Here is a 142931-nt window from a genome sequence, read left to right as displayed (position 1 = left end):
TCATCTCCATTTACACATCAAATAGAAACATGAATCACTTGTAATGATTAGAAACTTGATAGAATTTCAAATCTAGTTTGGGGAGTCATTCAGTGAATAACAGTGAAATGATTTTCCATGTGAAAAGGTGGACAGCAGAAACAGAAAGAAACAGTGAGACTAAAAGAGAAACAAAGAGCTTTGGAACAACGAGGCAGCAGGAGGACAGCTGCAGTTTAACAGCTTCAACTCACTGACAGGAAACAACATTAGAAACATCATCATCCTCAACTCATCTGCTCCACTGACACTGACACCTTCAACGGACACACCTTCAGTTTATCATCAGTGCTGATGTATGGAAACATCCTGTGAGTGAAAGTGTGTGTGAAGGTGTGTATGTGTGTGTTAGTATCAGGATCAGAGAACGACAGCTTTCCTCTGTTCCAGTTCAGATTCACTCTGATCCTCTGGAACGTCTTCTGTACTGACAGAGTCGTGGATCCAGCTGATGATGACCATGCAAAGTATTTACCTTTATACAACCATATTATCCATAATGCAGACAGTTTGTCTCCCTTCCTCTGCACAGACTCTGCTAACACACCCAGATCCCACCCTGTACTCTCTCCAACTTCAACATCCCAGCTGTGAGTCCCTGAGTTAAAGCCCTCAGACCCCAGGACAGAGCAGAACAAATCAAACCTCTCTGGATTATCAGGAAGCTGCTGCTTCTCTCCTCCTCGTCTCACACTGGTCAGATCTTCAGACAGGATGAGTTGTGGATGAGCAGTGTTTGGGTCCAGAATGAGAGGAGTGTAGGAGACCATGCCCTTCATGTTGTTCCAGATGTTGAAGGTCAGGTTGCCCAGGTGTTTGGCCTGGTCTATCAGAGCTCCTGAGGGCAGCTGTGGATCATCCAGCAGGGGGCAGCGCTGGACTCTTTCCACTGCAGCCTTGTAGTTGTGCAGGAATGAGACGTCTTCAGCTCTCAGCTCCTCCTCTGTGGCTCTGACTGTGTCTGAAAGAGCTGCTATCTCTCTGCTCAGAGCCTCCATCTTCTCCTTCATCATCCCACTCTTCTGCTCCTCCTCCTCCCTCAGTGCAGCCAGTCTGGCCTCCTCTTCCTCTGCTAGAAACTGGTGAAGCTTCTTAAACTGCTCCTTAATCTGCCTCTCTGTGTGTCGGGCCTGGACCTTAATGTGTTCTGCTGTTTGATCAAACTTCACTTGAACTTCTTCACAAACCTTTAACTTCTTCTTTAAGGGCTCCAGAGTTTCCTGAAGTTCCTTCTTGTGTTGTTGTGCAGCTTCATCGATGGGTCTGAATCTGTGATTGGTGTGTTTTTCTGATCCACAGCAGACGACACACACTGGCTGCTGATGGTCCAGACAGAAGAGTTTGAGTTTCTCAGAGTGCAGACTGCAGAGAGCCTCTGAAGCTCTCTGATCTCTATCCTGTAAGAATGACTCACACAGGTTCTTTAAAGCTCGGTTTAAAGGTGGTTCTTCCCTTGAAGATCTTCTTTTACAAATTGGACACTCGTGTGTTATTTGCTCTCTCCACCATCTCTTCAGACAGTCTTCACAGAAGCTGTGGCTACATGACAGAATAACAGGATCTCTGAAGACCTCCTGACAGACCTGACAGCAGAGATCCTCCTCTGATCTGGAAGCCATTGAGTCTGTGAGTGAAGCTGAAAACAGCAGACAGGAAGTACAGTCAGTCCTGGCTCCCCTCCCTCCTCTACCACCTTCACTGAAACTTCCTTTGAGTCGTGTTTTGCTCAAACTCACATTCAGTGTGTGGAGCGTCAGCAGCTTGAAGCAGCAGTGTTGGAGTTTTCCACTTTTCTCTCCTGTAGCTGGACTCACTCAGAGGAAGCTGCTAGTTTGGTCTGAGCTCAGTCTGATCGTCTGTGCGTCTCTCTTTACTGAGGTTGAATAACATCCTATTTACTGGTTTTTCCCAGGTGTGTCAGGTGATGGGTGGATCTTCATGGCACCTTTCTGTTAAATGTTTCTTTTCACCTGAATCTCAGGTATGTTAATTCCAGTGTTTAACTGTCATCCTTCTTTTACATCAAAGGTATAAAACAGGTTTTGCTCCATTTCAGTTTCACATGTCACAGCATAAAGCCTTTTCTGAAGCTCAGAAAATTGTGACTCAGTCGTGCAGCTGTTTGGCAGATTTTCTTCCAGACTTTTATCTGGTTATTTGTCAGGTTCCAGCAATGGTTGTGTAATGTGTGGTGTTCATAATCGTCTCTGGTACATTTGTTGTATGGGCAGTATGTGTTCATTGTTTGATTGTGTAATTACGTGTTACACACTGGCAATGCATGCCGGGAGATGGTAATACAGTGAGTAAAGAGTTGGTCTTACTGCACACAGTGGTCCCGCGTACTTATTCAGTTTCAGTGTAAGAATCACACATGGTGTCAGAAGTGCTGTGTGACTTGTAAGACTCCATACATCAGCCGAGTGTGAGGAGAAGGGGAAGGTGGAAACGAAATGCCGAATGATGACGTAGACGATCGTCCGAGAGCAGGAGTTAGCACCGCGGCTAGCACCCCCAGCGCTACGTTGAGCATCCAACTACCGAAGCACTTTGATTTTTCCAAACCACACGAATAGACAAGATGGGTCCGTCGCTTCGAGAGATTCCATCAGGAAAGTAATCTGTCTGCGAGCTCGGAGCAAAATCAAGTGAACACTCTCATATATTGTATGGGAGACGAAGCGGATGACGTCCTGTGCGGTTATGTAGTTATGTAGTGATGTAGACCAGCGGGACTATGCTAAAGTGAGAGATAGCTTCCACAACTTTTTCATTGTCAGGAAAAATGTTGTTTATGAGCGCGTACGTTTTAATATGCGCAAACAAGAGCCAAATGAGACTGCATTCGTGACTGCCTTGCATACATTAGCAGAGCACTGTAACTACGGACCGCTCCACGATGAGCTGATAAGAGACAGAATAGTAGTGGGCTTGGTCGACACGAGGCTGTCTGAGCGCATGCAGATGGAAAAAGACTTGGACTTGGATAAAGCTATAAATATGGCCAGGCAGTCAGAAGAAATCAAAAAGCAACAGTCAGCTTTGAGAAGTGAAACAAATGTAATGCAAATAAATGCGAAAACAGTTGACAGAGTGATACAAAAGCACGACAAAACGAAGTTCAACATGTTCAAAAATAAAACTGTCAAAACACAACAGCAGTATAGCAGGAGACAAAGTAATAAATGCTACAAGTGCGGAGGCTCTCCACAGCCGAAACCTGAGTGCCCAGCGAATGATGCAAAATGTCATTTATGTGGAAAAAAAGGTCACTACCAGCGCGTCTGCAGACAAAGCAAGACAGTGCAAAGTATTGAGGAGGAAGAGGAGCAAGGTTTCTTCCTAGGCTCAGTTTCCAGTGACGGCCAGGCGTGGACAGCCATCATACAAGTGAAAGATGCAAAAATCACTTTCAAATTGGATACTGGAGCAGATGTGACTGTAATAGCTCACTCGGACTTATCAAAGATTTTTGCTAACGAACACAGACCAGTTCTCCAGCAGCCAGAAAAACCTTTGTCAGGCCCTGGAAAAACACCACTGGATGTTGCTGGTTTTACAAAGCTACAGCTCAACTACGGAGCAAAACAGACAACAGAGAAGGTCTATGTTGTAAGAAACCTGAGCACTCCACTGCTAGGCCTGCCCGCCATTACAGTTCTTGGCCTGCTGGTGCGAGTTGACGCGGATTCAATGGACACTCTGAAGACTACTTACTTGCAATGGTCTAGGGAAAGTGCAGCGGGCCTATCACATTAAACTCAAACCGAACGCTGTGCCATACTCGCTCAAAACCCCGCGAAGGCTTCCTCTGCCTCTAATGGGAAGGGTAAAGGAGGAACTCCAACGAATGGAAGAGCTTGGTGTCATTACCCGAGTTGAGGAACCAACAGATTGGTGTGCCGGTGTCACAAACTGAAAGCAGGGACTCAAGCGCAGAGCAGGTTGATGTCTCAGAACACGATTTATTTACACACCAGTGAAATACTATATACAGTGATGGGGAAAGTCCAGGGTTCCAGGGGATAGGGGAAGTCTCTCTCTCTCTCTCTCACGCTCGCTCACGTCCTCACATCCGACTCACACACGTCACAGGTCCGGGAAGATAAACTGGAACAGGGAAGGGAGAAATCACTCACAAATCACGAAGGTAGGGCGTAAAGGTATAAGACCAAAAGAAAGACTAACGTCAGTAGCTCAATCATCCAGCGATGAGAGGATCTGTGACCCAGCCTCAAATAGTAGATCGGTAATCAGCTGATCGCCAACCAGCTGATCGCCAACAGCTGTGTGAGCCAAGGGTGGGAGCCAGCTGTGAGCTCCGCCCAGGCAGAGAGGTAGGGGAGAGAGAGAAAAAGCAAAAACACAAGTGTAGCCTTGTGAGGCCGGCTGGGCAGGCACAGGGACCATGACAGCCGGCATGGTTGTTGTTCCAAAGAAAAACAGCCCTAGGCTGAGACTTTGCATAGACTTTACCGGACTAAATGAGTATGTGTGCAGGGAAAAATATGTGCTGCCATCGGTTGAACAAAGTCTCGGAATGCTCGCAGGAGCCAAAGTGTTTAGCAAACTGGATGCCAAAATGGGCTTCTGGCAGATTCCCCTGTCCGATGAGTCTGCCAAACTCACCACCTTCATCACACCCTTTGGGCGGTTCCACTTTAACCGCCTACCGTTTGGGATCAACTCATCGCCCGAACACTTTGAGCGCATGATGGTCATCGAGGGTCTCGAAGGAGTGGTGTGTCACATTGATGATGTGTTGGTGTGGGGACGTAACCATCAGGAGCATGATTCCCATCTCCGTGCTACACTGCAAAGATTGGAAAAAGCTGGCACAACTCTGAATGCTGAAAAATGCGACCTCTCCCACAGCAAGGTTGCTTTCTTGGGTCACATCACAGCGGATACAGGAATCAGTCCTGACCCAAAGAAAACAGAGGCGATTATAGAAATGACAGAGCCAACTAATGTGTCAGAGTTGCGCAGTTTTCTGGGTATGGTGAATCAAGTGGCCAAGTTCATCCCCATTTAGCCGAAAAAGACAAAGCCCTGCGAGATCTTCTTTCCAAAAAGAACGCATGGTATTGGGGAACTGACCAAGCGAGAGCTTTCAAAACATTGCGAGATGCCCTGACCTCACGCCAAGTGCTCCCAATGTATGACCCCAACAGAGACATTAAAGTATCAGCAGATGCTTCATCCTATGGTCTCGGAGGTGTTCTTTTGCAGCTGTGGAAAGAAGGATGGTGACCAGTGGCGTATGCATCGAGGTTCCTTTCTCCTACAGAACAACGATACGCACAAGTGGAAAAAGAGGCACTGGCGTCTAGATGGGCGTGTGAGCGTTTTCGTGATTTCCTGATTGGTAAACATTTTTGTCTTGAAACGGACCACAAACCTCTCATTTCCTTACTGGGAAGTCAAGCTCTGGATCTCTTGCCACCCAGGATCCAGCGATTCAGAATGAGACTCATGCGTTACTCCTACACTGTGCAGTACGCCCCAGGAAAATCGCTCTGGACAGCAGATACTTTGTCCCGCTCACCTCTGAAAAAACCAATGAACCTGTCAGACAAAGAGCTAATGGAAAGCACAGACATATATGTGGACAGTATTGTAGCAAACATGCCTGTCAGTTCATCATATATGCGAACACTGAAGGAACAACTGAAAAGCGACAGTGTGTGTGCTCGCGTCATGGACATGTGCACCGAAGGCTGGCCAGAACATGCAAAACAAGAGCCTTTACTGCGAAATTACTGGCCCTACCGAGCCACGCTCACTGTTGAAGACGGCCTTTTGCTAAAAGACACACGGCTTGTTATTCCTTCAGCAATGAGAAACGAGGTACTGGAAAAACTACACGAAGGTGTTGTAAAATGTAAAGCTCGTGCACGCCAAACAGTGTGGTGGCCCGGGCTGAGTCAACAAATTTCTGAGATGGTGCTCAAGTGCAAAACGTGTATTCAAGAAAGACACAACACAATAACAGTGAGCCACTTATGCCAACAGAATATCCTGCCCACCCATGGCAGAGAGTGGGCACAGATCTTTTCGAGCTGGGGGAAAACCTACCTTCTCGCTGTTGACTATCACTCTAGCTTTGTTGAGATTGCTTTGTTAAACAGGACAAAATCAAACGATGTCATTACTCACCTGAAATCTTTCTTTGCCCGTCATGGCATCCCAGAGGTCCTCGTGTCTGATAATGGGCCGCAGTATTCAGGTCAAATCTTTACAGACTTCGCAGCAGCGTACGGCTTTAAACACATCACAAGCAGCCCCAAGTTTCCACAAAGTAATGGAGAAGCAGAACTTGCTGTGCAGACTGTAAAAAATCTTCTGAAAAAAGCAGCTGATCCTTATCTAGCTCTTCTTGCCTATAGAGCTACACCACTGCAGTCCGGATACAGCCCCGCAGAGTTTTTAATGGGCAGACGTCTGCGAACCAAACTGCCGATACTTCCATCGCAGCTGGAGCCTACACTGCCGGACGACGCACTGCTCGCTCAAAAGGAAAGGGAGAAGAGGATGATGGACATGGCAAACTTCAACAGGCACCACCGCGCAAAACCTTTATGCAGCCTGTCCCCAGGAGAGCAAGTTTGGGTGACTGATGTCAAAACTACAGGCACTGTTATCCAAAATCACTCTACACCCCGATCATACACAGTGGAGTTACCACAAGGGACTGTGAGGCGTAATTGTGTGCATTTGATTCCTTTAAGTTCACCAGTGCATGAACCTGCTAATGTGCCTGTGTTGCAGAAGCCTCAAACACCCAGTGTGATCCTTGCTACAACTGTTAACACTGATGTGGTCAGAACCAAGTCAGGGAGAGCAATAGTTAAACCTAAAAAGTTAGATCTGTGAGAGAAAAAAAAGTTGTTATATAACTGTGTTACAATAGTTTTGTAGAGCACAGTAAAATAAATCTAAAAAGAGTTGTCAAAAAAAAAAGAAGAAGAGAGAGACGGGGAAAAAAAGGAAAAGCACGGAGACCGCTTTGAGAGCCTGGTGGAGCAGTACAAGAAGAAACTGATGGGCAACAGTGGCGCCAGCATCAAAAGAAGTAAATGGTTCGATAGTTAACTGTGCGTTTTTGTGTACATGTGAGAATGTGTGTGTGTCTGTGTGTGTGTGTATGTCAGGTTAAGTTCCGAAAAACAGGAACTCTATATTTGGCATTCTGTGTGAGGTTTGAGAGTACAACAGATTTTCCTAGAAGTTGGTTTTGTGTCAAACTGAAAGTAAACTGTACAGCTTGATGCCCACATGCCGAACCTCATTCATTCTGTCTGTTTGTTTACTCTTTTAACCAGCGAAGTAAACCTATGTAAGGATACATTTTTGTACATGTACCTGGATTTTAAGGAGAAAATAAAGCGTTGTATTTTGTTGCGACTCAAAAAAAAAGGAAAAAAAGGAAACAAAAACAAAAGGTCAAAAATGTAATGCAGATTGTTTGCCAGATGTTCTTGTATGGCTTTGAAAAAGAGAGAAAAAAGAAAGAAAAAAAAGAATCAAAAGGTCGAAAGTTCTGTCCTGAGCAAAGTAACATTCTGTTTTTGTTTAAAAGGGGGAGATGTGGTGTTCATAATCGTCTCTGATATATTTGTTGTATGGGCAGTATGTGTTCATTGTTTGATTGTGTAATTACGTGTTACTGGCAATGCATGTGGGTGACTGTAGCTCAGGTGGCAGAGCAGGTCAGCCACTAATCAGAAGGTCGGTGGTTCGATCCCAGGCTGCCTCCTGGCTGCATGCCAAATATCCTTGGGCAAGATACTAACCCCATGTTTGCCTACTGGTGGTGGTCAGAGGGCCCGGTGGCGCCAGTGTCCGGCAGCCTCGCCTCTGTCAGTGCGCCCCAGGGCAGCTGTGGCTACAATGTAGCTTGCCATCGCCAGTGTGTGAATGTGTGTGTGAATGGGTGAATGACTGAATGTAGTGTGAAGCGCTTTGGGGTCCTTAGGGACTAGAAAAGCGCTATACAAATGCAGGCCATTTACCAATGCATGCCGGGAGATGGTAATACAGTGAGTAAAGAGTTGGTCTCACCGCACACAGTGGTCCGCGTACTTATTCAGATTCAGAGTAAGAATCACACATAATGTAGCCGCTCAAACACAGATGGCGTTAAGATGGATTCAGTTTGTGGCTACAGATCCAGATGGAATTAGCCCCAGACCTTTGAGGAACTGTGCAGATCAACTCTGTGAGGTTATCACATACATCTTTAACCTTAGTCTCAGTCTGCAGAGGGTCCCCATTCTGTGGAAAACCTCCTGCATTGTGCCGATCCCAAAGACAACACACCCCAACGAGCCGAACCACCTCAGACCTGTTGCCCTGACTTGACACCTGATGAAGGCCATGGAGAGGATCATACTGCACCACCTTCGTTCACTAGTCGGGAGCGATCTAGACCCACTGCAGTTTACCTACCAGCCGAACATCGAGGTGGATGACGCTGTCATCTACCTGCTGCACTGGGCCTTCTCTCAGCTGGAGAGTGCCAGGTGCACTGTGAAAGTCATGTTTTGTTTTGTTGTTTCAATTTTTCCAGTGCCTTCAACACAATGCAGCCCTCAGTGCTAAGTGAGAAGTTGGAGTGGACCATCAGTTGTCCACTGACTATCTTACCAGGAGACCCCAGTATGTGAGGCTGTGAGACTGTGTGTCTGAGGAGGTTTTCTGTAGCACAGGGGCCCAACAAGGAACAGTACTCAATCCTTTCCTCTTCACCCTGTACACTGCGGACTTCAGTTACAACAATGACACTTGCCATCTCCAGAAGTTCTCAGATGACACCGCCACTGTGGGTCGACTTCAGTTACAACAATGACACACTCGGAGGGAAACGGACTGGACTGGAATACGGGGGGGGGGAGTCATCAACAGTGTTGGGCAAGTTACTTTGAAAAAGTAATTACTTATAGTTACTAGTTACTTCTTCAAAAAAGTAACTTAGTTAGTTACTGAGTTACAATATTCTAAAAGTAATTAATCACTTGAAAAGTAACTATTGCGTTACTTTAAAAAAAAATTTTTTTAACCCTCTGGGGTCCAGGGTATAATTGATCATTTTAACTACTTTTGATTTTCCCACATTTTACCTTTAAAAACTATTTACTTTGCCTTGTTTGGTCTCATTCTTTTCAGCACAACCTCACATGTCTGAATTTACAGTTATGTTTTAATTTTGACATACTGTATTAACACTATTGATCTAAAATCAGACAAAAAACATAATATCCGACTAGAAAAAATGATATTTTTACTGTAACAACCACAAACATGTTTAATGAATCATATTTAATAACCTTAAATGCAAATATAAATTGTCGATTTTAAAATCCTATGCACAAATTTTGCAAACAACAAAGTTATTTGCATCCATTTACCTTTTTTTTACTTATTTTTTTAAATAACCATTTGAAACTATTTACAGAACAATCAGCTGTTCTGCATTCAGTAAGATGCCACACAAATTATTTGAGTTTCTCCAAAAAAATAATTTCTGTCCACTATGAAGGAGAACATCACAGCCTGATACCTGCAGGTCTGACAGCAGCAGGTGTATCACTCCTGTTTCTACCTGGAGACAGCAGTCGCCTCATTGTTCTGACACACAACACAAAACTACCCACAACACTAAACACTAACTACACAAGACAACACATTAACTACACACTCCAAACACGCTAAACGTCACAAATCTCTCACATCTCAAAACTCGCTCTCTCTCTTTCTGCTGTCTCTCTCTCTCTCGCTCGCTCGCAATCATTCCTAAAACTTCCTCCTCTTCCTAAACAACCAAATCTCCTGTCGCCATATCATTTTTTGATTCATCGACATGGTGCATTTTTTCACCAACAAGAACATGCTGGATGTGGGGGTCCTTGGCTGGTGTGGTTACATGTGGTCTGCGGTTGTGAGGCCGGTTGGATGTACTGTCAAATTGTCTGAAACGCCTTTGAAGATGGCGTATAGAGAAATGAACATTCATTTCACAGGCAACAGCTCTGGTATACATTCCTGCAGTCAATAACACGCTCCCTCAAAAGCTGTGACATCTGTAGCATTGTGCTGTTTGATCAAACTGCATATTTCAGAGAGATCTTTTATTTTGGGCAGTCTAAGGCACACCTGTGCAATATTCATACTTTCTAATCAGCACATGCCACACCTGTGAGGTTGGATGGATTATCTCAAAAACGAGAAGTTTCCACTAACACAGATTTAGACAGATTTGTGAAGAATATTTAATAGTAAGAAGTCCTTTGTGTATGTAGAAAATGTTTCAGATCTTTAAGTTCAGCTCATGAAAAATGGGAGCAAAAACAAAAGTGTTGAGTTTATATTTTTGTTGAGTGTATAATGTAAACAGAATTAGTCCTGCTGGGCAGTTAATTATATAATTACTTCTTCAAAAAAGTTACTGAGTTTGGCAAACAACAAAGTTTTTTGCAGCTATTTTTTATGAATGCAGCGAAGCCGTTTTAAAATAAACATTTCAAACTATTTACAGAACAATCAACTGTTCTGCATCAAATTTGATGCCACACAAATTATTTGTGCCACTCCGCCGTCACTCCTAAAACTTCCCCCCGTTTCTTAACAACTAGATGCCACGTTGCCATATCATTTTTTGATTGGTCGACATGGTACTTTTTCCACCAATAGGAAAGGCTGGGGTTTTTTGGGTTTTTTGGCGTTGTTTTTGCTCACAGGCTTTCGAGCGTTTTCCTTATAAAACGCCGTTTTTACCGTTTCTCCCGCAGTAAATATAAACAACGACAGTATTCAGGAAGAAAAACAAACATTGCAGATATTTTTATCACAACTCTGGTTTTACGTGGCCGATCAACACAATTTAAAAACTGGTATAAAGTCCACACTTTTCCGTCAATTGTTCTGTCTGTCCTGCTCACATCTCCAATGGTTGTACACGTTGTCATTAACGTGGCTTCACTCCACATCAGCCGCTTTGCTAAAACACCGGTGTCGGCACATAAGGACGCTGTCATAGCCTGTCAACGACGTTGATTAGCTGCGTATATACGAATATGAATCACATCACTGGCTGGACTATGGGATAAGGTGGCATCGTTCTAATCCCATACGGGAGCAGCCAGTCACTCACTGACTAACACTGCAAAACAGAATTGTTAACGTATTCATTTTAATTTCAATTCAGGTTAATGGTTTTTTTTGTGCGCAATGCAGATTTTCTGTGCGCAGAGACCGTGGCAGCAGTGCGCAATTGCGCACGCGCGCAGCTTAGAGGGAACATTGATTATGAGTATTTCTTTCTCTAATGGTTACATTTTATTTGTAAAGAAGTTTATGAAGTCATTACTAGTTAACGTTAAAGGGATGGTTGGGTCAACAGAGCTCTGACTTTTTGTCAGCCTGGCTACAGTGCTGAAGAGAAACCTGGGATTGTTCTTATTTTCTTCAATCAGTGACGAATAATAAGATGTTCTGGGCCTTTTTTTTTTTATAAAGCAGCAAACGGTGTTTCCAGGCTTAGTGATGATCTTCCAAATTTGTAATACACCATTTCTTCTCCAGCTTATGAGTTATCTGCTTTAAGCTTTTGTTTGAGAGTTATACCAGCGAGACAAGGCTCTCTTGATCTAAGGCTCTCTTTTTCAGAGGAGCTACAGTATACAGTGTAGAGTGTGATTAAAGTGGTGGGTGGGTTCTTTTAGATTTTGAGATTGAGTTTAATAACGGATAATAACTGTTATTGACGGTTAATAACTGTTATTAATAACAAATTAAATGGTGTGGTTTTTTTAGTATCTACATGGCTGTTAAAATCACGCACAACAATTGTTTTATCTGACCCCCTGTAGATGTGTCAGCGAGTGGGACAATTTGGTGTGTGAAAGTTAACATAGCCTACGCTACCTGCGGTTCACTGGCTATAGGCACCTGGCTAAGTACCCATTTTTCAAAGGTGCAAATCCCCAGTTCAATTATCCTGGCCCCCCGCAAATAGCCTGAGAGATGATGAGATGAGATAGCCTTTATTTGTCAGTTGCAGGTCTTTTGCCCACAACCGAGATGACAGACCTTGCCGACCGTACATACAACACACAAACATCACATTGGGGAGACAAGTCAGGCTAGGTAGCAAGGAAAAAACATCGAAATGTGTAACACAGAAGGATAATACAGGAATGCACAGATATCAACACACCATAGCACAATAAACACAGACAAGCAACATGGGAAAGAGTTCCAGTGTGTACATCTGATCTGGGATCGCTGCAATCTTCGACTGCGCCTCCAGCTGACCCGATGTCCACATCATGGGGGAGGTAAGCGTTGGAGGTGGCGTTGGATCCGGGGTAGGGAGGGTGATGCATCAGTGAGTGCTTATCAGTATCAGTATATGTATGTGTGTGCGTGTCCATAGTTCAGCTGAGACAGTGTCCTTCGCCCTGCCAGGCTAAGTAAACAGTCTTCCAGCCAACCCTGGTGGCCTTGCATGGAATGGGAAGGAACAGACTCAACACAGTCGTTATCAGGGAGTTTTGTTCAGCTCCGGCCTTGAGCCCACAGTTGGCGCCAAAGGGGGTATCCGCATAAGTGATGTTATTTTTTTACTTTAGTGTGAACAGCTCATATGAATTTCAAAGCAGTTCTACCGTCCAACACTGGTCTCTCAATCTCCCGTTGGAGATCCGCGAGCTTCGCCATACTTTCGTTCTTTGATGTTGTCATTTCTTGTGCTCAAGGAGCCAAATTCTGAGAACTCATGGCAGTGTGCCTCCCCGAGATGTCATCCAATTTTGCACCCAGAGATGTTATTCCGGGCTAGCCCTTCCAAGATGTATCCAGTCTGCAGTCAGAGATCTTATTCTGAGTATTCACAGCAGCCGTAGCCTCTCCAAGATCTTATCCGTGCTGACTCAATGAGCCCATTTTGACAAACTCACGCCTCTTCCCATCATTTCAATCCCAGCGGGCAGCCTTGTGGGGGTTTGAACAGCCGGTTCCGCTTTCTTAATTCTTCGATAAGCCAGGGCCAAGCCAGCTCCAATCAGCCAGAACCCTGTTACCATGGTTCCGAATAGGTAGATATCTTCAGCACTCAGGCTCACCCAAGCCCAAACTTCTCGTTGAGAAAGGGGTGTCAATTGCATTTAGGGACCAGTTGATCCAATCCATAATTCCTCTTTTAGGTTTTAGAGAACAGACTGTGAGAGAGTGTTCCAGGGGGAATACAAAAAAAAAAAACATGAGACAAGACAAGGACATAAGCAGGGAAGATAAGGGAGAGGAGAAAAAGTGCCTCCTCCGAGAGCCAAAGAAGATAAAAACAAATAAACATTTATTACTACATTTATTACACTAAAGGAGGCCAAGGAGTAACTAAACATCTGAAATAAAAGAGCAGGAAAGTGCAGAGAAAGAGACAGGTGAAAAGCATGCTGTTAGCAAGTCGGCTATAAGCTATGCTAAACTAGAAAATCCCAAAAGACACAGTGAGTGAATGCTGTGACTATAATTAGTGAGTGAATCAACAGAGAGTGTGCTTTGGATAAAACAAGCCAAAATGACACTATGAAATAAGATGTTATCTAAACGCCTAGTATTCCAGATTACCAGTTCTGCCCTGATTGTTTGTATTATTATGTACCTGCTTGTTTTTCAATTGTCTTAATTGTAGCAAAATAACCAAATTTTACCAAATATAAAGGTCCTGCAGTGTCAAAGAGAAGAGTCACACAGAACACTCTAAATAAATGTCTTGATGCTCTGCTCAATCATCCAAATAAGGAAATCCCCAAAATTTGATTCTGTTCATCTGGACGTAGTGTTTTCAGTGGGAGAAACTTTTTAATCACTCATCCAAGTGACGAGGTTTCCCCAACCTTATAAAGAGTACATTTGCATAATGACTGAAACTAGTATCACTGGTAAATAATAGGCTGTAAGGTCAGTTTCTTGATCATTGATATGCGAATTGTCGGATGTGCTCATGGCACAACACAGAAGAGCTAACTCGTCAGGCCAGAACTCTGTGGTCTCTTTAGACCTACAGGCCAGTGGACACTCTTTCAATGATGATAATGTACACATCCTGGAAAGGGAGGAACGCTGGTTTAAGCGTGGATGTGTGAGGTCCAAATCATTCACACTTTGTTTTATGTTATACAGAAAATGTATAACAAAAAGTTAATCTAATCTCCTACTGAACTGAAAAGTAGTAGATTGAAATATCTCAGATGTCTGCAGACTCAGATGGTATCAGCCATCAGCCACTTAACTGTTAGTTTGCTTTTGGGTTCTCTCAGCTTCAAGCTGCAGCTTTTCTATTGTATAACAGAGGTGTCCTTCGCTGCTAATTTGGGGAGCATACCAGAGGCAATAAATATTGCAATAAGTTAGAAAAGCAAGTTTAAAGAGTGAAGCAATGCTGAAGGTGACCTAGTAGCAGGTGGAAGAGACCAGCTGCAGGTAATGTGGGTAGAGATGACTCAGTTAACTGAAAATACTGGAAACAGGAAAAAATCTAGTTCACTAGAAACTCACAGCATTACAAGGAATTCATGGAATAAAATATAATGTTCCTCATATAACTCTACAGGAGTGCACAGACCTCAGACCTCACTCTAGACCAGGGGTGGGCAATCTCAGTCCACGAGGGCCGGTGTCCCTGCAGGTTTTAGATATGTCCTCGAACCAACACAGCTGATTGAAATGGCTAAATTAGCTCCTCAACAGGTCCTGAAGTTCTCCAGAGGCCTGGTAACGAACTAATCATGTGATTCAGGTGTGTTGACCCAAGGTGAGATCTAAAACCTGCAGGGACACCGGCCCTTGTGGACTGAGATTGCCCACCCCTGCTCTAGACGAATCCTCTTTTATATACTGCCATGAGGTTTTACTTGGACACAAAGATGTTTATAAATGTGTCTTTTTAAACTTTCTGTAGCAGCTTCTCTGTATATGTATTGTTTGATTACGTTTTGAATGTGTTTTAATATGTAAGTGTGAAACAAATACAGTGGGGCAAAAAAGTATTTAGTCAGCCACCGATTGTGCAAGTTCCCCCACTTAAAATGATGACAGAGGTCAGTAATTTGCACCAGAGGTACACTTCAACTGTGAGAGACAGAATGTGAAAAAAAAATCCATGAATCCACATGGTAGGATTTGTAAAGAATTTATTCGTAAATCAGGGTGGAAAATAAGTATTTGGTCACCTCAAACAAGGAAAATCTCTGGCTCTCACAGACATGTAACGTCTTCTGTAAGACGCTTTTCTGTCCCCCACTCGTTACCTGTATGAATGGCACCTGTTTGAACTCATCATCTGTATAAAAGACACCTGTCCACAGCCTCAAACAGTCAGACTCCAAACTCCGCCATGGCCAAGACCAAAGAGCTTTCGAAGGACACCAGGAAAAGTATTGTAGACCTGCACCAGACTGGGAAGAGTGAATCTACAATAGGCAAGCAGCTTGGTGTGAAAAAATCAACTGTGGGAGCAATCATCAGAAAATGGAAGACATACAAGACCACTGATAATCTCCCACGATCTGGGGCTCCACGCAAGATCTCATCCCGTGGGGTCAAAATGATCATGAGAACGGTGAGCAAAGATCCCAGAACCACACGGGGGGACCTGGTGAATGACCTGCAGAGAGCTGGGACCAAAGTAACAAAGGTCACCATCAGTAACACACTACAACGACAGGGAATCAAATCCCGCAGTGCCAGACGTGTTCCGCTGCTGAAGCCAGTGCATGTCCAGGCCCGTCTGAAGTTTGCCAGAGAGCACATGGATGATACAGCAGAGGATTGGGAGAATGTCATGTGGTCAGATGAAACCAAAGTAGAACTTTTTGGTATAAACTCAACTCGTCGTGTTTGGAGGAAGAAGAATACTGAGTTACATCCCAAGAACACCATACCTACTGTGAAAGTTGAAAGTCCGTATTGCTCAGCGACAGCCCCAAACCATCACTGCTCTCGAGAAGATCTGCATGGAGGAATGGGCCAAAATGCCAGCTACTGTGTGTGCAAACCTGGTAAAGACCTATAGTAAACGTTTGACCTCTGTTATTGCCAACAAAGGTTATGTTACAAAGTATTGAGTTGTATTTTTGTTATTGACCAAATACTTATTTTCCACCCTGATTTACGAATAAATTCTTTACAAATCCCACCATGTGGATTCATGGATTTTTTTTTTTTTCACATTCTGTCTCTCACAGTTGAAGTGTACCTCTGGTGCAAATTACTGACCTCTGTCATCATTTTAGGTGGGGGAACTTGCACAATCGGTGGCTGACTAAATACTTTTTTGCCACACTGTATTTAAAACAGCTCTTTTGCCAATAACAACACTGGTCGATAGCATGTTCAAACTAAGTACTACGGTCAGACTAATTGAACTGTGAGAATTAAAAGCTTTTGTTTTCATTGTCCAAAAGTTGATTCTGTTCATCTGGACGTAGCGTTTTGTGGTTTACAGTTTATAAAACTGTTTATAAGATTTGGGGAAACCTGCAGTCAGCTGAGACTGAAGAAGTCACTTGGATGAGTGACGAAACTTTTCTCCCACAAAACGCTACGTTATGCTATGTCCAGATGAACCGAATCAACTTTTGGAGATTTACTTACCTGGATGATTGAGAATGCATCAAGATGTTTGTTTTCATTGCTTTTCAGTGTCTGTTGGTTATTTATTTGAAGCTGGTCCACATGCATGAAAATCCTTCAGTGAATGATTTTAGAATTTTGGCTTCCACCACGTTCACCTAAAATCACCTCTGGTGATGTTCATAGCATGTGTGATTAAATCATGGTTTATTTACACAGAAATGCATATAATGTTTGTTATTGTATAGCAGCCTTCAGTATTATCATGAGTTATTATTATTTACTTCAGGTACACTGGGATAAGTAATCCAAGGAGAGGATTTTATTTTCTTCATAGAAATCCTAAACAAGGAGGACAAAATGAGTGATCGTATCACTATTTTTCAGGAAAATATGAGAAAATAAAAAGTAATTAATTTTATAGGCTATTGATTGAGTGGGGCAAATGACTGCTTCTGAAGCTTCAATCCCAGGGTGATGTTCTACAGTCAACAATAATTTATTCACAAAGAATCAAAATTCTGGCAAGAGAAGCAAACTAACAGCTCAACAGCAGATTAACAGCAGAACTGAGGAAGGAGCGAGTGTCAGGTCTGACATGTTCACACGTGTTCCTCTCTGTAAACTGTGAGGCAATTCAAATCAGTGAAAGGAGCCTGAAGGAGGAAATTCGTATGATGTAAGGTACAACACATACACTGATAGAATTTACTATCAGTTTACTGCGCACGGGGTTCTGAGGATTAAAACTCAGGTGGCGTGCCAGATTTATCTAGAGGAGAGCTGCATGTTCCACCCTAGATACTTGAATGACACTAACATGGGTTGATCAATAGCTGCGTTTTTACAGTGGTATTCATGTTGGTCATTACAGATTCAATATCCAATCCAACTTTATTTATAAAGCACCTAATAAAGCACAATGGAAAGAAATGTGATGATGAGATAATTTTCACATCTGTTCTTATTTAAATGACACACATGAAACAATAGGGTGAGAAAAAGTGGTGAAGTAAGATGCAGATCTTCTCAACATTTTAGTTTTAACATGTCAAACATCTGGCATCACACTTTGAAGAGACTAGTGCAATGGTGTGTTGAGCCTTAGTGCACCACATTTCTCTTTTCATTGTTCGTTATCACTTCTCCTGCCCACCTTTCCTTGGCACCAGGGCCCCATACAAGACAAACTGATTATTTTAAACTGTACATCATGCAAAGATAGAGGATTTCTAAAATAAGATGGCAGAGCTGGAAATAATATGGAAAAAACAGTAAGTGAAACTTCCATGGATGCATGACATTTAAGGTAATGTGAGAGTTGAAAAGTCAAGTTTCTGTACTTTGATGTATACTTAATCACTGTTATTGAATAACTATGGCACTGGTTAGTTTTTTTTTCTTAATTTCAGTTCAGCTTCCTTTCAGTTTATGTTTAAAGTTGTTTCACTTACTTTCACTTTTTTTCTTACCATGGTATGTGAAAAGGTGGACAGCAGAAACAGAAAGAAACAGTGAAACTAAAAGAGAAACAAAGAGCTTTGGAACAACGAGGCAGCAGGAGGACAGCTGCAGTTTAACAGCTTCAACTCACTGACAGGAAACAACATTAGAAACATCATCATCCTCAACTCATCTGCTGCACTGACACTGACACCTTCAACGGCAACACCTTCACTTTACCACCAGTTTCAATAAATGGAAACATCCTGTGAGTGAAAGTGTGTGTGAAGGTGTGTATGTGTGTGTTAGTATCAGGATCAGAGAACGACAGCTTTCCTCTGTTCCAGTCCAGATTCACTCTGATCCTCTGGAGCTTCTTCTCTACTGAGAGATCAGTAAACGATGATGGTGACCATGCTGAATATTTACCTGAACCAAGCCCCATTTCCCATAATCCAGCCCATATGTGCTGCTTCCTTTGCACAGACTCTGCTGACACACCCAGTCCCCATCCTTTACAGTCTCCAACTTCAACATCCCAGCTGTGAGTCCCTGAGTTAAAGCCCTCAGAGCCCAGGACAGAGCAATAACTCTCAAACCTCTCTGGATTATCAGGAAGCTGCTGCTTCTCTCCTCCTCGTCTCACACTGGTCAGATCTTCAGACAGGATGAGTTTTGGATTTGCAGTGTTTGGGTCCAGAATGAGAGGAGTGTAGGAGACCATGTCCTTCATGTTGTTCCAGATGTTGAAGGTCAGGTTGCCCAGGTGTTTGGCCTGGTCTATCAGAGCTCCTGAGGGCAGCTGTGGATCATCCAGCAGGGGGCAGCGCTGGACTCTTTCCACTGCAGCCTTGTAGTTGTGCAGGAATGAGACGTCTTCAGCTCTCAGCTCCTCCTCTGTGGCTCTGACTGTGTCTGAAAGAGCTGCTATCTCTCTGCTCAGAGCCTCCATCTTCTCCTTCATCATCCCACTCTTCTGCTCCTCTTCCTCCCTCAGTGCAGCCAGCCTGGCCTCCTCTTCCTCTGCTAGAAACTGCTGAAGCTTCTTAAACTGCTCCTTAATCTGCCTCTCTGTGTGTCGGGCCTGGACCTTAATGTGTTCTGCTGTTTGATCAAACTTCACTTGAACTTCTTCACAAACCTTTAACTTCTCCTTTAAGGGCTCCAGAGTTTCCTGAAGTTCCTTCTTGTGTTGTTGTGCAGCTTCATCGATGGGTCTGAATCTGTGATTGGTGTGTTTTTCTGAGTCTCTGCAGACGACACACACTGGCTGCTGATGGTCCAGACAGAAGAGTTTGAGTTTCTCAGAGTGCAGACTGCAGAGATCCTCTGAAGCTCTCTGATCTCTCTCCTGTAAGAACGACTCACACAGGTTCTTCAAAGCTCGGTTTAAAGGTGGATCATAAACTGATAATTCCTTACAAACTGGACACTCGTGTGTTGGTCTCTCTCTCCACCATCTCTTCAGACAGTCTTTACAGAAGCTGTGGCTACATGACAGAAGAACAGGATCTCTGAAGACCTGCTGACAGACCGGACAGCAGAGATCCTCCTCTGATCTGGAAGCCATTGAGTCTGTGAGTGAAGCTGAAAACAGCAGACAGGAAGTACAGTCAGTCCTGGCTCCCCTCCCTCCTCTACCACCTTCACTGAAACTTCCTTTGAGTCGTGTTTTTGCTCAAACTCACATTCAGTGTGTGGAGCGTCAGCAGCTTGAAGCAGCAGTGTTGGAGTTTTCCACGTTTCTCTCCTGTAGCTGGACTCACTCAGAGGAAGCTGCTAGTTTGGTCTGAGCTCAGTCTGATCGTCTGTGCGTCTCTCTTTACTGAGGACGAAGAACTTCCTGTTTCCTGGTTTGTCGCATTTGAATCATGTAAGAGGTGGAGCTTCTTTCCTTTGACTAATGTTGCTTCATTCATATTTCAGGCTACTGTAAAATTCACCATTTTTTTACATTAAACTTTCACAAAGCTCTTTTTTTAACTTTTAAAAACAGCTGTTTCAGTCAACTCAACTTTCACTTTGTAGCAACAACTGTGTTGAACTATATACTATACAGATTTTTTGACACACGTATTTTTCCACCATTTCTACCATTCATATTTGCAGAACCTCATCAGGTTGGATCAGACTGTCAGTCCACAGCTCCTTCCAGAGATGCCCATTTGGGTTAAAGCCTGGTTGGCTCTGGTTGGGCCACTGAAGAACATTCACAGAGTGGTCCTAAAGTCATTCCTTTATTATCTTGATTGTATATGTGAGTTTGTCGTCCTGTTGGAAAATGAATTATGACATTATGACTCCAGGTGTGCCGTCATGTTCTCCTTACTGAGAAGTGCATTCCGTCTGGCCAATCTAGCGAGCCACACACATCAAAATAAAGAATTCTGTGCATAAATAATGACTTGTACAATAAATAATGCATTTGTAAATTCATGTATGTAATATTTTTTAAATCATTTTAATGTATTCAAACATTACTAAAGTAACTTATATTTTAATAATTTAATTTTAAATGAAAACATTTTTAAATCTATTTTTTTAGATGAATTTTTAATACAGTCTCATGCAGGAGGTGGGAGCTGTTGTCCATGATGCATGTTAGCTTAGACAACATCCTCTCCTCCCCAACCTGCTTGGTGGACTGCAGCAGACAGTCCAGGATAGAGCTGGCCCTCCTGACCAGTTTATCAAGTATCCCCATCCCTCTCTGCCATTCCTTTTTTTCCTTTTTGCCTGTCCCGTTTGGATCTTGAGCCATCAGAATTGTTGTCTGACGGCCAAGAAAGATGCCAAGTGGATTTACTTTACCAAGTGGATCATCATGGTCCATATTGGTCCATTTGACAGACTGGCGACCTGTCCAGGGTGTACCTCGCCTTTCGCCCTATGACAGCTGGGATAGGCTCCAGCGCCCCCCGCGACCCTGAAAAGGATAAGCGGAAGCGAATGGATGGATGGATGACCTTTATTATAATTATGTATTTATTTTATTTTCGTTTTTTTAAAGACGAGACAGACATGACTGGGGGATAGGACAGGGAGAAAGGATGAAAGACAGAGAGGGAGAGAAGGAAAGATAGAGGGGAGAAGAGATGGTGAGAAACGGGGGAAGAAAAAAAAGAAAGACAAACAAAACACCTGGATCACCTGTATGGAGATAAAAAACCAGAAGAGAAAACAAACAACAAAGATCAGCATAATAAAAACAACACCATCACAATAAACTAGCTAACAATAGATAACAGGCAGAAGAAAAGGAGAGCAATAGAGTAAACAACATCACAATGATACAGTGGGGCAAAAAAGTATTTAGTCAGCCACCGATTGTGCAGGTTCCCCCACTTAAAATGATGACAGAGGTCAGTAATTTGCACCAGAGGTACACTTCAACTGTGAGAGACAGAATGTGGAAAAAAAATCCATGAATCTACATGGTAGGATTTGTAAAGAATTTATTCGTAAATCAGGGTGGAAAATAAGTATTTGGTCACCTCAAACAAGGAAAATCTCTGGCTCTCACAGACCTGTAACGTCTTCTGTAAGAAGCTTTTCTGTCCCCCACTCGTTACCTGTATGAATGGCACCTGTTTGAACTCATCATCTGTATAAAAGACACCTGTCCACAGCCTCAAACAGTCAGAATCCAAACTCCGCCATGGCCAAGACCAAAGAGCTTTCGAAGGACACCAGGAAAAGTATTGTAGACCTGCACCAGACTGGGAAGAGTGAATCTACAATAGGCAAGCAGCTTGGTGTGAAAAAATCAACTGTGGGAGCAATCATCAGAAAATGGAAGACATACAAGACCACTGATAATCTCCCTCGATCTGGGGCTCCACGCAAGATCTCATCCCGTGGGGTCAAAATGATCATGAGAACGGTGAGCAAAGATCCCAGAACCACACGGGGGGAGCTGGTGAATGACCTGCAGAGAGCTGGGACCAAAGTAACAAAGGTCACCATCAGTAACACACTACAACGGCAGGGAATCAAATCCCGCAGTGCCAGACGTGTTCCGCTGCTGAAGCCAGTGCATGTCCAGGCCCGTCTGAAGTTTGCCAGAGAGCACATGGATGATACAGCAGAGGATTGGGAGAATGTCATGTGGTCAGATGAAACCAAAGTAGAACTTTTTGGTATAAACTCAACTCGTCGTGTTTGGAGGACGAAGAATACTGAGTTGGCCACAGCCCTGTCATCCAGGGCATGAAGCAGGAATGGAGGAGATCAAGGCTCCAGGCATCCAGAGGCCCCCAGAACACAAGAGACCAAGGAAGACCAACAGAGGGGCAGCCGCGCCACTGTCCCAGAAAGAGCTGAGGAGAGTCCCAGATGAGGGGTCACTCAGCAGCCGCGGAGCAGAAGCCAGGGGGAGTTGCAGTGACGCGCCCGGGAGCTCCGCCGGCAAACAGCTCTGCCAGAATGACCGAGCCCCAGGCTCCAGGCCACGATAAGCAGCCACCAAGGAGTGAGCCGGTGTGTACCTGGACACCCACCCCCAGACACAAAGAACCACCAACGCACCGACACCTGAGGGAGTCCGCCACTGGCAGGGAAGTGGTGGTGGGGGGAGATAGGCCTCCAAACCTTGGAGGGCCTGAGGTGTCCCCAGAGAGGTGGCGTCTGATACCCAACCTGACATATAGACACAGACATACAGGCACACACAGATACAAACATCCATTCCCACCCTCATGCTCTCATATGCAATTACTCCACACTCAACCAACGTGGAGACAGACATAGAGACGCTGTACGCACAATCACACTCCCCAAGCGTACTCTACGAACCGGGTCTAGGTACCGTTGCCCCTGGAGGGGGGAACTGCACCCAGACCCAGGTGGTGTTACCCTTTTCCCTGCGGTGGGGGGAGGCAGACCGCCCCGACTCCACAGCAGCAGGGAGGCCCCACATTCGAGACCCCAGTCGGATGGCCAACTCCTCCTCCCGCCCCCCCCCCCCCCCCCCCCGGCTCCAAAAGGCCGCAGAGAATGGGGGTGTGAGAAGACTCCAAACCTCCCTCCACCCGCTCATTGTAGTGTTGATGCATGTGTGTTCTAAGGTGCATTTAAAACCCAGGAGGGCATGGCGCTACCTGCCAGAGAGCAGCAGGTAAGCGCATAGTCCCTCCTGCTAGCCCTCAATGTCTACGTGTATTTAAAATTGAGAGGTGGGCAACGACACCAGGGGTGAGGTGTACACCCTGATGGTCTTCTGGATGCCGTGTAGCGTGCCCACCCCCAAGATCCTATATGTATGTGTAATGAGAGTGTGAGTAATGTGAATGTCTAAGTTGTGGGATAAAATTGAGGCAGAGGCAGCCAGAAGGGGACAGAGGGGGGGATGCCTCCCCTGCACCCCGGTGACACACCTTTACCCCAAGGCCTTGCATGTGTGGGTGATTGTGGTGGAACGGGAAGAGGGAGGCAGCGGGAGATTGGGAGGGAAGGAAGGGAGGGGCAAGTGACCCCTCCCTGGGGCCAGCTCCCCCGCTGACCCCAGTAGGCACCCCCATACTCTGCAACCCGCCAGGGAAAGGGGGCCCAGGCCCATCCGGACCGGGGCCCAGTGCAGCAGCGTCGCCCGGCCCCACAGAGCCCGGGACAGCCCACCTGACCCCACCACAGAGAAAACTGCACCCACCCCGCCATCCACTCATCTTCCAGACTACATAAGACAATAGACGCCCAGGCTGAGATCTTCCTTCACCTCTCCTGTATCTCCCCCTCCTGCAGAGAGTTCCTGAAGAGTGGAAAGCTCCTGCAAGATGTAACAGCCTCCCTGTAACCCCGGCAGCACACCAACCAGTACCCAAGCCCCCAAGACCCAGCCAGGGCCCCAACCCAGAGACGGAGTGCCCAAGAACCTCATGCCCATCCCGAACCCACCCAGGGGCAGCCAGGCTACCAGGTCAGTAACCCACGTCCATCAGCACAGACTCTCCCCTAGCCCCGCTGCACGCAGCCGCGAGGAGACCGTCACCTAAGAGCCAACAGAGCCCCTTATTGGACATGACCGCTACCCTGGGTTGAGCCTTCCAAGGAAGATGCTCCTGGGGAATCCCCCGATGCCCTAAGCCTGTCCCTCTCTGCCATTCTACCACTCCAGCAGACCATAGCATAGAAAATAGCAGACACCACCACAGTGTCGTAAAATGTCCTTCGGAGAGTCCTGTTCACCCCGAAAGATCTCAGCCGTCGTAGCAGGTGGAGACAGCTTAGACCCTTTTTTCAGAATGCATTTGTGTTTGTGGACCAGTCCAGTTTGTTATAGAGGTGAACATCCAGGTATTTGTTGTACTCCACTGTTTCAATGTCCAAACCCTGGATGTTCACTGGTGTGATAGTACTAGTAAACCTGAGATAGTAATTTCTGTAGGATGAGTCATTTTACTCTCTGTGACAGTGCGTAGCCCACCGCAACAAGCGGCTGTGCCTCCACTAAAGGAAAATCAACCCCTTTTAAAAGCATGATTAAAATATAACAAACAATTAAGAGTAAAAAAAAAAAAAAAGACCATAAAACAAGAAACAATGCCAGTCCATAAATGATTGAAAAGCAACAACAAGGCTACAACAAGATAGTGCAGTGTGTAGGCCTGTAACACAAGAGGGAAAATAGTCATCCAGCGTCCACCCTACTATACACCAAATTGTAGATAATACATGAGGATCCTACTTACCACCCCCTAACAGATATACATAGTAAGCGATTGCCAGGGGAAATGAATTCAGTCTGCAATACTTAACAGCCTGTGATCTTTGCCACCTTGAACAGGGATGAGTGAAAGAGTGGACCACAGCTGTTCCTTATTTTATCATCATGTCAATAAAGCACAAGGTTCAGTTAGCTTTGCACAAAAATAGAAACGTCCTCTAAAGAGCTACTTTTTGAGTACATTTCAGAGCTGTACTTTTGTACTTTTACTTGAGTAAAGAAGTTGAACCAGTACTACAACTTTTACTAGAGTATTTTTTAACAGTGTTTTTTTTTTTTTTTTTTACCTTAATTCAAGTACAGAACATCTATTCTTTTGCCAACTGCGGTTTAACTAATAGATTAAATAGATCATTCATTTGCTCTAAATTCGAGATGCAGTTTATTTTGTGTTTTGTACATTTTATTTCTGAATAATGTGAAAATTCTTAATTTTGTGTCACACCACTGGCAGGAGGTCCTCTTGTAGCTGCAGAGAACCAGTGTTTTTGCAGTAACTACAGAGGGTGACTTTTTTCATGTTTTGGATGTTTTCCTTATTAAGAAGCTGAAAGCCCAAAGTGGGCATGACTGGGAACCCTGGTGATGGGACCTTCTGTGTGCGGTGGTTATCCACGTACGCCTGGTTTGACTGCACCTTAGTGAAAGTGTGTAGAGGTGAGACGCTCTGAACCACGTGTGTCTGAAGTATAACGGACCTGGGTGCCTCCTTGGTAATCATTGTAGTTTTGAACTAGATATGGGTGAAATTCCCAGGATGGCAATGTCGGGTTTTCCTTGTAAAGCTTTTGAGCTTGCAGTCACCACACCACCATCCTAGTATGTGTGCATCGTGCTTTTTTCCCCCTCACCATCGCCACTCATGCACAGTAGCATGTTAAAAATAATTATGGGAATCATAAGAGGACAGGTGATTACTTTTTGATCTAGACTTATTTAAGTGAGAGGAGTCTGAGCCCAAAGCCTGACTCACTGCCATTATTTCACCGTGGACTTTTGGAGATAAGCATCAACTCTCCCCTGAACATTTTTACACTTGGAAAACAAAAACTGTCACATCTGTAGACCAATCGCTTTAAATATTCATGAATTTAAAAGTAGGCGGTTTAAATTTTAAATTTTTCCGTTTCCAGCCTGTCACAGAAGCCTGTTCGTGTTCGTAGAGCTGTGTACACACATTTGACTTTGTAAACCACTTTGATCTACACAAGATTACACTGTGACTGTATTGTTTAATCAATAATACTGAGTTTGTTTACTGGACCGTTTATGCCTCAGTTATACCAAAATAATTAAGCATTCAACTTATCACAACTGTATAATAAATAAACTACATACTAGAATATCACAACCAGTGACTGTAGAAAACATTGATCACAGCAGATTAGCACCACTTCGTTTTAGCTCTCAATTAACGCCTCACCTCTCCATTTCATACAGGGTGCTCTGAGCACATAATCTATATGTTGTGCTTATGCAACTGCACTAGTGGAGTGTGCGCTGTTGGTCACCGTGTGTGGACATCATCCATGTATTGCACCTTGTCCAGTGACCTAGGACATAACACAAGAGCACACAGGCACTTCAAAGGGTTTGAAACGTAACATCGCAACAGAGAGAAACTTCACAAATTCTCACTTATTAAGTTTGTGTGTTTACATCTTCACTTTTAAGCCACTGAAGCTACATCAGCCTGTCTGCTGTGGAAACATCCAAATAAGATTTCAAAGGGTGCAGCTCCTCTCACAGCAGCACACGAGCCTTCATCAGTCCTTCAGTACTGGTCTTTATTGGAAAAGTGGCACGCATCATCATCATCATCATCACTAATGACTGACAGTAACACTGGTCCTGCTGACACACACCCACGCACACACACACCCACACACACAGCTCTACAGTTTGTCCTATGTAGGAAAAAAGATAATGGTATGAGGAAGAGGAACGGCATCATGGGAAACGTAGGAATAAAAAAGTGTTTTATTTAAAAAAAAAAAAAAAAAAACAATCTTGGGGCTTCTGGTGCTTAAAAGAAGTCGAGGTCGTCCGGAGCGTCGAGGTCTCTGTACTCGATGATGGAGCGAGGGTCGCCTCGCATGCCCCTGCAAACAAACACACACACAGTGAGATAACTGATGTGATTCATACACTCCACTGTGTTGTCGTCACGGCGCATGTTCTTTACCTGCTGTTTCGCTGTTTCCCAGAAAACCCCCCGCCGCCTCCTAAATGACCTCTGAAGTTGTCATAGTTACCCCGCCCAGCTCCAAACTGGTTTGGTGGATGGTGGAGTGCACCGCCTAAAACACCCACACACACATACACCTTAAACGACTGCATCACTGCACTGAAAAAGCAAAGCTGAGGTTTTTTCATTTTAAATACTTAATTAAAATCTATTATGTTTGTGTTTATATACACCTGGGAAACCGGGCATGGGTGGTCTGACTCCAGGCGGATATCCCAGAAGGCTCTGCTGCTGCGGCGACTGTCCGGGAAATCCTGGTAAACCCGGAGGAGCGGCTAAAGGCGGAGAGAAGGAAACACATCAGAAAAGAAAAAAAAGTAACGTGAATAGAAGGCAAAACAGAGTCCCAGGGGCACAACCTGGTGAAGGCGGTGGGAGGGGCTTGTTCTCAGGCAGGGCAGGTCTTTTAGCGTCCAACAAGAAGTTGTTGAAGAACTCAACCTCCTGCCGGACACCGGTGACCTTCTCGCCGTGCTTGTTGAGAATGTGTTTGCGCACAAACTCGGGAGCCTTGAACTTCTTCCCGCTCAGAGGACACAGCCACTTGTCTTTGCTGAGCTCCTGAGTGTTGGAGGACAGGAACTTCTCCACCTGCACAGGTGAGACACACAGAGGAGGGAGGAGAGCTCGTCATTGGGACAACTGTTTACACTCACATGTACACACTGTGTTTATGGTGGTTTCTATGAAAAGGTCGTACGCTGTTAAAAGGTCATTCCTTCTATAGCTGCAAATCTCTATTGTTTCTTTTAATTTCTGAAATGCCAAATGAATTATGAATACAATCCTGAATTAACGACACTTAAAGTGGAGATATACACGCCGACAATACAATGTTTAATTTTATTTTGACAGCAAAAAAATAAATAATAATAATAATAAAAAGGTAACATTGCATGTGTTTTTCTTGTTTTAATGAGTAATTATGAGAATTTACTTCCTTCTTCCAAAACATTTTCTTGTAGTTGATGAGGAATAATTAAGAAAACAAAATTAGAACTTGTAAAATCAAAGACAAGACTTGATCTGAATCGTTTTGTGATAAGCTGCAGCTCAGGAGGTCGTCTAATAATCTCAAAGTCAGTAGTTGGATAATATGAAGGGCTTTTATTGTGAAAGGAACAGGAAGTAGCACTTTTTTCTTTTTCTTTTGCACATGTGGGACACATCTGTTGGCGGGCGGTGTGTCGTACCTCTTGTTCCGGGTCTTTCTTCCCCAGCCTGGTCGCTTCTTCCTCACTCAGAGTCTCAGAGGGCGAGAGCAGCGGAGCCAGGCGCTCCTCGCACATCCGCTGGTGTTCACTCACTGTCCAATCAGAGCACAGCAACACTAACGTCAACTTTGCAGACGTGTATTTGGAGCTGTAGTTCGAAGTGTTTTGAGATTAAATAAACTAAAAACACGTTGTGATGTGTTCGAGTTACAGATCATCATACCGCGAAATTTTCCATAAAGGTTCCAAGGCTGCTGTGACAAACCAGGTAAGTGTGTCTTATTCACAGGTGAGAAGGACTTTATGCGTCTCTGGTTTCTAGGAAACCACGTCCTGTTTTCCTAGAAATATACCATGAACGGCTGATCTGCAGTGTATGCGCGTGCGTACCCTCAGTTGCGGTGATCTTGCCCACAGGCAGGGGTCCTCGAACGTGGATCAGCCCGCAGCGGTGTGGCATCTCATCCTCGGCGGGATACTCACAGAAATTATAATAATCAACAGAGTGAACCAGACGCAGGTAGAGCAGCAGGCGGTCCAGCACCTGTACACACACACACGCACGTGTAAATACACGCTTACATGAAGCAGACAGCGCCTGATCTACATGAAGCTCCTCCCACCTTCAGTAGCTTATCATCTGTCTCCAAGGTGACGTCAGAGGAGGCAGGGTCCTTGGCGTCACCAGCGTCATCGGTGTTGCACCCAGAGGCGCCGATGAGCTCCTCCTCCTCTGCGCTGACTTCCTCTATCAGGTAATCTGTGATGTTCTTCAGGATGGGGTTGGTCTCCATCTACACACACACAGAGGAATGATGTCAGTCCTGAGGGGGTTATGGGTAATGCAGTGCCCAGATAGTGTTTGACTGACTGGTGCTTCTGACTCTGAACCCTTGAGCCTGAACATATTTAAAGTCCGCACCTGTCCGGTCCACAGCTCCCCTCTCTGGTCCAGGCTGTGGACGAGTCGGGCCGACAGTCGGATGTCGTTCCTCACCACCGGCTTGTGGTGCGTCAGACCGTTGACGCTGCGAACCCGCCGGCACAGATCTCTGTTCACCACCGGAGCGAGTTCACAGTCTCTGAGCTGCAGACAGCATAGAGGAGGTTATAATCACCCATGACACACCAGTGTGTGTGTGTGTGTGTGTGTGTGTGTGTGTGTGTGTGTGTGTGTGTGTGTGTGTGTACCCGGATGTTCTGCAGGTTCCAGCACGTCTCCTTGATGTTCACGCTGCGGTCAAAGGTCACCCAGCAGCGCCTGAAGAACCTGAAGCACAAATATTTACTGAAGCTCAGTTTAAAGAGCAACGCTTCCAAATCCATGCTTTTAAAACCGCTCGATAAAAAAAAGAAGCGTGGTGCGGGGCAGTTCTTAGATAAAGCGCCTTAAACACGTGAATACGTCTCGATCCATAGGCAACGCAGTGTTGAGTGGTGAAACTGTATTGTTGTTCATATTCATGCTAGAAAATGCTAATTTTACTGGAGAAATAATTAAAATTGGTGCTTTCAGGACAAAACTTCATGTGATTCCTGAACTATAGTAACAGCGTCGTCCTGCTTAGAGAAGAATATCGTTTTTCTTTGGAGGACGCCGCTAAAGACCTGACTTCCTGTATAAATGCAAACGGCAAGTGAAATGACGCTTTCTAGGAACGTTTTACTGAAGGACAACAGATTATAAACTTGCATGTTTCATGCATTGATAAGAATACACGGTGTTTGATGTCCTATCTTATATACATATATATATATATGTCTGGTTTATTTATAAACAACTAAACAATCTGCTACACTTTACATATCAGTCCTTTAATGGCAGATGAAGCTGGGAGGAGCTGATGCAGGTGTCGCGACTGCACTTTTTTGTTCTCACCTCCTCTCGGGCTGAGGGTCCGACAGCGCCACCCGCAGGAAGCCTGAGTATCTGTGACACAGCTGCAAACACATGAAGGAGGTTAGCAGAGAGCCAGGTGATGTGCACAGGTGTGTTCTAACTTGAACCTCCTAAGACCCGAACTCTTCCATGACATGCATTTTTAATTCCTCTTTGATATCTGGGCACATTGGGACCTGATGAATGTAAAAACAAAGAATTACCAGATTTTCTTTTTACCTGATTTTTGTTTCTAAGAACAATAAGAGCCACGTATGAGGATATACGTTTAAAATTTCAATAGAACAGTGGCAGTATAAAGTCCTCGTAAGTGGATATCAGGCCCTTGTAGAGCAAAATTGAGTATTTTAGTCTAAATAACCCAAAATGTGATGTTCACATATGTGTAAGTCAAAATCACAGCTTTCAGCTTCAACACCACAAACAAAGAAAGTTTCTGAGCTAAAAAAAATGTTCTGGGTAAAAATGATATTTTACTTCGAACTATTTATAAGTTAAATAATAAATAAACCAGTTCATGGTGCAGTATTTCATAGTTCTGCACAGTTTTGTTTTAAATGGTCAGATTTCTCCCAGGGAGCATGAACACATTGCAGAGCTGGTTCATTAAAAACAGCCTAATTTTTCTTGCTGAATTCCGACTATAATTAAAAACCTTCCTCCTTTGTTGGTTTGTCATTATTTACTTGTCCAAACTTATTTTAATAACGTCCTACTCTCTGGAGGGAGGAGCCTAAACAGTGCCAACCTATAGGTTTGAAAAATGAGCTGCAGTTCCTCAAATGTTAGTCTGAGTTTAGCAACAACTGCTTCACCCTGTAAAGGCATGTTTTCTTACAGCTGTGATCTCATCCTTGGACACCTCTGGCGGGATGCTCCTGATGAATAGGGAGGTGGTGAGGTGGAGGGGGCGGGGCTTGGGTGGAGCCTCCTTCTCCCTCTCTTTCCCTCGCTCTTTACGACGCTCTGAAACAAACCAGCAAAACACTTCAGACTGAAGTCTGAGAAGTGTTTCAACATTTCAGAGTTCAAAAAAAGAGTTTAAAATAAATACCATCCTCTCCGTCATCCTCCTCTTCCTCCTTCTCCTCGTCCTCATCCTTCTCTCCATCAGAGTGGGAGGAGTCAGAGTCGGAGGCACTGCCCTCGCCGCTGTCAGCAGAGAGGCTGCGTTTCCTCTTCCTGCCCTGAGAGAAAGAGGAGGGATTAACAATGCGATGTAACATTAAGGACCATCAGCATCAGCGACAAAAGACAAACGACTCACTTTCTTGGTCTTCTTGTCTTCTTCCTCATCTTCTTCTTCTTTCTTCTCCTCTTCCTCCTCCTCCTCCTCCTCGTCGTCGTCCTTCTCCTTCTTCCCGTTACGCTTGGCGTCGGCTGAGTCCTGAAAGAGGAAAGAAAATAGGATGGTTAAGGTCAGTCTGAACGCCGTTGTGTGTCAGGATGTGATTATTTAACGTAACACTGAACAGACTGTCACTCAACCCGTGACCTGTTTCTTCTCTACAGTAGTTAATAATTCAATAAGTCATGTGACCCAGACAGGAAGAGACTGGGTCCAGTTCAGTAAACTGAGGATCAATGTTCCCTCTAATTTTTCACGTGTCTGAGCGAACACACAAACTCCCTGAGCGTCCCTTGGACCACTGTGAGCAACAGCAGACGTGTGCACTGTGGTCACGCCAGCATCGAATCCATCCAAGTTACTTGGTTTATTAAAATAATCTAATTACAACATTTACATTAGACTACTTTTAATTAACTGCTTTAGCCCACTTACAATGAAAATTTAAAAAGATCTTGTTCATGACCTGTAGCATGTTAACACTATTGGAAGTAAAAATAACTTGAACTCCAATTTTGAAAACACAACTTTTACAGCTCTGACTTGTATCATGAGTCTGAGTCTGGGAGAGAGTCTGTAACTCTGTCTGCAAAATACAGTAAATAAAGACCAATGTTGAGCAATTAATTATATAGTTACTTCTTCAAAAAAGTAGCTGAGTTTTGCAAATAACAACAATAACAATAAGTTTTTTGCAGCTGTTTAACTAAAAAAGCAGCCAAGGCGTTTTTTAAATAAACATTTCAAACTATTTACAGAATAATCAGCTGTTCTGCATCAAATCTGATGCCACACAAATTGTTTGTGCCGCTCCAAAAAATAATTTCTGTCCACTATGAGATGAAGGAGAACAACAGCCTGATACCTGCAGGCCTGACAACAGGAGCTGTATCACTGCTGTAACACCTGTAACATTCAGCAGTCGCCTCATTGTTCTGACACACACAACAAAACTATTGACTACACTACACACTAACTACACAAGATTTGCGCTAAACGTCTCAAATCTCTCACATCTCAAAGCACCGCCGTCACTCCTAAAACTTCCCCCGTTTCTTAACAACTAGATGCCACGTTGCCATATCAATTTTTGATTGGTCGACATGGTACATTTTTCCACCAATAGGAAAGGGTGGGTTTTGTTTTTGTTTTTGCTCACACGCTTTCCAGCGTTTTCCTTATAAAACGCTGTTTTTACCGTTTCTCCCGCAGTAAATATAAACAACGACAGTATTCAGGAAGAAAAACAAACATTGCAGATATTTTATCATAACTCTGGTTTTACGTGGCCGATCAACACAATTTAAAAACTGGTATAAAGTCCAAACTGTTTCCGTCTATTGTTCCGTCTGTCCTGCTCACATCTCCAATGGTTGTTCACGTTGTCATTAACGTGGCTTCACTCCACATCAGCCGCTTTGCTAAAACACCAGTGTCGGCACATAAGGACGCTGTCATAACCTGTCGACCACGTTGATTAGCTGCGTATATACGAATGTGAATCGCATTATTGGCTGGACTATGGGATAAGGTGGCATCGTTCTAATCCCATACAGGAGCAGCCAGTCACTCACTGACTAACACTGCAAAACAGAATTGTTAACGTTTTAATTTTAATTTCAATTCAGGTTAGATTTTTTTTGTGCGCAGAGACCGTGCCAGCAGTGCGCACGCGCGCAGCTTAGAGGGAACAATGCTGAGGATATTCGAAGACGTCACCTTCTCTGTGTCTTTGTTATCGCCCGCGTCACCGCTCGCCGTCTCCTTCGTCTGAGTTACAGTCGCCTCTGAGCTGGTCTGACCACCCACGCTTCCTCCGCTGGGATCTGCCTGACTCTTCTCGCCTACACCTCCTCCTCCGCTCGCATCTCCACCGGCTCCTGCTGCATTCACCTGAACCTCGAGGACCTGCAGGTCAAAATCGGTTCCTCCCTCCATCTTTATCACAGCTGCACAGAGACACACAGGTTAAAGACTTTATTACACACAAACCCCGTCTCACTTCACTTCCTGTCCAGTTTACCTGCATCGAGGAGTTTAATGATGGCAGGGGCGTGGTCCATGTCGAGCGATACGTTGTCCAGCCAGTTGTTGTCCATGAGGAAGAGGAAGACGCCGAGTCGGGTTTTGAGGGCGGCCAGAGACTCTGCCTTCCTCGTGGCGATGTCATCGGGGTGGTACTTGGAGCGGAACCACTCCTGCTCTTTGTGCTGGAGGAAGAAGTCCTGCAGCTGCTGCCGCCTGAAGTCCAGCTTGTACTGGTTGTAGCGCTTCACGGACTCCGTCTCGTCCACGCTGTCCTCCATGTTCAACAGGAACTCCTGCAAACGCATCACAGACGTGATGTCATAACCTCGCCAAACAGACGCTTTGATGCCTCCTTATTTTTTTAAATCAGAGACCCACCTTAAAGCTCCTCATGGTAGGAGGACCGGGAGGAGGGAGGTCTGGATCCACCATCCCCAACCTGAGACACAAAACTCAGGTAATAAATAATCCAGGTGAAAACTGTTGGAGCCACTAGGGGGCAGAAATGATTCTGACTGAGCTCACCTGCCCTGCAGAGGGTGGCCTCCATGATGTGGGTGAAGGTGAGGAAAATCTGGGTGCCAGCCCTGAGGCCCCGCCCCTGGAAATGGAGCCCCGCCGCCTCCGTATGGCAGGTCGTAGCGGTACGGCTCCCCCCTGTGGTCGTCCCTGAGGGTGAAACGAGAATTATTAACCACAGCAGGAACACGGAGCAGAACCTGAAGTCTGCAGCTGCTTCTCTCACACAGGCCTCACCATTCTCTCCTCATGCGTTTGTGCTGAGGGCTGATGTGTCTGGGCGGAGAAAACCTCTCTCTGCGGCCGCGGTCATAGTCCCGCCTCCGCTCGCGGCCACGGTCCCAGTCCCTGAAACAAACAGAGAGCTGACATCACACAGTGGACAAACCTGTCGGGATGAAGTCGGCGACTTTCTTCAGCCATAATAAATCCTGACGACTCAGTTTCCAATAACATGTCTCATTCATACGCTGATGTTAGGACAGATGTTTACAGCTGGATAACAAACTGTATGAACTCTGAAACAAATGTGTCAGATGTGATTAGGGATAAGTACGGCGTGCATAAAGAATACAGCTGTGTGGGAAACTTTTCAATGTTAAACAAAGGACCACATCACTGCACTACTACATCTATGCCACTAGATGGCAGCAGCTGCCTCTCTGTGACAGCAGCTCTGCAGCAGTTTGATGCAGTAAATGAGCCTCTGTAGGTTTAGGCTGAACTCTGACTGTCAGATGCGTCGGCTCGTCAGATCTTTCTCTCCGGATTAAAAACGAATAACTTAACGATCGGAATGGTCACCAGCTCCCACCTGTCGGGCCAGTCGTCTCTCCTCCTCTCCTCGCGCTCTCGTGACCTTTCCATGTCGCTGCGTTCCCGCCTGAACTTGTCCCGCCTCCTCCGATCCAAATCGTCATCGCTGTCTCCCATCGGTCTAAAGGAGCAAACAGATATTGACATCAGGGATTCTTTCTGCATCATTCAGCAACTTTAAATCACCAAGTATGAAGGTGTTTAAATAAATAATTGTTCAAACTGTCAAAATAAACCTTAAATAAATTCAGAGAATTATGAGAGTTTAGTTAATTAATGCACATTAAGAGGCTCTGTGAGGCTGAAGGTGGCGACTGAAAAACCTGTAAATTCAATAAATTTACACCAACGCAGGACCAAGAGAAGCACAAATCTCCCACACTAGATTGACTCCCATCACCTCCTGCCTGCAGGTTTAACGCTCTAAGCGCCTAAACCCACACTGACTCCTTAAGGTGTGTGAAATCCTCTCAGGGGTGTAGCCTAATACCTTCTGCTGAAGGTAATAAACGCACTTAATGTCCTAAACCATCGCCACTCAGAGGAACTGTGTTTTATTTTTCACATCAGAAATGAAGATTTTTGATCTACTTTAATGTCATCTGCTGTGACGGTTCCTGACTGTGTTTATCAGCGAGGAAAGTCTGTCCAGAAGCCGGAAATTAGGGGAAAAATAACTATAGGTGATGGGAAGTGGGCGGGACCCATGGTAAACTTTCAGGTGAGTGAGTGAAAAGTGAGCTCTACCAATAACGGTAAAGAATCCAGCTGATTGTCATGTAACATAGTAGTGAGTGTAATTATAACCACGTTATATGTCAATCAACAGTTCTTCACTCGGATTGGTGGTCACCTCAGTCTCTCACAGCTATTCCTTTAAAGTCGAATGAGGTTGTTGAATGTCACTTTGTGTTTCCAATATTTGCATTAATTTTCTTTCACACCAGATGTGAACGCTGCATTGAAGCAGAAAATATTTTGATTCTATTTTGCTTAATTGTATTTAATGATCCAGTTTAGTCTCTTGACTTTGGCCACCACTCATCGACTCTGTATTAGACCCTCAACCATATTCTGAATCTCCAGCAAAGCACTGGACAGACTCCATCATATCCACAACTCCGCTGTCATAAGAAGACAAGACGCTTCACCCGTTGCCTGCTGGTGGTGGTCAGAGGGCCCGGTGGCGCCAGTGTTTGGCAGCCTCGCCTCTGTCAATGTGCCCCAGGGCGGCTGTAGCTACAATGTAGCTTACCATGAATGGGTGTACACTAGATGTGTAAAGCGCTTTGGGGTCCTTAGGGACTAAATAAAGCGCTATACAAATACAGGCCATTTTCCATTTATAAATATTAATTCAAACTCCGCTTCTGCGCTGATATGTTTACTTCACTCACTGACGTGCTTTTCATGCAATTCACGTTGTGTAGAATTCTAAGAGGTTCAATGTTTAATGTTCTTACTTTAGCTTCAGGTTTTACAAATTTTCCTGAGACGTGCAGGAGATCTTGAATGAGAAACCACAGAGCCTGACCGGTCTGTTGCTCTCACAGAAAGACTGAGATAGGAAAATCAACATTACTGAGGAAATAAACATCCTTAGCTGAAACGCCCCTCTGCTTAACAATCATTCTTATGCCCTCTTCCACTTCTGCTAATATAAAAGCACATAAGCAGCAGTGTGTATCAGCTTAAACATCGCTGCTCTTTCACAGTTTATCTTGAAATATTTATTATAAACTCTGTTTGTTTATGTGACTCCTCACTGATACATTGGCTGCTAATTAGCCTGCTAGCTCCTGTCCTTGAGTTCTTTAAAAGCTTTTAATTTAAGGACAGGCTCGTCGCAAACTCCCGGCAGCCCCAGATCGTTAGGAGACGCAAATATTAAGGGTTTAAAAGTTTTCACTAAGACAAATCAAACGCTACCATTAGCAGCATATAGCATTTCATAGCTAACGAAGCTAACAGCTGCTAATTAGCTCGTTAGCACGGAGCCAGATGAACCTGTTCACAGAGATGTATCCCTCCGCTTCGGCCCCGCTACTTTATCTGTGCGTATTTTTGAGTTTAAGGTGTTTTTCTTACCTGAGATTTGTTGTTTTAAACTCAGAAACAAGCCCGTCACAGCTACCAGCAGCCGCACAGTTATCCCGCCGCCAGCTCCAAGAGCACAATGATCCAACGACAATTCCGCTTCCTGTCACTACCGCTCGTCTGTCCAATGACAATGCGCCGCCTCGAGGTCAGACTGGGTAAATACACACACTCGTTGAAATAAAGGGGTCGTGGCGTTTTATCTTCACTTCTAGGAAGCTGAGAACTCTTCTTTGTTTTCCGCGAGAATTGTATTTGGCCAGCTGTGCCATTGAACTTCAGTTAAAATTTTAACAGCACAAAATTTAAAGTTTTTTAAATACTCCAACATTATGACATTTTCTGCTTTCCTGCAACATGTCACCCCTTTCTATCCAAATCTCCAAGAACCTCACTGAGATCAACTGAGTTTAAGAGATAATAAATATGTGAAAACATTTTCACCTCTTCTAATTCGTGAATGACGATCAGGTTAGGGTTGATTGTTTTACTTAGCAGAGTTTGTCAATTCCTCTCTATTGTCCCATCACAGCATGTTTTTTTTTAAAATTTCAAAATTAAAACAACAATCCTAATAATAATTAGAGACATCAGTATAAAAATCTAAGCTGCCAAACTACCAGATGTGTGTAAAACAAACCATCAGGCCTGATGGATGACATCCCAACCCAAGTTTGAGTCACGTGAACATTGACTGTGATGATAAAATGAAAAAACAGCTCGTCATTGTTTCCATCAGCGAGTAAAAGACACTCTGATGCCGGTCACGCTGCCATGATGTGAACTTATTTACAGCACACAGACAGATAGATCTGGTAAATAGATACACAAACATATGTGTACTAGAAACACATGTATACAATAGCACAGGAGACAATAAAGTGAAATAAAAGTCAACATTTTACTGCCACGTTGATCAAGCAGACAGAGCTCTGAAGTCTTTTTAAATGAGAAATCAAATATAATGCATTCTAGTGAATGTGTAATGCAACTCATATACCTTTTCTCTGTCTTTAAAGTGATGATAAAAACATATTTAATGCAAAAAAAATATCATGAGCATCCAAACATCTTAGATCATAAATCCAGACATCACTTTTATAGTGTAGCTTTGAGCGGAGGATTTCTCAGTGTGATCAAAATCTGTTGTCTCTCCTTCCTGTTTCTTCCTCAGCTATTTAGCTCTCATCTCTAATGAGAGGGAGGAAGAGGAGTCGGGGATGTGCAAACTGAGAAATGAGGACTTATAAACAGGTCATAACAGCATTTCACTGTTCAGTCGACTCCTGTAGATGATGCCTCACATACTCTGCACTGTTGAACAAAAGCAACAATGGCTTCTGATCAGATCTATAAAGTTTTATTTTAGTCGTTCACATTGGGCAAATGTAGCCTTATGTCACTCTTTTGTGTTTTATTTAGCTTTTTACTCAGTTTTCAAAGTAATATTATTTAGAGTTCTACTTATTTATCTTCAGGTTCTTTTAAAGTGATTTCTATCATATTCTAATACTGATTCTCCACTAGTTTGTTTAAAGTTTCTCTGGAGTGTTTCTTCTCCAAAGTGACACAAATCCTTTTGGTTTGCCAAATCAAACATGTTTAGTTTCATGTGCTAAACACGTGTAGCTGTGGCGACCCCTTCTGACAGTAAAAGAGCTTCTTCTACTCTGGTTTTCTTTTTAAATAGTCTTTACTGTTGTTGCTTTGGGGAGTGATGAAGTATATCTTAGTGTATATGTGTTACACATAACAGAGCTCACTGATGGAGGTGCTGACATCTGAATGAGGAGACATCTGGGACAGTTTGTGTCCTTGCTCGGCAGGAGGCTTACTCCGTTCTCCTTTACAGTTTCTGTAGATTAAAAAACCACCAGGAGCAGCAGTGACAACAACAAGCAGCACAAGAAAAAGTGATAGTGCAGCAGATTTAGTATGGCCTCCTCTGTGCTCGCTCTGTCCTCCTGGTGAACCTGCAGGTGACAAACAGGTCTAATTGACATCGTGATGAAAAAATAGAAATGTTTCTCTTTCACATTGTTAAGGTTCAAAATTGAGGAAGGAGAGTACAAACCACCCATGGTCCAGAAGCTCTTGGTCAAACAATGATTTTAATGACTACACACGTGTGGGAAGAACAGCTCCGTTTCCAGACAAGAACTGGTCTTCAACTTCCTCAAAGCATACACAGATTTTTATAGCATCAGGGTTTGATTTACTGACGCCCCCTTCATGCGTCACAGACAGGATATATACACATACGTCAATATCAAAACCACAACGACTTTTGACACAATTTGAAAGAACAATTGTCTTCTATCTTCATAACAGGTGCTTCCTGTCACTGCCGGATGCTCGCTTGTCATCTTGACACCTCAGCAGCAGTTCTGCGACAAACTGCTCTTTTTGCAACCCCAAGCAAAACATAATTAAACTTTTACCTATAAATGATTCTCTCTAACTGAGTGTGTGTGTGTCTGTGTGCTAACCACAATTGCACCCTGTTTCACCTCGCCGACTAGCTCCTGACCCCTAACCAGACAGAGGCAGAAGCCACACTCAGATATGTAACAACTGAAACTATATATGTGTCATCTACTAAATAAATGTTTTAATCAAGAACCCCTACTAAAAGCTTAATACAAGAATATGAACATATAAAAGATATTAAAATAAACTGATATAAGTGTTTTGTAAGCATGTATTGCAATTCCTTCTATGTTCTAGTTTTCCCTCAGCATGGATCATCTAGACACTCTCACTAGTGAAGCTTTAGACCATTAATGAACCTGAACATCAACTCAAATAAGCACAGATATGCAATATGTATAAAATAGTTATAACTGCACCTGGAATACAAAATTAATATAATAACTTGTATGCATAAACATCTTAAGGCCATCTTAAAGCTATCTGTTACATTGTTAAAGCAATGATCAATTTGAATAACCTAGTAATTCAAATGGCCTCGTCTGGCCTGCTGCTCAAAATAACCTAAGACTGGTTTCACTTCTGCAAACTCTCTGCAAGCCTGTTTCCTGTCAGCCTGTGACTTAGTCTTTCTGAAAGACACACACTGTTCAACCTCTGAATGCAATATAAACTACAGATTATATTATTAATGCAATGGTGATGATGATTATTCTTTAACAATAGCAGTAAAATAATTTCCCTGCTCCACAACATTAACCACCAGGAAGAAGTTGAGCCTTCAAGGTGATGTTGTTTAGAAGCTGAGCTTCTTGTTTGTCTTTGCATCTGCAGCAGATGGCCCCGCCCCTCCCTGAGCTGCTGGAGGTTTCTTCCTGTTAAAAGGGAGTTTTTCCTTCCCACTGTCGCCAAAGTGCTTGCTCGTAGGGGGTCATATGATTGTTGGGTTTTTCTCTGTATGTATTATTGTAGTGTCTACCTTACAATATAAAGCACCTTGAAGTGACTGTTGTTGTGATTTGGTGCTTTAGAAATAAATTGAATTGGCAGTTTAGTGACCAAATAAAATGTCGATCAAATATTGCTGGCTAAAAACAAAGTGAACAACAACAAAAACAGGTCCTCTTAAAAATAACATACAAAAAAACCAAAAACCAAAAAATAAGTGAAACGTCCAAGTTAAACATTAGCCACCTACATATTCACAAGATTATGTGAATATGTAACACAGGGGTAAGAGAGGCGATGGCTGCAATAGATCAGATTGGTTAAGTTTACGGCACAACAAATGAAACAGAATTTAGATATACACAAATCTAAAAGAACCAGGAAGTCAACGTTTTTTTGTGCAAGTATAAAGAAAGAGCCGAGATGCATCAATAACAGTATACACTACATCTTGTCAAAGCTGATAATTGGCGTCTGTCTTGTGTCAGTGACGTAAAAGACGGATTTAATGCGACATGACCATCAAACAGCAGTCGCTTTCTAAAACATCAGATATGTATCGGATTCAGTACCACATACGAAAGTGACCCAGATGGATTTGAAAATATCGGATTTGTGCCGTTCACACTGTCACACCATGATCGGATATGGGTCGCATAGGGTAAAAAAAATTGGATTTGATGCGCTTTCGCCTGCAGTGTGAACGTAGCCTTAGACTCAACCAACAGAGGATCATGTACGTGTAGCAGTTTCTGACAGCCAATGAAATTACAACATAATACGACATGACAAAGAAGATACATTTTAGGGTTCAACGTAATCAAAAATCACAAGTTCTAATTTAGTCTGATTGAACTGTTGCCTTTTCTTCGACAGTTTAAAGTGCATTCTTAGTTTTCGTCAGCTGAGGTTAAAGCTCCACAACGTCTGAACTTCTTTTATATATAGAGAACCTGGAGCTGAGGGTTAAAATGAGGAAGTGTAGCTGGCACTGTGCAAATGATGCATTTGGCTTAAGCTTCTTAGAAGTATTCTTGGTTTATTCCAAGTGTTTCTCTTTTCCCTCATGCTTTATTGGTCTTCTCTTTGCTCACCTTTTTGGACTTTGTTGTTAATGACTTTCCCCAGCCTGAAATAAATAGCTCGCTTTTTTTTTAAACTGAATTCTGCCTTACATTTAGTTCCTCTCATTCCATACAATATCCTGCTAGCACTTATTTACTCATTACTTTTCAGTCACGCTTCCCTGGCAATATACTAACAAAAATATCACAGCAGCAGAAATACTTTTATTATGTGAGGGTGTGTTTTTAGTCTTACTCACACCATGAATGTTAAATAGATAGATCCTCTTCCTTCTGACATCAGCACCAACAGCTGCAGCAACAGTTCCACCGCTGGCTGAGTGTGTAAACTATACAAATGAAGCACAATTTACACACAGCTGGACCGTGTATTACGACTCATGCCCTTCAAGGAAGAGGTATAAAGGACAAAAACCTGAAGTATCAGCACCAGAATGTACCTGGAAGTAAATGCCATTTTTTTCTTCAGTTACAGTGGGGCAAAAAAGTATTTATTCAGCCACCGATTGTGCAAGTTCCCCCACCTAAAATGATGACAGAGGTCAGTAATTTGCACCAGAGGTACACTTCAACTGTGAAAGACAGAATGTGAAAAAAAAATCCATGAATTCACATGGTAGGATTTGTAAAGAATTTATTCGTAAATTAGGGTGGAAAATAAGGTCAATAGAGATAATTAGAGATACGAGGACATCCAGCATGCATTACAGCCGGTATCCTGATCAAATTTGAAATCAGGTAAAGTTTGAGGCTCTCATGGTCCCATTTATGGCTGATATTTTTATAGTTATCAAACAGTGAAAGCAGAAGCAGAAAGATAGTGTCAAAGTGGTCAAAAAGAGACACTGCAAAACAAAACAAGAGACTAGAGCCTATCAGGAAAACTAGTGAGTGGACCTCTGATTCAAGAATTTCTACCAAACTACAACTGCAGCTGAACAAATGAGCTGTTGGTGGAACTTTACACTCTGAAATATTGAAAGATTTAAAGGATGAGACAGCTCAGCACAGCATGTTATTAACTTCACACATGAAGTGGTTCAGTCCAGTCAGTCTTCAGTTTTGCAGTCATCGTCCACATCCTGCTTCTTCGACTGGTCGTCACGGTAACTCTGGACTTTCCTCCAACGAATCGTGAAGTCTGTCAGTCCTTCTGACAGCATGAGGCCTGACAGCTGGACAAAATGTGCAGATGATGAAAAACATGAAGCATAGTTTGAACTTGTGTCAAGTTTGTGTTGGTGACTGAACTGCTGACCTGCTGTGAAACCTGCTGCTGGATCTCTGTGCTGTGCATGTCTGCCTCTGACTGAAGCTTCATTTTCACCACTGTTTGCTTTGTCACTGCTAAAAATGAACCACATATAACAACACAAACATTAGTGTTTTACATGATGACAGGATCTTACAGTGTTTGCACTCTGGACCTCACCTGTGAAACAGAAAAAAGAGAGTCTGACATCACAGTAGCAATCATACCATTCCCCTGTCAGTAAATTCAAATCTCCACAGTACTCAATTGAATTTCCATTTTTAGGCTCAGAAGACCCCCAGTTAGTGAATGGGGAGGTTGTGTTGTCAGACCAGGGGGCCCAGGGATCCCTGTAGAGGCCAATCCACACATACTGAACCCCTGATCCATTCAAAGTGAGCGTGATGTTGGATTTCTCCTCTTTGCTTCTTATACTGGTCAGGTCTGTGTGGTATGTCCTGCAGTACGACTGAGCCGCTGACCAGGAGCGGCTCTCCATCACTAAGATGTAACTTGTATTTTTGGCTGTGAAAGATTCAAAAAATGATGAATTTTGAAAAACACATCATAAATCTCACACAATTGTAGTGATAACTAGGCCAACAAATCTTTTTTCCTACCATTGTAACACAGGAAAGGGTAAGAAGCTCCACAGGGTCTATCATCCATCTGTGTTTGTCCCTGAAGAGCCACACAGTATTCCTTTGCATTTACACAGTCTGGTTGGCCGTTAGCCCAGATCAGAAATTCATGTGTACTGCCAACATATAAAAGTTTTCCCTCCATGGACCACTTCCAGCTGTAACGGTCATTATACAGCCCTATCCAAGCCCCAGTACTGAGCCTTGGTGAAATTGAGAACAGCAGTTGGTTGATGTTGCTGTTGTAGATGGTGACCAAGTCAGTGAAGTGTTCTCTGCAGTAGCTCTGAGCTTCAGTCCAGGTCTTCAGCTGGTTCACAAAGTGGTATTCTCTGGAGTGGGGAGGAAGAGTGGAAAGTCCTCCTGAGAGAAATGAAACAAAGGTTTTCAATTGTGTAAACTGGGTTCTTGGGAGAATCACTGAAAAGGACAAATTTAAAAAAATAAAAATTACAACCATTTAAATAGTCAAACTATATGGAGAATAACTAGAGGTGGAGGAGGAACCCCAGGTATTGAGCTGTGCTACCTAGCCAGAAACGTTTCTTTCAACCTTACCCCCTCACCCACCGTGTGGGTTCATGTGCGTGTGTGTATGTGTGCACCTGTCCCGATAACAGCTCGTTCATGTGAGTTGTAGGTTCACTTGAGTTCATATGGTTTACCCGTGGTTTTAATTTAATCAAACAATTATGTTTTAATTAAACTACTTTTTATGGGTTCTACATGTCTCTTACCAACCTGTTATACTGACATATGCCACTGCAGCTTCTCTAACATCTGATTGGTTGCCGTGAAAAGTAAGTTGATCCTAGATAATTGATTGCTTGTGTGGACTTGGGGCAGCCAGGTATCCCAGAATGCATTTCAAATCACAGGTAGCAATGGCGGCGGCATAAAGTTTTAATAGTGTTTTAGCCGCGAATGTAGTGGCTTAATCTTCACATGTCTGGTCAGGTTGTCAACATAGAACATGTTTGAAAAATTGCTCAGATGTTTTCAGAGATGTCACTATCTCCGCTAACAGTCAGCTGACAGAGTGCACCAAGCTCACAGCCCCGGTGTTCAATCCTAACAGTTTTTGTTTGTTTGTTTGTTTGTTTGTTTTTTTATACGTTTGTTTGTTTTTTTATACGTTAACCAGTTTGTTTACATATTCCACTCTCCGTGGACCCTTTACCCTCATGATTAATATGGCAGCACGGTGGTTAGCACTGTTGCCGCACAGCAAGAAGGTCCTGAGTTCAATTCCACCATCAGGCCGGGGTCTTTCTGTGTGGAGTTTGCATGTTCTCCCCATGTTTGCGTGGGTTCTCTCCGGGTACTCCGGCTTCCTTCCACCGTCCAAAGACATGCAACTTGTGGGGATAGGTTAATTGGATAATCCAAATTGCCACTAGGTGTGAATGTGAGTGTGAATCGCTGTCTGTCCCTGTGTGTTGGCCCTGCGACAGACTGGCGACCTGTCCAGGGTGTACCCCGCCTCTCGCCCTATGACAGCTGGGATAGGCTCCAGCGCCCCCCGTGACCCTGAAAAGGACAAGCGGAAGCGAATGGATGGATGGATAAAAATATTAGCCGAACATCATGAAGTCCGTATGTGTTTCATAGTGTCGAACAACCTTTGCACAGTTAAAGCAAACAGTTACTAACTCGCGGAAACACCTTTTAATAAAGTTTAAACACAGGTCACGCTGATTATTAAACAAAAATACCTTCCAAAAGAAAAGGCCATCAGGCCAAGGCAATGGTTTCATTGGTTTAGATCAGCGGTAACCCCACCTCCTGAGTTCGATGGGAGAGGCTGACAGATAAAATAAATTTATGATGAGAGCTCAGGTCTGCCAGAATTAATTAAATTAATACACAATTAAATAATAATTAAATATGTCAATAATTAATTAATTAATTAAATGCGTAATAAATATTTATTTAATTAATTATCTATCATTTTAATTAGTCATTGCCACATTTAATTAATTATTTAATGGTGTATTAATTAATTCATTATGTCAGTCCTGGCGTTCCATAGTGCTACATAGTGCGTTCCTTCAGAATACATACTGGATCTCTTGGATGAGTCGTTGCTGTGCTCTTGGGATAATTCTGGCCGACCGGCCAATCCTGGGAAGATTCATCACTGTTCTGTGTTTTCACCATTTGTGTGTAATGGCTCTCACTTTGGTTTGCTGGAGGCCTACAGCTTTAGTCTTTTGTCCTTTTCCAGACTGAAAGACAGGGCTCTAAAGTGCGACTTAATTTTTCAGTGGTGCCTCAAAAAAAAAAAATACTAGGTGGTACCGGTGCGACCAGCAGCTGTTTGAGTAAAAAGAAAACAAAAAAAGTCTCCGCAATTCTGCAAGTCTCCGTGTGGTCAACAACAGACACATTATGCCCATATCATGGTCTAAACCAGTGGTTCCCGAACTTAAACTTTTTTCTTTGTTTTACAAGAAAAGTATTCGTATTCATATTCAGGGATGCTTCATATCCTGCTTTGCATTTGTGTGGGTGCCCGTCAAAAATCTGTCAATTATGCTAGCAGTGTCCAAGTGTTTTTTTTTCTTTCCTTTTTATACTGTGCCCCCCCCCCCCCCCCTTGCAATGGCTCTGCGCCCCCCTAGGGGGCGGGACCACACTTTGGGAAGCTCTGGACTAAACCAATCAGAGATGGTCAGGGGCGGGACCGCGCTTTGTGTTTACATCCTTTTTGCGCTAGATTCTGATGCTGCAGGTTTTGTCTCTCTCCAACCAAAATTCACTGAACAAGAGGCAAAAGAAGATCCAAACTACGCTTCACATTTGATAAACATCGTCATTAATTCCCTTTTGCTGTTTTGCTTCCACCATGAGAAAATCACACTTCATACACAGCTCTCCCTCTCTGTGTACTTTAAGAACAGTTTCCCATCTCAAATCTCTGTTTTTTGAATTATTCACTTGCTTATTACCCAGCAGTCTACCGTTGTTTACAGCGCTGTCGGCCACTGTCTTTCTTCTTTTTTTATACATGGTTTTCTTCAGTTTTTGATCTACTGCAGTATATTTTTAAGGTTATCTGCTATGAAAAGCCAGGCCAGGAAAATCTCCTTCATGTTTTTCTGTTTTATCCTCAGTTACTTTGACACAAAGGAAACTGCTGTGATGCTCACACCTCTGATCAAGTCTCACAAGTGTCAGTACTGATAAATGATCAGAATTATAATATTTTTGGCTGTCTGAGGCAAAATTGAATCAGATTCGAATGGATTATAGAAATGAGTGATGATACCCAGCCCTAGTGAGTAGCCTAACCCCAACTGAAGTGGATGTAGCTGTGGGTAATAAGAAAAGATGAAAAGAACTTTTCATAACTTTTTCTGTTAAGGCCTGATCTGTCTGAAATTCATAGCCAGTGCTCTGACATGGAGCCATCAGCCTCTGAACTTTGAAAAAGCACAGTAAAGCCAGAAAACATTATATGCAGCAATAAATGCACTGCCCAAATGTCCTCTCTCCACACTGCTTTTCCGCGGCAGGCAGCAGCAAACCGGTCGTCAGAGGAGGCTGATGTGATGATTAAGTTTAAGTTTAACATTGTCTACAATATTGCCAAAAAGTGCCAAAGCACTCTGGTGTTGGCCAGAGGAGCCGATGGCGCGATATGGCAGCCTCGCTTCTGTCAGTCTGCCCCAGGGCAGCTGTGGCTACAACTGTAGCTGCCTCCACCAGTGTGTGAATGTGAGAGTGACTGAATAGTAGAACTGTTTGTTGTGTACTGCTTTTGAGGTTCTCGAAAAGTGCTATACAAATGCAGTCCATTATTACTATTATTATTATTATTAAAGCACAAGCACTTTTTAAGTAACTTCTCTTTCTTGTAGAACTGTGCTCCAAATAAAGATCTTTGTGTTGACAAGATTGTTAGTTAATCATTTACAAATTAATATTGTCTGTATGGACAACAATTTTCCCCTGCAAAAAAGTGAACACATAAAACTGCGGTGTAAAGCAATGCGGTTGAAAAATTTGGGTGCACTTAACTTTTGTGCTGGTTCACCTAAGAAAAGAAGTTAGATGCACCACTGTGGCAAAAAGTTAGAGCCCTGAGAGATCTTAATTACTTTGTTGTTCATGTTCCATTATTTTTTCACACAGGATTTTTTCCCCCTTAATAATAAAGATCTTCCTTTTAGAAACTGCATTTTGTGTTTACTTGTGCTATCTTTGTCTAAAATTTAAATTAGTTTGATGACGTGAAACACTTAAGTGTGATAAACATAAAAATAGAAAATCGGAGGGAACGCAAACAATATTTTATACCACTGTAAGAACCAGTCTATTTGGGCATCTTGATACAACATCGTGATAAAACTCTCCTCTTTAATCTGGGCTTAGGACCAGCACCAGCAATACATCAGGATGTGGTTAATATCAGTAATTTTTAGAACGAGGAGAAAAACAACTAGAAGCAGATACATATTGATCCCCAATGAAGCAGCCAAAACATGAAGTTCGTTAGATTTATTATTACAAAAATAAACTTCCAAATTTTCAATAAATCAAAAACCTAAATGTGAAAAAATAAAGAACTTACATTTAAAATGAATGCAGGTATTGTGGTAACAGAAAATGCAGATTTTCTCTGTCCTTGTGTTAAATGTGTTAATAAATATCTCATTAAAAAAATTATCATGTAATCTGATTACCCGAATGACATCAGTTTATCTCATTATGATCATGGACTATATTTCAAATGTTTAAAATATTAAAATCACAGACCTGAGAGCAGCAGGATGAGCAGTAAACAGGTTTCTTCCATTCTTGGCATCTGTATAACAGATTTAGTCACCATGATTATTATTGTACCATAATTATTATCACCAATTTTAACATTCATTATCTCCAGTAAAACAAGTTGTCCTTATAATAGGTTTCTTAGTACATAGTTTGGTGCACATGTCTAAATTAATTATATGCAATACTGTTTGAATATTTAAAATCTATAATTTAGAGATCTTTAGTCTTGACACAATTGGACACCCAAAACGTGTCTATTTCAAAATGTTTAAATCAGAGTAATAAATTAATAATGACTTACCTGACAACATATCTTTTCATCTGCTGATTAAAGCTGATGTTCAAAGAGTTTTTCCCTTTGTTCTTCACACATATTTTACTGTCAAATAAGGCCACCTGAAGGGAGTGAGCTTTCTGCAGAATTTGGGTGTCCCTATTTGAAACACAAATACAAGTTTACTTTCTGACAACAGGATGAGACACCTTTCTGGGCCCGAGGACAGTGGATTTTATTTTATCTTTTTAATGTTGCTTCTGTTCTTTCTACAGGAATGTACAATGTAATAGATACATTCACCAACAATCAACTGACCAACAATGATCATGTAACCCTACCAATGTTTCCCTGAAATGAAAATGATAGGCCTCAGGGCTTAAAGAAACGTGAAGGTGACCAAAAGGTGACTCTGTCTCATCATAATGCAAATCATTAGGAAAATAAAGTTATTTCCATTTGTTTCCTATTAAACTAAGCTTGTACAAGTTCTAGGAACAGACAACATAGGTCAGGGGTGTCCAACTCCAGGCCTCGAGGGCTGGTGTCCTGCAGGTTTTAGACGTGTCCTTGATCCAACACTGATATAAATGGTTAAATGACATCCTCAACATGCCTTGAAGTTCTCCATATGATTAAAGTTCAGCCTGATTAATATAAATGTCACTGACAGTGACTAATATATTGGAAAACCAAAATACTTACAACAGCAGAAGTGCTGGTCCCGAGCCTCAAAGACAGTAAGAAGCAAGCAGAGGAGAAAACACAGAACGTTTTTTAGAAGCTGATTTGATCCTTAATGGCTGTGCAATCACTATAACTTACAACACAGAAGGTCAATGTAGACCCCATAAAACCAAATTAGACTAACACATACAGTATTAAAAACACCATCTACTACTGTGTCTGAATGTGTGGTATCGGCACGGTCAGTTTAGGCCTGAAGAGATATGTGTTTGAAAAAAGACCACCTAATTCAAATATAATCATTACATGCTTGTTAAAAGTTAACTTCCAATATATAAAGTTTCTAATAAGCAAAATGATCAGATCTAACATATGGCAGGGATTATATGTAACACCATGTTTCTTATGATTCAACTGTGGAATTTAACTTAATTCTTTTGAAGGACAAGCTATATTACTAATTACAAATCTGGATTATAGCTTTCACAACAAAACTTGTTTTTAAACACATTTTTTAACAAAATAAATACTATTGTTATTATTATTATTTAAAATGTAATAAAACAGAAAAGTTGGTTAAATATAAAAGCAGTTTGCTTATGTTGTTAAAGAAAGGCTAGATTTGACATTGATAGATGCCACAGATGTTCAAAACCTGACACAAAGCATGAAAAAAATAGACTTCTCCGAAAACGTTGGAGCATTTTTGCAAATATCTTATGTCTTATAAGTATATATCAAATGTCTTGATAAATCGAACAAATGTTTGAACTTTACACAGCTACATTTTCGCCTGAAAATATCTTAAAAGTTTATTTTGTGACCCAGAAAAAGTAATATTTAAAGGGTTTTTAGCTGCGCTCCTCCGCCATTGCCGCGCTTACAAGTACGCAGAGGCTCTGACAACCGCGGCCGACAAATGCGATCCTCCTTTTCCCCAGACTACCCTTTCTGGGTCACAAAATAACCTTTGAAGATATTTTCAGATGAGAATGTAGCTGTGCAATGCTCAAATATCTACTTAATTCATCAAAATATCACATATTTGCAAAAGTGCTTCCACGTTTTCGGAGAGTTATCCACCAGCGGGACAGCTGAGCGGGAGGTCAAGGCTTGATAGAGTCCGCGAGCACAACTAACTCGTGGCGTATTGTTTTCAAACCCCCTGCAGTCTTTTGCTACTCAGGTTAAACACGATATATATAGCTACTTAGTTATGGCTATGGATTGAAAATACACCCCACCCCTAACGGCTGCACCTCCCGAAGAATTTTGTCTGGGCTCCTATCTCACTTTTTTATTTCAAACAATCAACAGAAAATTTCACAGACATATTTTTATGTAAGGTTTTTAAGGCTGTGGTGTTAATTTTTAAGTAACATGAGCCCAGCGGCAGCAGCACCGCTAGGCTAACACTAACTAGCTAGCAAGATTATAAGCCTGGTGCTAAACTAAGAGAAGCCACAAAATCAGTTTGAATAAGAGTAAACATTTACTCACCAAGTCAGTGTATCAGGTAAATATCCACAGCAATGACAACAATAATATCTTGAGCTGACGCTTCTCCAGGTTTACTCACAAAAATTTTATTGGCAAGGTCTGAAACATTTAAGCCTAAACTAGGGGCTGCACTTTCACCACATCAAACAATGTGATAACAGCCCAAAACTTTGCTGATCCTAACTGTATACTGAAGATTAAGGCCTTTTTGTTAAATGTAAGTACCTAAAATCTATAACCAAGCAGTTTGAGTACATCAGGGTTGTATTAAGATACTTTATTAATCCCAGAGAAAACGAAGAGGTCACAGTTGCTCCAAGGCAGTAAAAACAAACTATCACACTACATAAAACTGTGAAAAAGTGGTAGGCTTGAACTTATTCACCATTTGTCCTTTAAAAATATTTCTAATTTATTTCATGTTATTTTACAGTTGTTATAATGCTTTAGTTTAGACATTGCTGGTGTAACTTTGCTCTAGATACCATCCTCAGTTTGTTTGTAGTAGCATCATATTACATTTTACATCCATGCATACGCTTTTAAAACAAATACTACTCAACCATCAGGTGATTTGAATTTTCTTCTGTTGACAGGTAAATTTCTGGTACATTATGTTTGTTTATTGCTTTGGCTACACACTCCTTTGTTTGTCCCTTTCTTCTAGGCCTAAATCCAAAACAGATGTGTGCGAGGGGCCGACCAAGCACTTCCTCTTTATATAAGGATATGATATCTTCGATTGCATCCCTGGATACAACCAAATGAAGGGTTTTTCCTTTTGTGTAGTATTGTTTATTTTCTTTAAAGTAAGCTTTTGAGTTGTACTGTATGCAGTGTTTTACTTTTCAAACCATTTACCCATATTATTAAGTTTGTCAATTGGATGAATGACCTTTATTCCCATTTCTTTGTTTAGATTGTGTTGTTTGGTCTAACCTATTTCTTAATGGTGGAGACTAATGAGGTTCAGGTAGAATTCTGAATAAAGCAAGTGATATATTGATAGTGATGGCCAAATGAAGCTTTCTGAGGCTTGAGTAGAAAAACAGTTCATTACCCAAAGCTTTTCAACACAGTTATCTCTGGTGACATCTGGTGGCCAAAAATATGAAGAACAGCTTGAATTTGCAAAATAAAATGAACTGCTTCATTATGACTGTCCACTCTACAGAGTGGAGTTCACAATTCTGTCTGATACTGGGCAAACCTTGTGTTATTTTGAACATCTATTTTTATGGGTAAAAAAAAATATGTCTATTTGTTTAACCCTTTAAGACCTACCATAGAACCAAGTCCGCCAGATATTATATTTTTAGATGCTGTGGAGCCATTTTTGGGAGCATTTCAAGTTGCTATACATCAATACAACCATTATAACCCAAATTTTAACAATATATATGCATTAAGTGCATAGTAACAACATAAATTGCACAAAAGTGCAATAAACTACAAAAAATTTGAAAATCGTTTTTGTTTTTTTTAACATATATTTCTAGTTAGAGAAATTTAAGAGGCTTATCCCTCAAAACTGTAAATACAAAAAAGTTGCACAAAATAGTTTCCTACCACAGGAAATTTATTTTGAGTGTCTTCCGAGTTTTATTTTTGAAATACACCAATTTTTATATACTGCAGGAAAAACTATTTCCAGCAGTGCAATTCGAGTTCTAAGTATCCCAGAAATGTTACAGAAAGTCATAAAGTCAAAGATAACTTTTAAAAACCACCAGTATAGGCTTATGAGACCCTGAAATTAAAAAAAAAACTACATTTCCGCAAAATGACGTCACTTCCGGTTTCGGGCAGGTAATGGCGGGCATGCGATAGTTTGCGCTGACGTCTATTTCAAAGTAGGAAGTGTTACAAACAGCTGATCGGATCGGCAAAGCGTGTTTCTAGAATATTATGTTTTTGTTGCTGCAAGCGCTTTTTATGCAGTTTTTGCAAAGTTATATGTGGAAGGAAACCATGACCTGCAAGCTGATGGCATAAGATGTAAGTCCAAGTCCTCCGGTTTCATATGAAACATATAATTTAACATCCTATTAATGCTAACTAGATGTTAAGAGTTTATATATTAACTCTCATAGAGTATTTTATTTTAACTACGCAAGAGTTATCTTTTAATTATTTCTAAACGGTGTAAATTTTACTGTTCTGAACTTTAAGAACTTTAATAAATAAATATTAATTAAAAAGATGCAATGTTTTTCTGAAAAAACTTTATTTTGAACTGTGTACCACAATTTCAAAACATTTTCTAGAACATGTAACAATATGGAAAAATGCTGTTGCTTTTATTAGAATATTGTTTCTCAAAGAGTCTGATATAGGTGAGCTGGTCAATGCAAATATCAGCATGCTCATCACTCTTTCCTTCAGTACAATATGCATGTCCTCCATTCATCACTTTGTGGAACTTTGACTTACTTTTGCTTTCCCCCATATTCCACTTTCGCAAATATATCCTGTGTGGAGATTCAATAAAATTAAATTGTGCAGTTATTAATAGTTAATGCCAAAATTAATTTAAAACCTCAGTCTTTTTCATGTTTATTTAAACCGTGTGCACAAAACTCTCAAGGGATCTAAATTTTAACCTGTAGGTCCCAGTCAGCACATCTGCTACTGCTGTTTGCTCGGTTTTTGTGGGGGGTAGGTTTCAGGCTTCAAGCAGTGAAGCAGTGATGACTTTATGCTTACGTTTCATGATCTAAACATTGTTTTAGGTGTATTTGAGTTAGCAAGAAAATTACTGAATATTTTTATGCAAGCTTTCTTTTCTTTCTTTTTTTTAACGATACAGGATTTGGCTGCAAACAATACATTTCAGTAAGCAAAATGTTCAGAAATGTCTTCTCTTCAGCCTTGGTCAGAACATGTGATGCTGGGGCTGGAGTCTGTGAATTTACTCTATTACTGTCATAGGCACTGTAGAAGTTCAGAGTTAAGAGGTCAAGAGATAATGGCTCCATCGTAAAACCTCAAGAAGATATAGAAACACACCTTTTTAACACTCAATTTTAACTACTATTACTTTAAACCTCAGAGTTACATTAGAATAGAATAGAATAGAATAGAATAGAATAGAATAGAATTCAACTTTATTGTCGTTGCACATGCACAGGTACAGGGCAACGAAATGCAGTTTGCATCCATCCAGAAGTGCTTTAGTGATATAGATATATTAGAATATATATTAGCAATAATATAGATATGTAAGTATATTACAGAAATGGGTCTATTATGTTATAATGTACACGGTATGAAGTATGTTGTGAATATTCTATAACTAAGTATGTACAGGCTGTAGTGAGTACAAGCTATGTACAGGCTATGAACAGGATATAAATATGAAAAACTATACAGAATATGAAATAAATAACTTTACAGGAATCTGAGATATACAGCTATACAGAAATGGGAACTATGCAAGTTGTAAACAGTTGTAGGATTAAAGATTATCGTATGTACAGAATGATTATTTACACAGAGCTATACAGTAGTGCAGTTAAGATAAGTGAGGGTGTGGATAATTTCCACAGAGGCTATATAAAGTGCTAGTGGTTGTGAGTGGTGGTTCACTCCATAAAAAAAGGATTAAAAGGATGTAACGCTAGTTAGAGTACAATGAACTCTACTTTGTGTGGTTGGTTGCTGCATTCTGGAAATGGAATGAAGGTGAGTGTTATTAACTCTCTTGGGTCCACAGACACACTGCACTTCCAAATCACATGACTGATTTAAGCTGACATAGCATTAAGCTGCAGCCACACTGAGTCTCTATTTCAGCTTGTGTTGAAAATTCAACCTTCAAAGTATACACCAGTTTTTAGATTTTAATGACAGGCCACTAAATCCAGAATTATGATAAAAAAACAAAAAACAAAACACTGTATTGGCAGCCTCGCCTCTGTCAGTGCGCCCCAGGGTGGCTGTGGCTACAATGTAGCTTGCCATCACCAGTATGTGAATGTGGGGAATGGGGATGACAAAGAGTACAGAGGACTGACCCAAGACTTTGTGGACTGGTGCCAGCTGAACTACCTCCAGATTAACACCAGTAAAACCAAGTAGCTGGTGGTAGACTTCCGCAGGCACAAGCATTCTCCACTGCAACCACTGAACATCCAAGGTATGGACATTGAGACTGTGGACAGCTACAGGTACCTTGGTGTTCATCTGAACAACAAACTGGACTGGACTCATAATTCAGACACCCTCTACAGGAAAGGGCAGAGCAGGCTGTACCTGCTGTGGAGACTCAGGTCGTTTGGAGTGGAGGGCCCACTCCTTCTATGACTCTGTGGTGGCCTCAGCTATCTTTTACAGTGTGGTCTGCTGGGGCGGCAGCATCTCAGCCGGGGACAGGCAGAGACTGAACAGGCTGATCTGAAAGGCCAGCTCTGTTCTAGGATGCCCTCTGGACCCAGTGGAGGTCATGAGTGACAGGAGAATGGTGGCTAAGCTGTCATCCCTGTTGAACAACATCTCCCACCCCATGCAGCAGACTGTGACAGCACTGAGCAGCTCCTTCAGTGGCTGCGGCACCCACGGTGTGGGACGGAGAGATTTCACAGGTCTTTCCTCCCCACTGCTGTCAGACTCCACAACAAAGTCTCCAACTGATCAAACACACACATCCACACAATAACACTAAGTGTTATAACACTAAGTGTTATAACACTAAGTGCAATAACACTAAGTGCAATACTCTTTTCTGGCATCATTGTATTTTTACTCCGAACTTTGTTGTTTACAAAATTTGTGCACAAGTTTTCAAAATTTACAATTTATATTTGCATTTCAACTTGTAATTTTTTTTCTAAATATGTCTTTGGTTTTTACAGTAAAAAAATGTACTACTCCTTGAATTTTGTGTTTTTTATATGGTTTCATTGTGTTAATACAGTATGTCAATGAAAAAATAAGTGTGAGATTGTACTGAAAAGAATGATACAAAACAAGGCAAAACATCAAAAAATAAAGGTAAAATCAAAGGTGGTCAGAAATGGTCAATTATATTTTGGACCTCAAAGTAACCCTTTAATTTTTGTTATGACAGTGCAGATTTCTGACATTTTGCATAAATGCAAGCAGACCAGTGTGAAACTTAAGTTAGACTTGTGTTTGTAAATGAACTGCCCCATGTTGTCAGGATTTTATACTCATTAAGGTACATATGTATTTATTATTCAGGCTATACAGTATACAAAAGGAAATTCACATGTTTTATGTAACTGAAATTATGTGGGCTACAGAAAATAATATAGTTATAGACTATACCGATATGAAACGTGTATACTCACTGAATTAGAATCATTTTAACCATATGTAATCCTTCAGTTTCACTCTGAGACACCTTTGAGCTTCCATATCTGAGTAGGGACTGGGGATTGAACCTTTTACTGTTGTTGAATATAATTATATAATATTCACTATTGTATAACTTACTTCCTAATACCAGTTTAGCTAAATATATCTTTTTCTGGAGTTTTCAGTCAGGTCTCTTATCATGTGAGGTGATAAACCTTCCTGTTTCCACTACAGCTGCTCTTTTTTAGATTGTGGAAGTCACATTCAGGCCTTTTACATGTGAATACCTCTGATTATAACACGGACCTCAAACTTGCATAGAAAGAAAAAACAAAACAAATAAAAAAACTTTAGTGTAAAAGTAGCTTTAATTTCATGGATCTGTAGCGATGTCACCTGATTCACAGCAGTAAGACCAGTTAGTGTATAACCCAGAAAGACTCATTCATTTGATAGATAATAGAAAAATAAGCTCAAATGATCTACACCATACAAGTTTAAGAGAAGAAAAAAAAATGAAATTATCAGGACTGTAGTTGTTAATTTAATGATCTCTAGTTCACTTGAGTTAAGCTAAAGAAACAAACAAATGTGAAATCATGTTGTTAAGTAAGAAATGGAGCTACACAAAACAAAAGAAGGCTGATAAACTAACATGCTTCCATATTTTATTTTATTTTTTACTGTTTTAATGTATGTCTCTTAACTCTAAAGAAATATCCAAAGCGTTAGTAAGGAAAGTGTAAAATTAGGAGAATTTTTAACATTTTGATAAAAATGAGTTGAAGTCTTATTTTAAGAAGTTGTTCAAAATCAAAATAAGAAAAATTGGCTGAACTTAAATATGTATCAGCTGTACATAAACATTTTCCCTTCACTTAAAAATATAGCAGTATTAAGTGGGTATAACTTAAATATCTTATGAGAATGTTTCAAAAGGAACAAGTCTGAGTCCTGAAACATGCGGATATTCCCAGAGCCTGGGTCTTGCTCATAGGGCTAATCTATGCACTCAACCTCAGCTACGTCAAAGAACTGAAAAACACATTTGAGGTGTTTAAAAAGATATTTCTGGAGCTGGAGTGTCTAAAAGCTAGCCCAAAGGTAAAGCCCACAGTAGTACAGAGCTGGAATCAAGTTCAAGAGGAAATGTTTTTTGTATGGACGTATTTTTTCTTTGAAGTTTTTTGAAGTGGGCCTATTTTGAACATTGGTTTTGTATTAAACAATGTTAATATCAAAGTGGAATTGCTATGTGTAATTTATTTTAACTAAAGTAAAGTACAGTTGCTAATAATAAAATTTATGTAACAATGTGCGTGGAAATTTTTTATTTGAATGAAAAAAAGCTTTTCACTGAAATTAGGTTGTTTGACCTTAAAAACAAATGTAAATCATGCTGGTTGTAGCAGAGTAATTGAGATAGTCTAACTACAAAAGTCTCACTGGATTTACTCAGTAGTGGCTGAGTTGGAATTACAAAAGTGCTGTATCACGTTGTTTATCTTCTCTCCCTATTTCCTATCTTTTTGCATACCTACCTACACTGATGCACCATTTAAGCAAATAGCTGCTGATTTGCAAAGCACAAAACAGGAATTAAACCGCAGAAAGCACATAAAGAAGACAACAACAATTAAAGCTGCAAGCAGCGTTATGAGGGCCCTCGCACCCCTGCGCGCCGAGCCACGCCAAACACCTAAAACCAGCACATCCGTAATGTAACATTGATGTAATTTATGCATTTAAGCACCAGCTAACATGAACTGGAAAAATAAAAATAATCTTAATTCTAACCAATATAGAAATTATCTATTAGATTACATTAGTCTTGACACAGCCTCTGCCACCACATCAGATCAATTGCTCTGGGCTCCTTTGATCAGCTCCATCACCTAGTGGGGGTGGGGGGGTCATAGTTTGGTCCCGCCTTCACTGTTGTGATTGGTGTGGGGGTAGGGACAGGCCTAGGGCGTCGGGGGGTTCCCCGGAGGCATCTTCCTTGGGGGGCTCAACCCGGGGTAGCGGTCATGTCCGGTTAGAGGCTCTGTTGGTTCTCAGGTGACTGTTTCCTCGTGGCTGCGTGCAGCGGGGCTAGGGGAGGGTCTGTGCTGACGGACGTGGGTTACTGACCTGGTAGCCTGGCTGCCCCTGGGTGGGTCTGGGATGGGCGTGAGGTTCTGGGGGCGCTCCGTCTCTGGGCTTGGGCCCTGGCCGGGCCTCGGGGGCTTGGGTCCTGGTTGGTGTGTTGCCGGGGTTGTGGGCGGGCGGGTGCATGGGGGCCCAGCCCTGGAGCAGGGTGCCGCCGGTGCGTCGAGCCACCTCGGGGGCTCTTCAACTGGTGGGGGAGGTTGTCACATCTTGCAGGAGCTTTCCTCTCTTCAGGAACTCTCTCTCCAGGAGGGGGAGATACAGGAGAGGTGGAGGAAGATCTCAGCCTGGGCGTCTATTGTCTTATGTAGTCTGGAAGATGAGTGGATGGTGGGGTGGGTGCAGTTTTCTCTGTGGTGGGGTTGGGTGGACTGTCCCGGGCTCTGTGGGGCCAGGAGGCGCTGCTGCACTGGTGGTTGCGTTGGTGGTTCTTTGTGTCCGGGGATGGGCGTCCAGGTACACACCGGCTCACTCCTTGGCGGCTGCTTATCGGGGCCTGGAGCCTGGGGCTTGCTCGGGCCACTTCGGAGGTGTGGTGCCCCCGGCCTCTCGGCCTGGGGCTCGGTCACTCAGGCACAGCTGGCTGCCGGCGGAGCTCACGGGCGCGTCACTGCAACTCCCCCTGGCTTCTGCTCCGCGGCTGCTGAGTGAGCCCTCATCTGGGACTCTCCTCAGCTCTTTCCGGGACAGTGGCGTGGCTGCCCCTCTGTTGGTCTTCCTTGGTCTCTCTTGTGTTCTGGGGGCCTCTGGATGTCTGGAGTTTTGATCTCCTCTATACCTGCTTCATGCCCTGGAGGACGGGGCTGTGGCCCCCCCACACCCTCTAGCAGATCATTACATGAAGGAACCTTTTAAAAAAACAAGCGCGTCCATGCTCACAGGTGTACACACGGGTGATCACACACACAAACTACACCCTTTTTGGCTCCTACCTCAAAGCACACTGTGTTCTGTTGATCTTATGTGCTGCACAATAATGTTTAATATTTAGTATTTACTGTCATATTCCCATATATCATTGTGATGTTGTTTATTCTATTACTCTTGTTCGCTTCTGCTTGTTTTCTTTTTTCTTTCTCAGCAGGTGATCCAGGTGATCGATAGATGCATTTTTTTTCTCTCTTTTTTTTTCTGCCCGTTCTGTTGGTTTTTGTTTTTTGCCCTTCTCCCCCGTCCCTCTTCTCAGCTGTTTCTCTTTCCCTCTTTCTTTCTCCCCTTCTTTCCCCCAGTCAAGTCTGTCCCGTATTCAGCAAGTGAAAATAAAATAAACAATAAAAGGTGAATCAACTGGACCATTATAGCAAGGCTGGGATGGTGGTAAATTTGGTAAAGTATGACAGAATGAGAGGCAATAAGATTTTCATGGCGAGTCATCGAAATTCGCCATGGCGCCACGGCCTCACCATATTGTGAAAACTCAAAAGCTCCGCAATTTAACATGGCCCAGGTGTGTAGTTGAAACTGACCAAATATGAAGCTTATACAACCAATTTCCAAGGAGGAGTTCGAAAAAGTTCGAGGCATGGAAATGGCAAAATTAGAGCCAAAATGTCATATTCACGTCCCAATGGCGGACTTCCTGTTGGGTTTAGGACATGGCCATAACAGACATTTTTGTGTGTCTCCTAACGTTAGATATGTGTACCAACTTTCATACATGTAGGTCATACCCATTGTGGGTATGACCTAATAATAATAATAATAATAATAATAATAATAATAATAATAAGAAGAAGAAGAAGAAGAAGAAGAAGAAGAAGAAGAAGAAGAAGAAATGGAGCAGATACAATAGGGCCTTCGCACTTTTAGTGCTCGGGCCCTAACAAGAAAAGGAGCAGATACAATACAATTTATGTTAAGCTGTCGTTACTTTTGTACAAGGTGAAGTGTTTGCTATGTGCCAGGGAGCTGGGATATACAGTGGGGCAAAAAAGTATTTAGTCAGCCACCGATTGTGCAAGTTCCCCCACTTAAAATGATGACAGAGGTCAGTAATTTGCACCAGAGGTACACTTCAACTGTGAGAGACAGAATGTGAAAAAAAAAATCCATGAATTCACATGGTAGGATTTGTAAAGAATTTATTCGTAAATTAGGGTGGAAAATAAGTATTTGGTCACCTCAAACAAGGAAAATCTCTGGCTCTCACAGACCTGTAACGTCTTCTGTAAGAAGCTTTTCTGTCCCCCACTCGTTACCTGTATGAATGGCACCTGTTTGAACTCATCATCTGTATAAAAGACACCTGTCCACAGCCTCAAACAGCCAGACTCCAAACTCCGCCATGGCCAAGACCAAAGAGCTTTCGAAGGACACCAGGAAAAGTATTGTAGACCTGCACCAGACTGGGAAGAGTGAATCTACAATAGGCAAGCAGCTTGGTGTAAAAAAATCAACTGTGGGAGCAATCATCAGAAAATGGAAGACATACAAGACCACTGATAATCTCCCACGATCTGGGGCTCCACGCAAGATCTCATCCCGTGGGGTCAAAATGATCATGAGAACGGTGAGCAAAGATCCCAGAACCACACGGGGGGACCTGGTGAATGACCTGCAGAGAGCTGGGACCAAAGTAACAAAGGTCACCATCAGTAACACACTACAACGGCAGGGAATCAAATCCCGCAGTGCCAGACGTGTTCCGCTGCTGAAGCCAGTGCATGTCCAGGCCCGTCTGAAGTTTGCCAGAGAGCACATGGATGATACAGCAGAGGATTGGGAGAATGTCATGTGGTCAGATGAAACCAAAGTAGAACTTTTTGGTATAAACTCAACTCGTCGTGTTTGGAGGACGAAGAATACTGAGTTGCATCCCAAGAACACCATACCTACTGTGAAGCATGGGGGTGGAAACATCATGCTATGGGGCTGTTTTTCTGCCAAGGGGACAGGACGACTGATCCGTGTTAAGGACAGAATGAATGGGGCCATGTATCGTGAGATTGTGAGCCAAAACCTCCTTCCATCAGTGAGAACTTTGAAGATGAAACGAGGCTGGGCCTTCCAACATGACAATGATCCAAAACACACCGCCCGGGCAACAAAGGAGTGGCTCCGTAAGAAGCATTTGAAAGTCCTGGAGTGGCCTAGCCAGTCTCCAGACCTCAACCCCATAGAAAATCTGTGGCGGGAGTTGAGAGTCCATGTTGCTCGGCGACAGCCCCAAAACATCACTGCTCTCGAGAAGATCTGCATGGAGGAATGGGCCAAAATACCAGCTACTGTGTGCAAACCTGGTAAAGACCTATAGTAAACGTTTGACCTCTGTTATTGCCAACAAAGGTTATGTTACAAAGTATTGAGTTGTATTTTTGTTATTGACCAAATACTTATTTTCCACCCTGATTTACGAATAAATTCTTTACAAATCCTACCATGTGAATTCATGGGGTTTTTTTTCACATTCTGTCTCTCACAGTTGAAGTGTACCTCTGGTGCAAATTACTGACCTCTGTCATCATTTTAAGTGGGGGAACTTGCACAATCGGTGGCTGACTAAATACTTTTTTGCCCCACTGTAACAACAACACCTCATCTGTGCTTAGGCACTAGAGAGCTTTGCATGAGAAAACGGGGAACACCGATTGTGGAGCAAGACATTATCCTAAACTGGACTAACAAAGGACCATGAGTACAACATGAAACGTACATTACATAGCGTTAGGCTGAAGTTCATTGATCATTTTAATCATAAACTTGTTGTTGAAATATTTTTATTGAACATTTTTATTTCATCTGCTGATGAAAATGTGTTGATTTATTGGTCTGTTATGAAGCTATTGCTATTTCTAATGTGTTTTATCACTTTCTGATGTTTTATTAATTAAACAATACATGTATTAATTGTTGTGTTATCCGGTGGCGCCAGTGTCCGGCAGCCTCGCCTCTGTCAGTGCGCCCCAGGGTGGCTGTGGCTACAATGTAGCTTGCCATCACCAGTGTGTGAATGTGTGTGTGAATGGGTGGATGACTGGATATGTAAAGCGCTTTGGGGTCCTTAGGGACTAGTAAAAGCGCTATATAAATACAGGCCATTTACCATTTACCATTTATAGTATTTATATATATTTATTTATAGTATAGCAAATATATTTAATTATTACTGTTTAAAACACTAATATGTGACATGTATTAGTAGTGATGTTGTGCTGAGGGTTAAAATGCCTTTTTGTCTTTTGGTAACTACAAAATGACAATAAACCATTAATATATGTCTATGCTGTGCTCGTGTTTATTTTACCCTACTCAAATTCAATTTATGATACATTTTTATTTTGAAAGATTTAAAATGGTTCTTTAAAGAACCGTTTTTAAAAAGGTTCTTTGGAAAACCATTAAAGGTTCCCCAAAGAACCATTTCTTGATGGTTCTTTGCGGCACCTTTAAAGGTTCTTCAATGAACCACTGAAAGAAAAGGTTCTTCAAAGAACCATTGGTGAAAGGTTCTTTGTGGCACCAAAAAAGGTTCTTCTATGGCATCAGTCTAAAGAACCACTTTTGGTTCCAGTTGGCACCTTTATTTTTCTGAGTGTACCCTAAATTACTAATATATCGATATTTTAATGTGAGAATCGATTCTCAAACATAAATGATTGGTATGGGAGGAATCGATATTTCATGATCGATCCGCACATCACTAGTCCCTGGCTCTTTCTCTGTCTCTCCCTCCTGCTCTGTTCCTGTGCTACTCAGGCTACGTCCACACGTACCCGGGTATTTTTAAAAACTCTGTTTTTGCATTTACATGTGGATGAGGTCAACAGAGAAAACGCAGCGTTAAAGGTGTGCTCATTTTTTGACGTCACACTGTGCGCCACGTTATTGTTTCGGTGAAATGAATTTCTACAATGGCGGACGTAGACAAAATACTGTTACTGTTAATTTTACTCTCTGCAGTGTTTAAATGCTTAAATATACACACACAGTTACTGTCCCTCCACACATACGACTCAGTTCTGCTTCTATGCGCCATCTTTGTTTACTCCCACCCAGACTTATTGACTTTAGAATTTAGAATTTAGAATATTCTTTATTGTCATTGTCACAAGTACAATTAAATTGAAAGATGTCTCCGGTCAGTGCAACATCACGAAAGATAAATACTTAAAAACTATAATAGATATGATATAAAAGATAGAAATACATATAAAATACAGTATTCTCATACAGTAAATACACCCAAGCAATCCAGGCCTAAGGCCCCATACAGACACTCAACATACGACCTAGTTGATATATCACTCAAACAATCAATCACTCAGTCAATTTGTTAGCGCATCCAACAAAACGTGTCTGAAAGCATTCCAACATCAAGGGCACAAATGACAACAGGGGCAATGAAAGTCATCTACTTTTAGTAGCATTGAGACATGATATTGCAATTGGGTAGAAACTGTGTTTGAGTCTGTTAGTCCTTGTGTATGTTGTTCTATACCGTTTACCTGTAGGCAGCAGTTCGAACATGGAGTGTCCAGGGTGTGAGGTGTCCTTTATGATGTTATGGGCTCTTTTGAGGCAGCGGGAACTGTGTAGGTCTTTCAGTTTGAGGAGAGGGCAGCCGATTGTCCTTTGGGCAGCGTTGATTACTCCCTGGAGTGCTTTCCTCTGAGCCACTGTGCAGCTAGCGTACCATACGCCTATGCAGTACGTTAGTATGCTTTCGATGGAGACTTCTGATTGGCCAACATTTCTACACGGATAGGAATATAGCACCACCTGCTGCTGTGGCATGTTCCTAGCAGCGTTTTCCTTCGTTTTTGGCTTTTATGTGTGGACGGGATTTTTTTTATTAATGAAAACGGAAAATCTTCGTTTTCAAAAATACCCGTGTACGTGTGGACGTAGCCTCAGTGTAACTACCGCCTCTCCCCCCTCTTCCCAGCGTAAAGCACAAGGCTCACATGCTGAGTGAAGCGGGAAAAAAGTGTGAGAGAGAGGGTGAGAGAAAGAAAAAAAAAAAACCACGGCTCGCGTCGTTCACGTCAAAGATCTGGCTCTAATAGCCATTTCGTTTGCGACCGACCCATCACTAATAGCAACATTATACAACTGTAATAAGTTACGTGTGTGATATTTATATTTGTGCTTTCCTCAGGAGAACAATCTGAAATAGATGAAGACCTGGTCAGCATGGTGATTGAGGACTCCCAGCCATTTAGCACTGTGGCGGAAAGGAGGTGAAGTGTTTGCTATGTGCCAGGGAGCTGGGATATAACAACACCTCATCCATGCTTAGGCACTACAGAGCTTTGCATGAGAATAAGGGGAGCACCGATTGTGGAGCAAGACCAGGTGAGCCATCAAATGCAATGATAATATAGCATGCAGTAATGTTACTAAATGATATAACAATATTATACAGCTGTTATAAGTTACATGTGTGATATTTATATTTGTGCTTTGTCTTTATTGTGTTTCCTCAAGAGAACAATCTCCAATAGATGGAGACCTGGTTAGCATGGTGATTGAGGACTCCCAGCCATTTAGCATTGTGGAGGACAAAGGATTCAAAAGATTTGTTAAATCATTAAATCCTAGCTATTTTTTCCCCACTAAAAAGGTCATAAAAGAAGTGAAAATGTAGTTTTTACATAATTTAAATTGAACAGGCAGGACTGTGTAGCTGTTCATACCTCAACGTTACAAAAGCACAACCACTGTCCACACCCCAACCACACCTCACCTCACAGTAAATGATCATTTCCATTTTAAGCATTTCCAAATAATCATTTTCCATACTGCCAGTATAAATATACACAGTGTACTGCCATCACTACAATATACATGTTTTACACACTCCTTTTGTTGTTGACATTTACAGGCTGTGTGCAAAAGGCCACACTCTTCAAATTCATGCCAACTAATATTTTTACGTCCAGTAGGTGTCCTACTAGAGCAAATGAAGCTTTGCGCTGGGATGAACCAATTGGATGAAAAGCTTCAGTGCTTCATGAAGTTTCATCTGCCCATCACTATCAATAACCTTTTAAATATAATTTGAAAGAAGCTGAAAGATACAATACCAAAAGTAGACCTGGAGTGTGTGGTACATTTTCCAACATATATGGGAGGAAAAGGTAAAAGGCAAAAACGCGGCTGTGTGCACGCAGGAGAAGGACCCAAACGCAAAATTCACCACACAGGAATTAAACTCAAAAAGCTGCTTTATTGCAGAACGGCACAAAAAATATAACAAAACTAAACTGAGACAAGGATAACTATCACACAGGGAAACACAGCCATGAGAGAGACTATGATACTGACAAAGAGAAACACAGGGGTTAAATATATTGGGGGATAACGAGGTAATGAGACAGAGAAGGAGAGCACAGCTGGGAGTAATCAGGCTGGACGAGACAAGGGAAGCAAAACTAGAAACACTGACATGAGACACGGACCTTCAAAGTAAAACAGGAAACACACTGAACTCTAGACATGTAAACTTAACAGCAACTGGGGAGACAGAACATAGGGACCTGAAACATAGTACAGAAAGGCACAGTAGACACAACATGGAACACAGGGAAGCCATATTACAAAACCTAAGAAATAAACCTATGATAACCATAACTGAAAACCTAGGGAAATAACAAACACAGTACAACAAAGGACTCAAAACATAAACCATAATATAAAAAACACAAGAACAGAAAGACCCAGAACCGTGACAGCAAAAACTATTATCATAACAATAACTCTGAATATGCTAGAGTTTGCTCCCAGCCACTAAAGTTCAATTGAAGTTAACTTTACAGATACGAGAACAGCCAGAATCATTGCAGCTGATATCCTGATCAAATTTGAAATCAGGTAAGGTTTGGGGCTCTCATGGACCTATTTATGGCTGATATTTTTATAGTTATCAACCATCAAAGCAAAAGCAGAAGGACAGTGTCAAAGCTTTTAAAAGAGACACTGCAGAACAAAAACAAGGGACTAGAGCCTATCAGGAAAACTAGTGAGTGGACCTCTGATTAAAGACTTTCTACCAAACTACAACTGCAGCTGAACAAATGAGCTGTTGGTGGAACTTTACACTCTGAAATATTTAAAGGTTTAAAGGATGAGACAGCTCAGCACAGCATGTTATTAACTTCACACATGAAGTGGTTCAGTCCAGTCAGTCTTCAGTTTTGCAGCCACCGTCCACATCCTGCTTCTTTGACTGGTCGTCACGGTAACTCTGGACTTTCCTCCAACGAATCCTGAAGTCTGTCAGTCCTTCTGACAGCATGAGGCCTGACAGCTGGACAAAATGTGCAGATGATGAAAAACATGAAGCATAGTTTGAACTTGTGTCAAGTTTGTGTTGGTGACTGAACTGCTGACCTGCTGTGAAACCTGCTGCTGGATCTCTGTGCTGTGCATGTCTGCCTCTGACTGAAGCTTCATTTTCACCACTGTTTGCTTTGTCACTGCTAAAAATGAACCACATATAACAACACAAACATTAGTGTTTTACATGATGACAGGATCTTACAGTGTTTGCACGCTGGACCTCACCTGTGAAACAGAAAAAAGAGAATCTGATACCACAGTCGGCATCACCCCATTTCCCTGACATTAAATTAAATGCTCCACAGTACTCAATTAAAAAGTAGTTTCCAGGCTTAGAAGACGCCCAGTTAGTGAACGTGGAGGTTGTGTTGTCAGACCAGAAGGCCCAGGGATCCCTGTAGAGGCCAATCCACACATACTGAACCCCTGATCCATTCAAAGTGAGCGTGATGTTGGATTTCTCCTCTTTGCTTCTTATACTGGTCAGGTCTGTGTGGTATGTCCTGCAGTACGACTGAGCCGCTGACCAGGAGCGGCTCTCCTTCACTAAGATGTAACTTGTGTTTTTGGCTGCGAAAGATTCAGAAAATGATTAATTTTGAAACATGCCTAGTCTCATAGAATTGTAGAGATAAGTAGGCCAACAAATCTTTTTCCTACCATTGTAACACAGGAAAGGGTAAGAATCTCCACAGGGTCTATCATTCATCTGTGTTTGTCCCTGAAGAGCCACACAGTATTCCTTTGCATTTACACAGTCTGGTTGGCTGTTAGCCCAGATCAAAAATTCATGTGTACTGCCAACATAAAAAAGTTTTCCCTCCATGGACCACTTCCAGCTGTAAGGATCATCATAGAGCCCTGTCCAAGCCCAAGTATTGGTCTTTGGTGAAATTGAAACAAGCAGTTGGTTGATGTCGCTGTTGTAAATGGTGACCAAGTCAGTGAAGTGTTCTCTGCAGTAACTCTGAGCTTCAGTCCAGGTCATCGGCTGGTTCACAAAGTGGTATTCTCTGGAGTGGGGAGGAAGAGTGGAAAGTCCTCCTGAGAAAAATAAAACAAAGGTTTTTTATAGTGGAAACTGGGCGAATCACTGAAAAAGACAAATTTACAAAAATAAAAATTACAACCATTTAAATAGTCATATTATATGGAGACTAACTAGAGGTGGGAAGTTACAAAGTAACTTACAAACATAAAAGATAGTTCTGTGCTGTGTTTATCACCAGGGCTTACGCCACACAAGCAGATGAAAGAGGTAAAAACATGTAGTTTATATTGGGGATAGATGATGAATGGGAGGGAGAGCCTTCAGCTTTCAGGCCCCTCTTCTGTGGAACCAGCTTTCAGTTTGGATTCAGGAGACAGACACTATCTCTACTTTCAAGATTAGGTTTCAACCTTTACTTTCCTTGAAAGATGGCCGCCTCTCCCTGATCCTGGTTCTGTTGGAGTTAAAAAATTTAGTTTTCCAACCCCTACTGTTGCCAAATTGCTTGCTCATTCATAGAGAGTCATATGATTGTTGGGTTCTTGTCACAAATTTGTTACAATGTATTATTGTAGGGTCTACCCTACAATATAAAGCTACAATGTTTCAGTAAAGAGTGACTTGTACTTCTGGCCCGTTAAGCAACGGTTTAACACATTTCACTGCAAACTATAAAAGGAATCTGGATTTAAATAGAACATTGTGTTGAATTAAGTGTAGGAAGCACTAGTATACAGTGTCTATGGAACAAATCTCCTTCAACGTTCACAATGACCAAAGTGAGGACTACAGGCATTTCTCTCAGTCAGCTGATTGTGTTTAGGGAAAAAAGCAGCTAAATACACTGAGACTGCTCCACGTTGCTAGTGAGTTAACTTTGGATGTCTGTAGGTTTTGTCAAACTTGGAGTGAACAAAAGCAGCAAAACAGTAAAAGATGCAGACAGTGAAATTCTGATTTATTTCATGAATACAATGAAACATTTTACAGTCAACAGAAGAAAGTAGCATATATGATAAATGGATACTACAACATAACACGGACAGTGAGAAGTAAAACTCATCGTCTTACCAGATGCTATATTCTTTAAACCTAAAATAAACCACTGAAATTAGAGTTTAGTGTTGTGAGTCATCTATTAAAAACATTAGGTTCTTGTTTCACAATGTGCATGAACTCAAAAGTTTCATATTTATAAACTATCGAAAAGAATACTGTCACGATCCTGGGTCTTTTGACCCAGCGTTTTGAGTTTTAGTTTATGTTTAAACCCTTCAGGTTTTCTAAGTTCATTTTTTATTATGCCTAGGTTGTTATAGTTCTTTGTTATTAGATTCCCCTTGTGTCTTCCACCCATGTTAAGTGTCCCTTGCACTTCATGTGTTTCATGTCTGTGTCTTACGTTGTAGTTCAGGTTGTCATGTCTGCGTCTTATGTTTCCTGTTTTATTTTGAAGAGGTCTGGTGTTCCTGTGTTCATCGTGTTTAGTTTTACTCTTCCACTGTGACGTCGTTATGTTCATGTGTGTCAGCTGTCCCCCATGTGTTCCCACTTCTCTCATTAGCCTCCTGTGTGTATTTAGTCTGTGCGTTCTCATTCAGTCTTTGTTGGATCGTCTGTGTTGTTCCCGTGCCAAGTCCTGCGTTCAGGTTTTCATTCATATATATAAAACACCCAGCACGCCCCTGCGGGCGGTTTATCCTTCAAGCTCGGGTCCTCTACCAGAGGCCTGGGAGCTTGAGGGTCCTGCGCAGTATCTTAGCTGTTCCCAGGACTGCGCTCTTCTGGACAGAGATCTCCGATGTTGTTCCCGGGATCTGCTGGAGCCACTCGCCTAGCTTGGGAGTCACCGCACCTAGTGCTCCGATTACCACGGGGACCACCGTTACCTTCACCCTCCACATCCTCTCGAGCTCTTCTCTGAGCCCTTGGTATTTCTCCAGCTTCTCGTGTTCCTTCTTCCTGATATTGCTGTCATTCGGAACCGCTACATCGATCACTACGGCCGTCTTCTTCTGTTTGTCTACCACCACTATGTCCGGTTGGTTAGCCACCACCATTTTGTCCGTCTGTATCTGGAAGTCCCACAGGATCTTAGCTCGGTCATTCTCCACCACCCTTGGGGGCATCTCCCATTTTGACCTCGGGACTTCCAGGTTATACTCGGCACAGATGTTCCTGTACACTATGCCGGCCACTTGGTTATGGCGTTCCATGTATGCCTTGCAGTGGCGGCTGGCCCATAGGGGGCGCTCGGGCTCCACCCCCCCAAATGTGGAGGAGTAAAAATATATATTTTTAAAAAATTCATCAATGATAGTTTTACTATGTGTGTGCCCATATACAGCCAGGCGTATTTTAACATTTTCACCAGCTGACTCATTAAAGTTCAACCAACAAACGGTGTTTTTCTTCTTCTGGGGCGCTCGTCAAAGCGCCCTTGATATGCAGCGAAATAGCCTATCATTAAATGGTTGCCAGGGGAAAATAATAAATATTTGACCTATCAGCGTCGCTGAATTAAATGGTTTGGGGGCGCTTAAAATTGCGCCCCTGCAGAAAACGCGCGAAGATTTGCTGTTCTAGAATTTTACCTCAGTCAGTAGCCTAAGTGAGCTATAAGGTCAGAGAGAGACGATGGCAGCGGTATTGTTAACGGTTGAGGCACAGCCTCCCCCAAATTCGGTTAGATCGCTTCTAACCTACCCTTTTGCCAGAAGGACAATGGCAGAAAAACTGCAAGTTAAAGAGTTGGGACCTGACAAGCCCGAAATTCAACTAACCCAGGCAACGAAGGAGAAGTCAAAAGCATACAACAGGACTTTTTGTCGGAGTTGGTTCCAGCGCAAGTCGTGGCTGACAGGCTGTGGAACAGCTAATGCACTTTTTTGTTTCCCGTGCATACTGTTCAAAAGTGACAAGTGTGATTTGACGTGGACACAATCTGGACAAACCGACTTAAAGCACCTCTCCGAACGAATCAAGAAACATGAAAGCTCACGAGTTCATATGGACAACAGTGTAAAGCTAGCTGTGCTAGGGAAAACTAGCATAGCGGCGCAGCTAGATGATGGACATCGGATTGCTTTAAGAAGGCACAACGAAGAGGTAGATAAAAACCGTCATATTTTATCTAAAATCATCGATTGTATTAAGTTTTGTGGTGCTTTTGAGCTAGCAATGCGGGGACATGATGAAAGTGATTCCTCAGACAATCCAGGGATTTTTAGAGGTTTAGTCGACTTGATGGCATCAATTGATCACGACTTGAGGCAACACCTTGAAAATGCTACTGTATTTAAAGGCACCTCGAAAACAGTCCAGAACGAGATCCTGGATTGCATGTTGGCAGTTCTGAGAGAAAGGATCGTGGAAGAAGTAAAGGCAGCGAAGTTTTTAGCCATTCAAGCTGATGAAACCACTGACATTTCTACACACTGTCAGTTAGTCATGGTGCTAAGATACATTGACCAACGAAACCGTATTCAAGAGCGTTTTTTTGAATTCATCAAGCTACCCAATGCTTGTGCAGATGCAATAGCCAGTGCCTTATCGGAGAGGCTGCGCTTCATCCTCCCCCAGGGACAAGAGAGAAAGTTGATCGCCCAGGCCTATGATGGGGCCGCTGTAATGAGGGGTACCACTGGAGGAGTGCAGCGTAAGATACAGGACATTTATGCTAACGCTCACTACGTACATTGTTATGCCCATCAGTTAAACCTGGTAATGCAACAAGCAACCTCCCACATCCCTCAAATCAGTCACTTTTTTTCCGACATAGCAGGATTCGCTTCTTTTTTTACTAAATCGAGCAAGAGGACTGCAGTGCTTGACGAGGTGGTGGCGCACCGACTTCCAAGTGCATCGGCAACCCGTTGGAACTTCAACAGTCGTGCTGTGAATACAGTGTATGAACATAAAGACGATCTGGTGAGGTGTTTTCAGACCATCCGTAACAGTGAAGGATTTGATGCCCCTACAAAGAGAGATGCCGGTGGTTTCGTGAGAATGCTGGAAGACGAAGCTTTCTGTTTTTTCCTGGCCTTGTTTCACAAGATAATGCCACATGTAGACATGCTGTATAACCACCTACAGAAGAGAAACATCGATTCTGTCACCATCGCAGGGATCACCCAGACATTCATCAGCCGCATGCAGGCTATCAGGTAGGCATAAAAGCATAAATATGTAACCTAGAATAAATGTTAATTATCTATGCATAGATTCTATCAAATTCTCTGCATATATTCTGTGTTCTGTGACTTAAATGTTTAATGGAATTCAGATAATTTTGATTTATATCAGCCTTTGAAGTAATTTTATGAAAAATATTTGATTAAGTATATTTGATGAAGTATATTCCCAGTAATGATTTGATGTAGCCTATACCATAGGCTATTTCCTGAAATTATGGCCAGGGCCTTTATTTACTTGCACTGGTTTTCCCCCAGCCATTAAACCAGGTCCGGTTATTAATTAAATCCGGTAATTCCCGGTAATTAGAACACAACCTTTGTTTGGTTTGTGTTTGGTTAATATATCCCTATTCAGTTTTCAGAAGCCATTAATGAAACTTATGTATTGGATCAGGGAGGCACTTCCTAATCTGGTTGTGGATGAGGAGTACAGGGGACCTGTTCAAGACCCACCCACAAAGAGACGGAGAACATTGGGGGAAGACAGGCAACACCATTTGGCACTGGAGGTAAGCACTAGCTGCTTGGTCTGATTTAAATCGGATCATCAGATAAAATCTAATGACGATGCTGTCAGATGTCATTTGATATAGTGGTCATGACTGTTTTGTTTTGTTATGGACAGATTTTTTTTTTCAGAATAATGATTAACATGAGACATGTGCCAAAGTCTTACCACTGAATCTAACTCTTACCAATTATATATTATTGGATAGGTGTGCGACACCATTATGAGCCATGCCAAGGAGAGGTTTTCTTTCACCAAGCACCTTGTCAGCGCCACTCTGTTGCAAGGAGACTTGTTCCAACAACACAGCAAAAATTTTCCAGATGCAGCACTACAAACCACAGTGGAAGCCTATCCCTCATTGGACAAAGCCAGACTTAAAACAGAACTGTCCCTGATCTACGACAACGAGGAGTTTCAGAGTTGTAGTGGTGCGCTGGCGCTCTATCAGGTTCTGATGGAAAACAACCTTCAAGACACATTCACCGAAACTGTAAGTCTTCTTAACATCCTCATCACCACACCAATGACAACATCAGAATCGGAGAGGTGTTTCTCTACTTTAAAGAGGATAAAAACTTTCCTGAGAAACAATATGGCTCAGGATCGGCTCAACGCTCTGGCTATGCTGTCCATAGAGAAAAAACTCACACAAGAACTTCCTGATTTCAACACCAGGGTCATCGAGAAATTTGCCACTCAGAAAGACAGACGAGCAAAGTTCTTGTACAAATAAGAACCCTTAACCATATTTACTCTCTTTCTCCATCCCTCTCTCTTTCTCTCTTTAGCCCACCCCCCCAATCAGTTTACAGTTGTTGTTTTCAATAGTTATTTTTCATTCATTCAAAAAAAAAAAAAAAAAATCTGTTCATGTTCATTTTTACAAATCTATACAAATGGCCAGAATATGGTTGTTCATTTTTACAAATCTATACAAATGGCCAGAATATGGTTGTTCATTTTAAATTTAAATTAAAATTGTGTTGTTTGATGTACTCATTAAATGGGTCATTTTAGTCGATATCATAAAAATTGCCCCCCCTGAGATTTTTTTCAGGAGCCGCCACTGATGCCTTGCCTGCTAGCATCTTGCACCCTGCTATATATATATATATATATATATATATATATATATATATATATATATATATATATATATATATATGCTCATCATCATTGCCATGTTTAGTAGTGATGGCCAAATGAAGCTTTCTGAAGTACTGAAGCTTGTATTGAAAAATAGTTCACTACTCGAAGCTTTTCAACACAGTCCTCTCTGGTGACATCTGGTGGCCAAAAATATGAAGAGCAACTTGAATCCACAAAATAAAACCGCTTCATTATGATTGCCCACTCTACAGAGTGGAATTCTGTCTGATATTGGGCCTCCGTTGTGTTGCTTTGAACGTGTATTCTTTGGTGGTTAAAAAAATGTGGTTTATTTGTTTAATAAATAATTTTGACCAGTAAACTCTCCTTGTTCAAACATGCACCATGGTGTGGTCTTTCTTTGCTTGTGACTTATTGATGTTGGTAAATACAATAATTGAAAAATACCACATTACACAAAATATACATATAATAATGTACAACACATTATGGAGTATGCTTCTGCTCTGAGGTCCTGCCTCCTTGTACTTGTGCAATTAACCGCTAGACAGGTGTATTTATAAATAATATTATATTAGGGAAATTTTCCCAGACATATTTTTGACCTGGGGGTAGAATTGATTGTGAAATGGAAAGGAAAATGCTTATGAACTTGGAAATTAAAAACATGATGCATTTAAAGTAGCCCTTTTCCATTTTTATTTAAGAAGGGAATTTGTTCTAGTGTGTGATGGCCGAACCTGTTCCTTTTCGTGGAGATAATTTCTCCTGCCTTAAGGGAAATCCCTTCACATGGAACAGAGGAGGCTGGAGTGCACAGAAACTGGTAGAGATGCAGTTTTACAGTCTACCTGGGCCCCACCAACTATCAGCTAAAGAGAATAAATAAATGAAATTGCTGCACATTTGGCAGACTAACATTTTCAGATTAATTAAACAATAAAATATATATTTTTACAACATTACATGTAAAGAGTAAAGTGGAAGTTTTTCTAAAGTTATTTAATGATATTTATATTATGGAAGCAGATTTTTGACATTTTACCTTTTTCCCGTTTTCAGATATAATAAACACGCACAAAACAAAAGCAAACGGCCAGAACACAAAGCTGGAAAACCCACCCGATTGACAAAAATCAACTCAATATTCTCCCACACAACAGATGTTAGAATGTCTGCACCTGGGTCCAGTCTTCAAACTCCACGCAGTTTGCCTCGGCAAACTGTGACAAATACATTTATTTCGATATATGAACTACACTTCTTGTAAAAGAAAAGCTGATTGGAAATGCATTCAAAAAAAGCTCCTGCCATGACCTTCCTTCTGCAAGCACACACTCACATAGTAGCACATGCAGCATCTCACTCACACATGCACACACACATGTCACGTTTTAAGCGCGGTTTGAATAATCAGCGCTGACAGACATTTATGAAGCGCAGGCTATAACAGACATGCTTACCGTGTGAAAGGACCGCGGATGTCTTGGAGCAGAGCAACACGTTGTATTGTTGGTATTCTCTTTTGCATAAACAACAACCGACTGTCAGAAACGCTCTGTCTGGGTAACAAAATCGGCTCCAACGCGCGCCCAGGCATCAACCGGTCTTTCCACCGGCTGGCTTGACCCTCAGCTTTCATGCTGGGATCTGCAGCACAACCTCGCACTGTCCCCTGGGGCACGGCAAAAGTTGTAAGTCCTAGTTTGTGTCTTCACTGCTCCCAGAGAAATAACAATTAAAGAAAGGGCTTCAACACGAATTGTCCACAAGCACGTTCATTTTCAGAAGTAAACAAAAAAACTTGCACCAGCCATACTGTTCATAGCCACAGGAGAGAAAGCTGAAAACTTCCCAGAAACTGAAATTGTAATAAATTGATCAAGCTAAAGCTGCCTCTACATCATTTTGGAAAGTTCCCGAGCCTTTATAGCCAAACAAACTCTGTGCGAGACAAATAATATGTAGAATTAAACATCTACAGTTTATTGAGACACACAGGTCAGTACCTCGCTATTGTCTCTAAACATTAAGATCCATAAAAAATCAGTTTTATCAACAGAGGACACATGAAAGGAGCAAAGCTAACAGTTCTGAAGAGCGGTGCACGCTCTCATTTCACAAGTTGGCCTACATTTTCCAGAAAGACGACACAGTGAAAACCTGTAAAAATACTGAATTAAAAAAAAAGGTTCACACTATGTTTCACCAAGTTAAAAACAAATCCAGCGAAGCTGCTTCTAACACAAACAGTTATCTTTCAGATCAATGGCTAAAGAGCACCATTAAAAAAATTTGATCCTGCATTTACAAAAGTAATTCCTGTTTGTATAAATTCACACTGAAAATATCACTTTATAAAACAGATAAATCTAATTAAAATGCGCCCCCCAATACTTACTCTCCCCACTCCACCGCTCTGTCTCTATCTCCCTTTCTGCTGTTCGTGTTGTGTTGATTGGAAACACGCCTGAGCTATATGGTAATGTTCAATCATATGTTACATGCAGCAAGCCTTTTTCTCCAGTCAATAGCATGAGGGAGAGATATTGCGGGAGTTTTCTTCGGCTCTGATGGCCTCGATTGAGCAAGTAAAACAGTGTGCACCTGATGTTAAGGCTAAGCTTGTGCACACTTTCAGTGGCTGCGGCAGTGGCTAGGTGGGAACACCCTCGCCAAGTGTCTAAGCTGCGGTTGTTTAGTTACTACGAGCACTTTGTACGGTGGTTTGCCATGTTGGCTGTTCCCCTACATAAATTGATGGCTTACTTGGCTGGCAAGTAGGTCAAAGTGGGGATCAGGAGAGGTCGTGAGCACTCCCTGGACATGCGAGCATGAAGAGAGTTTTGAGGTCCTAAAGTTAAAGTTGGTATCTGCTCCTGTATTGGAGTACTCAGACTTCAAACGTCTTTTCATTTTAGAGATTGACGGCAACCACAGTGGCTTCCTGATACAACTCTCCCCTTTAATCTGGGCTTGGAACCAGCACTAGCAATACCTCGCGATGCGGTTAATATCAGTACTAATTAGAATGAGGAGAAAAACAACTAGAAAAAGAAACATATTGATCCCTAATGATGCAGCCGAAGGATGAAGTTTGTTAGATTTAATATTACAGAAAAAACTGCAAAGATTTTCAATAAATCAAAGATATAAATGTGAAAAAATAAAGAACTTATATTTAAAATGAATGCAGGTATTGCGGTATGAGAAAATAAAGATTTTCTCTGTGTGTTAGATGTGTTAATAAATATCTAATTTTAAAAAATTAACATGCAATCTGATTACCCAAATAACATCAGTTTTTTTCCCCATTATGATCATGGGTTATAATTCAAATGTTTAAAATATTAATATTACTGACCTGAGAGCAGCAGGATGAGCAGTAAACAGGTTTCTTCCATTCTGGGCATCTGTACAACAGATATAGTCATCATGATTATTATTGTACCATAATTATTATCACCCATTCTTGTCATTTAAGATTCATTAAAAACTAAAAAAACTGTTGGACATTATGAACAATGCCAGGCATCCTCTGCACACGGCCATTAACAACCAGAAGAGTCTGTTCAGTGACAGGTTGCTTCTCCCCAAGACAAGAACTAACAGACTTAAAAACTCTTTTGTCCCACACGCCATCAGACTGTTTAACTCCTCTCTGGAGGGGAGAGGGAGGGGAGACAGGAGGACAAAGGAGGGGGGAACAACTAAGCTGTAGTGCCTCTTCACCTCACTGTGCAATACCTTTTGTTAATAGTCAACGGTGCAATAGACTCCATACTTGAAATGTGCAATTCACTTGTATTTTTATTTTTATTCCTATTTATTCTATTTATCCCCTTCGTATATTTTATTTATATATGTCTCTGCATTTATATGTGTGTGTGTGTGTGTGTGTGTGTGTGTGTGTGTGTGTGTGTGTGTGTGTGTGTGTGTATATATATATATATAATATTCTGTAACTGTAACTTCTGTCGGTGCTGTGCTTTTGGAAACCGAATGTCCCAGAGGAACCCACCCGAGGGATTAATAAAGTTTTATCTTATCTTATCATTATCTCCAGTAAAACAAGGTAATGTATAATAGGTTTCTTAGTACATCTTCTTTGGCATCCTCTTAGCTTGACATTGTTATTTAAATGGTCTGTACTTGTATAGCGCTTAAAAAAAAAAAGAAAAAAAAAAAGGTTTCTTAGTACATAGTTTGGTGCGCATGTCTACAATAATTACATGCAATATTTTTTGAATATTTAAAATCTATAATCTGTAGATCTATAGTCTTGACACAATTGGACACCCAAAGCCTGTCTATTTCAAAATGTTTAAATCAGAGTGATAAATTAATGACGACTTACCTGACAACTTATCTTTTCATCTGCTGACTGAAGCTGATGTTCAAAGAGGTTTTTCTTTGTTCTTCACACATATTTTACTGTCAAATTAGGACACGTGTACAGAGTGAACTTCCTGCAGAATTTGTGTGTCCCTAACTGATTAATTTAAAACAAAAATACAAGTTTACTTTCTGACAGTAGAGAATGAGACACCTTTCCTGGCCTAAGGACGGTGAATCTTATTTTATCTCTTTAATATTGCTTCTATTTTTTCTGCAGGAATGTACAATGTAATAGATATATTGACTTTGTAGGGTCATGTGACCCTACCAAAGTTCCTTTGAAACAAAAATGATAGGCCTCAGGGCTTAACGAAACATGTGAAGGTGACCAAAAGGTGACTCCGTCTCACCAAAATGCAAATCATTAGGAAAATCAAGTTAGTTGAATAGGAAACAAATGGAAATAAGCTTGTGCAGGTTCTGGGAACAGACAACAGAGGTGATGGTAACAAGGTGCTAGTGGCTTAACAAAATGTCATCTTTGAAGTATAGGGGCTGATTACACAGTAATAGATATAGTAATGTCTACATTAGAAGATTACCACTGTGTTAGCATTGTCAGTAAACTGGATGCAGTTACATTATCAGACTATGGCAATGGCTGCACCAAAGCCCCTGTAGAACCGTGTAATCCATTAACTATCAAATGCATGTATCCTCTGACAACTGAGTTTTTGAGCCCTGAGGTTCTGAGGTAATACTAAATCCTGTTCAAGTACAGCAACACAAATGCATTGTAACTACTGTAATTATCAGGATGTCCTAAAAACTCCCCGAAAAGCCTTCAGTTAATCCAAAATGCTGCAGCAAGAGTACTGACAGGGACTAGAAAGAGAGAGCAGATTTCTCCTGTATTCTCCAACAACGATGAGGCGGCCTACATGGACAAAGTGAAGAATCTGGCATCAAGACCAAGGAGCTGGTGGTGCTTTTTTTTTGTGTCCCGTTTGGATCTTTAGCCATCAGAATTGTTGTCTTAAGGCCAAGAAAGATGCCAAGCAGATTTATTTTACCAAGTGGATCATCATGGCCTTGCCATATTGGTCCATTTGATTGACCTTTATTATAATTATGAATTTATTTTATTTTCAGTTGCTACAAACGGGACAGACATGACTGGGGGATAGGACAGGGGGAAAGAATGAAAGAAAGAGAGGGAGAGAAAGAAAACCAAAGGGGAGAAGAGACGGTGAGAAGGGGGGGAAGAAAAAAAAACAAAAACAAACAAACAAACAAAACAAAAAAAAACTCCTGGATCACCTGTATGGAGAAAAAAAACAGAAGAGAAAGCAAACAACAAAGAGCAACATAATAAAAAAAAACAGCACCATCACGAAAAACTATCTAGCAGTAGATAACAGTAGATACTAAATAATGAACGATATTGTGCAGCACGCAAGATAGACAGCGCACAATGTGCTTTGAGGCAGCAGCCAAGAAAGCTGTAGTCCGCATCTGTGAACACCCGTGTGTACACCTGTGTGCACACCTGTGTGGATCAGCATGCTTGTATTCCAAAGGTTTCTCCATGTAACGATCTGCTAGGGAGTGTGGGGAGCCACAGCCCCGTCCCCCAGGGCATGAAGCAGCTATGGAGGAGATCCAGGCCCCAGATATCCAGAGGCCACAGAGTATGAGGACCGAGGAGGACCACCAAAAAGGGGGGGGAACCGTGCCACCCTCCTGGGAAGAGCTGAGTAGAGCCCCAAAGGAGAGGTCACCCCGCAGCTACGGAGCAGAGGCCAGAGGGGGTTGCAGTGGCGTGCCCGCGGGCTCTGCCGGCAGCCAGCTGTGCCAGAGAGGAAGGGGCCCAGCCGGGCCACAGGCGCCCGGCCCCGCCAATCGGCCACCAGGAGTGAGCCGGTACATACATGAGCGCCCACCAACACACCAACGTCTGAGGGCATCAGCCACCGGCAGGGAGTGTGGTGAGGGGAGATAGGCCTCCGTACTTTAGAGGGCCTGAGATGTACCCAGAGAGGTTGAGTCTAAGACCCAACCTGACATATAGACACAGACGAACAGGCGCACGCGGACACAAACGTGCATTCCCACCCCATATGCACAACCAAATACTCGGCACTCACCCAACGTGTAGACAGACACAAATAGACACTGCACAGACAGTCGCACTCTCCAAACATACTCTATATCCCAGGTCCAGGTACCCCCGCCCTCAGAGGGGCAAGCCGCACCTAGACCCAGGAGATGTAACCCTTCTCTCTGGGGTGGAGGCAAGCGGACCACCTCCTTATCTGCAGTACGCCGCTCATATGTAGTGTTGCTGTGTGCTGTTCTAAAGTGCATTTAAAACTCAGGAGAGCATGGTACGAGCTTCCTCTCAGAGAGCAGCACGGCTCTTCCCGAAAACCCTTAGTGTCTATATGCATTTAAAATTGAGGGTAGGGCACCAGCGCCTGAGGTGTGTTGGAGTACACCGACCATCCTCTGGATGCTGTAAAACATTCCCACCCCCAAGGCCCTATATGTATGTGTTATGTGAGAGTGTGAGTAATGTGGATGTCTAGGTTGCAGAATAAAATTGAGGCACAGGCGGCCAGAAGGGGACAGAGGGGGAGTGCCTCCCCTGCACCCTGGTGACATACCTGCACCCCAAGCCCTGCGTGTGTGGGTGGGTGTGGTAGAGCGGGAATAGGGAGGCAGCTGGAGATGGGGAGGGAAGAAAGGGAGGGGCAAGCGGCCCCTCCCTGGGGCCAGCTCCCCCGCTGACCCCAGTAGGCACCCCCACACTCTGGAACCCACCAGGGCAAGGGGGCCCAGGCCCATCCGGACCGGGGCCCGCAGCACCACCCAGCCCCACAGAGTCCGGGGCAGCCCACCCGACTCCACCCCAGAGAAAACTGCACCCACCCCATCATCCAATCATCTCCCAAACTACACAAGACAATAGACACCCAGGTTGAGTTCATTCTCCACCTCTCCTATATCTCTCCCCCCACCTGCAGAGTGAGCTCCTGTAGTGAGGAGACCACCTGCAAAGATATAACAACCTCCCCACCAGTTAGAGAGCCCCCTAGTAGGGCCGATGCACCAGATTTAATGCACTGGGGCTGAGCCCCCCATTATCATCAATGGCGCTCCAGTGGAGAGGATGTAGTCCTTCAAGTATCTTGATGTCCACATCTCCTCAGACCTGACAAGGACTGCCCACATTCAGGTCCAGGTCTTGCTTGGCTCTCTGTGAAGGCGGTCGCACTTTTTCTCCTCTCCTCCTTCCCCTTATCTTCCCTGCTTAGCCTCTTGTGTCCTGTCTTGTCTCGTGTGCACTACTTTTCCCTGGAACAGTCTCTCACTGTCGTTCTCTAAAACCTAACAGAGAATTATGGATTTGATCAACTGGTCTCTGAATGCTATTGACACCCTCTTCTCAACGAGAAGTCTGGGCTCGGGAGAGCCCGAGTGCCCTGGAGGGACTTTCCCTGCCGGATACACGATGGATGGGTGGCAGACCTGGAGGATCTTGTGCCTGGCGGGACTGTCTATCGAGGACGCTGAGGATATTTACTTATTCGGAACCATGATAACGGGGTTCTTGCTGATCGGAGCTGGCTTGGCCCTGACTTATCGGAGAAATAAGAGAGCGGAACCAGCTGTTCAAACCCCCCCTAAGCTGACCGCTGGAATTGAAGCGATGGGACGAGGCGCGGCCTCCCACACCGAACGCAGCATGGTCAACACCTTGGAGACGCTTACAGCTGCCGTGAAGACTCAAACTAACACCATTGAGCGTATGATGGGATACATCAGAGAGGGGCCTGCTCACAATAACACCCTTGAGCGGAAGTTGGATAACATCGCAGAACGGCTCACTGCAGCTGTGGGGTCTCAGAATCAAAAGAATGACAACACCACGGAACAGAAGCTTGATACCATCATGGGGAGGCTCGCAGCGCTCCAACGGGAGATCGAGGCCCCAGTGTCAGAGTGCTAAATTCACTGCTCGCATAAAGGAGAAATCAACAATATTCTACATTTGGACACCATGGCGCCAGCTGCTCAGGCCCAAGGCTGGAGCCTACCAAAACAACTCCCTGATAACGACTGTGTGATGACTATTCTTCCCATCCCATGAAGGACACCTGGATCGGCTGGAGGACTGTTTACTTAGCCTGATAGGCCGAAGGACACTGTCTCAGCTGAACTATGGACACGCACACACATACACTTACACTGATAAGCACGCACTCATCCCCCTCCCTTCCAAACGCCTTCGATGCTTGTTCCTGCGGGGGAAGACAGCAGGTCTGTGTGCCGCGCTGAAATGATAGCATGGTGCAGGACGACTGCTGTGTTCCTTCGGATTACCCCCCACCACCCTATCCATCCCCTGTGGCTTGTCATGTGCTCTGATGTTGTAATGTGGACATTAATGTGCTCTCTGTGCAGAGGAGTTTTTTTGTTTCCTGTTCTCATGCTGTCCTCCCATAGGTGCCCAGCGTGTGAAGAGGTCTCTTTTTTTCCTCTTGTACTTTTCCCATTGTTGTGTATTTTTTTCAGTGTTATTCTCCCAACGCTGCCGATCTCCGACTGTATTCCCATGTGATGTCTTTGTTGTGTGTGTAAGTCGGGGGGGGGGGGGGTCCTATTCCTCTGTGGGGCAACCTGCATATGGCCAATAAAGCATTCATTCATTCATTCATTCATTCATTCAGACCAAAAAGGCTAGGCAGCGCCTGTATCACCTACGACAACTGAGGAAGTTCAGAGTCTCTCCAAAGATCCTCATGATTTTCTATACGGGCACTGTGGAGAGCATCCTCACACAGAGCATCACATTGTGGTTTGGGAACAGCTGTGTTAAGGACCAAAAAGCTCTCCAGAGAGTGATCCGTACAGCAGAACGCTGCTGCAGGATTGCTCTCCCACCGCTTCAGGACACCTACACCCAGGAAGTGCCGGACTAGAGCAGCACAGATACTGAAGGACCCATCCCATCCTGGCAACAAACTGTTCCAACTTCTACAAAGAAGGTTCCGCACCATCCGGGCAAGGACAGAGAGACTCAAGAGGAGCTTCTATCCCCAAGCCATCTGGGCCCTAGGTTACATTTCACTGTGTCTTATACATGTGTAACTATGCATGTGACAAATAAAGAACCTTGAACCTATTGGCTTCCCTTCATTGGCTTCCTGTTAAATCAAGAATTGAATTCAAAATCCTGCTCCTCACATACAAGGTCTTAAATAATCAGGCCCCATCTTATCTTAATGACCTTGTAGTACCATATCACCCTGTAAGGAAGAGGACTCCCTTACTGCATTTATTTATATTATATTATCTGTATAGCACTTTAGAGCACACCTTTCACTCTATTAAAAGCACCTTATCAAGCACTTTGCACTTTAAGCATGGATTTGCACACAAGAAGTTTAAATATTTATTGACTATTTATTGGGAATTTTAGAATCAGTTGGTAGCCTTATTTCAGATCCTGCACAGCTGCTCCTCATCAAGGAATGTGGTGGTTGTCTGTCAGGAGAGAAGAATGGTGATTGAGATTGTGATTAAGGTTTACCAGTAAGGAAAATTAATGCAAATATGCGTTTGAAATCTAGGGATAAAAGTGGTGCAAATAAGTGTTTGTGAGATAATGATTACTCGCCTTTCTTGCCTGTGTCCTCTTCAAGGTGTTTGGGCAAATGTTTCCCCGGGGGTCCAGACACCATTTAAAGGTTCCGGGAGAGACCATTGGTAAAGAGAGTGGTGAATCTTTTTGTGCTTGGGTTTCTGGGTTTTTATAATATTGGGTTTGGTGTAACATTAAAGTGTGAACTATTTATTAATATGTAAATGTGAAAATGTATTTATTTATTCTAATTGATATATGGTATACTGTGGTGGAAGGTTGGGATTTAAGAATTTACCTGAGAGTTGAATAATGGTTTAGTCTGTGACAGCTGAACATATTTAAGGCTGCCAGTTGTCATTAGAGGTGGATTTTTGTGCTGTGAAGAAGCTTGACAAATTAATTGTTGTAAGGAGAGCTGTATAGGAAAGAAATGCTTTTTTTGTTCCACAACACTTGCCTTGGACCATCTCACTGTGTTTCCAGCCGCTAAGGGCTGCCCTGTTACACATCCTATTAGAGCACTTCGCTCTCACTCTGCAGGCCTACTTGTTGTTCCTAGAGTATTTAAAAGTAGAATGGGAGGCAGAGCCTTCAGTTTTCAGGCCCCTCTTCTGTGGAACCAGCTTCCAGTTTGGATTCAGGAGACAGACACTATCTCTACTTTCAAGATTAGGCTTAAAGCTTTCCCTTTTGAGAGAGAGAGAGGGGAGGGTTATCTCTGGCTCTCTTGAATTAAATGCAGTCTGATCGTCCATGTGTCTCTTTACTGTGGAAGAAAAAGATTTATTTTCCTGGTTGTTGCATTTGAGTGACATGAGGGGCGGATCATTATTCACCTGGTTGTAGGATGTTATATAGGACCTTTTTGCTGTGAAGCTATAGTGCTAACCACCTGTGGGGATGAACAAAAGTATTTTACCAGCACAATATAATCTGCAGTATGATCATTGCTTTAACAATGTAACAGATAGCTTTAAGATGGCCTTAAGATGTTTATGCATACTGTTATCATATTAACCTTGTATTCCAGATGCAGTTATAACTATTTCATACATATTGCATATCTGTGCTTATTTTGAGTTGATGTTCGGTTCATTAAGGGTCTTAAGCTTCACTGGCGTGACTGTCCAGGTGATACATGCTGAGGGAAACTAGAACATAGAAGGAATTGCAATACATGCTTACAAAGCACTTATATCAGGTCATTTTTATTATCTTTTATATGTTCATATTTTTGTATTGAGTTTTAAGTAGTATCAGTTGGTTAAAACATTTATTCAATTTATATTACATCTAGAGTTTTAGTAAATTGCTGACAGTGGCCTCTGTTTGACTGTGAGCGTTAGTAGGTGAGAGGTGACACAGAGTGCCACGTAAGGTCGTGACATATCATGTTTGCTTGTAATTGTGGGCTTGCAGAAGTGCTCGCTCACTGCAAAATCATTGTCTGCGGTTTTGAAGAAGCGCTAATCAGGAAGGTTGACAGGAAACATCTGCTGAAGACAGAGACAATGTTCTTTTTAAACTATGTTAAAAGTCATTGTGGTTTTGATCTGACCTATGTATGAAATGGATCTGACATTGAGGGGGCATCATTAAATTTAAGCCCTGATGGTATAAAATATCAGTTAATGCTTTGATTAAGTCGGAGATCAGCGCCGTCTGCGAATGGAGCTGGTCTTCCCACGCGTGTATTTCATTAAAATCAATTGTCTGACCAAGCTCTTCTGGACCTGGTTGTTTGTACTCTCCTCCTCAATATTTGAACCATTTGGGGGCTTCGTCCGGTGGTTGAGGAGGGAGAGAGTTGGAGGTGTAGACGGAGAAATTCGGTGGTCTGAGGTGGTCGGACGGGCAGACACGAGTGCCAGTGGTCGAAGTGAGTGGGCATAAACTGGCTTATCCAAAGGTAAGGCACTACCTGTTGAATTATTTCCAAAGGGTGCCAAATTGGACATTACAAATTAAAGTGTACTCACTCAAATTACTGGTGAATGTCTGCTTTGATTTTGGTGAAAATTTCATGAGAGTTGAAAGTTGAAGTTTGAAAGGGTCCCTAAAGAAAGAAAAAGGAAAACAGTGAAAGTGAGTTCGAGGCACACGTAGGATTTAGGGAATTTGGTCATTTTGTGGGTTAAAGTTACGATTGGTCTTCAGATCAGACCTGTGTTGGTCATTTTGTAGGTTAAAGTCCCCATTGGTCATCTGGTTAGATCTGCGTCAGTCATACACTTGTTTTGGGGTATTGACTGTTGTGTCAAAGTATTATAAATTATTCAAGAACGGCAGTGCGGCTGCTAGGAAGCGCATAGCCCGGAGTTTACGCTCCCTCCTTGTCGTGGACGCGCGACATTGACCTCTCGGCGAAGAGGGTTAGTTCAGTGTGCCTTAACTGTGGGGTACAGGGCATCCTGGAATAAGCTAGGAGTTAGAGTCTCCTTACCGTTTGGAACGGTAGTCTGCGCTTTTTTGGCCAGCAGAAGTTGGACTTCGGGCGTGTAACTTTAACTTAAAACTTCGGGGTAAGCCTTGGCTGTGAAACGCCAAAAATAGAGCTTCAGGCAAGGTTTGGGTTGGTTGACGCTTTTAAATTAACTTGGGGATTTTAGAGATGAGGCCAGAAGCTGTTGGACAGATACTGGTTAATTGATCACAAAAAAGTTGGACTTTATCGGTTGGACCGTTAACTTAAATTTGTCGAAATTGTTTAGGCGATAAAGCTGACAGATCTTACAGTGGTTGTAAATATAAGACGTCTTTGTAATTTAAAATAAGAGAGTTTGGTGTGAGAGGATGCTGTGTGTTGTTGAAAATCTCCCAATTCTTTTAATCTTTGGGCTGAAGGAAGGACAGTACTCGGTGTATCAATGCTCAATCAACAATCATTTATTTCCATAGAATTCAACACTTAAGAGCATAAGAATGTCCGGATGGGAGAGATGCCAGCAGAGGGTCACAGCATGTCTCTAAATGGTGACGGATTTCACAGCCTCTTATAGCTCCTAGTGGCCCCCACCTAGTCGTAAAAGCCTAAACATTCACGTTCTTTCTCTCTTACGGCGCCTAAGTTATGACCTCGGCTCCTTGCTCCTCTGCTCTCTGTAAGGTGGGGGTATGGAATGTGGTCTGTCTCCCCTGTCCTAGACACAAAGTCTCCTGCATACAACCTTTCTTTTTATGATTCAGCAGTAAAGCATGTCAAGAAAATGGTGTAAGACATTCACAGCAGATCAAGGATACAGAGTGATGCACACTTATCTAATGAACTACAAAATGATTATGTTCTTTTAACCCAAAAGTATAATGAGGACTAAACTACATACACAGCACACCATCTAAACTAAAGGATAATATATGTCCTACAGCTGTTATCATAATTCAACTACTTTGATTACATATATAAGGTAACATATGATAACAGAATAATCTCACACTAACAAAATGTATTTTATATCAACTCCTGTTATCTGGCCTGTCTGAACAAATTATGCCTTTGGAGTGTAAGGATTTTGATGTATTTTGCAAAGATTTATAGACTAATTGAAACTTGTAAACACAAATGTATCCTGTGTGTTCAGATCTGTGCAGAATTCCACAGGATTACAAACCTTCACCTGAAGAACCACTTTTATGCTGTGTTGGACCAACATGCTCCCCGGCTCCAGAGCTTATTCAGAAAGAAAGCTGTTTGCACAGGGAACGTGTCTGATATCCTGTCTCAGCTCTTCAGAAGCTATAATCTCCAGGTTAGTGGGGTTTTGTCTTGTTTTTTGAGCTTTAATTAATTTGATCCATTTTTCAATTTTAACTACTATTCTTGACTAGGTTAGCCAATAATTTAAAATAAAATTTTTCTTGTGATGTAGGAACAAGCTGATATCCATGCCCAAAGTGCTGGTGTGCTTCATGCCCTCTCTGCCTATTTGTACAAAGACACCTCTACCTTCATCAAAACATGGGATGTAAGTTTTGGACAAAGTTGTGAACAATATCTTAGTAGCATCCTTGTTTAGATTTCTCAAAACATTATGACACTTTGACAGTTTGAGAAGCATCTCCATGCTTGGATCTGTCTACAACAGTGTCCATGTCACATAATGGAAACACTACATGTTTTTAATGTGTGTAGACCTTCTATAATGTTCCTAGCCCAACTATACATCACTGTACAAATGAAAAAAATATATAACTCCTATTGACTTTCTGTTGTTATTGCTACGAAGAGGTATGACTTTGCTTTACTAAAAGTACTATTTTTGTCAGTTTGTTTTCTCAAATCTTTGGTGTGTTGTGGCTTTTTTGTTGTTCAAACAATTGATTTCTGGGCTAGTAATAATCCAGAAATGTGACTTGTATAGATGAAACTAAGAGAAATAGGAATGCACTAACATGTAGTAATTTTGTTTTCTGTAGATGATGCATTCTGATAGACCAGATATTAGTGAAGTGCCACTTGGACTCCTCCTGATCAGAGCCAATTCCAGCGATGCAACATTCTTCTGCCCTGAGAAGACTGCAGTTTTGGTCGAGGGTAACATGATCATTGTTTTCACCACCCTGGCTGATGCATTTCTAGTAATATTGGACTGACCGACGCCCTGCACCTAAGCTACCCAAAATGTTTGGCCAACATTTTTGACTTTATTCAGAAAGTTTTGATGGGTCTGGGGGGTGGGAAGTTGAAGCCTAAAGTGCTGAGTCTTAAAAATGATCTTTTGGCAGCAGAATAATGTCCAGGATTCCTCCACAGCCCTCAAGTGCCTGTTAAAGCAAGTAATTCAGTTTATCATGTTTCCAAGTCTGGATAAGTTTTTTTTATAAAAAGAGAGAATAGAATAAAGAAATCTTTGCAGACTCTGTTTCATACTTCATTATCTAAAAGCCACATACAAAGTAAAAGGGGTGATTTTATTTTATTTATTTATTTTTTCCCCCCAACATCACTTGTGTTTTAGTTGATTTTGATTGTGTTTTTAGTCAGATAACTGTAAATCTATAGAGAAAATGAAGGACAATCTCACTACATTTCTGGCTTCTAGGTGGGATCTTGAATGTCACTTAAGAAACGTTCCTCCTGAACTACTCATAACTGACATAAGGCGCCAAGGAGGTTTATAACACTTTGTTTTGTCTCTAAAGAAGTATTTTTCTATTTAAAGTTTTATTGCTTTGTTGTTGAGACTGTGATTGCACTCTACAAATGTGCATTTTGCATAACCACAGTATTGGCATATTAAAAAGGTTACCAATTATATTTCAGTGTATTAGCTGCACTATACTATACTATTACTTTCATTCGGTTTTCCCTCCTAATAATGCAGGATTTTCTTTTCCTTTTGTTTGTTTTTTAATAAAAAGGCCGTACTCATGTGTTAATCAAATTTGAATACTCTTAAAACATGTTGTGAAATTCTTTATTTCTAATATTGTAACCTTGTGCCAAAATTTCCGACATTATTCCCTAAAAAATGTGGTGGATTTATGTCTTTGGGCTTTTTGTTAGAAAGGCTATGTGTTAAAGTAACTCAATAAATTTGTAACTTGAATTTATATTTTCTGTCTTATGTTCAGTTCAGTTCATTTTTATTTCAAACATTTCAAACATGTGCCTTCACAATCATTACAAAATATCATTCCATTATTTGTTTGAAAAGGAGTAGGCTGAAGTATTTACTTATTTGTCCCTACCCCCTCAAGTTTTACCTCTCATTCATTTAATTTTTTTTTGTCTTAAATTAAACAAACAACATATGAAACATATGAAGTAAAACAAAACATAACATACATAAATCAAAAACAAGAAATTAGCAAGCCCCACCACAGTATAGTTTCTTTCATATGAAAAATACAGAATGTGTATATTATCTAATATATTTACAAATCTTATGTAAATATCTTATGTTTTTACAAGTGTAATTATTTTGGGCACTTTTTTTAATATCAAATTCAAAACACAGTAGATTTGGATATTACAAGTGTTTGTATTTTAAATTTTTGAGTTGTATTAGCTTAAAATGGTTAACATTTTGAAACTAAAAATTAATTCCTTAAAGTTACTTGAGCTAGATTTGTACTTGAAACTCAAAATATCAAGTAGAGAGTCCTAAACCAAAAATGTGGACATAACATAAAAACATTTATCAATGGTACTTAAAAATATTTATCTAAAGCTAATAAATAAAGTGTGTTTATTTAACTTTTAGTTTTAAGTTTTAGTTACTTAAAATATTTTATGTAATCAGTTTCACCAAAAGTTTTGAGTAAAATTAACTTATTGCACAGCAAAATCTCCAGTGTTAAATTAACACTAGAGAGTGTCTATATGGGTCCACACCTCTGAGTGTTAAATACAACACTGTTGAGTGTTAAATTAACACTTTTGACAGTGTTATATGTTTAAAAGTAACCTAGTCAGTTTTGAAGATTAACTAACACTGAGCAATGCTGATTTTCTAACACTGGAAAATAACTCAAAATGTTAGAAATATTCCAGTGTTAGCAAATCAGCACTGCTCAGTGTTAGCCATTGTTACAGTGCAGGTGTGTACACGAGTGTTCACTGTTCATAGACATAAACTACACCTCTATTGGCTGCTATTTCCAAGCACATTGTGCACTGTCGGTCCTGCTTGCTACACAACAACATTCAATATTTAGTGTTTACTGCTGTTTACACTAGCTAGATTAACGTGATGGTGTTGTGTTTAGTATGTTGCTCTGTTTGTTTTTGCTTGTTTTCTATTCTTTTTCTCTCAACAGGTGATCCAGGAGATTTTTTTTCTCTTCTTTCTCTTTTTAAATGCCCTTTCTCACTGTCCCTCTTCCCTTCTGTTTTTCTTTTCCTTCATCTTTCTTTCTCGCTTTCCTATCCCTCAGTCATGTCTGTCCCGTCTGTAACAACTGAAAAAATAAATAAATAAATAAATAAATCAAAAAGACACACTGCAAACCAAAAAAAAAACAACAAGACACCAGAGCCTATCAGGAAAACTTCAAGATGAAGCTAAAAACTAGTGAGTGGACCTTTGATTAAAGAATTTCTACCAAACTACAACTGCAGCTGAACAAATGAGCTGTTGGTGGAACTTTACACTCTGAAATATTGAAAGGTTTAAAGGATGAGACAGCTCAGCACAGCATGTTATTAACTTCACACATGAAGTGGTTCAGTCCAGTCAGTCTTAAGTTTTGCAGCCATCGTCCACATCCTGCTTCTTTGACTGGTCGTCACGGTAACTCTGGACTTTCCTCCAACGAATCCTGAAGTCTGTCAGTCCTTCTGACAGCATGAGGCCTGACAGCTGGACAAAATGTGCAGATGATGAAAAACATGAAGCATAGTTTGAACTTGTGTCAAGTTTGTGTTGGTGACTGAACTGCTGACCTGCTGTGAAACCTGCTGCTGGATCTCTGTGCTGTGCATGTCTTCCTCTGACTGAAGCTTCATTTTCACCACTGTTTGCTTTGTCACTGCTAAAAATGAACCACATATAACAACACAAACATTAGTGTTTTACATGATGACAGGATCTTATAGTGTTTGCATTCTGGACCTCACCTCTGAAACAGAAAACAAAGTGTCTGCTGGTACAGGAGCCATCAGCCCATTCCCCTGTCATTAAATACATTGGTGCACAGTACTCTGAATTTCCATTATCAGGCTGACCAGACCACCAGTTAGTGAATGTGGAGGTTGTGTTGTCAGACCAGGGGGACCAGGGATCCCTGTAGAGACCAATCCACACATACTGAACCCCTGATCCCTTCAAAGTGAGCGTGATGTTGGATTTCTCCTCTTTGCTTCTTATACTGGTCAGGTCTGTGTGGTATGTCCTGCAGTACGACTGAGCCTCTGACCAGGAGCGACTCTCCATCACTAAGATGTAACTTGTACTGCTGGCTGTGAAAGATTAAAAACTTTTTTAGAACATGCACATAATATGAAAAAATAAATCTCATAAAAATCTAGAGATAAGTAGGGCAACAAATCTTTTTTCCTACCATTGTAACACAGGAAAGGGTAAGAAGCTCCACAGGGTCTATCATCCATCTGTGTTTGTCCCTGAAGAGCCACACAGTATTCCTTTGCATTTGCACAGTTTGGTTGGCCGTTAGCCCAGATCAAAAATTCATGTGTGCTGCCAACATAAAAAAGTTTTCCCTCCATGGACCACTTCCAGCTGTAACGATCATCATAGAGCCCTAACCAAGCCCAGTTATCGATCCTTGGTGCCATTGAGAAAAGCAGTTGGTTGATGTTGCTGTTGTACACTCAGAAAAATAAAGGTGCCAACTGGAACCAAAAGTGGTTCTTTAGACTGATGCCATAGAAGAACCTTTTTTGGTGCCACAAAGAACCTTTCAAACAATGGTTCTTTGAAGAACCATTTCTTTCAGTGGTTCATTGAAGAACCTTTAAAGGTGCCCCAAAGAACCATCAAGAAATGGTTCTTTGGGGCACCTTTAATGGTTTTTCAAAGAACCTTTTTAAAAATGGTTCTTTAAAGAACCATTTTTAAAAAGGTCCTTCAAATGGTTCTTTAAAAGAACCATTTTAAAGAACCTTTTTTGAGTGGTTCTTTAAAAAACCATTTTAAATCTTTCAAAATAAAATGCATCATAAATTGAATTTGAGTAGGGTAAAATAAATACGAGCACAGCATAGACATATATTAATGGTTTATTGTCATTTTGTAGTTACCAAAAGACAAAAAGGCATTTTAACCCTCAGCACAACATCACTACTAATACATGTCACATATTAGTGTTTTAAACAGTAATAATTAAATATATTTGCTATACTAATATATATATATATATATATATATATATATATATATATATATATATATATATCTACAGATAACACAACAAATAATACATGTATTGTTTAATTAATAAAACATCAGAAAGTGATAAAACACATTAGAAATAGCAATAGCTTCATAACAGACCAATAAATCAACACAATTTCATCAGCAGATGTTTGCAAGTTCAGTAAAAATATTTCAACAACAAGTTTATGATTAAAATGATCAATGAACTTCAGCCTTACGCTATGTAATGTACGTTTCATGTTGTACTCATGGTCCTTTGTTATTCCAGTTTAGGATAATGTCTCTGACGTATGTATCATATCAAATATATGTCATATCAAAACAAGCCCACACCTGCAGTTGTTTCAGTTTTTCACTGGTGTTTCCTGTCAGCTGGTCAACCTCACTCAGGCGGACATCCATATCAGCCAACCAAATGATAAGTTCCTCCCTTTGTGATTCAAATCCCTCCCACTCTGAGACAAGGAGCTGAAAGAGAGAGAAAAAAGTCAATTATAAAGAAGAGAGAAAAGTGAAACCCTCCTCAGAAGGTCTGACTCGCATACCTGCAGTTGACCTGTGATGGACTCCAGTTTGGCGTTCACGTCATCCCTCGCCGATGCCAGCAGCCGAGTCTGCAGGGTCCCCTGGAAGAGCTGAGTTAATGTTCGACTCCTCCTGGTCAGGCTCTCCAGCTGGATGAGCCGAGGTCTCCACTCTCGCCGCTGCCTCTGAACACAGAAACACAAATTGCATCTGAAGCAGGAGGAGCAGATTTTTTGTGCTATTCTTTTCTAAATCCAGGCTAGATCACGTGGAGGTATTTGGAAAACTTTTTTGGCCAGTGGACGACTGTTGTCTTGCAGAAAGTCAAATCAAACATATGCGATACACAATCAATTCACAAGAACACATTATAAAAAATAAGTCCAGTTCTTGCCTGATTTCAAGTGAAATCTGCATCAAATCAGGGTGACAGAAGTAAAACGAGTGCACAAAGCCTCACTTTGTACAAGCCTGCTATTACAGTTCTCCTCTATGCAGACGACTTTCCTGTTTTCAAGGCACAACTTGGATCTGCTGTACGAATCTTATGGATACACACTAAATGAAACAATAGTGTGCATGACTCCAGATTCTGATCCCTCATCCTAATATGGTCCCAACATAGCAACAGCAATAAAGCAAATGTTGAGGCTTCAAAATACAAAGTCCATAAATCAATGGCTGACGTGGGTTTTATCATAAGGGTGATAAATATACAGATTTCAGTCTGTCTTAGAGATTTGATGTTCATTTACCTGCAGATGCACTATACGTGCCTGCTCCATGGTTTTTCCACAACATTTTGCACATCACTATTTAATACAGGAAGTAGGTGAACTAAAACAAGTCATCTTTCTTTGTGAGAGGACCATATTAATGAAACAAACCTCAATGACATCATAGGGATCCCTAAAGATGCTCCTGCTGCTTCTCTTCCTCCTCATCCTAAGCTTCCTTCTCCTTGTCCTCGCCTTCCATCCAATTGTAATTCAACCTAATTGTGTTTCTTCCCCTCCTCTTCCTCATTTTGTTGGAGCTGTGAACACAATTAATGTGACTATGGATTAATTTGTGCAAACAAGAAAAATCTACAGCTTTTTGGTCAGAGGTGCTCTTGTGATTTAAGCCGGGTAGAGTAGATTTATGTGTTGATGCTACCTGCTTCAGCTCTGGCTGCTGAGTGATATTTACACCCTGGCTGGATTACAAACTTTAACCATGTGCTGAACTTTGGCCCAGCGTTGATACCTCTTGTTAGTATAACGACCTCTTCTTAGCTTGTATGTATGATGGTGGATAAATGAAATATACAAACAAATTTAACTATATTACAAAACAACATCTATCTTGGAAACATCAAATGACCGGAGCATAACTTGTCAACTAGTCCGAAACTAAGTTATGCAGGAACAGTCAAAGACACACCTTCTCATGTCACATTTCTATTCACATTTCTATATAATTCGATTAGACAATAAAGAGTTATCTAATCTAATTATTCATTCAAAACACTTATGCATAGCTGTATTTTATACAGCTCTTACAGAATTCAAAGTACAGGTTCATGTGAGTATTTAATGTACGGCTCAGATCTACAGAATTTCAGAGTTTCTAGAGCAGACACAGAGCTCACAACAGGCTTCAGGCGCCATTTTAGTGACTTTAACAATATATTAAATTTTAATTTCGGTCTAGCTGACATTAGGTTATGTACGCAGCACGCAATTGAACCACATATTTTAGAAGCCAAAGGTTTAAATTAGCTAAGAGCACCTTCACTTAATTATAACAGTGGTTTTGTTAAGAAAACAGTTGGATACTAAATTGCGCTGACCTCAACGGCTAACGTATCTAGCTAATCGCTACTGTTAGCACAACATTAACAGCAAGCTACAATGACGAGTAACAAAAACAAAACAGTAATAAGGTTTTAATGGAAATGTTTTACCTTTTCCAACAGTCCCAGAATCCACAGCTTCAAAGTCCAGCAGGTACTGAAGACTGTTATCCGTTTCGCTGTCACCGTCCGTGAGTTGGTGAGTTGGTCACCATCTATAGATGGTGACCAAGTCAGTGAAGTGTTCTCTGCAGTAACTCTGAGCTTCAGTCCAGGTCATCAGCTGGTTCACAAAGTGGTATTCTCTGGAGTGGGGAGGAAGAGTGGAAAGTCCCCCTGAGAAAAATAAAACAAAGGTTTTTATTGCGGAAACTGTGCTCCTGGGTGAATCACTGAAAAAGACAAATTTACAAAAATAAAAATTATAACCATTTAAATAGTCAAACTATATGGAGACTAGCCAGAGGTGGGAAGTTACAAGGTAACTTACAAACATAAAAGACAGTCCTGTGCTGTGTCTTGAAGGATACAAAAAAAACAACAACAGCAATAGAATAATATTAAACACAAAGTGAACTCGTCTTCCTTCATTAAATAGGTTCTTTTAGATGTTAAGGAGGAATTGACTTAACCAGGCTGGCGGAGAATGAAGACAACCGGACACCTGCGGCAGATGGGGAATCAGTGAACTTTTATTGAGACAGAGACAACCTCTCAACACAGCTCACATCAGGAGATTCCTAATATTTGCTGTGAGGATGGGTATATATTCTCTAAAACTTACAGGAGGGGGTTGTGAGGAAAGTGCTGCATTAGCAGAAAAACAACTCCATAAAAGGAAATCGGCCTTGGGTGTTCTAGTCTCTTCGCTTGCAGATATCTTGCACCTGCAGGATGAGGCGATCGCTTCTTATCGCTCTCAAGGCCAAAGTCGTGAGCACATTTTTATTACACAGTTGCACAGTAACTTTAAAGCTGAACAATATTTAAAGCTGAATAATGTTTGATCAGATTATATTTTCTTCAAATCCCCCTTTTGACCCATCTTAAATGGGTCAACACACAAAAATAAGTAACATTCAAAGGAACACAGAGACGTGTCGAAGCCTGGCTCGAAAAACTCCTCGGGTCTTATCATTTGTCTTTATCTGTCATTGCAGATGAGGAGAAAAGAGTCCAGGCACCACCCTGCCCAGGGGTCGGCTGCAAGCAGTCTCGGTTCCCGACGAAAGCAGTAACAGCTGTCCTGCACACAAGGATACAACGAGTCAGTGCAACCAGGGTAGTGACACAAAATTAACAGTTCCTGTAACTCAGCAACCAAAAAGCATAAGTAATGATAAAAATGTGGAGAGTACAGAGTATACTATAATAATGAGAGATATAAACGTGAAAATGTGAAAAAATAAATCAACCGTAAAATAAACCCAGAACGGTAACTGCTAAGGACATTCAAAAGTGAATATGGTAAAACGTGAGGAAGGGGTGTGGAAAAAAACAATTTATATCCAGTGGTGGGAGTACACATTCGCTCAGGCTTAAGTCCGGAGACCCTGAGAACATCGCTTAACCCTCACAACCCGACCAGACACAGTTCAACCAGATATATCCTTCAAGAGGAAGTGGGTGAGGGAAACAATTAATAACAAGCCTAATACAAAACACCACAGAGAAACAACCATTCTAGAAGCATTTAAACAAGAGAAAGACGATAATGTTCGTCACCCTCACGATCAGAGTTTTCATCATCCGTTGGCGAGGAGGTGGGAAGTTGACTAGCCAATAAAGGCATCTGCCGGGCGAGATCCTTATCCTCAGGAGTGAGAGCTGTAACAATCAGTCTCTGGATGAGGGATCGAATGCATGGAATACAACAGCAACCGCAGGTGACTAGGACAGCAACAAAAACTGAGATGGAAACTAGGATGGAAGCTACAAGGGCCTTATATTTGCCAAACATGTTAAGCCAAGAGTCCCACATGGCAGTATCAACGCCCGAGTGTTCCTTCATTTTAACAGTAAGAGCTGTGAGACCAGTAATAGCTTTAGTGAGGGAACCATCAGGAGCTGTGTTATTGGGGATATAGGTACAGCACTCCTGACCAAAAAGGCTGCAGACTCCGCCTCTTTCTGCGAGGAGAAAATCCGTTGCGACCCTGTTTTGGAAAGCCATTAGGGAAGTGGCAGATAACTGTGCATGCACAGCTTCAAAACCATCTCGAGTGTAATTAGCCAACAGTTGCACATTAAAGTGAATGTAGTTAATTCTGTCTACATTCGCATTTATTTCAACCATCCAAAGTATCGAGGCCCATCCTGCTTTAACCTGGTCTCGCAGTTTATATTCATCGGGGACCCCACGGGGTATACCTACAGCATCAATATAGGTTGGATTATGAGCTGAACCTGGGATTAGAGAACGTTTAGAGCGGCGTTCAGAGGAGGATGGGAGGCCAACTTCGTGTACTTCTATAGAGAGATCTACTGGAGTGACTAAAACAGGTAAAATAAGAGTTATGAGAGCGCAAAGACCTGACGCATCCCGAGGGAAACCATCATATAACTTGTTATTGCCACACCACCACCACAAATCAGCCCTAGCCGTAGGTCGGAAGTTTGGTTTCATAACCGTCATCTCAGTGCACCAAGAAGAGTTCAAGCTACCTAGTTTTACTGCATTGCCAGTCAGGTTAATACAAGTGAAATTGTTCACAGCTACATCTGAAGAAAAGAAAGGTGGTTTATTAGAGACCGAGCGTTGAGTTTTAGGAAAGTGGTTTTCCAGATATGAGCAATGACCTCGTTTTGTATTGTTCATAAGATGCAGGAGGCATGCACTATTGACTGGCGCCGGTACAACTCTTAAAGTGGGGCGGGCTCCCATACAAACTATGCAGTCGGAAGCCGTCTTGTCAGCAGCTTGTTCAGCTAGTAGTAACCAGTTGTTTGTTGCTCCAGAAATACCGGTTAGAATTTGGAAGAGGTCATCTTTAGACATTTTATTTGTGTCTACAATGCGTATTCGGCCGTTTCTCCCCCCGTTTGTATATGTCACCGGAGGGCCATTAAAGGTGGGGTTATCATCTTTAACTACAGAGCTTGGAGCTGCACCAACGCTAGGGCATATCTCCATTTGCCAATACAGGGCGGTGCGATCAGTCCAAGGGGCAAGTATAAATTGTTGACAGGAGGTCAAGGCCAGATCCTTTAGGGTAAAAATTAAGCCTGAAAGATCCGGTTTTTTTGCTATTCTGAGCATATTTTGGTTTCTCCAGTGCAAAGCCTGACCCCTAGAGTGCTTGGACCAATCGAGGTCCGTTTCTGACACTAAACTGGACCACTTCCACTGATGCCAACCTCCCAGGGTTATATACCACACTGAGGAGGAGAGATGTACTGCAAGGTTAAAAAGATCCCCCCCTTGGTCTTTGGTGACGGGAGTGACTGGGAAGCTAGCGAAATCTATTTCGACTACCCAACTTTTATTGTTGGGGACACAGAGAGTAATCATTCTAGTCGTACTTGGGGTGCAGGAGGTAACCGTGTGTCGTTTCTTTCTAAATGGATCGGGCGTGGGCAAAACTGGAGAGGAAGTGGTGGGCAAGACCCTAGGGGCTACATTTGTCAGATTGGGACTGTCAGAAGGGGGCGAAGCTTTTGAACTTGAAGGTGTCAGAAGTGTCGGGGGCCCTTCACAGATCAGGATTATGCCAATGGGAATGAGACCCAGGGCCAGGAAGCAAACAAAGACGCAACATCTTTGCCTGCCTGTCATTTCAGGGGGAAAGGGCCAAGACATGTTTACTTAGCTTGGATGTCTTCTAATAGAGGATGATGGGGCAGAGAAAGGTGGTCCAGTTCCCCCCACCTCGCCAAGGGCGTGTTCTAGGAGTTAAAGAGCAACAAAAAGTATCAGTGACACAACTTTAAATGAGCTTTCAGCGGTTAAAACTATTGCAATGTAAAATGTAAATCTTAAAAACTCAAGCCAATATAAAAGCAAAGTCATAAAAGATGTTAAAAATAGAAAAATAAAAATGTTTAGTTCAGTATGAAGAACACCCCCTTTTGTAACCAGCCGGCTTGTAGGTTGAGTTTTGGCTCCCTCAAGTGGTTGGTGATGCTGTTGCAGCTCCTTCTGACAGGTCCTTCTGCACCTCTCTCAAGGTTCTTCCTGGTTCGGTGGCAGCAGCGCACTGTGTGTAATGAAACCAGGTGTCACCTTTCCCTTCGAGCCTGACAGCGTGGGAGGTCCGCTCTGTTATGCGGTAAGGGCCTGTCCAGCGAGGCTCAGCCCACTTTCTCTTTGTGACTTTCAGGAGGACGTAGTCCATTCCAGGTGTAGCCGCCTCTTTCAGCTCTTGCTGGTTTCTTTCAGCGACCTGTGAGGAATACTGGGCAACAAAACTGCGGAGCATGTTATAATATGTCCTCGGATCGAGGTCTGAATCAGCTTCATCCGACATTAACAGGCGAGAGGAGGGGCCAGGAAAAGGCCTGCCATGCTCCAACTCAAATGGAGTGTAACCAGAGGTTTGATTTACTGAGCATCTTATGGACATTAATGCAAGAGGCAATGCCTTAACCCAATCTAATTTGGTCTGTGCACAGATTTTAGCCAATTTAGTTTTTAGAGTTTGATTCATCCTTTCCACTTTCCCCTGGGATTGGGGGTGGTAAACTGAGCCAAACTTATGTTTCAAACCTAATGCGGCTTCAACCCTCTGCAGATCGTGGTTCCTGAAATGTGAACCATTGTCCGACCTTATGACCTCGGGAAACCCATGCTGTGGTATATAATGATTAATCAGACACTTCACCACAGTTCTACTGTTTTCACTTGCTGTCGGCCAGGCTTCTGGCCAACCTGAAAATGCATCCACAGCCACCAGCAGGTACCTGTAACTACCTACTCTGTCCACCATGTCTGTGTAATCAATGATTATTTCTTTCCCTGGGCAAAGTGGGATGGGGAAGTACCCTGCTATTGGCTTGAAGGCGGGCTTGATTCCAAATTGGTTGCACTCCTTACAGGTTTTAACCATGTATTTTGTCATGTCTTTTAGATAAGGGTGCCACCAGGCGGCTAAGTTCCTCATCATTTGTGCAGGTCCCACATGCCCCACTCCATGTGCCTCTTCCATTGCTGTCTGTCTGACCCCTGGCGGTAGAATGGGCCTTCCATCTGGGCCACGCCAAACATCTGTGTTTGTGGCCCCTCTTGTTACCCATAATGATTTTTCCTGGGGGCTGGCTTTGTCCTGTAACTCTCTGATTGTGGCTAGGCCTAGTTGTATGGGTGGTCTTTCTGGAGGGGGTGTGGCTTCTGGGTCCATTACCATAATCAGGGAGGGTAAGTAACCAGCTGTCTGCTTAGCTACTAAGTCGGCCTGTTTGTTACCTAATGCCACTAAGTCCAATCCGGCACTGTGTCCTTTGCATTTTACCACTGCCACCTTAACAGGTAACAACAGTGCTTCCGCTAATTCCCTCATTTCTATCTCATGTTTAATAGGCTTTCCGCTGGCTGTCAAAAAACCAGCTCTTAGCCACTGCTTGAGCTCCACATGCACTGCTCCCACAGCATAAGCTGAATCACTGTATATATTCACTTTCTGTCCCTTTCCCATCCTTAAGGCTTCAATCACCGCTCTCAGTTCAGCTCTCTGTGCAGACTGTTGTCCTGTCAACTGCTCTGCTTTCACTGTTTTCCATCTCATGTCTGTCTGTTCCACTATTGCCCATGCAGCCTTCAACATTCCACTTTCAGTTCTGAAACAACATCCATCTGTGAACCAATCTTTTTCTGCATCCATTAGAGGTTCTGCCTGCAAATCTGGCCTGATTTTCTCCTGTACCTGCACAACCTCTTCACACATATGTGGTTCCCCTGATCCCATGTGATCAGCCATGTTTATGCCTTCATGTGAGTAGGTGATGTGTGGTGCTTCCAAAATGGTACTGAGGCGTCTCTGCCTGAGTGAAGTGAGTGTGAAGGCCTGTGAGGAGACGTAGGCCACCACACTGTGTGATGTCAAAATTTTTAGTGGGTGGTTCATCACTATGTGTGCTGTTTTCTGAATGATTTTTGCAAGTCCAGAAACGTGTTGTGTGCACGGTGGGTGGCGTTTTTCAGTGTTGTCAAGCATTACGCTTACATATGTCAACACTTTTCTCTCTCCCCCTTTTTTCTGGAACAGGATACCATTGATATGGGTTCCAGTTCCAGAAACATCAAGATGAAAAGGCAAAGCATAATCTGGCACAGCAAGGTCAGAGGCGACAGAAAGCTGTTGTTTTAACTTTATAAACGCCTGTTCTGTTTCTGTAGTCCATGAGAGGGGAGCAGAGAGGTTTCTCATGCCTTGTTCATTTACCAAAGCGCGCAAAGGGGAAGTAAGGCCAACATAGTCTGGGACATAGGTCCTGCTGTAACCAGTCAGGCCCAAAAATGACAACATGTCTTTTACAGTTAGAGGTTTTGGATGGTGCAAAATGGAGTTCCTGTGTTCTGGGGACAAGGAAATACCGGACTGTGAGACCATGCGGCCTAGAAAAGAAACCTGTTTTCTTGCAATCTGTAGTTTGTTTTTGCTCACTTTAAAACCTGTGTTGGCCAGGTGGTGAAGTACCACTCTGGTGGCCTCCAAACAGATGTCAGCCGTGGGGGCAGACAGCAAAAGGTCATCCACATATTGTATTAACATACAGTCAGATGGTAGTGGGCTGGTTTGTAAAAGTTCTTTCAAACACTGATTAAACAGTCCTGGGGAGAGGGCAAATCCCTGTGGTAAGCGAGTGTAACGCCATTGTCGGCCTCTAAATGTAAATGAGAAAATGTCACGCAGTGACTCACGAAGTGGGAGGCAGAAAAAGGCATTAGCCAAGTCAATGCAGGTGAACCAGGCATGAGATGGTGGGAGGTTGGTCAAGGCAACATAAGGATTAGGCACAGGCAAAGTAGGAGTGCCAAGTAAGGCATTAATCCTTCTCAAATCATGTGCCATTCTGAACTTCCCCGTGCCTTTTTTCTCAACGGGTAGGATGGGCGTGTTCCACTTAGAGCAGGAGGGCTCCAAGACACCGGCAGTGACCAAACCAGAAATTGTTTCTGCAATCCCAGCCTCAGCCTCCGGTCTGTGTGGGTACTGAGGCTGCCACAAAGGGGTAGCAGATGACAGTTGAAAAGAGACTGGCTCCACATCAACTAAACCTACATCTGTGGGTCCAAGGGACCACAAACAATCTGGAAGAGAGTCGAGTAAAGGCGCAGCATCACAGTGGTCTGTGTGTTCTCTTCCATGTGACCCGCTGACCACTCCATGTTGCAGTGTTGAGGAATTAAAGCAATCATTTAAAATTTGGTATGTCTTGGTAGATGGAGAAAACAAAACCTGTGGGAGTTTTGTAGGTGTCCAGTCAGTGGCCGCAAGGGAACGTTTAACCATTCCACCCAGCTCCTTAGCCTGGTGTCCAGGATGTAAGGCCAGTGACACATGGGGAGCTGCCTCATCAGACATCATGTACCACTGTAATTGATCTGTTGTAAAAGTAACCGCTGCTGCCACTCCCTCCGGTGCCGCAAAAATGCACGACATGTTCAGAGACCAAGCCCGCCCCTCACACTGCTCTTGGAACATGTGCTGGTACCAGGTGGTGTCATGCCTGTCATAAAACAGTGTAACATGAGGTGGGTCAGGGGGAGGGACATAAGGATGTAGGAGTGAGAGCCACGGCCGCCATTGCTGAAAAGCAGTCCAAACTCCTGGTTCAGCAGGTGTTTCAACTTCCAATAATGCCCAGTAGATGTCAGCAGAGTCCGCCAAACAGGAGGAGGGTTGCAGCAGAAACTGACCACCTCCCTCTGGCCCATCAGAGCAGGGAAGTACAACCCCAGTAGGGAGAGTCACAGTTAGGCCTTGTGAAGAGCAGAGTATTGTGGCTCCTAATTTAATCAACAAGTCTCTTCCCAGTAAATTCACAGGCGCCTGTTTTGAACAAACATAGCTGTGTAACAAGGTCTGATCTCCAACCGTTGTGGGGAGGGGCACGGTGTAAGGCAGAGTTTTAGGTTCCCCAGATATGCCCACCACTGTAATCACTCTGTCAGTAAGTCTTTCACGAGCAACATCCTTAATGGTGGAGTACGTAGCTCCAGTGTCCACTAAAAAGCTGCTTCTTCTTCTATCTACAGTTATGGACAGCATAGGGTCCGCCGTTGTCCCTTCACCGTCCTGGGCAGTCTGTGGGGTGTCCTATAGCTGGGGACCACCCTCGTAGTACTCCCACCCCATCACAGGCATCTGTGGGGCCGGGGGCACTTCAACTAAAGCACCACGAGGTCCACCTCTGTGGCCAGGATGCTGATAGGGCCCACCACGGGCTCCCCTGCCTCTTCCAGCAGCCGGGTTCAAAGGGCACGCTTTAGCCCAGTGTCCAGGTTGTCCACACCGGAAACAAACATACATCTGGCCTCCCCTACCACCTCCCATCTGACCCCTTCCCCTGAAACCACCTCTGTTTCCTCCAAATGGGGAACCTCTCTGCCCATAAGGGGCCGGGGAGTGATAAGCACCATACTGGGGGGGCTGTGGATCAGTTGGCCATGGGTTCGGATACAAATCAGGGGCAACTGGACCAGGAGGGGGAGCCGCAGCGGCCACAAGCTGCTTTTTAGGCTTGTCACCTTTTCCACCCAGGTCGTTTTTAGCTTTCTGCAGCTGAACCTTCAACAGTTGCAACTGTAAATCTTCGACGCTCTCCGCTTTATCATCAGACTTAATCTGCACTTTGTTAAGATTAAAAATCAAATGTTTCTTCCAGATTGCAAAGTCACAGTCCTGCAAATCAGGATTATCCTCCATTTTCTGGCTTACTGACTCCGGAATGCCCCTCAGCACCGCCCTTCTAAACCACATGCTCTGTGAACAAGTCCTACTGGGGTGATGACCTGTATGGTTCACCCAGTCTTCAACAGCCTGATTTAGATAATTGGTGGGATTTTGCTTTCCCTCCCATTTAAATTTCTGTAAGGTGCCTTGATTTTTGGGTGGGAATTGTTTGCGCAGGGCCGGTCCAATAAACCTCAAGGCCTGCATTAGTGGCACCTCGTTCTCATGCATGGTAGTACCCGCATTTTGTTCCAGGTCCGCTGCCTGAGATCGGGATGTGCACCTAGTTATAATAGCTCTAAAATCTCCCAGTGCGAGGTCCTGTCCAGCTGTGTATTTATCCAAACCAGCCAACCAGGCATTCCCTCCCTCCGTTATGTCAGGGAGTTTGTCCACTAGGGCCTGGACATCTCCGAATGAATAAGGTTGATACACTGGTCTACGTTGCGCTTTAGTCTGGACCAGGGGAAACATGCCTGGAGGCTGAGGCACAGGGCCCTTAGATCTAGTCTGATATCCTAAACTGGGAGGGGTAGAGGGGGGTGTATAGTTAAGGTCACTGAGTTCATCATCAGTATCCTCAGCTTCTTCCCCGCCTGGTGGGGTAGCAGTGTCAGCAAAAACGTGGGCTAAACTCATCTGTGTTTCCGGATCCTGACGGCCCACCAAAGACATGGTAACTGTGACATTTGGTGAAGTGCCAGGCTCAGTTTTTGCAGTAGCGGTCAGATCTCCCTTAACAGCGACAGGAGTGCTGGCAAAGGGGTTGGACCGGGAAAGAGGGGCTGACGCAACACGATTATTCACCTGAACCACTGACCTATGTTCATTTAAGCAGCTGCGTAATGCTGCTTCTTGATCAGTTAATTGTTGTTCAGTGGGTTCCTGTCTGTTCATTCGAACCGCAAATGGTGCGCTCGCAAATGGGTCAGTTAGGCCCTCAGATCCGGTTCCAAAACAATGGGACATAGAAGAGGGGGCTCTACTACTAGCTGAGGATGTCGCCGACAGAGAGGAGCTTCCTGGGCAAAAATGCTTGGTATCTATGGGAGTTGGAGCTACGGGCGGTTCTTCTCCAATAGTCATTATTCCACCAGAGATATTAAGTACCGGATATATGCCTGCTGAGGGAGGAGTTGAGGCAGAATAGGGAGGTGGCTGAGACCTATTTTTCTTCATGTGTGGTTTTGCAGTTTCCCATAAACACACCCAGTGATTAAATTTAGCTTTGCGGCCTGCGTGCTTATCTGCTTCCTTTCTGTGTCTCACCCTGCTCATCACACCTGCACCTGCTGCTGCTGAGTTGGCTTCTTCCTCTTTCTCTTTTGCCTGCATAGCCTTATTCTGCCAAATTATTCCCCAGTTACCACTACTCCCCTCGTCCTTTCCCTTTTCTTTCATTAACCTTTCAGCTGTTTTCCTCAATGACTCTTTCTGCTTTTTTGCTTCTTTAGGCTGGTGTGTGGAGTTGATGACTGTCTCAACACATGTTAATTGTTCTCCCAATGTGCTAAGAATAACACCGGGACCCCAACCATCATCATTAGTTTCTCGATCTAATTCTCCATCCATTTTACTGTCAATGGAGGAGTGTTCTTTTATTGATTTTTAAAGGAGAATTTGGGCCAGCTGGGTTTCTGCCTCTGTTAGGCACTAACAGCTGGGGCGCTGCTTTAAAGGTGAGTCAGCACTGAAATATCCCTTCAGGTGTTACCAAGCTTCTACCAAACCGGAGTCTGGCGGGTAACCTTGCCTAGAGCTTCCTGATAGGGGTGCTAGTTGGTTGTCACCTTGTTCACACGTCTCATTCACACTTCATACATTACCTGCAGTCACTCATTACCCTCCTTATGTATGTAATAAATGTGTAAAAAAAATTCTATGTGTGGTGTATTATTTTAACCAAAAGAGGAACCTAGTTCCTTTAATTGTGTAATCTGTGAACAACGGAGAACCAAACTGTCCTGCCCAGTGTTCCACAGCAAGCATTCAGCGTGTATTTATGTGTGTCCAATATCAAACAGAACATCAAAACATTTAAAACACTAAAATCATCGGGGTTTTAAGAAGAGATCCGTTTTCTCCTATTGATCAAAGGGACCCCTCCTTTGGACTCCAACCAGTACTTCTCCTTTTTAAGTTTTAGAGGATCTTTTCTAATAAAGTCCTCTGGGCCTTCCTAACCCTTCTGTAGTTTAGAGAATATTACTAAAAAATATTCTCAAGGCCTTTAACCTTTTAATTTGTTTAGAAAGGCGTTACTAATACACCCTTTCAAGGTCCCAGACCTGCACTGAGGTATATATCCGACACCGGAGAGCAACCCGTCGGCTGCAACCGTGGTCAGACCTCAGTTCACTCTTATCTTTATTCACTTATTCACTTATTTCTTATTCACTTATCTCTTATTCACTTGTCTGATTCTCAACAAGCCTTAAGTAAGCCAGACAATTTTGGTTATGAATTACTAGGAGTTTGGACACTAAGTATTTTTATAATGTTCAATATAGCAGAAATAAAAGGTCTGCTTACCTTGTTTTTGTGTGCACACAGCTTTTGTCCAAACTCCGTTCACTCAGACCACGGCCGATGTCCTCCCATCCGTTCCAGTTGACCTGGAGCGGATCCTGTTTCGTGACGCCAATTGAAGGATACAAAAAAAACAACAACAGCAATAGAATAATATTAAACACAAAGTGAACTCGTCTTCCTTCATTAAATAGGTTCTTTTAGATGTTAAGGAGGAATTGACTTAACCAGGCTGGCGGAGAATGAAGACAACCGGACACCTGCGGCAGATGGGGAATCAGTGAACTTTTATTGAGACAGAGACAACCTCTCAACACAGCTCACATCAGGAGATTCCTAATATTTGCTGTGAGGATGGGTATATATTCTCTAAAACTTACAGGAGGGGGTTGTGAGGAAAGTGCTGCATTAGCAGAAAAACAACTCCATAAAAGGAAATCGGCCTTGGGTGTTCTAGTCTCTTCGCTTGCAGATATCTTGCACCTGCAGGATGAGGCGATCGCTTCTTATCGCTCTCAAGGCCAAAGTCGTGAGCACATTTTTATTACACAGTTGCACAGTAACTTTAAAGCTGAACAATATTTAAAGCTGAATAATGTTTGATCAGATTATATTTTCTTCAGTCTATCACCAGGGCTTACCCCACACTGTCATCCTCCTGTACCAGGAGGAAATTATGATAAAGTAGATTCTACTTCTTGTAAATGTAACTCAATGTTTCTTGGTGGAGTCTGTGAGAGTGACATTGTAGAAGTGGTGAGTAAATTCAAGAGTAAAAAATCCATGGATTGTGACGACCTTGACATGTCACTAATTCAGCCGTTAACATATATTCGTAACAAATCATTTCAAACTGGAATTTTTCCAGATAAAATGAAAATTGCCAAAGTGATCCCACTATATAAAACTGGTGATAAACAGATTGTGTCAAACTATAGACCGGTATCTTTACTGCCTCAGTTTTCAAAGATTCTTGAAAAACTATTTGCAAACAAACTAGATTCTTTTATTGATAAATCTGATTTATTGAATGATCATCAGTATGGGTTCAGAAGAAATCGCTCAGCATCTCTAGCTGTGATGGAATTTATTGAAAATATTGCAACAGCTGTGGATGAAAAACAGTTTGGAATAGGTGTGTTTATTGATTTACGTAAAGCCTTTGATACGATAGATCATTCTTTACTTTTACAGAAGTGTGAAAGGTATGGCTTAAAAGGTGTTGTACAATTTTGGTTAAATAGTTACTTGAATAATAGGTTCCAATATGTGAGTATTAATAACATGAAATCTAAACTTAGAAAAGTAACTTGTGGAGTTCCGCAAGGATCTGTTTTGGGACCTAAGTTATTTTTACTTTATATAAATGATATTTGTACAGCCAGTGATACTTTAAAATATGTGATGTTTGCTGATGATACAAACTTATTTGGCTCTGGAAAAGACATAAAGAAATTACTGAAAACAGTGGAAACAGAACTCATGAAGTTAAATAGATGGTTTGTATTTAATAAACTATCATTGAATGAAAGTAAAACAAAATTTATGTTATTTGGAGGTAGTAAAAGTAATATTAAAGCAAAATTGAATTTAAATAATGTTGAAATTGAAAGAGTATATGAGACAAAAATTTTAGGAGTAATTATTGATGATAAACTTTGTTGGAAGCCCCACATAGAACATGTGAAACAAAAATTATCCAAGTCTATTTCTATTCTTTATAAAACAAAAGATTTTTTGAATAAGAACTGCCTTTATTTATTGTATACTTCCCTTTGTTTGCCTTATATGACCTACTGTGCAGAAATTTGGGGGAACACATACAAAACATATTTGGATTCAATATTTAAATTGCAAAAAAGAGCTATTAGAATAATAAATAAAGTTGGATATAGGGAGTCCACCAACCAGTTTTTTGTAGGATCATCTATGTTAAAATTCATGGACATTATATAGTCTAAAACTTTAGAAATGATATATCGTGTGATGAAAAAGAATGTTCCAATTTGTATTTTAAGTATGTTTCAACTAAGAGATGGAAAATGTGATTTAAGGGGGTCTTATAAGTTTGAAATGCCTAAAATGAGAACCAATGTTAAGTATAGATGTGTGTCAGTTTTGGGAGTGAAATTATGGAATGGACTTAATGATGAACTGAAGATGTGTTTTTCTTTGTCATTCTTCAGGAAGATTTTAAAAATTAGTATTATAAAAGGTTATAGAAATTTGGTTTGTTAAAATTTTTTTGTGTTGATTTAATTTCTTGATTTATCATTGATTTCTTTTCAAACTGTTATACAACTTATTTATCAATGCTATTTATTTTCTTGGTTAAGGATTTGATTATTTCTATGGGGGTAAGGGATAGGATAAGTATAAGCCATAAGGCTTCAGCCTATTCCTTTTTTGGTTTCTGTTTGAGTACTTTTATGTAAAATTATAATCTGTTGTTGTTGTTGACTGAAATAAAAATTTCAATTCAATTCAATTCAAATCGCTTGCTCATATGGGGTCATGTGATTGTTGGGTTTTTGTCTGTGTATTATTGTAGGGTCTACTTTACAATATAAAGCACACTGACAACAGAAAATAGAGCATTGTTTTTAATTCTCTCCTCTGCTTTGTGTTCAAGCTGAGGACATTAATTAGAATTAAAATTAATATTAGACTAATATTATTTTATTATTATTTTATTATAGCACAAGGCAAAAACTGGTAGAAATGTCCTCCAAACTGTACATTAGGAGTACATGTCAGAGTCTAAACATTTTCTTTACTTTTACTAGAGTAAAGTAGTTCAATCACCGCTCCAACTTTTACCAGATTATTTTTAAACATACGTATCTGTATTTGTACTTAGCTGCAGAATAACTATATGACTGTTTTGGCATCTCTGTGGCTAACATATAATAATTAATGTGAATGTATTGTTCTTTTAATCTTTATTATTATTATTATTTTTAAATTTTATTATCTATTCCGTACGTTTTTTGGATTTCTACTACTTCAAAATCGTTCAACTTAGAAAAACCATTCAAACACCGTTAGATTCCTCTTCTTTTAGACATGTGTGCTTCTATTTTCCCCTTTTTTACATTTATATTTTTAAATTTATTCAACTTTATTCAAAAAAATTATAATGTATTTCAATGGGGAGATCCTTCAAATTCTCCTTCAACTCATTCCTCTTTCAACTCTAACTACTTCCACATATGTTGACCTAGAGCCACCATTCAAACTTTAAAACGAAGTAAGTAAGTAAGTAAGTAAGTAAGTAAGTAAAGTTTATTTATTAAGCAATTTTCACAGACAGACAGTCACAAAGCGCTGTACACAAATATTAAAATAAACAATAAAATCAATAGACATTATACACAATGTAAAAGATCAAATGTAAATAATGTAGAAAATATAAAATATGTAGATCAACAAAAGGCTTGTTTGAACAGAAAAGTTTTTAACTGTTTTTTAAAAGAATCCACAGAGTCAAGCAAACGTAATTGTAGTGGTAAACTGTTCCACAGCCTTGGTGCAACAGACTGAAAGGCTCTCTCCCCTTTTGTCTTCAGTCGTGTACGGGGAACAACTCAGAGACTCTGAGTCTGTGAGCGGAGATGATGAGCAGCAGTGTATTTTATAAGAAGCTTGGATAAATAATCTGGGGCCATTTAGTGCTCCGTATGTTAAAACAAGAATTTTAAAGCGAATTCTAAACTCTATCGGGAGCCAATGTAAAGAATATAAGATTTGTTTGTTTTTCTTTCTTTCTTCCCCTCTTTCTCACCGTCTCTTCTCCCCGACAACTTATCTTGTCATCTGCTGACTGAAGCTGACGTTCAAAGAGGATTTTCTTTGTTCTTCACACATATTTCCCTGTCAAATTAGGACACCTGAAGGGAGTGAACTTTCTGCAGAATTTGGGTGTCCCTATTTAAAACACAAATACAACTTTACTTTCTGACAACGGGATGAGACACCTTTCCTGGCCTGAAGACAGTGGATCTTATTTTATCTTTTGAATGTCACTTCTGTCCTTTCTTAAGAAATGTACAATGTAATAGATATATTGACCAACAATGGTCATGTGACCCTACCAATGATTCCCTGAAACAAAAATGATAGGCCTCGGGGCTTAAAGAAACATGTGAAGGTGACCAAAAGGTGACTCTGCCTCAACAAAATGCAAATCGTTAGGAAAATCAAGTTATTTCCATTTGTTTCCTATTAAATTAAGCTTGTACAAGTTCTAGGAACAGACAACATAGGTGCTGGTAGCAAGCTGTTAGTGGCTTAACAAAATGTCATTTTTAAAGTGGAGAGACTGATTGCACCGTGTTAGCATTGTCAGTAAACTGGATACAGTTACATTATCAGACTATGGCAATGGCTACACCATAACCCCTGTAGATCCCTGTAATCCATTAACTATCAGATGATGTCTGTCACATATGATGTGTATGATTCTCCTTTTTGCAACTTTCAACATAGGGAGCCAGACACTGTTTATCCACTAGCAAACTTAGACCTGTTTTTGGAAATAGAACATCTAAAAATAACTATTATAATAGTACTAATAATAATGTATTTTAGTAGTATGATGTTACAGTGGCATGCACAAACACTGAGTGTTTCAACAGTGTGACTTGTTATTGAAGTTATATTATGTAAAATGTTCACTGCTATCTCAGTACACTCTAAAAACTTGTCACAGTCCTGAGTCTGTGGACTCAGTGTTTTTCTGTTTGTATTAGTTAGCTTTGATTTCATGATGTGTTTTGATTCTCTTGGGTTTGATTTCTGTCGCTAGTATTCCTAACTCCCTAGGTCCTGGGCATTTCTTGTGTTCTCCTTCTTGGGTCGTGGTTCTGTGTTCTGTTAGTATACAGTCGTCTCTGTCAGTGTGTCTCTTGTTCTGTCACCGTATCCCCTAGTTTAGTCCACGTCTGTTCAGTTTCCTGTTTTACTTTGAAAGTCTGTGTACTATGTCAATGTGTTGAGTTTTGCCTCGTCATATCTGATGAGTCCCAGCTGTGCTCTCCTCCTGTTTCACATTCCCTAATCACCTCAGTATGTATTTAAGCCTTGTGTTTTTCACTGCAAGTTGTCGCCTCCTCCACGTTTGTTGTGTGTGTGTGTGTGTGTGTGTGTGTGTGTGTGTGTGTGTGTGTGTGTGTGTGTGTGTGTGTGTGTGTGTGTGTGTGTGTGTGTATCCATTGTCGTCTACCTTCAGCATCTCCTGTCTAGTTAGTTTAAGTTGTTGTTTATGTATCGCCCAAGGGTGACTCTCCAGCAAATAAAGCTGTCGTTTAAGTTAATGTTTTGTCTCCGAGTCCTGCACGTGGGTCCAGCCACTGACAGCCACACAACTCATCGTGACAAAACTACTGTTTAAGCTCAACAAAAAAAATTAACGGAACAGTTCCCATTACTCTTTTTGAGATACGATAACTTCTGTTGAAATTATATTGAACCAACAAACTATATTGATTTAGGGGAATTAACCTTTCCTCCATAATCAAAGGTGATTTTAATTACCACTTACTTAATAATTGGTAGCTTAAAACTTGTTTTTAAGTTATTTACTCGTAAAAATTATGCTCCTCCAATTACTTTTCCACATTATTTACAATGATTTTTAAGTGTTATGGAATTAATTACTACAATTACAAAAACATTTTTTAAGTTAATCATTTAAAATATTAAGTTGCTGATTTTCTTCATTATTATCATAATTTTAGCTTTCTCTTATTTTTGTTATTGTAACAGATTTAAGAGATAAATTCATTCAACATTTTTTTTTTTTTAGAAAGTTTTTATTTTATTTTTTAACTGTTGGCATTTCAACACTTTATGTTTACATAGTGAAAAATAACCAGAAATTTAGATTGCAAGATCAAGCATCTTTCTTTTACACAGTGCACCTTTAAGATTAATGTTACATATACAGGATTCAAAACAGTTAACAATTTTTGAAACAGAGTCAACATCTTTAACATAATGCTGGTTCATTCATCAGCAAATCTCTCTGAGGATTAAATACAGGATAGGTCTTAAGGAAAGTTGTAAAGGTAGTACAACAACTGTCAAGACACAGTTTGTTGAATATAATATCAAAAACAACTGGATAGAAAAAAACTTCCAAATACAAAGCAACACAATCTGAATAAAATCTCTTAGTTTTCTAAAACAAGTGACATCTTTAGAAAATACTGTTCTTGGGACTTATTACTTTTGGACTGGCTCTCAGTCATCAAGGTCAAGGGACAGCTTCTGAAAACTTCAAAAGTATATTTTAGATCCATGCAATAGCTCAGATTGAGAGCATATATTATGCCCATGAGTAACACACAGCACCTTTGGAAATCCTGGCACTACAGGATTTTTGTTCCCTCCCACAATGGTTGCAGTCTTATGGTTATATCCAGGGGTGTACCGGACACTGATGATGAGCATTTTCATCACCTGCCTTCCAAGTATGGCCTTAAATTCTTCGGTGTCCTTGTAAAGCAAATTTTAAAAAGTAGGTTAGTGTATTATAGATTAGAATTTTATACTTACTGAATCTTAATGAATTCAGATGATCAGTGGAGCGCATGCGCGCGCGCACACACGCACACGCACACACGATGCTGAATTACTTACACCAAACTCCATGAAAAGGTCCTCTTCCTTCTCTCCAAGATAGGGCAGCGGATGGCTACTTCTCAGAGTATTTCAGTTGTATTGTGCTATTTAAGAAAAAACAGATAAAGTATGAGTACAAACTACATGGGAGACAGCCAACAAAGTGCATTTCAAAGCTACCTAAAGTCTAAATAGTTAACATACCTCAAGAGGAATGTCGTTCATCTGCCTGATTCTCACTCCTTTAGCTCATCCCCTTGAGAAAACAACACTCATCAGATTTTTTCATATCCATCCATCCATCCATCCATCTTCATCCGCTTTATCCGGGGCCGGGTCACGGGGGCAGCAGCCTAAGCAAAGAGGCCCAGACCTCCCTCTCCCCAGCCACCTCCTCCAGCTTATCCGGGGGAACACCAAGGCGTTCCCAGGCCAGCCGAGAGATATAATCTCTCCAGCGTGTCCTGGGTCTGCCCCGGGGCCTCCTCCCGGTGGGACATGCCTGGAACACCCCACCCAGGAGGCGCCCAGGGGGCATCCTTGTCAGATGCCCGAACCACCTCAGCTGGCTCCTTTTTCATATCACGATATGTTTTTTTCATTTCAGGCGATAACGATATCTATCATGATATAAGCCAAATAACTATATTTGTAAGATTTAAATGTGCCGTTGCTCACAAGTAAAATGTGAAATAATCAGCAGCTTGTTTTTATTTAAATATTTATTTCCCATAATAAGTTCATCCATTAAGCGGACGCGAATGGATGGATGAAGTTCAACAGGGTAGATGTACTTAAGGAACATGAGACTTTGGGTGGCTGTAGCTCAGGTGGCAGAGCAGGTCAGCCACTAATCAGAAGGTCGGTGGTTCGATCCCAGGCTGCACCCTGGCTGCATGCCAAATATCCTTGGGCAAGATACTAACCCCGTGTTTGCCTACTGGTGGTGGTCAGAGGGCCCGGTGGCGCCTGTGTCCGGCAGCCTCGCCTCTGTCAGTGCGCCCCAGGGCAGCTGTGGCTACAATGTAGCTTGCCATCGCCAATGGGTGAATGACTGAATGTAGTGTAAAGCGCTTTGGGGTCCTATGGACTAGAAAAGCGCTATACAAATGCAGGCCATTACCATTTTTCAGATAAATATTGCAAACTACACAAAAGGCACCCGCTAAAGCGTTTAAGTTTCAAAATAGAACAAACGAAACAGACTACTAAATTGTCAATTCCACTTAGAAAGAAAATATTAATTCTAAAAATAAATCTTAGTTTGTTTTACAGAAGAACAGACAAAACTGACTAACTTTTGTCAATATCAAATAAACTGAGAACTAAAAGGAAATTCTCAATCTCTCCTTGTTGTATAGCTTAGCTTTTCAAACAGTTTTAACAGTTACTTTAGTCTGACAAAAGCCGAATGACGAATTAGCGCTTCCAGTCAGAGACTGAGGCTACGTCCACACGTACACGGGTATTTTTGAAAAACGGAGATTTTCCGTTTTCGTTTTAAAAAATAATCCCGTCCACACATAAAGGCAGAAATGAAGGAAAACGCTGCTATGAACATGCCAAAGCAGCAGGTGGAGCTAGATTCCTAACCGTGCAGAAATGTTGGCCAATCAGAAGTCTAGAAGCCTCGGTGGGAAAAAGTAAACAAAGCTGGGGCATAGAAGCAGAACCGAGTCGTATGTGTGGAGGGACAGTAACTGTGTGTATATGTAAGCATTTAAACACTGCAGAGAGTAGAATTAACAGTAACAGTATTGTAGAAATTCATTTCACCGAAACAATAACGTGGCGCAGTGTGACGCATGCACCAGTTTATTGTATTTCCAGACTTGCTTTCGGCACAATTTACAGTGCACGCTACTCTGTTTTTTGTCAGACTTGAAATAGCTGAAATACCTTCACACTACGGAACTTCTATGGCTCTTCCGTTCGACAATCTCTCCGGCATTGGAACCATCCATCCATCCATCCATCCATCCATCCATCTTCATCCGCTTTATCCGGAGCCGGGTCGCGGGGGCAGCAGCCTAAGCAAAGAGGCCCAGACCTCCTGATAGGTTTGTAGCTTGTACCTATCCGCTGTAACGTTGAAGACAATATAATTACACTGCAAAGCAAGACACAAGCAGGCTGGTTTACTCATGCATGAGGGAAATCTGGCTGGGGCCGAGTGTCGTCCCACCACCTAGCCTCCGTCAGACTCTCAGCCAGGCTCCCCATAGCACTCCTTTTATTGTGGTTACATGAATATGCATAGGGTCATTAACATATGACATCTTACATAGGTATACATGTGAACAAAGAATAGTGTGTGTGTGTGTGTGTGTGTGTGTGTGTGTGTGTGTGTGTGTGTGTGTGTGGGGTCCAGATGTGACCCTGTGAAGACTCCCCAAAGCTGGTGCCAGGAGTCTAGCAGTCCATCTGAACAAAGGGCTCTTATACTTAAACAGATATACGTGTGCTTGCTATACCATAAATCAACAAGAAAAGAGAAACTCTCCTAGGGAGTATGTGATTTATACCAAGGACACTCTAGAAGAACGGATGCACTCCCTAACACACAGAGCTGTTACTTTAGGATGAAACATCCTTTCAATCCACCAATGATTATATACACTTCTAAGCATATATGAGTAAATATTTCTAAGCATAAATGACAATCAACAATACAAATCTAACACCTCCCTCTCCCCAGCCACCTCCTCCAGCTTATCCGGGGGAACACCAAGGCGTTCCCAGGCCAGCCGAGAGATATAATCTCTCCAGCGTGTCCTGGGTCTGCCCCGGGGCCTCCTCCCGGTGGGACATGCCTGGAACACCTCACCCAGGAGGTGCCCAGGGGGCATCCTTGTCAGATGCCCGAACCACCTCAGCTGGCTCCTTTCGATGTGGAGCAGCAGCTGCTCTACTCTGAGCCCCTCCCGGATGGCCGAACTTCTCACCCTATCTCTAAGGGAGAGGCCAGCCACCCTTCGGAGGAAGCTCATTTCTGCCACTTGTATCCGCGATCTCGTTCTTTCGGTCACTACCCACAGCTCGTGGCCATAGGTGAGGGTAGGGACGTAGATCGACCGGTAAATTGAGAGCTTCGCTTTTACACTCAGCTCCCTCTTCACCACGACGGACCGGTGCAGCGTCCGCATTACTGCAGCCGCAGCCCCAATCCGTCTGTCGATCTCCGGCTCCCTTCTCCCATCACTCGCGAACAAGACCCCGAGATACTTGAACTCCTCCACTTGGGGCAGGAACTCATCCCCGACCCGGAGTGGGCACTCCACCCTTTTCCGGCTGAGAACCATGGCCTCAGATTTGGAGGTGCTGATCCTCATTCCCGCTGCTTCACACTCGGCTGCGAACCGTTCCAATGCGAGCTGGAGGTCCTCACCCGATGAAGCCAACAGAACCACATCATCTGCAAAAATCAGAGATGAGATTCTGAGGCCACCAAAGCGAAAGCCCTCCGCCACTTGGCTGCGCCTAGAAATCCTGTCCATAAAAATTATGAACAGAACCGGAGACAAAGGGCAGCCCTGGCGGAGCCCATCACCCACCGGGAACGAGTCCGACTTATTGCCGGCAATGCGAACCAAGCTCTTGCAACGGTTGTATAGGGATCGAATGGCCCGTAGCAATGGGCCAGACACCCCATACTCCCGCAACACCTCCCACAGGACACCCCGAGGGACACGGTCGAATGCCTTCTCCAAGTCCACAAAACACATGTAGACTGGTTGGGCAAACTCCCATGCACCCTCAAGTATCCTGGAGAGGATAAAGAGCTGGTCCAGTGTTCCGCGACCAGGACGAAAACCGCATTGTTCCTCCTGTATCCGAGGTTCGACTAGCGGACGAACTCTCCTTTCCAGCACCCTGGCATAGACTTTCCCAGGGAGGCTGAGGAGTGTGATCCCCCTGTAGTTAAAATTGTCAGGCGGTGGAAGGAATACTTCGAGGACCTCCTTAATCCTTAATCATTGGAACCATCATCTGTTTTCTCTTCGGTAACCTTCGGTCATGCTCGGTTGATTTTTCTTGTCGGCACACTCATTTCCTCCATTACCCGGGCAGTACGGTCGCTGGCTGCTTCCCAAACAAATACACATGTGCGGCTTGGCACTTGTGCTGTACGTAACAAGTCACGTGACGCTGCGGCTGTGATTGGTTCGGCTCTGCGCTACTTAATTTGGATTGGCTGACCTTTTTTTTTTTTTTTTTAAGAGGACAAGAGCGGCGAGGTCTATCGCGATAGTTTAATTTCTCTATCGAGTAAAAGTTATATCGCGATACATATCGTTATCGTTCTATCGCCCAGCTCTAGTGTACATACATATACATACAATTAAAAAAAATTATATACAGAGGTTAGTTGGATATTGTACAAAGGAAATGGCATTCATGTACAGTATGGAGTGCATAATGTTGAATTTCTGGTAAGTGAAGGTGAGGTGTCTATGAAATGTTCAGCAGTCTGATGGCCGCTCGTTCGGGACTGGATACAAACAACCTGCTGCTTAACACCGAGAAGACCAAGGAGCTCATCGTGGACTACAGGAGGAATGCTGACCCACATCCACCCATCCACATTAAGGGGACGGCTGTGGAGCGTGTGAGCAGCTTCAAGTTCCTGGGAGTTGTTAAGGTTCAAAATATTGGGGATGGAGACAAGAGAAAAAACCACAATAACAACACTGGTCCGGCCGGGTTGAGTCAAACGATGATTTAATGATCACACACGTGGGAGATGGACACTGATGCAGACAGCCTCAAAATCTCAAAATGGTGGAGCATTGCTCAAACTTTTATAGCCTCTGGTGCCTCCACCTTATCATAAAAAGCCTAAACATTCACATGCTCTCTCTCACACAGCGCCTGAGCTACGACCTTGGCTCCCTGTTTATCTGCTCCTGCTGAAATGGGGCAGAAAACTCCAGCACACTCTGTTCTCTTCTACTCAGACAAATTAGACAATAACCTTCTGCGAACAGTATTTCTTATAACTCAGCAATATAATGCATCATAAAACAATATCATTCATTCACAACAAGTCAGCAATTTAATGTAATGCAAATCAGTTTAACTAATGCAATAGTTATCAGCTTCTTCTAATTCAGGAGAATAATGCAAACTAAAACTACATAATAATTCACAATCTTTAATTAGGGGTATAACATGGCATAAAATAATATCATAATTTTACAATTCCCCCTGATGAGGTCATTAGAATAATGACCTCACAAACACCCTGTAGCCCAGTGTGGCCGGGTTCATCTCTTCTCACTCCTGAGGTCCTTTGTCCCCCTGAGGGGCGAACCATATGTGGGATGACCTCTGTGTTTGCGCAATTCAGATGCAAGAAAAACTAGGATTCCAACAGTAGCGGGTCCAGATGACACTCTCCAGGTCTCCCACTGCTTTCAGCCTTTATTCTATTGCTGCAGCTACCAGTGTCGTCCAGTTGGGTGATCCTCTGCTCTTAATTCTTCAACCTTAGGGGTTAGACAACCCTTCAGTCGTAACACAGATCAGGGGATTATTCTGCCCCGATTTCAAACAACGATCTGTGTATTCTCCAGAAAAAGGAACAGGAAGGTGTCCCCTTTTTGCCCAAAAGCCTCTCGAACTTCGTTGGTCTGGTGTTCCCGGATTTCCGCCAACCCCTTCATGGTTATTGCTGTGTTTATGGGATCCATCCTTTTGTGGTGACTAGCTGGAGCCCAAACGCCATGACCCTTGGACCCAGTTGATGTCTTGGCAGTCACTGTGTCTGACTCTGCTACGGAGGATCCTCGCATCTCTGTGACCTCGTCTGGTGTCTGTTCCTTTCTCTGTAAGAGACAGAAAACCAAAACACCTCTCTTCCTACCCCTAATAATCTAATGTTGTTATCTACTGACCTTCTAGTGATTCAGAATTGGTCTAAACATTCAGAATGTCCCAGGGACTTATTCTAATCATATCTTATGTGTGTGTAAGCATGTTTGCATTTAGCCCTCTGCACTCAAGGCATTTCCTACACTTTATCAGTCCGGACAGTCACGCCGAACGAAGCTTCTGACCTTCAAAAGGCCGAGTGCCAACTCGTTATAAGCACATTTGCAAGGTGTGTCTGAAAATTATTGAAACCCCTCTTTTTAACAAAAGACAAAAAATTAACAAATCTTCTAAACGCTATTCAGTTCATTTCAATGAGTAATGATTAAACATGAAAGTGATAGTTTATGCTTTTTCACTGATTCTCTAAAAGGTCCGTCTTCTCGGACCGCTATTAGCTTAAGCTTTACCATTCCTAAATTATTAAAGACACAAATGAAGTTATAAAATGTTCAAATAATCCTGGTTTGATGTTAAAGCTCAACCTTCCCCCCCTTTTTTGACACATTCCAATGTGTCAAATCAACGGAGCTAGAACATTCAAAAACAAAAAAAAAAAGTTAGGCAGCTACAAAGTTTCCCAGACTCTTAAGGTGATCCGCGTGTAACGTTCTGACTCAGGTATTTAATATTTTAATGAATCTCGTTTAATTAACTGCCACTATTTAAACTAACCTTAAAGACATAATTTAAGAAAAGATCACAAAGAATAACATGATATCAGTGTTTTGTAAGCGCGTGCGGCCCTCCATGCTCGAAGCCTTTCCCCTCAATAGATCAGTCAGACATTCGCGCTGACTGTAGCTTTTAACCCTTATTAACTTGAGCACAACTCTACAATGAGCAACAAGTTGCAATATGTATAAAAATGATCATGGTTACACCTGCAATGAAAAATTATATCATTATCCTAACACCTGTAAATAGAAGATTCATCAGAGGTTATAACAATCACAGGAACACAGATGTTAGTATAAGGTCAAAAGCTTCAATAAATGATCATCGATGCAATGTTTGTTGCATGATTCTCATACAATAATAATGCTGATATTAAAATAACAGTAAAACACCCCCTTTTGTCCCGTTTCACTTGACACCTAAACGTTTATAAATGCCTCTTTAATTCTTGATTTTATTTCCCCCTTTTCTCCCCTTACTGACCACAGCAGGGGGATCTTAGTTTTGAATCAGCCATGAATCCAGCTCACCTGATTCATCAGTGAGCTCCACCATCACTGGCGTCTGACAGGGTGGTGCTGCATACTCTTCCTTTAATGTCACTATTTTCAACCTGTTAATTAGAGTGTTTAAACCTGAAGTCGACTACGTCCACAACAAGTCAATACAGCTGTAAATGTGGCCAATTATCAATCAATTACCAATCAATAACAACAGATAACTTCTATTTTATGCATGCTTTTAATCAACCACTCACCCAGAGGATCTCCAATCCCAGCAAGTTCCTTCTCCTCCTTTAATGAGTCTGTCCTCCTTCCATGCCCTGGTAACCGGTCCATCCAGAGCCATATGATCTCAAATATACATACAACAAGCCAAACCACACCTTGGTCACACCAACCCTCCTCCTCCCCGAAGATGTCCAATGCCATCCTAGTATGGACTGTCAAAAGTGGCTTTAACGCTGACTGTCCTGACAATCCATCTCATACTTTTCCTGGTCAGATTTGCCAATCTCTGCACCAGGGTTTTAAACGTTTCGCCATTTTCATTAGGTTTTATTTTTTATTTAGTTTCGACTCCAGATTTTCAATTTTTTGCCAGTTGTAATTAGTTTTTACCAATTCTTTGCTAGTTTAGTCTAGTTTTTATTTTCTGAAAATCCTTAGTTTCAATTTAGTTTTATTTGTGTTTTGCAAAAGTTAAGTGTAACAAAATCCCAGTTCCATCATATCAATCATGCTCTTCTGGTTATCCTTGGGTGTTGAGACTAATAACTATTAACTCTTGCCGCACCGAGTGGTCCTAATTTTGGTTAAAGTTAATTGATAACCTTTTGAAGGCGATTGTTTCACACCTTTATTTAGATGTCCCAGTCCTGTTATCTCGGGATACATCACGCTGCCTTATCTGGGGTTAGCTGTTTTCTTGGGATGCGAGTTAAGTGGGTGAGCTCTAAAAAGAGGGGGAGTGTGCTCCCCCTGATGAGGTCTTCTAGGTAAGCTAGGTTAACCTTCTTGTGTGAGCTTTTCAAGTGCACTTTTAAGGTTTGTGGGATTTTTTGTTTTATAAATGTCCCTCAAGACCCCCTGATGACCCAGTAATTCATTTTTGCGCACTGTAGTACACATTTAGTTTTTTGCTTGTAGCTCTCATACTCTACTTGCCACTCCTCTAAGTCCTGATGTTTCTTAGAGAGGACAACAGAACCTTTAAAATTATATCCCATGTGTGGGGGTGTGGCCTTGCCAATTGTTTTTCCCACCTTTTCAAAATGGCTGGCGTGCCCACAAGCACATTTTATGGAAGAAAGAAAGGTAAGCTTGATATTTACAATTAAAATGTTTTGTTAAACTCAGATTTTTATTTTATTCAAAAAATAAACATCTAGTAAATAATTTCAGGGGTCTTTAAGAATTAGGCTCATTTACTTTCACAGGGAACATGACTAATTTATTAATGTGTGCTCTACACATTGGGACTTTATATTTATATTTATTTCACTTTTTCCTAATACCCAACTTTTGACAAAGGCGGAGAGAATTCTTAACACAATTATTAAGGGAGATTCAAACATAGATTTTTCAAAATATGAGAGGGTCAGGACCCACTAAAAGCCACAGAGAAGATTATCGAGATGCAGTGGCAGATGTAATAGAGAAAGACACAGGGCCACCTGAAATCTGTCGTCCTATCTGGTGCAAAACCAACCTGTAGTAGAATCTGGAATTTTGATTTTGAGTTAAAACTAAAATATGGGTAAAATGCAGAAATCTTTTCCAGTAAAGTAAAAAATAAGAGTCGCAATTATAGTTGAATCCATAACACCTAATTGTTTCTACGAGATCACGTCGTTGCTGAGAGTTATCAGTGATCTCAATGTGTGAAAGGAACTCACAGTATCTGGAGTTTAAGCTCCTCTTGGCTGAGAAACCTGGGACAAACATGTGAACAAGACCTGAATAATACCAGTAATGAAGACTTCTCTCCAAAGATCAATAAAAGGAAGCCCCAATCTGATGAGAGTCTAGCAAAATATGGTTCACTCCACTTGCCTGAAATGGTTAGCAGTCCAAGGCATTTCAGTTGTAGAATGATTGGGTACAACAATGAAACAGATGTGAGATGAGGGAAGTGCCAAATGTTCCTTTGTGTCTCCAAATAAAATCAGTACTTCCTCAGATATCCTAAATAAATTGACTTTTGTGAAATAGAAAGTTCAGTGCCATCACTTATTCCTAAACCAATAGTTTACAGCTAGTGAAGTGTCAGTGACTTCTGGGTTGGTCCCTGATCTTCATCTTATGAGATTGTTATTTTAATAACACTTGATTCATTTAAAAGAAAAAAGAAAAAAAGAAAAAAGAAAAAACGAAAATATTTTCTCCCTGTTTTTTCTTATTCTCTGGGTCTCAGGAGGACATTACGTCCCTCTCCACTACAAGACTCTTGTTATGTCTACAAAACAGTCATATTAAAATCATCCTCAATTCTATTCTGGCGCTGTCTCCCGACTTTGCCTGACCTGATTCTGCGCGTGAACGGAGCAGCAACACAGACGACTCGACTAACGTACTACCTTAATTTCACTATAGCAGGGCACGCACACATCAATGCAACCAAACACATTCTGCTATAAATCTAGTCAATTTTAGTTAGTTTTGTGAACATTCAGTACAGTTTTAGTTAGTATTTCTTTTTTTGATTTTATTACCGTTAACGCAAATTTTTCCACTTCTACTTTTCGTTATTTCATTTGTTGTCTTTAATAATAATAATCTCCTCTGCACCCTTGAATAAACACCATTAACATGATCAACCTTTTGCTGCTTGTTATTTCACCATCTTATTGAATCAAATACTTCATGCTTATGTGGTTTACGACATTATATTTATCTAAATCTCCACTTTGTGTCTAAATGTTTGAAGAATTTTTGAGGGTCAAATTTTGAGAATTTGACCATAGTGAAAGTTATGGCGTTATCACCCCCTTTGGGGATTACCTTTTTCCAGTTTTGATGATATTCCTCCCCGTTCTTTATTTTTTGCAAGTACCCCTCTTCGGTGGCGAGAAACTGTTGGTGTGATCAAGCGGGTGCTGTAAAAACAAAAGCTCAGGACAGAACAGTCACCAGTCATGTACTTCATTCAAAATTAACAAATATCAAGCTTCATATTGATCCTCTGAGTGTAATGGTACATTTTAATTTGCACTTCTAAAAACAATATTTTCTTTATTTTACTCTTGTTCTTGTGCAGCACCACCCCTCAGCACATGCCCCTGTTATTTTATCTTACTTTTAAATTGTTAACTACTTCAAGAGAGCGCCCAAAAGACGGGGACCAGTGTTTATCATTACATATCTCCATTTTGAGTGTGGCTGTCTATCATTCCCCTCTTATTCATAGACCTCGGTGGAGGGTTTTTTGTTTGTTTGTTTTTTTTCTAAAATTAATTGACTCTCTATAGTGACCCACTATGGTTAATAATAACATGCTCAGTCATGAGTGGGATCAAACCTTTTCTTCACTTTAGCATTTAATATTCCCAACAATATAATGTAATACCTTAATTAAAACACAGCTACTAAAACACAATTTCCTTAATGCAAACATCAGTAGCTCAAAATTAGCAACCAAAGGGTTCAGTCTGCAGTTCACACTGCTGTGAAGCTACAGCTCTTTAGTCTCTGTCATTCTTCTGTTCTTGCAGACAAAACAAAGCAAAACAAAACATCCACCCTTCTTTTACAGGCTGGGTGAATTGTCTGTGGACATTCAATAATCCTAAAGTCAGCACCGTTTTTGTCTCAGTATCAAGTCAGTTAAACTTTTAGTCGTCAGTCCATGACTTTTAGTCGTCAGTCATATGCATACATCCACACACATTCATACCAAAAGTTGCTGATAATGGAGTCTCACGCGCAGCCTATTCGAGGCTCCATCACCAGCAAGATGACGTCATCATTTTAAAGGAAACAGCTCCTTGTTTGTTTTTCCTTCTTTGGACTGGATTGACTCGGTGCAATCCTTTTAGGCTTCAGGATCAATGTCCCATATAAGTGAATTTTCTCCCAAGCTCATTATAATCATGGAGAAAAAATACTTTGCGACTGTTTTCAATAAGAATATTTTATAGCGTTTTAAAGTTCAATCTCTCAGGCCTGGATTAAAGAGCTGATTTGTTAAATCAGGAACTCACAAAATACCAAAATATCACCACCGGTGGATCACACCTCTCAGATGTTCTTATCTCAGTGCACTGTAACAAAAGCAAAAACAAACATCTCCGAGGATCTCACCTGGACGACCAACTGCTCCAAGCTGGTCAAGAAGGCTCACCAGCGCCTCTTCTTCTTGAGGACTCTGAGGAAGAACCACCTGTCCTCAGACATCCTGGTGAACTTCTATCGCTGCACCATCGAGAGCATCCTGACCAACTGTATAACAGTCTGGTACGGGAACTGCTCTGCCTCGGACCGGAAGGCGTTGCAGAGGGTCGTGAAAACTGCCCAGCGCATTGCCGGAGCACCACTTCCTGCCATAAAAGACATCTACAGGAAGCGGTGTCTGAAAAGGGCTGGGAAAATCATCAAAGACCCCAGTCACCCATCACATGGACTCTTCACCCTCCTGCCCTCTGGGAGGTGCTACAGGAGCCTCCGGACTAAGACCACCAGGTACCGGAACAGCTTCTTCCCCACAGCTGTCAGACTCCTGAACTCTGCCTCCTGACATCTGACCCACGTTAAACTCATGGACTGAACATACACACACCCACAATGGACAACTGTACCCTCAAACACGCAATAATAACATGGACTGAACCACCACTCACAACCACTAGCACTTTATATAGCCTCTGTAGGAATTATCCACACCCCCACTTATCTTAACTGCACTACTGTATAGCTCTGTGTAAATAATCATTCTGTACATTCAATAATCTTTAATCCTACAACTGTTTACAACTTGCATAGTTCACATTTCTGTATAGCTGTATATCTCAGATTCTGTAAAGTTATTTATTTCATATTCTGTATAGTTTTTCATATTTATATCCTGTTCATAGCTTGTACTCACTACAGTCTGTACATACTTATAGTTATAGAATATTCACAACATACTTCATACCGTCTACATTATAACATAATAGACCCATTTCTGTAATATACTTACATATCTATATTATTGCTAATATATATTGTAATATATCTATATCACTAAAGCACTTCTGGATGGATGCAAACTGCATTTCGTTGCCCTGTACCTGTGCATGTGCAATGACAATAAAGTTGAATTCTATTCTATACTGCAGTACCAGTGGATCAACGCAAAGTGAACCCGGACAAAACTATTACCATCATCTTGCTTTACATTCCCACTGTGTATAGCCATGAGACCAGTTTTCCTAGGCTTCAATCAATTCAATCTTCATGCGAAGAGGGGGAAAAAAAAAACTTCCACAGGACTCTGATGTGAAAAGATATAAACAAAAATTTATTCCACAGCTTGTAAATCTTCTTATAGGAATAATCAGGACTAAGTTATCCTCAAGAACAACAACAACAACAAAAAAAACTATGGTAGGAGAACTGTGGCTCTGTCCTCCTCTCTTGCAGCATCTTGCCTCTGCTATACTTTTTTCTCTCCCACTCCCCCCTTTAGCAACGCATGTTATCATTTGCATAAATCCACAATGCTGGGTTTTTAACTATAAACCAAGCCTTTAAGGCACACGTATTCATGGTTTTACTTAACCAATCCAACAATAATAGAGTAAAAATAAATTTAGTTCAATCATATCCATGAATTTACTTATTAAATTACTAAATACACACAATAAGTTTAACAAAAAAATATAAATACTAAAATATATTAACTATATTAACTTTGCTCATAAAAACGGCATATTCCATACAGCAACACATTCAAAACAACAATGAAGACATGTCATGAAATACAAAGAATAGTTGTGTATGAACTGTTTCAAACTTTGTGTCATGGAAAAAGAAATCCAGCTCACATTCGAGCAAGTTGGCTATTAGCTTGTTCCTAACAAGAACAAAGCTGACATTAAAATTCATAAGTCTAACTTTCCTTTAAGCTGTAGCAACCCTGGTTTTATCCTCGAACACAAAGTCTTAAAAACTAGAAAACAAGAATCTAGGCAAAACAGGGAAAAGGCAATGATCAGTTGAAGTCTGTATTCAATGAGGAGATTATTTACATAACATGACCTATAGCGAGTACTGGCTTGAATAAAGTGAATGAAAGCCAAATATGGATTGTGGTTTCAACAATATGTTTAAGGAGGACAGCTGCAGTTTAACAGCTTCAATTCACTGACAGGAAACAACATTAGAAACATCATCATCCTCAACTCATCTGCTCCACTGACACTGACACCTTCAACGGACACACCTTCACTTCATCAGCCCAAATGTATGGAAACATCCTGTGAGTGAAAGTGTGTGTGAAGGTGTGTATGTGTGTGTTAGTATCAGGATCAGAGAACGACAGCTTTCCTCTGTTCCAGTCCAGATTCACTCTGATCCTCTGGAGCTTCTTCGCAATTGGGAGAGCAGTGGATCCAGTTGATGGTGAACATGATGAGTATGTACCTTTATATAACAATATAGTCCATAATTCAGACTGTATGATTCCCTTCCTCTGCACAGACTCTGCCAACACACCCAGTCTCCACCATTTACTGTCTCCAACATCGACATCCCAGCTGTGAGTCCCTGAGTTAAAGCCCTCAGAGCCCAGGACAGAGTAGTAAAAATCAATCCTCTCTGGATTATCAGGAAGCTGCTGTTCATCTCCTTCTACCACACTGGTCAGATCTTCAGACAGGATGAGGCTTGGATGAGCAGTGTTTGGGTCCAGAATGAGAGGAGTGTAGGAGACCATGTCCTTCATGTTGTTCCAGATGTTGAAGGTCAGGTTGCCCAGGTGTTTGGCCTGGTCTATCAGAGCTCCCGAGGGCAGCTGTGGATCATCCAGCAGGGGGCAGCGCTGGACTCTTTCCACTGCAGCCTTGTAGTTGTGCAGGAATGAGACGTCTTCAGCTCTCAGCTCCTCCTCTGTGGCTCTGACTGTGTCTGAAAGAGCTGCTATCTCTCTGCTCAGAGCCTCCATCTTCTCCTCCATCATCCCACTCTTCTGCTCCTCTTCCTCCCTCAGTACAGCCAGCCTGGCCTCCTCTTCCTCTGCTAGAAACTGGTGAAGCTTCTTAAACTGCTCCTTAATCTGCCTCTCTGTGTGTCGGGCCTGGACCTTAATGTGTTCTGCTGTTTGATCAAACTTCACTTGAACTCGTTTGCAAACCTTTAACTTCTTCTTTAAGGGCTCCAGAGTTTCCTGAAGTTCCTTCTTGTGTTGTTGTGCAGCTTCATCAATGGGTCTGAATCTGTGATTGGTGTGATTTTCTGAGTCTCTGCAGACGACACACACTGGCTGCTGATGGTCCAGACAGAAGAGTTTGAGTTTCTCAGAGTGCAGACTGCAGAGAGCCTCTGAAGCTCTCTGATCTCTCTCCTGTAAGAACGACTCACACAGGTTCTTTAAAGCTCGGTTTAAAGGTGGATCATCCTTTGAAGATATGTTCTTACAAACTGGACACTCACGTATCTGTTTTTTGATCCACCATCTATTCAGACAGTCTTTACAGAAGCTGTGGCTACATGACAGAATAACAGGATCTCTGAAGACCTCCTGACAGACCGGACAGCAGAGATCCTCCTCTGATCTGGAAGCCATTGAGTCTGTGAGTGAAGCTGAAAACAGCAGACAGGAAGTACAGTCAGTCCTGGCTCCCCTCCCTCCTCTACCACCTTCACTGAAACTTCTTTTGAGTCGTGTTTTTGCTCAAACTCACATTCAGTGTGTGGAGCGTCAGCAGCTTGAAGCAGCAGTGTTGGAGTTTTCCACGTTTCTCTCCTGTAGCTGGACTCACTCAGAGGAAGCTGCTAGTTTGGTCTGAACTCAGTCTGATCGTCTGTGCGTCTCTCTGCACTGAAAAACGAAAAATAATCTGTTTCCTTGTTTGTCGCTTGTGAATGACGTTAGGGGCGGAGCTTCATTCAACTTCCCAAACCCCGTCGGCGCAGCGGGGGAAGGGGGCGGGCGTATTGGTCTTAAGTCCGGGTCATTTTTTCAGAAGCCCGGGGTCTTTTGGAGTGTAATTTGTTTCACAGTTAGATGCCTGACTCACAAGTGTATAAAACAAAAACTACTCACAGTAGTTGAAGCACATTGCGCACAGTCGTAAATTCCCCCTAATTTTGGTACGATCCGAGCTCAGGCACGACTGAGCACAGCACTTACGTGAGCGAGGGGGGAGAAGCTGCTGCGAGTTTGCTGTAGTGCAGCCGGGCAGACGGAGGAGAGTTTAAGTTTGACCAGGTACCAAAGAAAATCATTCGTACTGTACAAATAATGTAAATATGACGGTGTATCACAAAAGACTGATGTCAAACTGATCACTTGACCCATATTACGTTACTTGCTCTTCGAGTGAACCAACAAATGGCGAAATGAAAAGCTGAACAACAACAATGCTGTTTCTTTAGAGTCTTAGCTTACATGTGTGTTTCTTATTTTCAGTTGTTACCCTCCACGGCTAAATAACTCAGTTGAAACCAGATATTTTCATACACTTTAGGGAAAAACAAGAGCATTTTTTTACTGTTAAACATCAGTTTAGAGTAAACATTTTTTGTTTTAGATAAATAAATATTGAAATATCTTTTGAATTAGTTAAATGTTGGAATAAAGAGAGAGAGAGCTGTCTATTTTAATCACTTTCATATAATTTAGGAGTACATATACACTAAGTTTATTGTTAATTAATAAGAAAACTGCAGACGATTCCATTCTGAGCTGAAGAAGCTTCTGATAGGTTAGTAGAGTCCATGTGAGTAAGTTGGTGGCACAGCTGTGGATGCATATAAGGCAAAACACAGAGCCTGTTTCTTTGAAATGGGAAAATCAAGAGATGTCAACCAAAACACCTGGAAAAGAATTGTGGAGCTCCATAAGTGTGGCTCAATTTTGAATACAATTTGGTGTCATTTGCAATTAAGAAATACAGATAGTTTCTCTCTTTACTCTTAAAGTTAACAAATATGTTTTGACAACTGCAACCACCTTCTCAGTTATGCCCCATTCTTCTGTGATTTGCTTAAGTGCTGAGCTGATATTATCTGCTGTATGCTGCCCATGGAAAGAGTGTGTTTCCAGGACAAATTCTCTCATTTGCCAGTTTTCAATGAGATGGCATGTTACAGTCAAATATGCCACTGGAAGCATTTTGCAAAGATGGTCTTACTTTGCCTTTACATTCATCAAACAAATTTACAAGATGAGTCTCAGTCAGTGATTTTCTTCCTGGGAGTTGATATTTTGAGTCAAGAGCTCTCACAAATCCCTGGAAACCCTGGTCCTCCACTATGGACAGAGGCTGGAGGTCCTTCACAATCATCTCTACAAGGCATCTTGTGGCATCTCTGTTGCTTGTGGGGCTCGCACACAAGAATTTCACTCGCATGTGCTGTGCCAGTGTGCCTGCACATGTGATGTGACAATAAAAAGTGATTTGATTTGATTTGAGTGTTGCTGCTCTTGGGGAATCATCTACAAAGAAAATAAAATACAAAGGGCAAAACAAAAGATGGGGTATACTGCACTGAATGTTTAATATTTTTAGAGTCATGTATGCAGTCTGTTAAAATAGCCTAACAGGGAAAGGAATTGATAGTTTACATATACTTGCTGTTTTACATAGAATGCTGTGTGAATGAAATTGTCAGTATAATACATAATTAAAGGAATAAATAAGTTTGTCAATACCTGCATTTTAAAATATTCAAATAACTCAGTCAAAAAAATTAAACTGAGTGAAAATAATAATAAAGCTAATAGATAATAATAGTATCTATAAAATGTTTCTCTTATCTATGAAATAATCTTCAACTGAATTTTTATGTTTTAAAGACTACAATGCCTGTTTTACTGCAAGTACTCTGTATATTTTAATGCGACCTAGCCTATGTACCCAGCATTTTCCTCCTCTGTACCTGCATAGTGCCTGCCTGCAGCACTAAATGACTCCGTGAGAGACGCCTGTCTCGCCCTAGCAGCACCTGTCCCTGTCCTCTCCTCCTCTTCGGTTCGCCTCGACATGACCTCATCATATTCTGTGTTATGATTAATTCTGAGGTGTTTTACGAGGTTAGTGGTGTTGCCACAACACCTCACTGTCTTGCCACATACATCACAAACCGCGTCTTGGCTGTTTGTGGAGGTAAAATGTGTCCACACGTGACTTCGCTTGCGTTCGGCCATTGTTTTGAGTGCGCACGCCAAGGGGCTGCGAGACATTTATACAGCCGTATTTCGCACATGACTATGAAAGGCGGAAGAGGAAGTAGTTCCTTCAAATGTAGATAATCCGAATGTTATAGTTTCTTTCCACTGTGTTCCTGTTGATGATAAACTAGAAATTTACCCTAAATGACTAAAATATCGATATTTTAATGTGAGAATCGATTCTAGAACATAAATGACGGGTATCGGAGGAATCGATATTTCAGGATCGATCTGCACATCACTAGCCTTTATGGAAGAGTTGCAAGAAGAAAGCCATTGTTAACAGCAAACCATAAGAAGTCCTGTTTGCAGTTTGCCACAAGCCATGTGGGGGACACAGCAAACATGTAGAAGAAGGTGCTCTGGTCAGATGAGACCAAACTTTTTGGTCAAAATGCAAAACGCTATGTGTGGCGGAAAACTAACACTGCACATCACTCTGAACACACCACCCCCACTGTCAAATATGGGAAATGCGTTCCTGCGTGCATCATCGACTGTGGAAACCTTGCAAGTGGATCGTGAAGGTTGGGACAGAGTCTTTCATGTATAAATTTGCAGTTAATAATTATATAATTCTAGGAATCATCTAGTTTGCTTACACTTATTATGTAGGCACTTTGTTACAACAACGGTCAGACCCCCGAGGTATCTAAACTTTAGTAAGGAATGTGTGCACTTTTGACACCTCTGGTTAGCATTTAGTGGTCAGTTTCAAACGTATTTGAGTTTTGCTTGTTATTGAACTACTTTTCACTATCTGTAACACCAATGCACATTGTTCCATTTACTGCATATTGCACTTTATTCATGTCATTCCACCTGCAAAAACACTGTAAAGTTCATCACAAAGACGTTTATATATTTATAAATACTATTATTGTCTATTACATTCTGTTCTGCTTTTTATTGCCCAGATTTTAGTTAGCCTTAAATTGTCTGTTATGTCAATAGATAAGTATGTCACAAATAAGTGTCTTGTAAATTATGTTTGTGTAAAGAATTTTCTCCCAAATCTCTTACATAACTAACATATTATTTCTGCTAAAACCTGAACTTAAAAGTATTTATGGTGTTTATCTGTTTTTCTCTGTTTTAGATGCAAATATCAATTTGGAGTTGTGCCTCCAAGTCAGAATTGCAGGAATGCACCACGTGTTGGCTGTTTCACTGCCCTCTGTGCCCCACTCTCAGCCCTACTGTCAGGGCAAAGATTGAGGAGCATATAAATGGACACATTAAAAATGCTTTGCCTTTCAAAGGTATGTTGGTATTAAATATACCTCACAGTTTAAGTTGTAAATATGCACTTCTTTTTAGCTTCTTTCTCTTTGTTGACTTAAAAGTTGCTTTTCACATTGTACTGTTCAGTTCAGTTCATTCATCAGCGAGAGAAAAAAGTGTTTTCATTAAAAAAATCTTTCCTGTTCACCACATTTCTTGACAGCTCTTGTGATCCACACTATTTTGCTTTCATTATTGAGCATGGCTTGGATATTTTTGTTAATATGTACAATCTGATTGTTAGATAAACTCACTGCATCCTATAAAACTGCATTTAAATTACATGTTGTTGTTTTTTCTATTTTTTTTTCTCTCTTACAGACAAAATGATATGCCGGTGTACTTTCACTGCCCTGTCTGTAACATGACAGTCATACAGCGTGGGGATATGGCAAGGCAATTATTGTCATGTCAGCATTCAGGACTGCTCCCCACTGAACTCTCCGTGGAGCCCCATCCAGTGTTGCCAACTTAGCGACTTTGTCACTATATTTAGCGAGTTTTCAGACCCCTTAGCGACTTCTTCTCTAAAAAAAGTCGCTAAAAAAGACGTGAAAGCGCGTATCGCTTTTACATTCAACAAGCAGCGGGTGCTGTAACGCAGTCAGTTCTTGTTTTACTCTCTTACTCTTATGCTGTTTTGTGGATCACAAGGTTTAAAAGTAGGGGTGGGTTTTTATAATCGATTCATCGATTAAAATCGATTCTGGCTTGGATAACGTAAAATCGATTCATTAAAATCCTGAATCGATTTTTTTAATATAAATTTATTTTGCCCGAAATGCCAGAATCTCTGGTGAAAGATCACAAAATTTCAACAACCACCAAACAGTTAAGACAGTAAATGAGAGCAGGTACAGGGATTCTGCACAAAGACGTAAACACACAACACAACCGGCGGATCAGAATCAGTTAGATGTCGCCTTTCTCACGGTCGGGGCTGAAAGCCGACAGCTCGCTGATTCTGATCTGTGGGCGGGTCCGCGCTTTGTGTTCACGCCCTTTATGCGCCGATTCTAAAGCTGTTAGTTTGATGTCTCTCCAAACAATATTGACCGAACCAGCAGCAAAAGAAGATCCAAACGCTTCACATAAACATCGTCATGAATTCTCTCTGACTTTTACTGTTTTGCTTCCACCACGTTGCGCAGCTCTCTCTCTCTCTCTCTCTCTCTCTCTCTCTCTCTCTGTACTTCAAGAACAGTTTCCCGTCTAAAAATCTGTTTTCTTCATTATTCGCTTGCTTATTACGCACAAGTCTACCACAGCGCTGTCGGCCGACGTTTTTTTTTTCCGTTTTATATACTTCTGAAAAGAAAACCTCATTTCTGCCGTTCAATAGGCTTCTGAACAAATTTAAACTTTTTAAAATTATGCAAAATGCAAAACGCTTAGCCGTGTCTCTAATAAAACCGCTGTAACTTCAGAGGTAATGTTCATATGTTGATTAACGGTTTTCTTCCGTGTTTGATGTACTGCAGAATATTTTTATAAAATCCCAGGCCAGGAAAATCACCTTCATGTTTTTCTGTTTTATCCTCAGCTACTTTGACACAAAGGCATCTGCTGTGATGCTTACACCTTTGATAAAGTCTTGCGTGTGTCAGTTTCCTTTTTATAGATACAAAAATATGTAAATGTACTGATCTGAATTATAATATTTCTGACTGTCAAAATTTCCCAGATTCAAATCGAATCGAATTAAATCGAATCGTGGATCGAATCGATTCGGGACCTTGTGAATCGGAATTGAATCGATTCTAGAAATCAGTGACGATACCCAGCCCTATTTAAAAGTACTTATGAACACACACATACAAAGTAACTCAACCAGAGTGCCTATTTCGGGTCACTTTTGCCGGTCCAAGCCCGGGTAAAGGAGCAGGGTTGGAATTGTGACATTAAAAAAAACAATAATTGCTAAAAGAAATTTAATTTGTAGTTCTAAATAAACTCTAAATGCATTTAGGACGTTTTTTACTCACTTTATGTCTCTTCCACGATGTTATTTCTCTCTCCAACAACATAGTTTACAGTTACATTAGCATGACCAATTATGCAAATTAGGCGATGACGTCATTTAGCGACTTTTAGGACAACCAATAGCGATTTTCCTTACTGAGGAGTTGGCAACACTGGCCCCATCTCCCTCTCGATGTCTTGTCTCCAGCATCTAAACAATTTTCTGAATCTTGGGTAGAACATTCATGTGCTCTACCCTGTGCTAAATGAAACTGTGGCTTGTGGAAAGTCCATGAAAATTAAACGTCCTCACTGTGGTCTTAGTCTTTTTACAAAAAAACTTCAAGGCTCACATGATGAGGAGGCATTCAAACAGGTCAATAGATGTTTGCCTGGCCTGTCATCTGCAGTGTTTTTTGTGTAGAGGGACTTCTTCCTCTGTGTTTTTCAGTTTGTTTTTCACTTTTACTCTTATTTCATAACAAGACACCATAGCCAAAATATTAACGCTCAAAAAAAAATTCAAAGCTGCAGCACACACAGGAACAAACACTGTTAGTGAATGTGTCCTGGAGTTTCTGCAGGTGCAAAAAGTGCTGCTGCTGTAAGTAAGCCTAACAGCTTCCAGATCACTTATATTTCTGGAAAGATGGCAAGAAGGGAATTACTGCTCATCTCTACAATCTCCCAGATCTTGGAATACAAGCCCCTGTCCCATGAAAACCACTTCACAATAGTAGGAGTCCACTAAAACCTACAAATGAAGAGTGATCCTGGAAGAAATAGGGCGCACACTAGTGACCTCAACAATTGCAAGACAGCCTTGTCCCTGATGCTTATATGAAAAAAACTATGAAGATTTATGAAACCATTAGGACTTGATTACTGTTTTATCTGAAAAGCTACTGGTAATATATAACCTTACTGGGATTTAAAGTGTAAAAAACAGAATGTAGATAAAATTTTGTTTTTTATGAAAAGGACTGGTGCTAATTTAAAGTGTCGGTTTAAAGTCTGTAAAAGTAGATAAATGTTTTAATAAATATACATTTTAGAATAGAGAATAGAATAGAATAGAATAATCCTTTAATTGTCCCACAAGGGGAAATTTGGTTGTAACAGCAGCCAAAAAGACAAATATACAAACAAACAGTACACTGGACAGGGAACAGAAACATACACTTTACAGCATTTTGTGAACATAACATTTTTTTGCTTTCCTTGAACAAAAATAATAGTGCACAATAATCAATGTTGATGTTAATCAATTAGATGACTCTACTGATAATAGAAAAAGTGGTCCCTCGTTTATCGCTGGTGTTACGTTCTCAAAATAACCCACGGTAGGTGAAATCTGCGAAGTAGTGAACTTTATTTTTTACAATTATTGTAGCTGTTTTAAAATTGTAAAACCCCCACTACATGCTTTATACACTTTCCTCAGACAGGCACGAACATTTTCACACTTTTTTTCTTTTGTTTAAACACTCTTAAAGTTCAAACCTTCGTAGAAACATAAGTCCATTATAAAATGAAACCGTGCAAAATGTTTCATCGGCATTGTTGTGTTTGTCGGGGAGAAAACGCACAAACATACAGTACTTCAGGGTTACACTGCTAGCAATCGAAGATTTATATAAATTTGACAAACTAAACTCATTATGTACTGTACAGCAGCGGTCTCCAACCTTTTTTGCACCACGGACCAGTTTAATGTCAGAAAATATTTTCACGGACTGGCCTTGAAGGTGTTGCGGATAAATACAACAAAATAAAATGACAAAGACAAAACGGTGGTATTTTGTAAATATAATAATAAACGTGAATTCACTGTGTGATTGTGTAACTTTATGAGCAGCGTCCTCCTGAAATGCACCAACAACATTGAGAGTAACATCCTCCTCTCTGCTTCTTGATACTCTCTGGTCGCTATGGTAACGTGTAAATAGTTCTTTCAAAATAAGACACACGACTACAACGTGGGAAAAGACCCAGGAAAACAGAATTAACGATTAAAAACCCTGAAAATCATACACTTCACACCCGAGCCTCAACTTTCATGGCCCGGTACCAAACGGGCCCGGGTGTTGGGGACCGCTGCCGTGCAGAAGACACGGCACTAGATTGATTGACAATAGTCTACAGCAATCAGAACACACAAAACAATTTGCTATTAAAAAATAAATAAATCAGTGAAACAGCGAGTCTGCGAAAGGTGAACCGTGTTATAGCGAGGGACCTCTGTACAAAAATTTCCAGTAGCAGTACTGATATATGAAATGGTGAGTTTTGAGGTTGTCTTCAAACAAGTGCATTGTACTAGAAAAGGGTGTTTGAAGGATTAAAAATGTAAAAAGTAATGACTATTTTATATTTCTGAAAAAACTTTATGCAGAAAAAGTAGCAAAGAAACACAAACATAACACATGGACACTTTTGGCCACGAACAAGCTGAAGGGATGGTGATTTTTTTAATAAACCCAGATTGCTAAGAAAACACTTAGAATCAAATTTATTTATCAGCAGCATCAATAGTAACAAAAATACAATTTAGTTTTCGCTGTCAAAGTGGATTTAACTGAAGTCACGTGTTTCCGATTACTGTGGAGGTCACGTGTTCCCGGTTAGTGTGGAGGTCGTAATATGGCGCTCCCCAGTGGCTGTAGCCAGATGCTCTTGCTTTTTGCAGCGATCTTGTATACAAAACTACTTCTATATATCACTATTATGTTTTCTTTTTGTCTGTTAATAATCATGTGGAACTGCACATGATTATGTACAGCGAGCAGATTATTCATGCTATACATCAAGTCTAAAAACAGCATGGTAATAAGTGGAGATAATATGAGCAAACAGTTAAATTAACTGGGAATGGCAGCAAAAACTCGGGAGCTGTGATGTAGTCACGCGTTGCGCTCTTGGGAAGTCTGGACCCCTGTGTGAACTAGTGAGAACGCGGGTACAGACTTGCATACTTAAGTATTTAATTTGCTCATTATACAGGATGACTCAGATAAAACAGGACAGTTGCCAACCCTACATAGAAGTAACAGCAGATCAGAGTGGACTGAGACAACCCTTAAATGTTATACACACGGAGTCTTATTTTACTGTGATGGTATTTTTGTCTTTCCGCTCATGTAATAACAATATTTTCCTCAGAGGATCCACCTGTGCTTCCTCTCCTCTCTCCTCCACCTGTTACAGTGAGGGAACGTCCTCCATGATGGAGGAGCTGCTGGAAAGTGCTGAGAGTTTCCTCCAGAGTGAGACCTCTGTCACAGTTCAGAGGATCTACGGCAGCAGAGACCTTCATGGACACTAAAAGTCTCAAACACACAACAACATCACACTGACTCCACTCTGACATCACTGATCAATAATCAAAGAACACACAGATCAAACTGATTGATCAGCCATCAGAGGAGTCGGATCAATGGAGCTGCTTCTGTTCCTGATGTCCCTTGTTTGATCCTGGACCTGAACTCTCCCTGCAGAGGAGACACAACACAGTCAGACACACAGTAAGACACACACACACACACACACACAGACTGAGACAGGACTCTCTTCCAGACACTCTAAACCAAGGCACAATGTACATTCCAAATTCCTTTAATTTTAAATATGTTTATATTGTCTATCCTGTAAAATAGTCAGATGTCTATTCATATTAATGTACAGAATTCACCTGCTTGCTGCTACTACTGCACATTCACCCAGTGTATATACTATATGCACATGTCGAGGAGCGTGTCAGGCTACATTTCACTGTGTGTTATACTTGTATAACTATGCATGTGACAAATAAAGAACCTTGAACCTTGAACACACACACACACAAACCTTTGACTCTGAGCAGCACTCTTTTGTATCTCTTGATCTCCCCGTAGACTCTACAGCTGTACCTCCCACTGTCTCTCTCTGTGGGCTGTTTCAAGGTCAGACTGAGGTCTCCAGGCTTCAGCAGAGATCTTCTCTTCATCTTTGTTCGGTCTCTGTAAAGCTGGTGCTGTTCTCCAGGCTGATCAGAGCCGTTCTTATACACGTGGACCTTCCTGTCATCATTGTTCCACCACACCACCTTAGCATCTGCAGGCAGCTCTTTTGTGGTTTTGAAAGGTAGCTCTACAGACTCCGCCCCCTCCTCCACCTCCACCTGACAGACTGAGAGGACAACAAATTTCATAAACAGTCTAAAGCACAAAATAAGATTTGTGTTCATGAAGATCTCATCATCTCTTCTTCTTCTGCAGCTCACACCCAGCAGCAGCACTGACCTCTGACTTTCAGCTCCACTTGTTTCATCAGGATTTTTTTCCCCTCCCTGTTGCAGACGGTGCAGGTGTAGATGTCTGCGTCCCAGTCTGTGGGGTATTTCAGGGTCAGACTGAGGTCTCTAGTTTTCAGCAGGTCTTTATTCATCTGTGTTCTGTCTCTGTAATGGTTGTCCTGATCTTCAAGCTGGTCAGTGGACCTTCCTGTTGAATCTGGTCATCCACTTCACTTTAGCATCTTTAGGCAGGTTTATAGTAGTTTTGCACGGCAGCAGGACAGATGCCTCCCCTGAATCCACCTCCACCTGGGGGACTGAGAGGACAACAAACACAACATGAGCTGTGCAGCAAAAGCAGCTCTGAACATGTTTTGTCTGAATGGAGAAAATGGCATCTTTTCAATGAAATCAAGTTCGACTGGTTTAGTCTTAAAGAACTCTGAGTCAAAGACTTATTTGCCACCTTGTTACCTGAGAGCTGTCCTATCAAGCAAGTTTGATTTATTCAGACTAAAAAATATTGAAATAAAATAAAAATGTTTCAAAATAAAAGCAAAACTGAATTTTAAATGTCAGCAACATCTAAATGAACATGATTCTCTGCATGCCAGATACATTATGTCATAAAGACGTCTGCTCTCTGACATGAACGAGTTCGTCTTTCAGAAACAGCTCAGCTGAGAGAAATAGAGACTAGTCAGTACAATTCATTAATAAAGACATCTGTTTCAGCAAATTCATTATTCATTTTCAGGTGATCTGTTGTATTAGTGATTCCATTAATGTAAGAACATCTGCTTCACCTCTTGTTGGAGACAGAGTCAAAGCAAAGAAAGGCAATTTGATGGCAGCACTGTCATGGGCCTGTCCTGGGACATGAGTATCAGGCCCACTCCAATATAATCTTAGTCATTATTATCCTGCTGCATGGGCTGGGCTGTAGTTACATCGTAAGGTTTTAAAAACTGAGCTTTAAAATGAACAGTGGTAATAAAAACCGAGAGAGGCCGACTGTCATCACTGACTTTTTAAGAGGCTTGTTCAAATTAAATGGAACAAGGTACAAAGTATTAAAACATGTTAAAAAGACAACTGTCATGGGTCTGTAGCTCTGTCCACGGTTTTAGGGAACATATTTAGTTTTAAAGTAAGTTACAGGGCTTTTCCTGCCTTTCTGAGGGACTTGCATATGCAATATGATGATATGCATATCAGCATAATTATGTATTATTATGATATTAAAAAAGACACACTGTATGTTAAAGAAAATACATTAAGAAACAGATTATATTAGTGTTTGTTTTATGTGTATAAAGTTCTAAAATTATTATTCATGATATAACACGGTCTATAAATGCTTCTTAAGAATAGTTCTATAACATTGTCTATCATTACTTTGTTATGGATTAGGTGCAAGATTTGTAACTAGGGATGGGTACCGGTATCATGTCACCGGTTCTGACATAAACGGTAGTAACCAGACCGAAAAGCAGCGCACATTTCGGTGCTTTATTTTGGTGCTTTTTTTTTCCTGAGCTTTGACACACTTTGGATTCCAGCCAATCATTTACCTTTGCGAGCGTAGTAGGCGGGCCCAGGTACGTGCGTTCTTTTAGAGCAGAGCTACAGATTAAAAATGCCCAAGGCGAAGCGGTCAAAGTCTGGCTGTACTTCACAGCAAAAGATGCAAACTCAGCAGCAACAAGTGCTTTAAGCTGATACTGTGATACTGTCAAAGGAGGTAACACCTCAAATCCGATGAAACACCTGGCGACGCATAGCGTTTTGTTAAAAGCCGAGAAATGCACCGTATTTGATAGCTTGCTGCGAGACCTCACATCGAGCACATCTACTGCGGGTGGGTTGCCAGTTATCGGACCCGGAGTTAGCAACATCCCCCAAAAACCCGAAGAGGAGAGTCCTGGCCCCGCCCTGCCAGTGTAGCAGAAATGATGACGGATGATGATGCAGCAGCAGCCGTTCTTCTCTGCATGAGTAGCTTAATGTTGTTCGTGTGTAATTTACGTTGAGTAGGCTAACCACGTTATTAAATTAATGCATGTAAGGTGAACTAGCAAACATCATCATAGCTACATGCGGCTGTCTTCTTGTTTGATGGCAGATACTAACTTCACCCTGGCCAAAAAAGCTAAAATGATCAAAGAAAAAGTGGGAAACTGCTAAACATGAGAGGTTTTTGGACAAAGTTGGTGTTTTTTTCCCCTCCATTGATTAAGCACTGCTTACAGCCAAGAGTGATACTGTAAATCCCCTATAGCTGCAGAAAAGGCTAACATTGTTATCTTTTTACAAAAAAACAGCTCAACATGAGAGGTTTTTGTACAAAGTTTGTGTTCTTCATTCTTTAAGCACCGGTTCAAAAGTACCGGTTTGGTACTGGTATTGGATAAAACCTAAACGATACCCATCCCTATTTGTGAAGTGTGGATAATTAAATAATAGATTAATGCAATAGCAAACTGTGCCTTGTTGTCAGATGGACATCAAGTGGAGAGTGATAGATGAGATGAGGAGATGAAAGAGTAAGAGAGGCAAACTGAGTCACAGGCAGAGCCGAGTTTATTTTGTTTCCTTATGCTTCCAAGCACCTTCACCAATCTTTGCATTTAATGTCTACAGTCTCGGATCAGCACAGCCCTGCCCTCCAGCACTATCACAGCAGGAGCAGCAGAAACCCCACAAGAGCAACATTGTACCCATCAGGTAAACATGGAATATGTTTGCTTTGCCTTGTCCCCACCTGATGACAGTGATATAGTATGATGTGATTCCATATTTGATTGTTGATGAATGCGGGTTGTTGTTATTAGGCCTGTTTCTCTGTGCCCCTTTTGAACTTTGAGCACCCGCCCATCTAAAAATCTCTGCACAGCCTTGTCCCTGTTTATGTGTATAGGTGTTTGGACATGAGTGTGTGTATCCGGAAGAAAGAATTACAAGAATCATCAGGCTGAGGAGAGTTCCTGCTCTGAAGCCAGCTGATTGCCTTCATCAGTTGCCTCTCTACTTAAGCGAGTGGCTGAGCTTCAGTCGGTGCTGGATCATTGAGTTCACGATGGGTTTGTTAGTGAGAACTTTGTGTGTGTGTTGCTTGGCAGTTTAATTCATGTGTTTTCTCACTAGGTATTGGGAACTGAGAGAAGCCACTGTACAGATTTGGAGTTGGGGTTGTCACAATTCACGCCACAGACGTGAGCACTGTGTGGGATTCGGGGAGAAACAAGGTAAAAACTATGTTTTGTGCTTTCTTTGTGCCTTTCTGTCCTGTTTTTTAGGACTCTATTTTCTGTCTCCTCAGTTTTCATGTCTAGAGTTCAGTTGGTGTGTTTCCTGTTTTACTTTGGTCTTTGTCTCATGTCAGTGTGTCTAGTCTAGTGTGTCAAAACCTTTGACCTGTATAAGCAGCACTGACCTCTGACATGGAGGTGCACATTTTTCCTTGTCAGTATGTTTCCTTTCCTGCTGTAGATGGTACAGGTGTAGGTGAAGTTGTCGTCATCCGTGGGATATGCCAGGGTCAGACTGAGGTCTCCAGGTTTCAGCAGAGATGTGCTCTTCATCTCTGTTCGGTTTCTGTAAAACCGGTGCTGTTTTTCAGGCTGCTCAGAGCCGTTCTGATACACATGGACCTTCCTGTTGTTTCTGTCCCTCCACTCCACTTTAGTGCGTTTTAGGAATTTAAATATAGTTTTGCAGGGCAGCTTTACAGACGCCACCCCTGAATCCACCTCCACTTGGTAATCTGAGAGGACAACAAAGCACAACACGATGACATCAGCACCAGCTGTGATGGTCACATGACCTCCCTGCGCCCTTCTTGCCTTCTAGTCTCAATCAGATTGTGTCTCAGTTTGTTTCTGACTCGTTCTTTGATCTCACGATCTCATGTGTCTGGTCTGAACACAGTCAAGAGGCCACCTGTTAACCACTGGTATTATGGGTAGTGTAGTAGGAAAGACACTTACCTGACATGTAATAGTGACGTAAATAATATAAAAGACCTCCAAAAATCACAAAGACAAACAGGAGAACCAGAAGATCTTTGACCCAGGATGGAAATGGTTCTGTGGGGAAACATAAAACAAAATGACTTCTAATCTCTGACCTGTGTCTACAGTATTGACCTTTGACCTTTATCTCCAGCACCTACTTTTGACCTGCAGCACTACTTTCTGTGTCAGGATGTCTTTGTCCCTGTAGATGGTGCAGATGTATCGTCCTGTGTCTCTCTCTGTGGGATGTTTCAGGGTCAGACTGAGGTCTCCAGTTCTCAGCAGGTCTTCATTCATCTTCGTTCGGTCTCTGTAAACTTCGTCCTGAGTCATGACGTCATCATTTCTGTTAGAATACTCATGGACTGTGATGAGTCCGAGGTCAGAGCGAGTCCACTCCACTGTGGTGTCCTCAGGCAGGTCAGGTGTTGTGTTGCAGGGCAGGATGACAGACTCTGACCCTTCCCTCACCTTCACCTCCACCTGCTGGTCTGAGAGGACAAGAAACCAAAGTGTCAACTGTAAAAGTGGCAGCAAAAGGCCTCTAAAAGTTTTGTGTTGGGCCGTGCATAAAGTTTTAATGTATTTAATGTATGTACAGATGTGTGTGTGCTGAACCTCCCGGAGGTAAACATAAACACATCTGCACATGCACAGAACGAATTTCTTCTGCTTTGCTTCTCTTGTTTTGCTGTTTTCACTGAGGTCAAGTCTACAAACGTTCCTGCTGGGCTCATCAAGACCTTCAGAAACCGTTTAAGAAATACTTTGCTTTCATTTAACCTCTGACCTTTCTCTGTAGTACTGAATACGACATGTAATCACAGCAGGTTTTAGAATTTGATGCTGACCTTTGACCTGCAGCTGGATGTCTCTGAGTTTTCGTTCTTTCCCTCCAGCACTGATGGAGCAGGTGTAGTTGCCGCTGTCAGTTTTTGTGGGTTTCCTCAGAGTGAGACTGAAGTCTTTAATGATGAAAGCGTAACGATTCATTGATGTGTGTCTGCTGTAACGCTGGTTTTGTCCTGTAAGATCGTCTCCTTCTTCTCGTCGTTGGTGTACAGATTTGGGATCAAGGTCACTGCGAGTCCACATCACTGTTGGATTGTCCTCAGGTATAGAACCTGAGTACAGACATGATAGTAGGACAGACCTTTCCCCCTCATTCACCTCCACCACCACCACAGCCAGAGCATGCTGGGAAACTGGAAGGACAGAGACACAAACAAACATTAAATGAATGTTGTGGGTTTGACCCAGAGTTAAAAGATGGAATACAACCAACATTATCTTCAATTTCCCCTTGTAGGACTAATAAAGGTATATCATATCATATCATATCTAACCTATTCCACTTATCCTAGTCAGGGTCACGGGGGGGAGGGGTTACACCCTGGACAGATCACCAGCTTGTCCCAGGACTAACCATTCACATGTTCACACCAATTTTGAATTACAAATTAACCTAATACCATAAACTGCATTTCTTTGGACATTGGAGGAAGCCAGAGTACCTATAGGGAACCCAAGTAAACATGAGGAGAACATGCAAACTCCACACAAAAAGACCCCAGAG

General features: G+C 41.8%; 11 protein-coding genes, 2 long non-coding RNA genes and 1 pseudogene across 13 annotated transcripts; 2 read left to right on the top strand and 12 right to left on the bottom strand.

The window, feature by feature from the left end:
- Window positions 1–180: 180 nt before the first annotated feature.
- On the bottom strand, window positions 181–1658 carry LOC146712807 (nuclear factor 7, brain-like). The gene has a single exon (XM_085444005.1). It carries the CDS (start codon window positions 1656–1658, stop codon window positions 267–269), a length of 1392 nt encoding a protein of 463 aa, XP_085300131.1. The 3' UTR covers window positions 181–266.
- Window positions 1659–16988: 15330 nt separating this feature from the next.
- On the bottom strand, window positions 16989–19734 carry LOC146712806 (nuclear factor 7, brain-like). Its single transcript, XM_085444089.1, has one exon. It carries the CDS (start codon window positions 19685–19687, stop codon window positions 18302–18304), a length of 1386 nt encoding a protein of 461 aa, XP_085300215.1. The 5' UTR covers window positions 19688–19734; the 3' UTR covers window positions 16989–18301.
- A 6870-nt stretch (window positions 19735–26604) lies between these two features.
- LOC146712805 (serrate RNA effector molecule homolog) lies at window positions 26605–37132 on the bottom strand. Its single transcript, XM_085443816.1, has 20 exons — window positions 37000–37132; window positions 34910–35032; window positions 34333–34443; window positions 34102–34245; window positions 33955–34015; window positions 33572–33869; window positions 33268–33497; window positions 31468–31587; window positions 31255–31387; window positions 31039–31166; window positions 30180–30241; window positions 29492–29570; window positions 29223–29387; window positions 28924–29094; window positions 28691–28844; window positions 28280–28392; window positions 27446–27677; window positions 27260–27361; window positions 27024–27138; window positions 26605–26940 (listed from the first exon to the last, which is right to left on the bottom strand). Exons 2-20 carry the CDS (start codon window positions 35026–35028, stop codon window positions 26865–26867), a joined length of 2613 nt encoding a protein of 870 aa, XP_085299942.1. The 5' UTR covers window positions 35029–35032; window positions 37000–37132; the 3' UTR covers window positions 26605–26864.
- Window positions 37133–42186: 5054 nt separating this feature from the next.
- Window positions 42187–48171, bottom strand: LOC146712804 (putative C-type lectin domain family 20 member A). Its single transcript, XM_085444474.1, has 5 exons — window positions 48126–48171; window positions 43344–43727; window positions 42904–43248; window positions 42730–42818; window positions 42187–42646 (listed from the first exon to the last, which is right to left on the bottom strand). The coding sequence occupies exons 1-5, from the start codon at window positions 48163–48165 to the stop codon at window positions 42521–42523; spliced, it is 984 nt and encodes a 327-aa protein (XP_085300600.1). The 5' UTR covers window positions 48166–48171; the 3' UTR covers window positions 42187–42520.
- A 17084-nt stretch (window positions 48172–65255) lies between these two features.
- Window positions 65256–76611, bottom strand: LOC146712802 (putative C-type lectin domain family 20 member A). Its single transcript, XM_085444210.1, has 5 exons — window positions 76527–76611; window positions 67015–67398; window positions 66580–66924; window positions 66406–66494; window positions 65256–66322 (listed from the first exon to the last, which is right to left on the bottom strand). The coding sequence occupies exons 1-5, from the start codon at window positions 76597–76599 to the stop codon at window positions 66197–66199; spliced, it is 1017 nt and encodes a 338-aa protein (XP_085300336.1). The 5' UTR covers window positions 76600–76611; the 3' UTR covers window positions 65256–66196.
- On the top strand, window positions 70970–73118 carry LOC146712803 (zinc finger MYM-type protein 1-like). Its single transcript, XM_085444186.1, has 3 exons — window positions 70970–71511; window positions 71936–72050; window positions 72258–73118. The coding sequence occupies exons 1-3, from the start codon at window positions 70976–70978 to the stop codon at window positions 72783–72785; spliced, it is 1179 nt and encodes a 392-aa protein (XP_085300312.1). The 5' UTR covers window positions 70970–70975; the 3' UTR covers window positions 72786–73118.
- A 9909-nt stretch (window positions 76612–86520) lies between the features above and the next one.
- Window positions 86521–88246, top strand: LOC146712801 (uncharacterized). Its single transcript, XR_014917258.1, has 3 exons — window positions 86521–86896; window positions 87017–87112; window positions 87564–88246. It is a non-coding gene; the product is annotated as an uncharacterized LOC146712801 (long non-coding RNA).
- Window positions 88247–90079: 1833 nt separating this feature from the next.
- LOC146712799 (putative C-type lectin domain family 20 member A) lies at window positions 90080–94680 on the bottom strand. Its single transcript, XM_085444464.1, has 5 exons — window positions 94562–94680; window positions 91152–91411; window positions 90709–91050; window positions 90535–90623; window positions 90080–90451 (listed from the first exon to the last, which is right to left on the bottom strand). The coding sequence occupies exons 1-5, from the start codon at window positions 94627–94629 to the stop codon at window positions 90332–90334; spliced, it is 879 nt and encodes a 292-aa protein (XP_085300590.1). The 5' UTR covers window positions 94630–94680; the 3' UTR covers window positions 90080–90331.
- LOC146712800 (uncharacterized) lies at window positions 92026–94541 on the bottom strand. Its single transcript, XM_085444375.1, has 4 exons — window positions 94461–94541; window positions 93400–93548; window positions 92533–92697; window positions 92026–92455 (listed from the first exon to the last, which is right to left on the bottom strand). Exons 2-4 carry the CDS (start codon window positions 93454–93456, stop codon window positions 92288–92290), a joined length of 390 nt encoding a protein of 129 aa, XP_085300501.1. The 5' UTR covers window positions 93457–93548; window positions 94461–94541; the 3' UTR covers window positions 92026–92287.
- A 256-nt stretch (window positions 94681–94936) lies between the features above and the next one.
- Window positions 94937–106389, bottom strand: LOC146712796 (uncharacterized). The gene is made up of 3 exons (XR_014917257.1): window positions 105998–106389; window positions 105773–105867; window positions 94937–95595 (listed from the first exon to the last, which is right to left on the bottom strand). It is a non-coding gene; the product is annotated as an uncharacterized LOC146712796 (long non-coding RNA).
- Window positions 95595–97482, bottom strand: LOC146712798 (uncharacterized). Its single transcript, XM_085452597.1, has one exon. The coding sequence runs from the start codon at window positions 97480–97482 to the stop codon at window positions 96043–96045; it is 1440 nt and encodes a 479-aa protein (XP_085308723.1). The 3' UTR covers window positions 95595–96042.
- On the bottom strand, window positions 102605–104857 carry LOC146712797 (uncharacterized). Its single transcript, XM_085443858.1, has one exon. It carries the CDS (start codon window positions 104810–104812, stop codon window positions 102605–102607), a length of 2208 nt encoding a protein of 735 aa, XP_085299984.1. The 5' UTR covers window positions 104813–104857.
- Window positions 106390–124924: 18535 nt separating the features above from the next.
- LOC146712795 (zinc-binding protein A33-like) lies at window positions 124925–127247 on the bottom strand. The gene has a single exon (XM_085444079.1). It carries the CDS (start codon window positions 127208–127210, stop codon window positions 125825–125827), a length of 1386 nt encoding a protein of 461 aa, XP_085300205.1. The 5' UTR covers window positions 127211–127247; the 3' UTR covers window positions 124925–125824.
- Window positions 127248–136230: 8983 nt separating this feature from the next.
- On the bottom strand, window positions 136231–142591 carry LOC146712794 (uncharacterized; annotated as a pseudogene).
- Window positions 142592–142931: the final 340 nt, after the last annotated feature.

Source organism: Copadichromis virginalis, linkage group LG3, assembly GCF_057382275.1.
Source record: "Copadichromis virginalis isolate Kocher_CV1m ecotype Utaka linkage group LG3, C_Virginalis_male_GT1.1, whole genome shotgun sequence".
In the NCBI taxonomy this organism is placed as follows: Eukaryota; Metazoa; Chordata; class Actinopteri; order Cichliformes; family Cichlidae; genus Copadichromis; species Copadichromis virginalis.
This window is presented reverse-complemented; position numbering and strand designations above follow the sequence as displayed.

Coding starts and splice junctions, on each gene's coding strand:
- LOC146712800 (XM_085444375.1), bottom strand. CDS start 93,456: ATGAGGAGGAAGAGAAGCAGCAGGAGCATCTTTAGGGATCCCTATGAT. Junction 92,698..93,399: donor ATCCCTATGATGTCATTGAG/GTTTGTTTCATT, acceptor TTCTGTGTTCAG/AGGCAGCGGCGAGAGTGGAG. Junction 92,456..92,532: donor CCATCACAGGTCAACTGCAG/GTATGCGAGTCA, acceptor TCTCTCTTTCAG/CTCCTTGTCTCAGAGTGGGA.
- LOC146712799 (XM_085444464.1), bottom strand. CDS start 94,629: ATGACCTGGACTGAAGCTCAGAGTTACTGCAGAGAACACTTCACTGAC. Junction 91,051..91,151: donor CCCTTTCCTGTGTTACAATG/GTAGGAAAAAAG, acceptor AATCTTTCACAG/CCAGCAGTACAAGTTACATC. Junction 90,624..90,708: donor CTTTGTTTTCTGTTTCAGAG/GTGAGGTCCAGA, acceptor GTTCATTTTTAG/CAGTGACAAAGCAAACAGTG.
- LOC146712807 (XM_085444005.1), bottom strand. CDS start 1,658: ATGGCTTCCAGATCAGAGGAGGATCTCTGCTGTCAGGTCTGTCAGGAG.
- LOC146712797 (XM_085443858.1), bottom strand. CDS start 104,812: ATGGATGGAGAATTAGATCGAGAAACTAATGATGATGGTTGGGGTCCC.
- LOC146712804 (XM_085444474.1), bottom strand. CDS start 48,165: ATGGAAGAAACCTGTTTACTGCTCATCCTGCTGCTCTCAG. Junction 43,728..48,125: donor GCTCATCCTGCTGCTCTCAG/GTCTGTGATTTT, acceptor CATTTCTCTCAG/GAGGACTTTCCACTCTTCCT. Junction 42,819..42,903: donor CTCTTTTTTCTGTTTCACAG/GTGAGGTCCAGA, acceptor GTTCATTTTTAG/CAGTGACAAAGCAAACAGTG.
- LOC146712803 (XM_085444186.1), top strand. CDS start 70,976: ATGAGGGGTACCACTGGAGGAGTGCAGCGTAAGATACAGGACATTTAT. Junction 71,512..71,935: donor AGCCGCATGCAGGCTATCAG/GTAGGCATAAAA, acceptor GTATTGGATCAG/GGAGGCACTTCCTAATCTGG. Junction 72,051..72,257: donor AACACCATTTGGCACTGGAG/GTAAGCACTAGC, acceptor ATTATTGGATAG/GTGTGCGACACCATTATGAG.
- LOC146712806 (XM_085444089.1), bottom strand. CDS start 19,687: ATGGCTTCCAGATCAGAGGAGGATCTCTGCTGTCCGGTCTGTCAGCAG.
- LOC146712802 (XM_085444210.1), bottom strand. CDS start 76,599: ATGATGACTATATCTGTTGTACAGATGCCCAGAATGGAAGAAACCTGT. Junction 67,399..76,526: donor GCTCATCCTGCTGCTCTCAG/GTCAGTAATATT, acceptor TATTTTTCTCAG/GAGGACTTTCCACTCTTCCT. Junction 66,323..66,405: donor AGCAGCAGGTTTCACAGCAG/GTCAGCAGTTCA, acceptor CATTTTGTCCAG/CTGTCAGGCCTCATGCTGTC.
- LOC146712798 (XM_085452597.1), bottom strand. CDS start 97,482: ATGGAGATATGCCCTAGCGTTGGTGCAGCTCCAAGCTCTGTAGTTAAA.
- LOC146712805 (XM_085443816.1), bottom strand. CDS start 35,028: ATGGGAGACAGCGATGACGATTTGGATCGGAGGAGGCGGGACAAGTTC. Junction 30,242..31,038: donor CCAAGGATGAGATCACAGCT/GTAAGAAAACAT, acceptor ATGTGTTTGCAG/CTGTGTCACAGATACTCAGG. Junction 27,139..27,259: donor ACCCATGCCCGGTTTCCCAG/GTGTATATAAAC, acceptor TGGGTGTTTTAG/GCGGTGCACTCCACCATCCA.
- LOC146712795 (XM_085444079.1), bottom strand. CDS start 127,210: ATGGCTTCCAGATCAGAGGAGGATCTCTGCTGTCCGGTCTGTCAGGAG.